Raw genomic sequence first — 144,179 nt, 5'->3', positions numbered from 1 at the left:
CATCTGAACTGTGTTCTGAACTGAATCTAAATCTGACAGAAGGTTTCATCTTGTCCTTCCCCACATTTACTTTTGTGTCTGAAATTTTGTGAAGTCAAAAAGTAGGACTCAGCATTGTTGAACCCTAGACTATGTCCTGAATAGACTTCAGAGCTGCACTCCTTACCCCAGAACAGCAGATCTATAAAAGCAGACTCTATGTGCCAAAAATACCACAGGAGTTGGGAATAAATGGGGTTGCATCTATCAGCCACAGGGGTCGTTTATGGTTGATGATTTAAACTGATTATGACATTGCCAAATTTTCCCAGATTTAGTCTTCAGAAGCTGTAAAGTGAAACAATCACATTGCATGAGTCAGGTAATGATTTAAATAGCTGAGCTTTGGACCTAGACTAAAAGTTTTGTTAAGAAGTTAACAAGTTTCAGTTCAGCAGGGCAAAAGAGGTATGAGTGAAAATACATACATTATACCCTTAAAAACCCTGCCCCAGGGCAGGACCTGTAAGTCTTCACAGGCCAAGTGACCCACCAAGAAAGAAGTCTGAGGATCTCCTACTTATGCCTGAAATTGCTGAAGATGTTGACAGTTGTTAGGCACATCTGCAAGTTGTGAAGCTATGAAGTTGATCCCCTTTGCCAAAACTTTCGGACACATTTTTTGACTAAAAAAAATAGTCATCCTTAGAAGAGAAATCTGAGGTAACCTGATGTGGTTAAAAAATGGTTTGCAAGCACATGCACACACAACTTTGCTGACTTCTCTTTCATTCTTACTGCCAGCAGGAACTTGTCAAATCAATATGATTCAAACGTATCAGGCCATAGACTTGTGGTGTTTGTATTTTTATTAGGAATATATATGTGTGCTCTTCTGTCCTCTCCTTAGCCCATTTTTTGCACAGCAGGAAATCTCTCAGCGTATTTGGTATCGAGGCACATCAGCATAGCACCACCTCTAGTGAGCACCAAGAGGCTTTCTAACTTAAATGTGAGAGAGGAAGCAAGGTTTAGTTTCATCATGTCATTCACTTGGGAGACCACTTCCCAGGCTGCTGTTTCCCAGAGGCTGCTTGCCCCATCTCCCCAGCTGCCAGAGCAGCCATTCCAAGCTGGCTCTGCAGCTCCCACAGCACCAGTCTCCTGTCAGGATATCACAACGGGCTGTGGCAGCAGGCCGGGGCAGTCAGGGGGATTACTCATCAGCAGTAAGGGAAATGTCCATGGAGAGAGCACTTTGCAGCAGTTCCTTGCCTTGGGGATGTCCTGTAGTAGTCACCACAATGGAAGCCTAATTTATTGCAGCCTTTAGGATTAGTATTTCTACTTTTAAATACTATTATTAAAGTATTTCTATTTATCCTAATGGTGTTTGCTCCCCTTGGGTCCCAAGAGAAAATGGAGAAGACAGGCACCGGCTTCATCTTTAGTCAGTTCTTTCATGTGTCGCCACACTCACTGTGTGTTTCTCTGCTGAATCAGTCCTTGGGCACTTTTGAACATTTCAGTCAGTCACTTCCCCATACTTTGCGGGGTGTTTCTGTTTGAACTCAGGTATTGCTGCTTCATTCTTTGTATTGTTTTCTTAAGTGAGTGGAAAAGGCATGTTACCCTGCAAGCTGAAGGCGGTGCAGGCTGTTCTCAATGACATCACTTTAACATAAACCTACACAGGTGGAGATTTTGGTATTTTGTTTTGATCTGCACAGAACTTTCCTTGCTTTTCTGCTGCTGCTACAAAGTGTGCAGCTCTCCGAAATGGCTGTCTGCCTGCTAAAGGCTTGCTTTTGGGAGATGGGAACTAGCATTTATCATTCATCCCAGTACAAGACTTTAAAGGAAAAGGTGTTTTTTATACTCATTTTCACACAGAGCTTTTTATTTGTTCTCCAAGATTGAAGAAAAGGTTACAATTAAACAACTGCAAGGCAAACATGCCACTTCACTCCTACAAATGCTGTATTACCATTTCATCATTTACAACAGACATTTTTCTGTTGCCCACCTTGCATGAAAACCTACTAGAAAATAAATGACTGACTTTTTTGGTGGAAATATTTGTTGTTTTTTTTCTTCTTTGCTTGTGTTTTCCTCTTATTAGGGAAAGGAAGATTGAAAGAGAGAAATAAAATTGAGTCAGAAAATGATGAATGACTTCTAAATGAGTTCCATAGGAAAGTCAGAAAGTTCCAAAAATAAGGGCACTGAATTAGGATCACATGTGTTAAGAAGTGTAATAGAATTAAAGCAAGATGTAGATTAGAAGTTCATATTTCTAGGGTATAACAGAAAGGAAATGATAAGTGAAACAGACAATTGAGGAGGCAGCAAGACATGTTAGTGTTAGTGTTAATATTGTTTGAAGAGAGAGAAAATTAACAGCTAGGCTGAGTTTGTTTAGACTGAGGTAAAGAAAGTAAGTAGTTTCTGATTGTGGTATGCCTTCCACAGATATAGAGACAATTGAGGATCTGAAAAACCTGCTACACTGATGACAAGGCAGGAGGATTAAAAAGAAAATTGCTGTTTTCGACTTGCCCCTCTTCGCCACTCAGTGTGTAAGCTCTGGCTGATTCCTTGACTGCACAGCTTCAATGTGGCGGTGAAAGGGGCAGGAGGAAAACAAGCCAGGGCTCTGAAAACACATGAATTCCTCAGGGGGAACATGCCAAACAATGAATCAGATCTTTTTTAGGTGAGAAAAAGCAACATTGGTCAGGGCAGGGAATGACTTTCATTTATTTCATCTCTGGCTGACAGTTCTGTTTAATCTATGATCATTGTAAAGCCTTTAGACAGTTTTTTCAATTTTAGGTGCTTAAATTAAGGCTTTTAAGTACATTTCAGCACAGAAATTAAGGAAGTCTGGTTTTCAAAGTGATGACTTTGGTGGGTTTATTGGTGCTCTGTCAGTTCCCAGCTAGCTGCCAAAATATGGATTTAGGAGCCCAACCACAGTCAGACAAGACAAAAAATCTGGCCACAAAATATGCTCTGAGTGGATGCCTTAAGAGCTCAGAGAGAAGCTTTGAAGAAAAGCACTATAAAGCAATTTTATTTTTTGTTAAACTATCTAGGCTGGTTACTAATTGGTACACTTTTATCTGTATGTGGGTGTGGATTTTCTCTCACCCCCCCCAACTCACCTTAAAACTTTGGCTCGTTAAAAACCCAGGAGGCATGAACATGAGAAAAATTAGTCAGTACCATGCCCCAGTCCGATCACATCAGCTGGGCTCAAGGCAGGGGGACCAGTGCACGTTCCTGAGCAATGCCACATAGCGAAGGCAAGCTTTGGACCATTGCTCCCCAGTCGAAGGCTCTATCCCAAGCCCAACCTGCTTCTCACACAGTTCTCATTTCCCTCTCCTCATGTAAAGCCTGTTCAGCAGGAAAGGCATAGACTTGCCCATAGAATGCAAAGTGCTTTTTCCCTCAAGAGATGATCGAAACTATTTACTGCCCTTGCTTTGTGTGGTGTCCTGAATAGACAGATTGGGATGGGGGAGACAACAGGCAGGAGAAGGGGTGAAGCAAAGCAATCTGTAAAGTTTTTCCCTGTTTCAAGTTTGTGCTCCTGGGAACACTATGCACGACAAATTCTAGGATTGCATATGTTGCTTTTTTTAATGTTTCCTTAAATATTCCTATGTTTCTCTACACATGGGTGAGGAAAAAAACAGCTCATGAAGTAAATTAAATAGTTATCTTGTTTCCTGAATTTCCTTTTATTTCCATTGCTCTGTGGAGAACTAAAGTTCCTGTAGGCTTCCCTTCTAATCAGAAGGCAAAAGTCTTCTGCAATATGGAATCATTGACAAATTAAGTGAAAATAATTTAAAAAACCACACCAGACAAACAGGATAGAAGAAGTATAATTTAGTTTTCCAGAGACAACAGCCATTAGTTTATCCTACTCCATCACATTTTGGTTTCTTAAAAATCTAGGATGAGTCTATTTGTGAGAAAAATTAGACTGTCTCTCTTTGTTGACTCATGAGTTTTTCATATCACTGGAAGAAGCCCTCAGTTTAAAAAAAAAAGGCATGAACCTTTTTTTATAGGTATTTCTAAGGCTTATCTGAAAGCAGTGTCCAGGTCAACACTTTTTAATATTGATCCATCTGAAAATCATTGAGGAACACTCAGCTAATTAAAGTCAACAATAGGTAAACCGAGAGATTTAAAAAAATGTTTGGTCCTTGGTAGACCAGGAGCATTGAACACACTCTTATTTTTTGGAAAATTATGAAGTGATACACTACTTACAGGCTCCTAGCAACACTATAAAGGACCTCATGGGAGTTATGAAGCCAGCTGCAGAAGTGTCTTATTGAGCATGATGCATTTGATCCATGAAAAGCTGGCAGCATTCATACTACGAATTACACTGGTGTTGCTGCGTCTGGGCACATCTTCTGTGATCCTTTAAAGGTCCAGGTTAAAATATTCCTTTTATGTATCAGCATTTGAATATGTCTTTATGAAAGGGGTTGGAGAAAATGAAGAGCATCAGAAAAAAAAGAACAAAGGAGTTTGAAGTGCAGGTATAACTGTCCTGTAAATAGCTAGTAGAGGTTTTTGGTAGAGACACTGTCCACACAAGTGCACTAAAAGCCACACTGAATATCCTTCAATGTGCAAGACAAATTTAAGCACGAGTTGAATAGACAGTCAGGACATGATATCCATGTTCGAATCCCTGGATTAGTCCTGCAGTTTACATAATGCAATCCCTGAGGTCCACTTTGTAACTGTTTCTCATCATCTAAGGATTTCCTTTGGATTAATGAAAAGATTAATGTCTGGAAATCCTTTGAATTTCCTTTCAGCAGCATAAGGAAGCAGTGAAGTTATTTGCCCAATTAAACATCTCTGTTTGACTTCCCACCCTTATTTTAAAAGTGGTAATTTGGCAACACAGATATATGAATATTAATGACAGTTGTCCACCCTTCCTTGGCTTATCTGTGCTTCATCCTCAGCTGCTGCTAAGATGATTTGCGATTTTATTTGTATTTAAATGTATGTAAATACAGGTGCAAATTGGAATTGCAGTTTCTGACATGCAGTCTACAAAACCCTCATTCCAGAGATGCTTCTTTTTAAATTCACAGATGTGAACAACTTGTATTTCATAAAGTCCTCCCTAGACAGTGAACTGCTGCTCTCCCTCACAGACCACTTCAAAACCCTGCTATTGTCCCTACCTGCTACAAACAGCTTAACCAACTTTGAACCAAAACCAGTCTTTTCACTGGATTATGCATTGCAAAAGGCTTTGGATTATTTTGTATGACTGGACCCCTTATTTATAACAAGAAGATTATGGTATTAAACAATAAAGAATTTTTAGACTCATGAGGGTTCAGATTTTTTAATTAATTTGCTAAACACTTCAGGATAGAAGGCTCTTGGTAATCTTCTAGTGCAATTGATACCATAGCAATTGGTACATTTATGAACACTTTAAAAAATAGTATGTGCAGTCCCTTTGATACCCTAGGTGGCAAAACAAATCCCACTCACTTATGGTGTGTAGATACTGACTGCAGCACAGAGGCTTGTTAACTTGGCTACTAGATTAAAAAAAAAAGACACTTGTGAACTGATAAATTCTGACACTAGTTATTTTTCTGTTGTTATAACATTTGGTTGGCTGTCTCACAATCTTTCCATTTATTCATGGTTATTTACCCATGGGGTGGGTAAATCAGATGAAATTTATAGTGGTAGAAGAAGGTACCCCATCAGAAATCCATCACATGAGAGGTTCCACAAGCACCAGATTGATGAAACTTCATTTTCTGTGAAGTGTTGTCTTATAGTTGACCATCTTTGGCTTTTTCATGCTGAGTTCGAGGTTAATTTCTGCCATGGACAAACATTTATCACACCCTCTAATATATGCATTTTCATGTTCATAATAAGAACTCAAACGGTAGCATTTACCATAAAAAGGTGCAAAAAAGCATTTTGTTCACCTCTGTGACTACTTGTTTTCCTTACATTTGTAGGAATTGAACTATCTGTTAAGCCTGTATCTCTCTATTAAAGATTATTGAAATTAGCCAGCTACTTCGAATCTACGCAATGAAAGGAAAAATGCAGAAGGATTATATTATCCTGTTTCTGTAAGGAACAGAGCTAAAAATTAAGTGGCTTATTTTAAACAGTGGTACAGATGAAGTGCGTTCCAGGACCATGACCCTGTTGAGGTGAGGAATAGAAAGTGCCAGAGTCAGACCCTTTGTGAATGGGGGGAGAGGAGGAAATCTGCAGTGGCCCTTACAGACAGGCTCATATCCGCCCATGAGGCTGAGGGGAAGCCCACAGGTCTCTAAGGCTCAAGAGACCTTTGTGAGTCAAAGTTTCTCCTGTTTTTTACGGAACACAAACTGTCTGAAGAGATATTAGAGGAAGAATCAGTGGAGATCAAACAGGCAAATGAGGAAGTGGTTGGGAGTCCATGAAGTCAAGGGTTGCTTATACTGGTGGTTATATTGGAACCCACAAAGGGATAAGTACTTGAGCAGTGGCAGACAAGGATTCTTTCTTCAGGTAGAGTAAGTGCAGATGCCCTCCAAGAAAGCCAACTACTTTATTTATACCACTATTAAAATCAGCCATGACCCACTGCCCCAAGGGAGTTTTAGTCCAACCTTTGCTTTAATGAATGTAGCCCCACAGGACAGTAACCTGGAGAAATGTCTTGCTGCTGTGTATTGCAATCTGCATTGCCTCACAATCTCTTCTCTTACTGTAATAGCCAGCAACCTCAGAATGATTTGAACTGTAAATAACTTCTGGGGCTTATCAGACAAGGAACAATGTGGAGAATGATAAAACTGTTACTGTACATAATGGGCTGAGAACTCCAGGTCAGCCTCACCTCCAGTGAGGCAACTACCTACCTTCTCATGAAAAACAACAGCAGCTCCCTTCCCTGAGACAAGGATCCATGCTTTGAGAACAGATGGTGCTACTTTCTATGCCAAGCATTCTGCACTTCACTATTTACTAAATTGGCTAGAGAAGACTGTAAGACCAGCTCTCGAACAACACACGTGACAGTGCCTGTGAGCACCCATTTACTCTGAGGACCTTTTACACTGTCAAGACATGAAATATGCACATGACTGTAAATCAGGCCCTCTGTGACTTTTCCTCCAGCTGATTTGTTTTTAACCCTGTTTCTATTTTATTCCTTGATTTTTTTTTTTTCATTTAGATCATATCTGGAAGATCATGGCAAGTGCTTTATTATGCCCTCAGTACAGACAATGTCAATGTTTAAAGCTGGTGGAGAGGAAGCACTACTGCTTTGACTTCATGTCATTCTGCCTCCCCTTTGAATCCCTCCTGTGACTTAGGTATAGAGTTCTTCATGACTACTCTACATCCTAAAATAAGTGCCAAAACTCCTATGTCTTCAACACTTGCATGCCCATAGTTTCCAGCAGAGCAGAAAGCAAACCTCCTAGCTTTCCCTTGGCTCACCTCCCTAATAGTGACCCAGTACACTGAAGTCCAGGATGCCCATGTGGGTTACAGATATTTGCTGTTCTAAAAGCAGTAATTGAGACATTTATATTGCTGGTATTTCTCAGGATTCAGTCTGGTTGTTACCATATTCATCTTCTCAATTTCAGTCGCATTTTCAGCACTGTAACATACCACAGTATTATGATCCAAACAAAAAAAGATGCCAAACCGAGTTAATCTCTGTGAAGCAGCAGTTTCTGGAAAGAACAATTCCTGTTATTGATTTTGGCTATTTGATATTTTTGTGTTTTTAGAGACTGCTCTGAAAGGAAAGTATGACCCTGAAGTAGAAGTTTATAGCACTTCACAACAGCCTCAAGTACTTGACAAATGCAGTTATGCATAACATGTAATCATCATCTACAGGAGGGCCTGCTCTGCCCTCAGCTCTGAAAAATCACACACAGTTTCTTTACGAATGCCTGCAGTCACAGTGGTAAGGCTCCTAAGAGAGGCAATATGAGCTACAGGCTCTGGAGTTTCAGCCTGTGCATGTTGACTGCCGAAAGATGAAAGGTGTTTAACAGAGCCTATGCCCTCTGACCACTTCTACATTCCCTGCCTAGCTTTCCCTTCCTTTTCCTTTTTTGCTTTTTTTTTCTTTCTCTTTCTTTTCCTTTTTTTTAAATAATAAAAAAAAAATCTGCCTTGAGGTGCATTAAATATCATGTCCATGTTTTCAGTTTGAGGACTGAAAATGGATCTCATTATAAATAGACATATGGTTTTGGACAACCTATCTCAAATAAAGGGATCCCAAGTCTACAAAGATCAAAATGGCTGAGAAAATGTTAAGTTGGGAAGGTTGTTTAGTGGTCAAAGTCTTAGATTTACAAGCCAATAATCCTGCACAGTCAAATCAGGTCTCTTACAGTTGGTTCCAAAGTCACATCAGTGGGTGGGTTGGAGGACCTGCAGGACGGGTTTATCGAAACTCCAGAGCCTCTAGAAAGAGGAAGCAGCAGTGGGAGGGGAGGGAGAAGGGAACCAGCTAAGCCAGCAGGGAAGCAGTAAAGAAACTCTGACCTAAGATCTCTCCTTTTCTTCCCATGTGACTGGAAGCCGTGCTTTTTTAAGGTTCATTACTCCTCACTGTCCAGAAGACATCAGGAAATCAACTGTTTTCTTCTTTAGTCAGACCCTGATTAATGCACAAACAGAGCTTTGGTCAGTGTGCTTGTTAAAATGAAAAGTTATGTACTGGGATGGTGCCATAAGGTTGGCCTTGCATGGGGAATCAAATCTTCAAAGCAGGACAAGCTGTCACTGCCCAGTGACTGTTTCAAGGGCCCTTGCAGTGGCATCTTCCACTGGATCAGGAGAGACTCCTAAACCCAAAGTTTTACTCAGTTCTTATAACCCAACAGGCCACAGTCCTACATGATCAGCAGAGTACATGCATGTCATTGCTACTCATATGCCCTACATAGAAAACATCTCTTAAATGTCCTCCCTACAGACATAAAACTACTCCACATGGGCATTTCTGGAGGAATGGTTTCTATTTTCTGTTTGCAAATATTTTATCTGTGTACAATCCAACCACTTCTGCAGCAGGGAGACATTCATGCACTCAATCCAGGATGTCAATAAACATATTTAGGCATAGAAATTAGACTAGGCATTAGCAGGAGTTTCATCAGGGGCAATTTCTACATCAGTCCAAAATTCCCACCAGATGGGCTCCTGTAACAATCAGTCAACTCCTGTATTATGAAGGTCCAGACCAAGTTTCAAGTTGGTCCATTGTCTCAAGCTTGCCCATTATCCCATCCATGATGAGATGGTTGGGATATTCCTGAGCCATTCAAGGAATTCATGATTTGGTGTGCACACAGGCAGAGCCCTGCTACCCAGCTGCACCACAATTATAACTAGAGAGCAAGCTTGATTTTCCCATTTACAACTCACAACTTAAGTCTCATAGCTCTTGTCACACCTAGCTGTGTGAGGGAGATGTGAAATAGTTTTTCTGCCCTTGATGATAAATACTTGTCTGCATTAGAATATCTCATTTTCAAAGAATTTTTTCAGCCAAAGCTGAGGTTGATCACTCAGATATTGTTCTGTCTTCCTTCTAGGTAGTTGTGGGAATTGAACTCTGAGCTGCAAGTTGGAATATGGTTTCTGATTTCCGGATTTTGAAGGGAAGACAGTAGTTTTATCACACCTGTTATTTCCTCTGCTTCGGGGGGAGAAAAATAATTGAGAGCATGATCTGGACTTAGACTAAGCTGCTTTAATTAAAAACATACTAAATCTTTCAATTCTCAGCAATTCTGAAAGAAAACTCAAATTCAGTCTGATGATTTTTTTACTGGAGATATAATTTATTAGTATGAAGTTAACTTCTTAATATTTGAGAATTACAGTATCTTATGAAGTCTATTGCTCTTGATACTCATGTTCTATAAAGGGTACATTTCTAAAAAGAGTCATCCAGAAAATGGTCTGAGGAAATGAAGGGAAGGGAAGGGAAGGGAAGGGAAGGGAAGGGAAGGGAAGGGAAGGGAAGGGAAGGGAAGGGAAGGGAAGATTATGGGAAGAGAGAGAAGGTATTTTCTATATATTTCAATATAGTATCACTTATTCCAGCAAAACCACCCCGTTTTATACTGAATGAGAATCTAAATTCAGGTGACTAAATTAGTACATAAACCCCTGACTCAACTAAAAACAAAAAAGACTGAGCACCTACTGATCCTGGTACTTTCCTTTTTGATATGCATTTATGTAAAACAATCATTAAAGGTTTTTATGGTAGTGCATTTTCTTCTTTCTCTCCAAATAATGACATTCCCATGGTAATCTTTCTTATCTTCAAAGCTTTTATCCTAGCTTTAGAGGATTTTGACTGTACAACAGCAGTGTTCACTGAAAGCTATCAGTAATGATATAACTCATCAGTAAATATTCCAGTAAATGTTCTTTGGGACAACCATCACCTAACTGAGAGGAACAATGTAGTAAGCAGGAAAATAATCTGAACCTCTTCCCTTGGATCCAGATCCTGCAAACACTTAACACCCTCAATATTAACTGATTGACACATGAATGTACAATACTCAGTTCCTCAGTGGAAATGATCTGCAGCTTACAGAAACAAATACCTTGTTTTAATGTTTAAGTGGCTCAAGTAATGCACATCTAGCCAAAAAACATTCTCTACTTCAAAGTTATATGATTGATTTGTATCAAAGCAATAAAGTCTTAACCACAGGTATTCAGACAGCTGCGTCTTCTTACATGAATATAAATGTTCATCAGAATATCCAATATCTTCCCTGAAAGATTAGTGATATTTTACTCTGAGGTTAGCTAATAAAGTATTAAAATAATTTGTTGCATGCTAAGTAAAGCAAGAATAATTGTCATGGGGAACTGGATAAAAAGATTCTTGGGGAATAACTGCATTCCTTCCTCCTCCAGCAATCACCTTCTGAACAGTCCAGTAGTTTGCACAGTGTTACATGTGATTTCACAGAACATGACATCAGCTTCTTGTTTCTACTAATTGTCAGCGCCATATGATGGAACCCATGCATTTACTTAATGTAAACCTGCTGGAAGTGATTTGCATCTCAACCTAACTATCAAAAACATAGTCATACAAGAAGAAGTCAGTTGAAGCTATATATTTTGCTTTCTACATGTCTTGCATTTGTCCAGCCATAAAAAAATTATATTCAGCATTTATTAAATCAATTCAGGTAACCAGATGAAGTTTGCTGGAATGAACAAATATGATATCAGTAAACACAGCAGATTTTAATGTGTATCTAATAACATGCTTTTATTATTTTAATGTTTGCATTCTATGAATAAAAGTATTTTCCCATTATATGTTTTATACTCACAATTGATCAGAGTCCTAGCTAGCTAATTGTCTTAACTAAAATTCTTTCACCAAGTTTTTGCTTTCTGCTTTTCTGTCCTTGTTACAACAAAGATCTTCCGATTTGAAGTAATAAAATGCCATGCATTCCCACGGACAAAACCAGAGCTTAAAAAAAAGTTCAGGAAAGATTTTGCACAGTTCACGTGTCAGACAAACTTGTACAGGCTCAAATTGCAACAGAAGACAAAGATCAGAGATTCCTTTGCAGTCTGTACATACGCATTCAGTGAAGTTGTCTGTAATTCTCGAGTGGTATTGGTACAATGTTGTGCAGCCACAGAGGAAGCCATGAGCAGTTTATAAAAATCTCCTTTACCAGGAGTCTGAGGGGACAAAAGCAAGGAAAGACAATGAGAAGCCTGCATGCAGATTCCAAAGCTATTTCAGTCATGGGAATGCAAACATGGGTCAGTCTTGGTTTTCAGTAAAATGTAATGAAGTGACTCATAATACAGAGACCAAGTACAAATTAACATGGTATTACAATGGTGTGGATACTGAAAATGTGAGAATTACATACAAACATTACTGGGTGAAAGAGAAATCTCAAATTACATCAACATTATCTGCATAAATAAATGTGAGTATGTGCACCATGTGCAGCTTCCCTCCCCCTGACTTTTAGCACAGAAAACCTTAAACAGAGATTTTTTTCTTATACTCTTATACTATTTCTTATGCTGGGTCACTTTTTTCTCCCTTCAACTCAGATTCCCACAAAAGGGTTGAAAAGAAGCTTCCATAAGAAAAATCCAGTCACATTACTCTGAAAGGTGAACAGCAAATAATTTACCTAAGAGGTTTACTCTCTGTAGTCACCGTTCTGCAACAAACATCATTCAAATGATACTGGTAAAGTGTGGGGGCACTGTCTTTTCTATGACTATATTAACTTGTAGGAGTGCTTCAAAAACATGGTCCCTTATAGGGCTGAAGTCCTGGATTTTAATGCTGTGCTTAGATACCAAATTTATGGCTCCTAGGAGAGTTTCAAAGAATGTCTGTGAGCTGGCCCTTGGGTGTAGGGCATCCCCTCCTTCCCACCAGCACCGCTGGGTGATGTGATCTGCCATGAATTCCCATGGTTCCATGCCACAGGAAATGCTGCAAATATTATGGCTGTTGCACACTGCACAAGCTGCTTTGTACATCTCCAGGGTCTCGGTGAATGGCAAGATAATAAAGTGTTTTTCTATAGAATGCTTGAGTCTGCACTTATTTTCTAAACTTATTCTGAAGTCCTGGACACAACCGTGGTATAATTGATAGCGATGACTATGTAAATTACTGTCTGGAACTTATTAAATAAGTCTAATGGAAGTCTAATGACTGCAATAGCTTTTTAGCAGAAGAATTGCAAAGCGAACATAAACTGCATTCTTGAACTGCACTTCTTTCTCTCATACATGTGAACATTAAGTAGGACTAGACACTTAATTTCATTTTCAAACTGATAATTTTGTAATTTTGCCACACATTACTTCATCACAAGGAACATAAATTAAACTCACAGTTTTTACACAGGTATTCACCATAATATTTATGACTAGAGCATTTCTTGTTTTCATTTACCATCCCTGTGTGAAAGATTACAGTTCTGTACCATCAGTACTCTGAAGAGTAAGAAACCATTTTTTTAAAAAATGTTTTTATTTAAAATGAATATCACTTAGACAATAAAGATTTTAGCTGCTATGCGTGAGAAGTAATGACCCAAATGGAAATAATGAATATAGGCATCTGGAGTGATGCACATAACAGAATGATTTTAATGCACCTTGTCAGGATACTGATTTAGCATGAATTCTGTGGGGACTATGGCATCTATTTAAATATCAGTATTCTCTATTTATTTGTTCTTCTAGGTCTATTTTTTAGGCTCCTGAGTAAGCAGTGACCACAAATAGCAACAGAATAAAATATTTTAGAGCATATTTTAGCAATATTAAGATTTTCAATCAAGACATCTTTCTGAGACGATATTTAATTAACTCTTTAACATGGCAAAAAGAGATCTCCTCTGCTTAACTTGCTAGGTTTTCCAGACAAGCTTATCCAAAAAACCCAAGCTTCTGGTCACTAACGATCAGAAAAGGACCTAATGAATCAGTTACAAGCAGAAATGTCAATATTCTGGTCAAACCGTATTTTAGAAAAATATGTTTCCATTAAGTCCTCTCAAATTTTCTACAGGGTTTTTAATTCTCACTCTTTTAAAATATCTCAGCCATGCCACCCCTTCCAAACACCCTTGCCTTAACTCATCTGTGTTGATGTCATAACTTAAAAGAAGACTGCTGAGCACCCAGTCACCTGCGAAATGTCACCATGTTTGATTGCAGTTTGGTAAAGTTTTTTAATTATTATTTTGCTTTCAGTTATTTTCTTTGGCAGGTAGTTTTCCTTCTTCAACAGCAAATGTCTGCACTCCATCAAAATGTCAAGACAATATCATTGGCCATCTCAATATTAATCTTAATTGTGGTAAAATGGTGAAAATATTCCCTTTTTGGCAAATACATAAAAGATGTTAAAACAGTCTGTGGAGTCAGTTGATACTGAATCACTACTGTTTGATATGGGTAAGAAATTTTCATAATAACCTGACAAGTGTTGCATGGCTCAGGTTCAGAAGGTACAACTCTGCGCCATGCCACAAGTTTTAGTGTATTGCACTAAGCTGGAAAAGACATCAGCAGGAGGTCGATAAAAAATTACTGTGATTGTATGTCAGTGTGCATAGGTCTCCAAAATGTTAATCTCTTGCTAACTTCATCCTCCAGTGGAACTAAAGGGTTTGTCATGTGGATTAAAAACATAGGGGTATGTTTTGCAAATTACTTCCCTAGTAGGGTGCCAGAAAACAGAGAAAACACCATCCAGATTTCACATTTGAGATGGATGCCTCTGAAGGGAGAAGTCTTAGAGTGGAAAATGGGTTTGTAGCACCATTTTAATAATTAGTCAAGGGTAAATCTCAGAAAAGAGTGATTTTAGAGATGAACTCGTGCACGAGTATGCTTATGTCCTCATACACATGGAGACAACAGTAACAACACACAATTATACCAATACCCAAACAAGCCTCTGTGTTTTTTAGAGCCTGACACCTGAAGGTGTGTCATTTTAAAAGAGGCATATACAAAAGCTGCATATGCATAGTTATGCTTGGAATTCATGTCAGAGAAAACCTCAGTATAGAAAGAAGACTGATGGTTATTAGAGCAACCAAGGTTTCAACAGCAGGCTATTAGTCACTTCTTGTGTAGTCCATGAAACTGTTGCTCTCAATAGCTTCCCTGTATGCTAACAGTGTTTATGTTCTAGCAGGACAACTAAATAAGAAAAAACCTGATAGGAATCTGACTTCAGATAAATGGAAATAAGTAAGAAAATTCAGGACTTCCAAAAGGTAGAGCTACTGCATTTCTTGTGCACATGAGAAAACAGAAGTTGCTTCTAGCAATTAGTGGAGTTGGTGCTCCACTACAGAGTTGCTCAAAGATTCAGCGTTGGGAAACAGATGGCAAGAAATCCTGCACCTTCCTTTCTGCAGCTGTTCTGAGTCTGGGTTGGTTACATGTGTGGTGGCTACAACTGGCATTATAGCACAGTCAACAACACATATGGCCAGCACTGACCAAAGAGTCAAGAGCATACAGCATCTCTTCCCTTTGTCTTGTAAGCTATAGCCCCAGTTTTCAGTTAAAGTATGCTCATACACTTCTCAGTTTCATTTTCATACCTGTACAGAGGGCACTGAGGTTGTTTCCAGCCACATAAAGTCTGCTCAGTTGCATACTTTGTTCATTAGAAAAAGATATAAATTTCCTATGTAAATGACTTGCACAAATTGTGATGAGCCTCAGCCCAAAATATATTTATGAGGGGATGATTGGACTTCCCTTTCCCTAATTTATACGTCTACAATGTCAATGCCTACACCTGAGCTAGTTAGTTCAGGTTTTCTAATTGTCCAAAGTGAGAAGCAGACACTTTCAAAGGTATTTCTTCTACTCTATTTTTGTTGTCCACTGTAGGATGAGATGCACTGCACCACATAAATGCCTTTTCCTCTCTGCTGTCTGCAAGGGAAACCCAGAATAGCAATAACAAATTTATTTTTTATCAGATTAATCCCTCTATGCTTTTTAAATCAAAGAATACCTTGAAAAAGACACTTTCTCTAGGTGCTCATGGTGTCATCCTGGGCCTCGGAGACAATCTATGTGACAGTTTAATGACCTCAGTTGAGTTTTTCCTGTCTTGTTTTGAAATTTTTATCCTAGAGGGTTATGTTGAGGGAAGGGGGGCACTCCTTGTTAAACTATTAAACTTTTTAAGAAGCTGTCAACTGTTACATGACTTTCATGAAGACATAATATACTTCCAAGGGTGGTTGCCATAACTTTCCAAAAGGCAGCTGGTCATAAGCTGTGGCTGCATTGCCAAGCACCTTTGCAACATTTCCTTGTGGCAGCTGGATATGCCATAAGGCCTTCAACTGACTTTGGAAATGGTCTGGAATCAAAAGAAGGAGAGCAGCACGAACCTGTCTCATTTGCTAAAGTCTGAAGCTAGTAGTAGAAGGTGCTACATTTTACAACACATGAATTTGTCATCTTCACCTACAGCGCAAATTCTGTGAATTATAGTAACTCTAAATGGAGGTGAACAGTGCAGAAATCATTTTTCTTTTTTTTTTCTAATTAGGCCCGTGAATTTTACTTACATAGAATATCAGAAAGTTACACATTTGCACCTACATAGGTATTCTAATATCATTAGTTATCTACTCTGAAAGAATTTGATTAACTACCAGCTGAATTTTACATAGAGAGCAACAAAGAAGTTCTTTTTGTTAGCAGGAGAGCTGCTTTTGAGTGTTCACATTCCTGTTTGGAGTGATCTGTGGGTAGTCTGGAATCCTATAACAGGGAGGATTTTGTAGAAAATAGCTGGCTGCCTGATAGAGTCAAAAAGTAGCTGCTGCAGCAGTAAATCTCTGCCATAGTTTTGCGTAAAGGCATATCTAAATAGGGAAATAGGGCCTTACATTTTAGAAACACATATGAGAAATAAGTGTCACAGGTGACAAAAAATGCCTATTTCACCTGGGAAGGGATACGTATAAAATCAAAACATGCCATGAAATTGGATTCTATGATACATTTCAAAATGAGGCAAAACCCAGCAGATTAACGTTGTTTATATATTTTCAGCAGTCCTGCAGTCACCTTGTTCTTAGCATTAGCCATGAAATGATGGCAGAATCAAACTCAGTAAATATTTATTTAGCTCTAAGGTATTAAGACTAATCCCTTCAGTTTTCCTCTCTGTTTTCCTTTCACACAAATGTGAAAAAGTTGGCGCATGCAAACTTTGATTCACTACTGGTAACCCGAAGGGATAAAGAGCCATTTTAACTTACAGAGGTATTTGCATATGCATTTACAAAATCATTAGAGTGTTGCTGTAATATAGGAGAAAAGGTTTAAACTTTGTGGAGTGGTGGTTCTTAACTGACTGATGGACCAGAGGTCTTCTGTACAAAGGCCTGAACTCCATCATTTCCTGAGGAGAATTTTGTACAGATGATTTCTCTGCTGCAACCAGGAGCTGACAGATGCTTGGTGGGGTTTCACTGGATCAGCTTTACATCAGTTCAGAAAAGAATAAGTGAAAGAACAAGGTCCAAATCCTTTTTTTTCCTTTTGCATCAGCGCAACTTCTTTAACAGTTAACACTTGTACATCTGGGAACTGTGCCACGTATCTTAACTCTTCTCTGCCCATTTTATGAGCCATGCGTGTTCCACTTACCATGCCAAAGCTCTGAAGTGGGGCTCTGACGTGTTCCAAACGTGTCTTCCAAATATCCTCTTCTGAGTGCAACAAGCTTTCTGCCCCTGTAACTGTTCCATTCTGCTTCTTCAGCAGATCTCCAAGACCTCAGGAAATAAAGCAAGCCCATGCCTTCCCTTGTATCTCTCTGTATAGGATGGCCTTAAGCTAGTTTTTCAGTGAACTCTGTGGTGTCTTGATGAGGTTCTTACTGTGAAAGTTTTTTGCTGCAAAGCTGCCTGATCATACCCTGTACACCCTTCAAAGGAAAGTTTGAATTAAGCCAGGCCTCTTTGGAGTCCTGGTCTCATTTCTTTCGCCAACATACTTCAGTTCTAAGGACCTAGTTAGGCTTGTCATGCACCCACACATGATGTAGCCACTTTTATTTCATTGTGTTACCTGTGAACATTGAAAAACCAAATTAATTGCATTGCCACATATTTATGAGGTGGTTTTTATTTCCAAAACGTAATTGGATCTAAATTGATACACATACACTGGGTTATTGACACCTGCAGTCATTAGTAATACAGCAGAGCAAATTATTATTCTTTTTCGTTAAATAATTGCAATAAAAATAAGGAAAAATTCTTCAGCTACATTGAAATAGAAATAGACTTTTTCTGAGTATTTTTCATTGAAATGCTGCGTTTTGTTCTTAAATTATGTCCGTCTAATTATTTTGTCTTTAAAAAATATAGACCAGTTGCCAAGAAAAAAACATTTGAAAGAAAAAACCCAAAATGATTCATTATAAAATGTCAAAATAAGCAGTTGGTGTTTCTGAAATGAAACATTTCAGATCTTTTTATACTGCTTCCATATTTTTTCAGTTGTAATTATTTGCCAAATTACACTCATTGGTGTGAACAATTTCGGTCCCTTTAAAACTGTACTCTCAGTGACTTTTACAGTAATTGAAAAAAAAATTACCTATCCCTGCTGTTATAACAATAAAGGATGTAAAAATATTCACTTTAAAATGGAGCAGGAACAATAGACACAGTCATAACAGCTGAATAAGAAACAATACTTCTGTTTCACGAAAGTAATCCAGTAGGCATTTCCCAAGCTGTCTACACTTAACAGTTGTGAGTAGTCTATAACTATACCTAAAAGCAGCACCTCATGTAAAACATTCCTTCATCTCCCAGGCTGAGGTTCCTCTCTTGCCTGAGTTAGAGTCTACATTTGAGTCTTCAATATATATCCTTGCATCAATACTTTAGTGACTTCTTTCTTTATCAGGGCCCATTCCATCTTCTGTGTTTACTGAAGACATTTAATGTAATAAACATAATTCAGTAAACAAGGTTTAATATGTTTCAGATAGTTTTTAGTCTTGGAGATTCTCACTTGCACCAGAAATTCCAGTCATTTTGAAAATGGTGTATATTCTCTTGTGAGAAAGTCTGATTTAAATTCACCTATATTTTCTGATTATAGAAAGTAGTTTTGGTGTAATTTCCCGACTCACTGTAATCAAGTCGGATCAGGGCTTCTATATTGCTAAGTTTAACACACAGACTGAACTCTGCATGTGCCAGTAACACTGTTTTGGTCATACCAGCCATATAAAATAAAGTGTAATTGTCAGTCTTTGCAGGATCAGGTTACTCAGAAGACAAGTTGCATCTAATATTCCTATCTAGGTAAATACCTCCATATACAGGTAGATAAATGTAACATATGAGAATGATGACTGGACTGCAACCATAATTCTATTTTGCTTGGAACACAGGAAATGTTCCTCTGGTAAACTATAACTAGAAAATTATACATTACTGTCTGCCTTCTACTTCTGTGCCCTGAACTCTTAAAAGACATAGTTATGTATTACTGTTCAGAGGCATATAAATACTCAATGGCATAAAACTCTGCTCATAATACACCAAAATTAAGGACTATAGCTTTTTTTCCTCCTGGAAAGGAGTTTCAGAGTACATATTTTCTCATGGGTTCCTTATGGATACAAGTTACTCCTGGGGACAGTCTGATTAGGCACAAAAGGAAAATTTTTCACAGTCATTGGAATAATCTCCCCAGGGAAGTGGTGGATTCCCCAACACTGGACACTTTTAAGATTCAGCTGGGCCACCTTTTCTAGACTGTTCTCTTGCCAGGAAAGGTTGGGACCAGATGATCCTTTGTGTCCCTTCCAACCTGGGATTATATGATTCTATGAATCTTATTTCTAAGATTATTGATAAGAATATTATATACAATATAATACAACTCATTCTGATTTTGGAGAAGCTTTTTTATTGGTCTTTCTGAGAGCTTATGACCTTGATGGAGGCTTCTCATGAGAAACTGAAGTGATATAACCAATGCAGCTAAAAATGGCAGTCAGGGTTTAGACTGAGTATTTTAGACCAGTGTCAGCCAAGGATTCTTGGAAAATTTGATTACAATTGGCTCTAAATTTTGTATCAAAATGTGAAAAATTTCTGTCCTGGAGAAAATGTGCTTGGTTTCTCATTGAATTTCTACATGTTTTTGGGGCTATTTTTTATTTTGGCATTTATGACTAACACCCCCTCTCCCCAACAAGATCTGTTAGAATCACTATTTTACCAATATAACAACAACTATTTATACAGGTTATTTAAACCCTGTGCTAATAAAAGCATTGCACCATTTTATACAGCTCATAGAAAACCATCTGTTTCTGAAACATTCAAAAGAGTCAGACTTGAGATGGCAGAGGTTAAGGATGACCAGGACTATCTGATACTTCTCTGTATTTCCTGTTTTATTTATTGTGAGTTTCATTCAATTGTTTGCAAGCAGAGGAAGAGGATAACTGATCAAAAATAAAGAACCTCTAGAAATAACATAAAATGACAATTTCAGTTTGAAATGGATAAGTTAAATATCCAGCCCATTAAATGCTAATGGCAGTAGTCTATAGAGGGAACAGGGAGTCTTCTCTGAAAATGCAGTTCATGAACTGGATGCTGCCTTTCCTGAACCATGTTACACATCCAAATTGTAAATATTAACAAGATTTTGTGTTCATATAACCATAAACAGGTAAGAAATAAAGAGACTAACAGAAAAGGAAAAAAAAAACCAACATGATATTCCATGCTTCCACGCCTTGCGAAACCATGAGATAATGGCCTTTCTCAGATTTGTCATTTTAGGTGTCTTTGCCCCTGGCAGGGGTATTGGAACTAGATGATCTATAAGATGTCTTACAACCCAAACTTTTCTGTGATTCTATGATTCCACGATAACAGGGCTGAGAGGTCTCATTGCCCCAAAAGCGGATACAGCCACGATCGTGGTGTTTCATGATGGAGTAACTTTGGGAGAAAAATCTGAAAAACGAGATTTGTCAGGTTGGCATCCTTCTTCATGCTCATCAAACTGTTTAGAGAGCTTAGCTGAAGTAAAAAGTGAAACAGGATAGCAGCTGGTGCAAAAAGATCCTTAAACAACATTTGATAGGCGACGTACGTGAGAGAAAGCATTGCTCTGGCTGAGAGAGGGAGAATTGCAACAAAGACCTCAATTTATTTTTGCCATTCTGCTTATTATACCTAGGATTACAGCAGAAAACAAAGAAATAATGGCGCTGTTCCTTTCAAGTGCAAAGCGTGCCTGACTGCATTTCATTCTGCTCCATTCCTTCTGCAGATTACAGCCCAAGAGTTACAACTATGTTTTCACACCAAAATATAGGTACATGAATAAATCAGTAAACAAAAAATGATCATCTGCTGCAGGACAGATGTTAACAAAACACTTGTGGTACAGAAGTGAAATTGATATCAAAAACATTTGCAAACAACTCGAGGATTGGCAAGCCTCAAAAGCCAAGAGATTCATATTTAATGCTGGTACTTTTCTCTAATTCAGATGTATTAAAAAAAGAGACACCATATGCTCAGGGGTGGGAACAGGGTGGATATACCGAAGTAACATTATATAGAAACTATAATAAAATCACTGTTGAAGAATTGATCCCATATGACATGCTGTTGAATGTGCTTGGAAGTAAATGAACTGACAAAAAGTAGATAATTAAATATATGATTAGGCCTCGAAAGTTGCTGTTGAAGGATAGCATTGAGAATGCAACAAATTTTACAAGGCATTAGCAGGTGTGAGTTTGTGGGCAGGAGAAATACCTTCTACAGCCTGTTCCTCAAGGTATTTACATGTACATGCCTCTTAGAGCAAGTTTTCCTTCTTTTAATTGTGTTTCTCTCATGCTTTAAGTTACACGTGTTTTACCAGTCAAGCCTGTGTTCCTCCTTGACTGTGTCTGCTAAAGGATGACATTAGAAGGATGTTAGATGTTTCAGTACTGTGCACCTCACATAAAATATTCTTTTAAAATTATTTATTTCATGTAAGTTGAAAAGAGGACTTTTGTATTTCTGTTACAGGGTGGCCTGATTTGGATAACTTAATCCTTTCTGAGTGGATTACTATAAATTAAGGGAAAAAAAATTCTCAGGCCTTGTGAACTCTCAAATAAGGTATAGGTGTACCCTTGCTCCACACTCCCCACCCTCACCAACTAAAATACCAGAGATCCAAACCACATTTTTGCAGAATCTGAAAACATTCGTGAATTTGGGATAGTTTCCAGAAAATTGCAGAATATCTCAGTGCGGAAGACTGAAACAAGGAAACAGTAAATATTTCTGAAATGAAACACTGATACTTCACATCTAAATGATGCTTTTATTTAGAAACTGACCTTATTTGAAGGAGTCAGAAATGTGTATAAAAGCCAAAAAATTGAGCAATTTTTTTTTTGGCACAACTGAAATTACATTTTTCCCTGGATGACCAAAGGAAAAAATCCACTATTACATGCCCTTAATCTACACAGATTTTGTCCTTGTTATATAACAATTTTGATCATGAGGTGATTTTTAGGTAAAACAGTTATATAATTGCAATTTAGGTGTAGCTATTATCAATAAAGACACTCTTTTCCTTACAGGAATAAGGTGTTTTGCTTCTTTATAAATGCAGCTTTCTCTTGTATATGGGAATAATAGAAGTGGTGCAAGATATTTACGTAGATGAAAACTTCAGCCTCATTGATGCTTTCCATGTGTACAGTGTTACTTCTCTTGGTGTAAAGACACACCCTGGGACAGACTTCAGGTTAAAGCAGAGCTTTAGAGATTTTCAGTATGCTTCAAACAGCGTCTATTAAAAATCTATATGGAAATGAAGCATTCTTTGTGCACAGAGACGTGTTTTTAAAGTTTAATAAGGTTCTTCAGCTCACAAATTTTTTCTCAAAGGATCAAAAGGCATGTAGGTGCATTCTTGGTGACCTTTTAAGGCTGAAAGTAGAAGGGGAAATTTGGAATTCAATGGCACATGTAAAGGGGTAAAAACAGGTGTCTAAAATTATTATACATTCCTCTTTGTTGCACAAAGTTTTAAAATATTTGATCTGTAAGTGAGCTAAAATGTGCTCAAAAGTCATTCAGACTGAAACCTTCATTTAGTTTCAGGCCAACACTAATTTTTACAGATATTAAAAAACAGCAGAACAGAAATTGCAATGTACACAGGTTTCATACAGCAAAAACCTACATGTATAACAAGGTGACTTTTGCTTAGTGAACCATGGTATGTTTCAATCTCATGCTGATTTTGAATTTGCAGAAGTTACAATGGTTTCAAGTATAAAATATGGATGTAAGCAGCAGAAATATAGCATAGAATCACAGAGTCACAGAATAAATTAGGTTGCAAAAGACCTCTGAGATCATCGAGTCCAACCTATGACCGAACATCACCTTGTCAACTAGACCATGGCACTGTGCCACATCCATCTTTCCTTAAACACCTCCAGAGATGGTGACTCCACTACCTCCCTGGGCAGCCCATTCCAATGCCCAATCACCCATTCTGTGAAGAACTTCTTCCTCATCTTCAACCTAAAACTCCCCTGGTGCAGCTTAAGACCGTGCCCTCTGCTGGTTGCCTGGGAGAAGAGACCTAGGCCCACCTGGCTGCAACTTCCTTTCAGGGAGTTGTAGAGAGTGATGAGGTCTACCCCAAGCCTCCTCTTCTCCAGGCTAAACAACCCCAGCTCCCTCAAATGTTCCAGACCCTTCACCAGCCTTGTTGCCCTTCTCTGGACACACATATGCACATTACTGCAGCGACCTTGTGACTTTACCTTGATGCATCTTTCATATATTACATATCCAAGATGTAACCCTAGGGCACAGGCAGGCATAACCTTTGGGTTCATGTACTCCACTCATCATACTGTGGAAAACCTGATGCATTTAACAGCCAATTCACAGAGGAAAAGATGGGGGGAAAGAATTAAACAGAGTAATAAGTTTACACCATTTTTAGTAGCTAAGATCTTGCCAAGATGTGCTCATTTCTAATGATAAGAATAAGCACTCTCAAGGAAAATGAAAAGACTAAGGGAGGAGCAGTTGAGAAGATGAAGAGAGTAAGTCTGAGAAGAAAAAAGAGCGAGTTCCTCCAGGGAATTCTAACCTGCTTCTTCTCCCATAATTAAGTGAAGCTAGTGTAACAGTGCAGATACTAAAAATGAGTAAAGGTTCACATTAAAATGAATGTTAGAACTCCTTTTTCCTATTCCTTGAATCAGGAACTAACCTCCTGCTGGGGCTGGGATCATGTCAGTGAATTGGCACAATTAAAATATCATTGCAAAATGTAGGTATGAGCTATAAAATTGTGACCTCATTGGGATATAATTTTTTTTTAAATCATTTTTCTCCTTTTTGATGCTGAGAAAAGAAGATTTATTTTGGTTTTCTTTAGCTGTGAGAGAAACATCTACAAGGACACCAAGAATCATTTTACAGAGCTGGACCAAGACCATGTCGGATAATTATCCATCCTCCACTAGGCTGGATGAAGCAGTAGATCAGCATCTCTTGCGCAGAGAAGTCAGCCAGATTGTGGAGGTGTGCCTGGAGGCATCTGTTTGGCCACTGGAGAGACCAGTGCCAAGAATAGGGAAGTGGGACTGCAGTACAGGGATGTCCAACTGACACCCAAAAAGACTGGCAACGCCCTCAGCTTCTGGCTAATAGTTTTGTCTAAGGATCAGCCCCAGGGGGAGTGACACAACTTGACATCCTCCCTCTGCTACCCCAGCTACTCCCAGCTATAGCCCAGGGTACAGTTCTTTGGGTTTCTTCCCGTTTCTAACTGTTCTCTTTTAAAACATCACAGTACCAGCCCTCACTCACTCGTTCTCTCTTTTTCCTCTCTTCTCTACCTGTTCCCTTCACTTTACTCTTTCTGTTCATCTTGAGTATCTAATGCTTGTGCCTAGAAAGAAAAGCTGTACTTTTAGAACAACGTATGCAAATTGTGCATCTGTCCATACAGATACTTACAAATCAAGGGTGTTTTGTATTTATTAGTATAAAATATCACACCTCAATATAAGCACACATAAATTGTTGAAGAGGAAGAGAGAGGCAAGAAAACAGGCATACAGAAGGAGAGCAAGAGACTGTAGTAAAGGGAAGCAGCAGAAAGAAAACAGAGGAAGCATTGTCTTGCAAATTTACTTCTGAGAGGAATCCTTAAGTTTTCTGTTCTCTTTGTCAGTGAGGTAAGTGGCAACCAGAGAGATGTAAATGGAAAGTCTCCCATTTTCTTACCTATTTTTTTCTGTCAGAAATGCATGAGGAATTCACTTAGTTGTCTGTGAGTTTTAAACCTCTCAGGTGAGACAATGGGAATCTCAGGTGCACTGCAGTCTGGATGATATGTACTTCTGACAATGGGTATGAAACATAATGCTGGAGAGTGGTTATTGTCAATAACTGCACTACTCTTTTGTGAAAAAAAGCACGAGCTTTGGGACTTTTCTGAGACACATAACAGTTCTCGCACAAATATGTGAGAGCAGGGCCACTGTGTGAGCAAGAGAACCAGTTTTCTAATCGTACTTTGCGATGAAGAATGAGTCAGACACTCAGATTTCTCCTTAAAGGAATCTCCTTAAAGGGTCTTTGATTGAAACGAGATTTAAGTATGTCATCTTTAATAAGATGGGCAAACAGATTTTAAAAATATCATATGCCATGCGACTGTATGTATGTTATTTTTGGCTAAGCCTGTTTATGATTTATATCAAAATATTATGATAGATTTTTTATGAGATGACAATCCAGATCATTTTGCATTATACTGTATGCAAATTAGTAATTTCTTGATAATAGTCAGGGTTATAGAGCATCCTTTCCCCAAAAATTCCTAAGTGTATCCAACACTATTAAAAACATAGTTCACCTGTGATAGGCCAAACTGTGGATTGTGAGGTGTTGTCTGAGCCCTTTCCAAACACATCCATGGATAATCAGCCAAGTCCACCACTGGGTCAGGAGACCATCATGGCTAGGCTTCGCCAACGAAGATTTGGGGGAGGGCTCTAAGACGCATGCACATAAATATGCAGCCCACGTCCATTGGTCTTGCTCGAACCGCTGTCAGTCATGCCTGCTGCACAGCCTACAGAGATCCTTCTCCATGGCTTTCCAGACAAGGAACTGGACAGGTACCTCTCTCCATACAGTACAGAAAACAGTCACTCTGGCAGCAGTTTTGCTGAGGCACACCCAGAGACAGAATTATTCTGACTGGAGGAACGATGCAGAAGGACAACCACCTGCTAGCAAATGGCAGAAACCCTGTGCAATAACAAGCTAAATATCTCATCCAGCTGGAAGTGCGTGGAAAAAAAAAAAAGTAAAAAGGAAAAAAAAAAAAAGAAAAAGAAAAAGGCAGGTTTTGTTTGGGATTGGTTTGGTGTGGTTTTATTTTAAAGGGTCATAACGGGTGGTGGTGTGCAACTATTGCCAGGGAGGCCCCGTCCCATGCAGTCGAATGGAAGCGAGAGTTTTCAGAAAAGCACATTGTTCTGCGACAAATCTATTTGACGATTCCCACTGAAGTGAATAGCCCTTCATTCCAGCGGGAATTTGTGCCGTCACTTCAAATGATATGCATATAAGTTAATTTCACACTGCTTCAGGACTTTGTTTTCAAACTACCAAAAGGGTTAAGAACAGAGAAGGAAACACTTGCCAAACTCCCAGGTCTAAACTAAGGGTAAGGGACTTTTTTTTCATGGGTGGGGGAAGGGCAGGTGGGTGGACAATGGTGAGAGAGAGAGGGAAATAGGGACTGGAAATAAAGTACAGTCTTTTGTATTTCTACAGTTCAAAGATGCTTTTGAACAGGACTGCTGCCAACTGCAGAAAACCATCTTTTTACGGAAAAAATATGCCAGTAACAACGGATTTACAAGAACTGAGCTAGTGTGTCCTATACGCGTTTATTCCATATTATGCAAGATTAATTGTTTGGAGCATCATGCCTTCAGGAGTGTTCTAAGCATCGGGGAGCCAAATTTAGCCTTGATATCATGAAGTCAAATTTCCTTTTGTATCACAAAGTCCCCAGGATGCCTGGTTACAACAGTGCTGAATCTGGCACTGGAAGATGTTACCTACAGACTGGGCACAGTTTTGTTTAAATATGACAAATTGCATTTGCTTCCTTAGCCTGCATGAATTAATGTACATATTTTGGTGCTAGACCTTCAAACCATTTTATTTTAAACAGGCTTAATGCCTTTTGTTGTTTTGGAATGAGAAAGAATAAAAATATTATAGCAGATGGCAATTTGATTATAGTTGTCAGAAACAGGATTTTAAGGTTGCACTCTCAATTACACTATGGCCCCATTATATTTCCTACCCATCCTAAGAGTGCCTTTAACTTGGTGTAAATGTAATTATGCAATGTAATTTGCTTCGACTGTTAACTATAAAATGGGATTTATCTATATAGGACTCGTCTATATAGGGAAATGGAATAATTACACCCAATTAAAACATCTACCTGCAAAGTTACATCAGCACAGCCATACCAGTATAAATTATTCTGCTACAATTATGCTCATCAGTTTTCCCACGTAAAAAGGCTCTTATCATAAATAAAAATGGGGCTCTAATGATTAATTCAGTATTATATTTATCCAGGTTTATTGGCATGGTGGAATATATTGGTTACCATGGAATCAAAACGGCAGAGTCTAACAACAGAGTAAAGGACCAGGCTTCAAAAGTATCAGCAGAGCGAGAAAAGCTCTTTTAAACAAACTGCTGAACAAACCTGTCTATGAACCTTTGGACAGCATCCTCCGTACCACCCGAGCAATCCTGTGTCCCTGTCACAGAGCAAATTGGCATGAGAACAGCTTTGTGCTAGCTGAGGATTAGACTTACTAAATTACATTGATTTCAAAAAACTTTAGGAGTCCTCTCAGTTATGTTGGTTTTCAGAGCAAAATGTTGATGAATGTCCAACATCCATCACGGCCAGCAGTTTGCCTGTAGTAATTCTTCGCCTGAATTCTGTTTTGTTTCACAGTCACAAATTAATGAGGCCAGTTAATTGGCAAACATTCAGTGTGGCTGAAGACTGGATGAACATACTATTGTGAGCATCTGATAAACTTAGCCATGCGTAGCTTTGAGAGAAACTGCTCTTCATGCCCACTGCTGAAGGAAATCATCAAATATTACACTGTTTGTGGAAAATGTGGGGCTTACGTAGAACCTGTTCCCAGTAGATGTCTCAGTACCAGGTATGATCTATATACAGCTATTCAATATTTTCCTTGAGGTTTTGCAAGGATAGTGCATCTGAAACTAGAATGCACACCTAGATTGTAAAGAAGCAAGACTCTCAAGCCAATTTTTTCAAGTTTCTGTATTTTGCTGTTGAAAATCTAATTTGGGGATACATCCATTGGCACTGTACCCACAAAACTGACGATCAGCGCAAAGATGCAGCAAAGAAACTGCATTTCTTAGAAAAGTCACCTTTAATTTTACGACCTGATTACGGAATGCTCTAATTCTGAGACAGCCCTTAGCCGGACTCCTGGGACCTTGGGCAAAGGCATGAATTCCCTCTTCGCCTCGCGAGTGGCCACTCTGCCCTGACTATACTTACAGCACTGGTCTCCGCCCGTGGCTGGGGCATCATCGCTCCCTGTGGAGCAGCTCTGCCCTCGTCGATGACAGCCTTTCCCGGAGCACAGCTATGCGCTGTGCCACGGCCAAAAATCTCTACAGGCATGAGCGTGACAGAAACCCTGCCTGCTGCCCCCGGACCCCTGCAGGCCCCTCTGCGAGGGCTGCACAGGGCCGTATTTGGTATTCCTCGGTGATTTCTGCACAGGGCTCACTCTGCTCCCAGATGATTTCAGACCGCTTAGCTCTGCCAGAGTCCGCCTTTGGACACCGCCATCTGTTGCAGGCTGGGGATGGCTCCGCATCGCCCCGTACCCGAGCGCTCCATGTTCCCCTCGTGCGGCCGGGATGCTGCCCCAGCCACGCTGGAGGTGCGGAGGGAACGGGGCACCCCTCGCCGGTGCCCGGGCAGCGCACCCTGCGCGCCCCGCCCGGGGATGTGCCGCGGGCAGCGCCAGCCACGAGGGGACAACGCCGGGAAAGTTTATTGTTGGCAAAACCGCGGCGCCGACGCTGCGGCCCCGGCGCGGGAGTCCGGCGCAGCGGGCAGGCGCCCCCGCCGAGGAGGAACCGGCCCGTCCACCCGCGGGACACCGGGAGCGGCCCCGGCCGGATCCCCCCGCGCCTGGGAACGCCCGCGCCCGGAGAAGCGGGATGTGGCCGGTCCCCCACCGCCCCCTGGGGCGCCCCGCCCGGGGTGAGCGCTGCCGGCCCGTCCCCAGCCCAGGGGCAGTGGCCGCCCGGGCCGGGCCGGCGCAGGGGGCGGGGGGGATGCCGAGGGGGCGGGAGCCAAGGGAGGGCGGCGGGTCCGGGCGGGCGCCCCCGGCCGCGCTCGGGGCGGGAGCGACGGGGCGGGGCGGGACGTACCAACAGCCCTCGGGGGAGGACACCGTGGCACCCCCTCCCACCCGCCGTCCGCGATACCTACGGGAACCCCCCCCCGTGCGCGGTGCGCGTCTGCGAGTCCCACACAGCGGGGCGGGGAAGGCGGGGGCGAGGCGACTCGCCCTGGGGCGGGGGGGAGGTGGCGGGGGTCGCGGTGGAGGCGCACGGCACACGCCTCCCACCCTCCCTCGACCCCCCCTCCCTGCGGCGGGTGGTGCGGCCCGCTCTGAGGAGGGCGGGAGCGGCGCGCCCCGCCCCGCTCAGTGACACACGCTCCGTGTGGGGAGGCGCCGCCGGCGCGGGCAGCGGGACCGGGCGGGACCGGCCGGGCGGCGTAGCGACGGCGACTGCGAGCCGAGCCCGGAGCATGGCAGGGGCCGGAGCCGCTGCGGAGGCTGCCGCTGGTTTTCCCCCTTCGTCGGCTCCTGCCGCCCGCCGGGAACTTTTCCTAGCGGCTGGTGGCGGTGCCTCCCCCCGGTGGCGGCAGCGGCGGCGGCGGCTGCGCTCCGCGGTGCCTCCCGGGCCAGGGCTGGGGCTGCTGGGGTTGGTTTTCTCTCGCTTCTGCTGCAGTAAGTGGAACTTTTCCCCTTGGCGGACAGGCGAGAGGGTGGGTGGAGGAAGAGGAGGAGAGAAACCCGAGCCCCGGGAGCGCCGGGGGACGCGGCCGAGTTGAGGGAAAGTTTGTGTGGCGGCCGGCGGGGCGGGGTGGGGGGGCTGCCGGGGGCTGCCGGCCGCCCTGCGCGGGGGGAGCCGGGCGGGACGCGGCCGGGATCGTGCAGGAGGGAGCGATGCGGGGCAGAGTCGGAGCCGGAGCCCGCACCGCGCCGGGCAGACCCGCGGGCGCTTCCCCCCGGGAACCGCCGCCAGTGCCGCCGGGAGGGCGGGTGAGTGTCCCGGGGGACCGAGTTTCCCCGGCGGTCGGGCTCGGGTGGCCGCGGCCCGGGCGAGGCAGCAGGGGAAGTTTATCCGCCGGCGGCGGGGCTGGGGCTTCCCCTGGCTGGCGGCAGGTTATCCGCTGAAATTCCCTTCCTGAACGGGCGGGATTTTGCTTGTTTGCGGGAATTCACGGGTGCTTTCTCCCCCTGCACTTCCCCTTTCCCTGCCTGTGGGAAGGACAGAAGGGTCTTGGCGTTCTGCGGGTGCTCTTGGGGGCTGGGATAGTGCGCGCTTTGCTGCCGGCGCTGTTGGCCCGTGTGGTTGTTCCCCGTCGCCGAGGGTGAAATCCGTGCTGGTTGCGGGGTGAGGTCGCTGCCGGTGCGGTGGCTTTGTGCGCTTCTCATCACCCGCATCCTGAGCAGCTGCTGCCGGGGGCACTGCGGTGCCGGGCCCCACGGGGCTTGGCGTGACCGCTCGGGGGAAAGTGCCATCACCAGCCCCCCCTTCCCGTGCATCTTCCTGTGGGAAACAAACAAGCGACGTAGCAGTTGGAAACTGAGCAGGAATTTATTTATTTATTTATTTATTTACTACTGCGTGCGGTGTGTTGTGCGTGGTGTCATTTTTTTTTTTTACAGCAGTGGAAGATGAGAGGGGATAAAAGTGGAGTTGGGCGAGAGCAAATCGAAAACCGTCATCCTGCCGTTGTATTCCCAATGCAGCAATGAGTAGTTGGCAAGGATATTTTATTATAGGAGACACTGTGTCCCTTCCCTCTTTAATGAAGGAGGAACAAGTTAGAGGAGGTAGTCTCTGGAGATTCATGTGATAAAAATACCCAGGAACTTGCAAGCCGTAAAGCAGTTGTGTAGTATCTGAGAAATGCTTTTTCAGGGAGGGAGTTTGAGGCGCTGCTGCTGTAGGATTGTGCTCGTGTATGTAATAGTCTCCCCCCTCTGGCAATGATGTAGCTTTCAAAAAAGATCATTGTTCCGAACTTTGTAAATATTGAGAAGGCATCACATTTCAAAACTTTAAGGCTTGAAGATTAATTTCCATAGGGTCGGCAAACTTTTTGCAGTTTTCTTCTCTCCCTTTTTTTTGGGGTTATTTCTGCTCTTTTACAATTAAAAAGGTGAAGCTTCAGACTTGACATAACCTTGACAAGCTATTTTTATATCTAAATGTGAAGATAATAGTAACAATGAAGTTAAGAGCATCCGTGCCCCGTGTCACGCAGTGACTTACCGGTTTAGTCTTGATGAGTGTCATTCGGATGTCAGTCTTCCCAGATTCTTTTTGGCATATGTGAACTTGACTGATAACACTTCAGAACATCTGCCAGACGCGGCAATGTTGTGTGGGAATAAGCACAAAGTTTAGAAGCATAATCTCTGGATGAAAAGGGAAACTTAAAAAAACTACTAGTGACTTTTGGACTGTGGGATAAGCAGCAGGGGAAGATTGGGTTTTTTGTCAATATCTCAGATTTTAGTTTGGTTTTTTTCCCACTTGAAATTTCCCACAATTGTTTTCATTATCATTGTAACACATGAGTATGAAGGAAAACTATTGTTATGACTGTGGCTTTTAAGAGTGCTCCTATATACATTTTGAGCATGATTACGTGTTGATGGAATTCAAAACTGCTGATTACATTTGGTCACCTTTCCTACTATTGGTTGGCCAATTCTGATAATGATAACAAAAGGAAGATTTGAAAATGGTACCACAAAAAATACAAACCCTAGTAGAATAATGCCACTACACAATCAGAACAATTTTTATACAATCATTTGGGTGACAATTAGAAATGATATATTTGATCTGTAATTCCTCAGAGAAATATTGCCAAAAACCCCTCAACACTCCCACCAAAAAACTGAAGGGGAGGCACAAAGAGAGAAAATGTATCAGGCATCTGAAATAACAGCAAATTCTGGATTTTTGAATAAAAATAAATCTGCTTTAGTAAATACTGCTCTTCTTAGGAAAGCAAGACTATTGGGTTCAGGTAACATGCACAAGTAATTGTTCCACTTCTCAGTCAAACAGTGCATGATTCGATGAAGTAGGTACTGAACTTGTATGATCAAATCAGTATAGCTTTGAACTAGGGGAGATGTATGGCATCCATAAGAAACATCATCATAACCTTAAATCCATAAAATAACTTACTCTGCATTGTGACAAATATTTTTCAGCTATGTTGTAAACAAGCTACTAAATTAATTCCTCATAATTTCAGTGCCTTGTTAGTTTGTACACAGTAAAAAGATTTTTGCAGGGTTTTTTGGAATATAAGTACGAATTAAAAATTAGCAAAATCATAAAGTGAGGTGAATAGAAAGGAAAGATGCTCAAGATGCATTTTTTTCATTGAGGAAATAATTATTTATTTTCAATTTGAATTATTGGTTAAGTTTCTTAGTAAGGCTAGAAAAAATGTGTGGGGCATATATCTTTTTAAGTTTCACTGTATTTTTTTTTTTCAAAGCAGCTTGGCGTACAGGCTCCAGAATGGTAGTGGAGCTGGAAGGATAGGATTATAAAGATGTAGGTGGTATAAGTATACAGTATACAATATATTAAAAAAAAAATTAAAAAAAGAAGAAATTTCCCAAGTAACTGTTAACCAAAACAGTCTGTTTGAGTATAAGCCTTTTTACTGATTTTTCAGGTTAAGTCATGGCAAAAACAGGAGGTCAGGCAAACCAGGTTACTGCCTTGGAAATGGGGAAGCATGGTAGAGTGTTCAAAAAGACAACAGAATGTATTTTTCTCATCATTGTGTGTCAAAGTCAACGATAATAGTTTAGAAAGTCATGTCTGAATATGCATTTGTTTTTTGGAAATTGTATGGAGAAAAATGCAGTTTTAAAAATACATTAGATGAGTCAATATGACAATAGTGAGAGAAGGAATAGAAAAACTATAGAAAGTATTTGAGAAGTTGGAAAGAATGAATTGGTGGTGAACTGTGTAGTAGGCTGGGCAGTGTGTGAAACTACTGTGTGAAGAAACAGAGCAAATTCAGTGGTAGAAATAAGAGTAACTTCAAATAGGAGAGTTTAAATCTGGATTGTTTGATAATTAGGAAAAAAAAAAAGCTGCCAGAAGTTTGTCCAGCCTATACTTCAGGATAACTAGTTAGATTATGGGGTGTGCTGCTGTGGAATGGTTCTTAGCTCTGTTTCATTGTGGTAGGTCTGTCATGTTCAAGATTACTGTTACACTGTGATGCTTCTGCTGTGCAAGAGCTCCCATATATATGGAAATGAAGTACAATGTTATTTAAGATCTGAACACTTGGAGTATCATAAAAGAATTGCGATGGTTTTTTTATCCACTTGTGCTATGTAAAGGTTGAACAGTTACTTGATTTAAATGATGTGTTTCTCTTGCCTCCTTAAATAACTTAATTTTATGTCATGGAATATGGATACTGTTTAATACTGAACAAAAGGCAGTTCTAGCAGGATTTATTTCTTGTGAGATTAGAGTCAGATATTCTGTTTAGAAATATGGTCAAATCTAGGCTTTTCTTTCCCATCCCTTTTATGTAGTATTGCTACCAGGGTGATATTGAGAAACAAAGGACTGTTCTGTAGCAGAAGAAGCAAAAATATGTTGGCTTTACAGAGCAGCTGTACCAGCTGATTACCTTTCAGGTGCTGGTAGTAGAGCTTTAAAGGTATGCAAAATCACAGATGTAAATTGCATTTGATGTGAAAAGGGAATAGGAGTTGGGGTTGTGTTGCTTCAGTAATCAGTGTGTGGGGCTAATAAGTGGACCATTTGTGGAGCTCAAAGGAAAAAATAAGTAAGAAGCTCTAGAGTCAGGTGTCTAAATCTCAATTTGTAGAAACAAAATTAGTAGTGAATGAAAGCAGGGTAAGAGAAGTAGAAAACCTGTTATACGGACTGTTAAAAGATAATCTTACTAAGTGCCAGCTATGTGCAGTGCTGTTAGTAAATGTTGTCCTTTTTTCAGTGTTGATGTGGTTATCTGTTGAAGAGCAATAAACTTTAAGAGTATGACTTTCCATCCGGTATTACACCAGAGCGCTGCTGTGGGGGTGGCCTGAGCTGCTGTTCTGTGCTTGAACGGGCTTTGTCCAAACAAAGTTCTTTATCGGAAGGTGCAGCTCCAGCCCGGTTAGATAAGTGTGCAGAGTGAGAGTGCTGAGATTGTCTGCTTGCTCTGGAGCCCTACTACCTTTCCACTTAAAGGTGGGCTTTGTGATGACAGATTACTTTGCTCTAGCACAGTTTGTGTTTGGACTTGGACTTTTGTTTCCAGCTTTGAATGAATGTGTTGTATTGAATCAGGATTATTTGAAGGTTTGTTTTTTTTCTTTTCCCCTGATGACTGTTGTGCTGATTGGTATGTGGATAGTAATGCAGAAGTTCCTGTGAGGAATTTTCTAAGGGACCTGATAGTTGGATATGAACTAAGTGGTCAGATTTTCTTAGTGAAGAATAGGTATAGGTGCAATTATTTAATCATTGTTATACCATGTGGTGTTTGATTTTGTTGTTGTTTGAAGAGGAGGAGAAGTGTATGATCTTTAAAGGTACCTTCTTACCTAAGCAGTTCTATGGTTCTGTGTATCTATGGGGGTTTCTTGTTAGGATTAGCCTGTCTAAAACAAGATTTTAGAGAAGTACTTTCTTGAAGGGCAGTTGTATTCAGTGCCTCAGAGATCATTGCTATCTGAAGTGCAGTAATATATTGAGAGGATGGAGAAGATGATGAATTACTTCATTAGGCATGAAATAAGTTGATCTGACTTTCTTGTTAGAGGTAAAGGGGTCATTAGCATTATTCTTTATTCCTGGTTAGAAAGCAGATGGGTTGCTTAGAAAAGAGTATCATGTTAGTGTAGGAAGAAATCACAAGATGAGCTAAGAAAGAAAAGATGGGAATAGCTGAATGTGGATAGAATGCAAGGAAATATATGAGAGGCTATTAAAGAGTGAAATGTGCAGTAAAGACCTTGTTGGGGAAAACAATTATAGTGTTTGAGTCTATAAAGTGGGGGGAGATAAAAAAACTGTTAGATGAAAGCTTGTCTTACTCCCCTGGATGTGAAAAGATGTGAAGATAGTGGGTTAAAATGAAGTGTAGGTACATATGAGTAAGACTTGAGGGGGCTCATAGCCAACATTTACATTGGTTCTAGAAAAGCTGGACCAGTGGCTGCTTATTACACAACTTAGTACACAGTCTCGTGATGAAGAGCTTTAAGGCAAAGCACAACTTCCAAGTCAGGGTAAAATCACAGAACTAACTTTTTTGTATTATCCAATACATGAATGCTTCAGGAGTTATTTTTCTCCTCATTCTTTCAGGTAATTAACTTTTAGAGTTGGAAATGTTTCAAATGTGAACTCAAAAATTGGTCTTTCTGTCCATGACTTAACAATAGAAGAAAATTAGCAACAAGAATAAAAAATAATTAAAAGTACTGAAACTTCTGTCTCTGTCCTTTATCCTTGCTTTTTCCAAGTGTTGGGGAAGGTTAAGGTAGGTCAAGTTTATCATCAGCATGTTATTGAGAAGGTCACTTTTAGTTCAAGTAGTGAAAAATAGTAACAACCTTCCAGACAATCCTATTTTATCACTACTGCCTTCTTCTGTTTAATATTTTTACTGCTTTTCAGTTGTTTATCAAGTAGTGTACAGAAGTAAAAACATTTTTAGTTTTGTAATAACTCAGAATAGCATATTTTCTTATTCTTAGGCTACACTTGACCAGGCTTCATTCTGTCTGGAGTTGACTGTTGTACCAGGATTATTTACAGCAGTAGAGACTCTTGCCAGTTTTTCCTCCTTTCCCCCCCCCAATGTCAGACTTTCATTATCTGACATTTAAGATAACTTTATATGTCTACAGGGATTCATTGTTTTCTCCTTTTCTATTAGTCAAGGCTGGTATAACATGATAGTTTTTAAACTAGTCCTGGGGTTAGTTTGTACAGAACAGAATGTTTTCTTAAGAGATTTTTTTAAATACTTAGCAGGTGCTAGTGCTGTCCCTGGAGTGCAGTGGCATGTACAAAATTTGGAGGCATTGAAATGGCAATCATCTGCTGAAGGTGAGTAAAGACTAGTCAAACACGTCTCCATAGTTGATGTGTGTACAGAGGAGTGGAAAAAACCACCTGAGCTAGCTTGATGAATTTATTAGTTATTTTTGGATTTGTTACTTTCGTTAGCCCTTGAGTTAGAAAATTACAAGTGAGTGTTAGACTTAAATTTTTCTTAATCCTGTTTTGTGTGGGCATTCTTTGCCCACTTCTGTTGCTTTTTTTACTTGAAATAGCACCAGTGGTGCAGGTGGTTAAGCTGAAAACTAATTATTGCTGGGACAAGCACACTTAAAAACAGCCTTAAAAACAGGATGAGTGGATGCTGGAGAAAGAATATGGACAAAGTTGAGATCATGTTCAGGTTGGATAACTGGCTTTACTTAATTTCAGTGTACATAATTTGGTAGAAGAATAATCACTGAGTCAAGCATAAGTTAAATTACATCAAATGCAAGTAACTGAAAGGGCAAGACTTCTGATTTGGGGTAATTTTTTTCCCCAAGTTCCTTTCATTTCTCCAGCATCATCTGTTGGCCCTTGCCACAACAAAACAACTACTTAGCTCTGGTAAAAATCATTACTAGAGGTTGGAGAAGCGATGTCAAGAGCTGTTAAGCTTAATACCATTTTTGAATATATTTGTAAAGATTGATAATTGCATTATAAAAACCCACTTCTCAGCCCTTCACTGGTGATGCTATTTCTGTGTTTTAAACACTTCAGTGCACTTTTGACTTCAAAAGGTAAACTTTCTTGAAACAGAAGTAATGTTGTTATGACTTCATTAAGGTACTTTAACATTTAAAGAGACTATAGTTCTAAAGAAGTCAACCATGAGAATGTGATGGTTGTGACCATACCATTAATCACTTGGGAAATTTAAATGCATCCTGTTGAAGGTTTCAATGTATTATTGGTAGCTGAGGTAGCATAAAATAGTCTACCTCTGATAACTAGCAAGTGCAATATTCCCATTTGTCCAGGATATCCTGTATAGGAAGAAGCATACTAAGTTCTGTGTTAGCTGTATTTCATCAGTTTGTGGTATCACAAGTAGTTCAGGCTTCTGCACACAGCTTATATGGCAGGACACTGGAACAAGACAAATTTTAAGGTCCCTTCCAACCCAAACCATTCTATGATTCTATATGTATAACACAACTGTTAAGTTCAGTGGCTGTAAAATAGTAAGGCTTTTTATTGTAACCAGATTAATTATTACAGGTGATGCATCAGTGTTCTCACATGAACATTTAATAACTTATGTTACCTTTTGACAAATCAGAATGTGATCTCTTATTGAGAAACAGTTTTGTCTAAGCTTCATTTAATATCTTTGAAAGACTCTGCAGAGTGTTCTGCCTTACAGAAAGAGGTGAGGTCTGTGGGACTGTGGAACTGTTAGTGAAAATTCTTTTGGTAATGGATTTTCAGAGCTGCTCTGCAGCTGTGTTATTTGAGACTCAAGAGGCATGGCTTAGGTTTGATAAATTGATGTGGCTACAAACAAGGTGAAAACTGAAGTGAGGAAAAGCAGTTACGGTGGTGTCTCCACAACTTGAGACTGCTGTGAAAAGAGGTCCTGAATTTATTGCTGTAAGTACCTAGGACAAGATTATGGACAAAGGAAGAACAGTGAGTGTTATTAGCCTTAAGAAGCTTATAATAAGATTTCCTGAAGTGTGCTTGTAGCCAAACTGGTGAGATATGGTTTGGGAAGTGGATTATTAAGTGGGTGAAAAGTTGTGTGTAGCGCTGAACTTGAAAGGTTCTGATCAGCTGTATGAAGTCCACCTGAACTTGTTACTGGTGGCATCACTGCAGGGGCAGTTTGTCTACATTCCAGCCGCTCTTGCAGGTCACTGATGTACTTAGAGCAAATTTGTGGCTGCTGCCAGACTGTGAGGGTGAATTGACCTGCTGGAGACTAGGGCTAATTGAGTGGGATGTTTGCAGGTTGGAGAAATACCTGTTGGAAACCTTATGAAGTTCAAAAGCAAATGCCAAGCCAAGTCTCTCTGGGGCAGAATGACCCCATGCAGCAGCATAAATGTGGTGCCAACTGGTGAAAAGTACCTTTACAGGAAAGAACATAAGGGTCCTTGTGGGTCGGCGTGTGCCTTTGTGGTGCAAAAAGTGAAGAGCACACCGGGCATGGTCAGCCAGTTGAAAGAAGCAATTATTCTCCACAATTTGGAGCTTGTGAGACTGCATCAGAAGTACCATGGACAGTTTTGTATTCCCAAATACAAGGAAGATGCTGAGGTGCCTGTGAAAGGCCACTAAGATAAGGAGTCAGCAGCACATGATGTATGAAGAGGGCTTGAGGAGTGAGTTTGTTCAGCTTTGAGAAAGGTCTGAAGTGGGGGATCCTAATTGCTGGCTCTGACTGTTTAATAGGTAGTGAGGAGGAAAATGAAGACAGACTCTCCTTAGCTATGCTAAGGATAAGAGGGAAAGGATAAGAGGCAGCAGACACAAGCTACAGCAAGGCAGATCTTTATAATGTGTTAGCAGTATGTTTTCCCACACAGAGAATGAAGCACTGAAACAGGTTGTGGGATCTCTGTCCCTGAAAATATTCGGAACCTGACTATGGTATGACCCTGAGCAACTTGATCTGACTTCAAAGTTGGCCCTGCTTTCAGCTGGGGGTCGGATTGGATAACCTCCAGAAGTCCCTTTCAGTCTAAATGAGCCTCATATTGTGCATGGGTAGGCAGGAGCTAGTATACTATAGTTAGTCCTGGAAGAAAAGTAGTAGTTGGAAATCTTCTATCCAGATTAAAATGTCCAAGTCAAGTCTGAAACAAGTTTTTTGTATAAAGCAATTTGGTTGCTAAAAATTTACTTTAAAATTGGATCCCATTGTTAACTCCTAATGGAAGTTGTAACTGTTAGAGAATTTGTTAACGATCTGCCTACATTTCTTCTGTTACTTCAATAAGGAGCCAGTAAGGCCAGTCTCTTACAGCACAGAGCTGGCTGACAGTGTGACACATATAGAAAATATAGTTTGGCAGTGATTCCAGCAGCTATTAAGCAGCATTCACTAAGCTTACTGTCATGATGCAGTTCCTGGACAAAAAAGGGTTAACTTTCTGAAGTAGCTTGCAGTGGAGGGCGGCCTTAGGAGCTAAAAAAAAGTCAGCAGTGTCAGCAGTGCAGGGGGCAGCAGGCATCCACATAACTTTGTAATGTAACTGTTAACTCATCAGATCTTCTCATGGACAGCTGAGATTTGCTGGTCCTGACAAAATGCGTTTATTTTATATTTCATTGTGTGGCTGCAGTTGTTCAATATTGGCAGATAACATTCAAACTTTATAGGTAGTTGAAAATGTGAAGTTAATGTTTAGCTGTCTTTCTGAACTTATTCGAGACTTTGCTACTTAGTGCAAAGTACAACCTTCCTTCTCCTCCCCCAGACCTCAGTTCTCTGGAGAGTAGGCGGTATGTGGAATGACAGCATATAAAAAGGGAAGGAATGGTCTGCTTAAGGGAGTCGGGACTTTCCTAGGGATTAAAGGTCTTGTTCCTTCATCTAGAAGGACATCATACACATCAGTGCTCCTGACCAGTTTTTAATGACTTTCTAGTTTCAGTGTAGGAGGTAGAGTGCTGGGGGCGGGGAATGCTGAATGCTTACAACTGTTGCTGTACACTTAGCAGCATTCCAGGTCCTTCCTTATTAATTTCACAGAAAAACCAAAGCAAAAATCAAACTCCCCAGAGCCCCCAAAATCCTGATAACTTGGTGTTTATGTCAAGCAATTGCTTGTACGGAATTTCTTGGTGGCTTGTCCTTGAGCTTTCTGTAAGGACTGTGTGTGGTCACACCACTAAATGCAGTGGGCAGTTTCTCTCATTGTGCCATGTTCCTTTCTCCATTGAAAGTTGGAGCGATGTCCATTTCCACATTACTTGAATTTTTGCTTTATTGTTCCTGTGTAAAAGTAATATCCTACCAAAGACACAGGTGTTAACACAACAGTATTTTTTCATTTATGTTGTTCTCCCCAAAATGGCTAAAGTGCACTACATAGTTAGAGTTTTTTAAGTTATTTGTGCTTAAAACTTCATTCTTGGTAAAGTTAGGAATTTCATAGCCCTGCTGGAGTGTGGGAAATCCTGAACCAATGTAAGGAAGAAATACTTCTCTCTGAGGGAGCAGGTGCCAAAGTGATTGAGGAATAAATATTGTTCTGTGGTGATATTCAAGACTTGACTGGATGAGTCTCCAAGCAGTCTTATATAACTGGACCTATTTTAAGCAGGACTAAGTAGCCTCTAGAGGTCCCTTGCCTTTTACCTATGTGAAATCATTATTCTCTACATCAATATTAGAGCTTGTTTGTCTTTGCCAATGATAAATGTGTTATGAAGAGACCTGTACCTAGGACTTCACTTGTGTTTGTGGTAATTATTAGGTGGAAATGATCACTATAGCTTTTATGTCCGTTGGACATGACCTGTTGAGCACTTCAGAGATGTCACAGGCTTTCTGTGAAAGCTGCCTTTTTTTGGTTTTTTTCCCCTCTACAAAGTGATACTGATGAGTAGTGATTCCTGGGACTTGAGTCTGAATATTTGAGTCTGACAAATGAAATCAGTGTGATTAAGTCAAGAATGTCTTGCTGCTCATAACTTAGACTGTGGGATAGACGTGAGCTTTCCGGGTAATTAGCAAGATGCATGTTGTAGTTACCCTCATGGTTGGGATGGAAGTGATTGCTGTGTATTAGAAAAGTGAGTTGTTACTTTATAACGAAAGAGAACAAACAGCAGTGACAAAAAAATCCTGTACTGACACTCTGTGTTGTATTTTTTGATTCTGGTTGCAGTTGCCTTGTTTTCTTTCTGTTAGTATGTGTCATGGCAAGTTTATTATATGGTAGGGTTGAAACACCAGCCATATAACTTGGAAGGGAAGTTGTTTGTTGGACTGGTATGACATCTGGAATAGCAACCTGCTATTTTTGCAAGTTTGTGGCTAGGTGGAGGAGACTATGCTTCTGTGTCATTGGTAACTTTCAAGTTTTGAAATGAAGCAGAAGTGATGGGCAGTAACTCCTCAGACTTCTGCAATACCTAGTGCCCAGTCCCTCATCCCCAATTTTTCTCTTCCTCCCAAAGAATAAGAAAGTGGATATTGTGGTAGCATTCAGTAGCATTACATTGCTTTTCCAAATTCGAGTGGACAGGTCTGGAGTCTGGAAGGAAGTGGGAGGGTATTTATCTGACCAGATCTTCAGCGAGCAGTCTCCGTGGTCTTCCTAGGACCTTTTTCTGGAGAGAATTCTTATGGTGGAGTCTGTAGTTCTAGGTGATGCTAGAGGATAGTAGGATCTTGTCTGTTGCATTGTCTGGAGTATGAGGTGCCCTAATTATGCATAAATACTAGCTGATGATAAGTTGGAGTAAAGGTGAGTTACACAGGGCTTTGGAGGACCTTATGAAACTGAGTGGTTGAAGAGTTAAAGAAGCTGAAGTGTAGATGGATGTTCAGTGATGCTCATGAAGTGTCCTTTGTGGAGGAGAGTATTAAACTTCATATGTATTATTTATGATATATTTATAATATTTCTATAATTGGAGACATGGCCTTGGATTTGTGATGGTCAGTTGTGTGAACTTTGCCAGAGGTCTTGCTTGCAGGCAGCTGCCTGTACAAGGTATGAACTATGTAATGCACTGTTTTGAAGCATGTTCTCTGTAATGATGTTATGTTGACACCTACTTTCAACTCGAATTGGAATTTCTAGAGTTAGCTCTGAAGAGTGTACTAGATTTGAAACCTGATCAGAATAAATTGGTGTCTAGAAAGCGTTGATTTTTGTGTAATATGTGTAGTCACCTGTATTAATGAAAGGCAGTTGGTAGTAGGTGATGGAGCTGACTTAAAGGCCAGTGAAGTTCTGTGTACTTGATTTATAGAAGTCAGAAAGGCTGAAGCACTAGCTGACTAAAACTGTATATCTTCTGAATGGAATTTGTCATCACCTTGAACTCCCAGCCCTGCAAATAAATGAAGAAATCGAGCTTTTAAAATAAATTTTAAGCAAGCAAGACCTAAGTTATGTCTAAACATCAGGTTATAACACAACTTATGATTGAACGAGTTACTTTTCTCAAAGCTGAAGGCTGTCATTTCTCCCAAGTCTTATCTTTTGCTGAGAATGAGAAGACTGGTCTCTAAGGAATGATTTGAGTATGCCCTGGTGTCTCAGTTGAGGACAGACTGATGCTGATAGAGATTCCATGTGCGTTCATATATACAACTTTGAAGAGCTAAAAGCTTTTTACAAAACACATGACAAAAGATGAGTGTCTGCTTATGGATCAGAATTCAAAAAATAAGTGATAGAGAAGACTGGTCACCTGCTGTGAGCTGGCTGTCCCCCTGATGAAGAGGAGAACCTTTAGTGAAAAGAGTAACTGTAAAGAATGCAAATAGATGCAAATAGAAGGAGATGAGGAATACATTTGGTAAGGAAGTATCTATTTGAACAGGTTGTAATATTCTTGTTAAACCCAAATGCAGTAGACCTGAGGATGAAAAAAGTAACTGAAAGTGCTCTGTCTTAAATAAATATGTGCTAGCTGAAAGCAGTGGTGTTCTTGAGGACAGAACTCCTGGTTTCATAATGTATTTTAAGTGCTACTAACTGAGCATTAAAAATTAAATAAATTTGCCATCTTAGATATCTTCCAAGTCAATTTCTTATTTAAGTTTTCAGTAATTCCTTCATGTGTAACTGACTTAGTTGGTTGATTTGCAAAGCAAGTAGGGATAGTCTTGAAACACAGGTGAAAAACCAACAGGTTGCTAGGAAGATGACCAGGAATGAGACTTTTAAAAGCAGAGTATTCTGAAATCTTCCCACAGTAGTGAGGTCTGGGTGAACTAAATGGTCATGAGAGAACAAATGGTATAAGTGTATTGAATGGAATGTTGCAAATAAGTCCCTGAAAGGAGAGCTTGTATTTGAGTCCATCAGCATGTGTGTTATATTGGCTAATAAGAATTTGAAGGAAGACCAGACTTTACTGAAAATGTCTGTTAATAATCTTAAGGTAATAAGGCCAGCAATATCTTTGATCATGTCTCTACCCCAGTGCAGGATCAACTTAGATTAGTTTGGATGTTTGGTTTTTTAATTACTAAATATCAAACCTTTCTAAAGATTCTGGAAGTTTATAATTTTGGCCGGGGTGTTCATTTGAGAAATTGACTTTGTAGCATCAAAGGTGTTTTTTTTCATTTCGGTGGGCTTTGTTGGTTTTCTTTGTGGTTTTGTGGGTTTGTTTTTTGCAAATTGTTTGTGGATTTTTTTGTTTGTGTTTGGTTGTTTGGTTGGTGTTGTTTTTTGCTTTGGTTTATCTCCTTCCTAACCTTCACAGGCATACTTAGTATTGCAGTCATTCTCTTTTTGCAGTGTAAGTACTTTAGGACCTTTATTGGGTTACCTTCTTGGCGAATAACAATCAGTTATTCCATCCTTTCTTGTAGGTCATGTTTTCTAGGCTTTTGAGCACACGTTGCTTTCAGACTCTGGATGGCTGATATATATGATGTTCAAGCTGAACAACTCCAGATGGAGCCTCAGTGCTGCTGGCTGGAGAAGAAAGTTTACTTCTATATTAGCATATTCTAGAGTGTCACTTCCAAGCATAATCACCATATACTTGCTGTAGCTTTCAGGACAGTCTGTGCTCTCTAACCAGTTACTTATCATCCTGTCTGTGTTACTTACACTTGTTTATGCTGACTGCTCTTCTAATTTGGACCCACTACAACTTGAAAGGCTTTTTCCTGCCTGCCTGGGAAAGGTTTGTGTGTATAACTTCAGCTTGGTTTTCTGTATACAATGCAGTTACTTGGCAGCACCACCAAGACTCAGAAGTACAATGCTTCTTTTGACCTTCCACTATATCTGTTAGATATTTTGGTTATGTGCTTATAGGAGGACTTTAACATTTTGCACCACATCAGTTTGTCAGAACTATTAACTCATCTTTTGTGTTTCAAAAGATTAAGATCATCTGGAACTCTTTAACAAACTTTCCAATCAGAAGTTTCGGTTACATTAAGGACTGCTTGTTTCGATCTCTTCTTTTAGCATATTTATACCTATTACTCTGATACTCAGAGATCTGATTTTATTTAAATGGGGATGTGAAGCATTTTGTGTTGGTTAGGAAGAGTATTGTGTTGGTTAGTGGTGTGTATTTTTATGGATAACTTTGGAACTACTTGTTTACTCTTACTACTAGCTTTTTAAGAGAGTGGGACTAAGAATGAGATGTTCTCCTCCAGTCCTGCTTTTGTGCCTGGCCTGTTTGTTGGAAAAAGAGTACCTCGTTGTCTTGCTTATTTCCTTTTAAAGGAGGTGGGATTGGAAGATTTGGTTAAACAGGGTTGGAAATATTCATTACGGAAGAACATCCAGCTGCCTCATAGCATGCCTCACTTATTAGTTCAGCATGTCTTTGTAAACATCTGAAAGCTTAATATCAGGATAAACATGAATGTCTTAATTCACTATGTGCTAATATATATATAAGATTATAGTGTAAGAACATGTAAAATGGACATTGATGTTAATATGGTTTAAATTGAAATGCCAGATGAAGTTTTAAAGTTCACAGGACTTTGTAAACATTCTTGGTGAGTAGTTAGATTTAAAGCTTTAACCTTATAAAATTGGTTTTCTAAGAGTGTCCCTCACAACTGAATTTGAAAAATGAGCTTAATATTCTTTTTTGACTTCCTCTAGTGTCTTAGATTGTATTTAGTTTCCTGCTGCTTGATACTAAAGGTCTGTGCAGCATGGTAGGAAGCAGAGTATGCAGGGCCACAGTCACTGTCTTCTGTGGAGTTACTGAAACTAGAACAGAAGCATCAGTTAACATGTGAAAATGACATTGTGAAATAAGAATAGTGGGTAACAGCCAGTCTGACTTCAAGGGCAGAGCTGCTTTGAAGCTCCAACTCATGAGTTGGGCCCAAGCTGTGTTAGTGTTAAACCCTGAGTTGTAACTACTTGTTACAACTTTGTGTTGCATTGGAGTAAAATACCTTTTTTTACATCTGTTTTGTTGTTTTACATGGTGAAAATGTGAGTCTTGCTGATAATTGTTTGTTGTGGTGCCGTAGAGGTTTGCATACTTTGTCATCTTGACTCATTTGTGTTAGGATGAGAGTTCTTTGTCCAGTGTTGCATTGTGTGGCCTTCTAACAGGCAGTGTGAATCCTCTCTGTGGGCTCTGGATGATGTCTTATGAATGGCAGCTGTAGCCTTCCTCACAAATATCACTATTGCTTGGTGTCTCTCTGTAGATTAACATGTTGATTCAACAACTGGAAGATAACTGACCATCCCTTCCATCCCTTCCATCAGCTGTGGGGAATGAAGGAGCAGAGTAACACAAGCCTCTTGTTAGAATGGTGTGATAGGTCATCATCTGTACCCTTAGGAGCAGCAGGTGGAGGTTCAGAGTACTTAAAAATTGTGCAGAACATCCTGTGACAGCACTTAACTGAGAATTTGTCATCTTGAGCTTGGTCTTTTGAGTAAAACCCCTGCTTCAGCAACAGTTAACTTTTGATTGAGAGGAAGCCTGAGGATTTCAATAGTCGGCTTCAGGCTATTGAATTGCTACGCCTCATTTCACCAAAACTTTTTGCATTCTGGCAGGCTTTTGCATGCCTGTTATATTACTATGATAAACATTGAATAAGGTTTTAAGAATTGCTCTCTGAGATGGAAATAATATACCTTCAGTTTTCTTCTTTAAAAAAATAATGCAAGTACTGTACAAAAAAAAAGGTAACTTGAGCTGAGTACTGTACATTTAATGCTTATAGGAGCTCACTTTCCCCCCCAAAATTGATTGATGAACTAGAACTCTGATTCAAGTAAGGATTGTGATAAAGCAGATCCTTAGGCAGGGGAACACTAGGTTATAATACTATCTCTTTGATGTAAGTGCAGGTTTTTTCCTAAGTACTTGCTTAACAGTTCTAATTGAAAGCTAGTGTTGAGGCATTTTGTCCTACTTAATCTTGAATCTCTTCCATTCCTTGGTTCTGATCTTTTTTTGACACAGGAATTTGATCATGCCCTGGTACTCAAAAGACACACACTGACTTCTTCCCAGCCATTTAACCATATATTTTTATAAAGCCTCAAGTTGAGGCTTGTTTTCTGCAGTGTCCTTAAGTGCTTTGCTTTTCCAGCTAAATACATCTGAAAATACCACTGGACTGTGTGACTGTGCTCATTGCCTCTGTTGCATTGCTGCTTGTGACTGACAGAGCTCATTCAGAAGGTTAAATGGGGATGAGGACAAGTGAGGTTTTGTAGGTTGGGGTCTCTTGGATACCTGGTGAGTGCTGACACAGGAGGAGGAGGACTGGAAGAATAAGTCTAAGCTTTCTGATGTAATTTGAAATTAAACTGACCTAACAGTAATTCTTAGCCTGACCTTAAGGGTTTTTATGGGAAGTTCTGCTGACGTAGCAACTTGCTGTCACCAAAATGGGATGTTCTTGTTGTTCTGCTCCACTCTTGATTGGAACTCTTCTTAGTTCCCTGCCATTAGTGTGTGCTAAGGCCAGATGTGAACTGAATAACTTGCTGATAGAGGGAAAAACTTCAGTTTTCTGCTCTTCTGCAGTTTGGCTTTATTGTCTTGTGGAAATAGCCTGTGGGAAGTCAGTGGATAGAAACCGTCAGTGTGGTCTCCCTAAAACTTGAAACATTTTGGAGTCTATGTACTGTTATATAAACTATATATAAGTTCAGTTTAAATGATGCACGTAGATAAGTTTGATTTATTTTTTTTTTTTGTGTCTTCAGAGTCTGAACATGTGTCAGAAGATGAGATAAATGCATAAAATTTGGAGTAGTGATCTATTGGCTTTACTTCCTTTGCTGTTGAAGGTGAATGAAAAAGATGTAACTGATCAACATTCTATAGCTGCAAGTGTGTTTATGTATATAAATGTGTATTTATGCTGCTTGTTTCAATCTGTAAATCTTGAAAGTAGGAGCAACAATGAAAAAGTTTGACTTCTGAAAATATTCATGCAATTTGTGTGAGAATACAATGTTCTCATAGCACAAACGAGCTGTTAGAAGAATTGGTGGAAAAATTGTTGAGTATTGACTTTTTAAATGTACTCTGGTCATCTTTGTGTAGCTAAAGCCTCCAATTACTGTGAGTAGAATTGTCCAAAATAAAAAAAAAGGAAACAAAAGAGCTTGTGTGGTCAACTAACTGGGATGTTTTTCCAGTTCACTTTGTTACCGTCCCAGAAGTCTGAGCAGTTTTTGTAAGTCCACTTGTAGGGCTTTTCTATACTAAGTTTTTTGGAGTAACATACAGCTGATCGTTATGCTGAAGTTTAGTACAGATTAAGATTCACTAGATTTAAATATTGCAGAATGCTGATTTCTGAACGCAAGTGTGTTTTTACAGAATAGATATATCCTGTACATTCTGAAATACATTGCTGAAATGTAACTTGTGAGCCTTATAAATAATGTAGAAAACAATAGTCAAATATTCTTTAAGAACCACTTCACCTTATGCTTAAATGTAGCAGTGGCAAGTGGAGACAAAATTTGGGCAGAATTCTGTGCATTTCAGTTAGTGTGCAAATAGTTGCCCTCTCTTCAGTGTCTGACACAACAATGTGTGTTAGTTAAGAGGCATGAGAAGACTAGACAAAAATATACTTGCACTACTTGTGAATTAGTCATGGCAGATACTCTCTATATGAAATGCATTCAGATTTCTTTTGAGTTTTCAGGCTAATTTTTGTCCCATCACCAGCCCTTAGTGACTGGCATATCAACAATCTTGGTCTAAAGTTTTGGCTTAGTTTTTTATTTGTGCAGATTAAGGTGTTCATCTTGTTGATGTTAGTCAGTAGTTTTATACTGAAGGAATCCATAGCTGACTCTTTAAGTCACTTTTTTGGGTGTCTTCGTGGACTCAGTTATGGTTTGAACAATGAAAAATCAGTTGATGGGAAATGGAAATCTTTTAACAATGGACTCGTACATAAAGGCATATAGAGACTTCTGTCCTGAACACATGGCTCGTCTTTTGTGTGAACTTGGTGGGTGAAAAGGCGGTTCATATCTCAGGTTAAATGACCCCTTCATGCCTATGAAAATGGGACTACTAAAATTTAGACTTGAATCATGTTCCATGGGTGAACATCCTCAGTAACAGCCTGAGTACTGATTCAGTAACTGGAGAGAGAATTGGAGCATCTGCAATGGCTCTATTAAAACTTTAGCACAGGAAAAAGAAAGTAGTGTGGACCAAGACTCTGGTTCTTTTTCATCATGTTAGTTTGCTTCAGGAGAACTAGGGTGAAGTTTCTGGAGCATCTGTTTGGCAAAAGAAATTGTGAACCAGTGATTTATTGAACTGTTTTGTCCTCATGGATTTCCCTTTTTGAAAGGAGCGTGGTGTAAAATGCTGAGCTCACAACATAGTTGCTTCTGTGGAAGGTATTTTAGGTATTAAGTGGAAATGCATTGAATCTCACACAAACACTTGACTGTGCCCACTCTTGCGTATTTGCTGTGTGAGGGAAGATCTGGTGTGAAGACACCACACTGCAGGGTAGCAGAAAGATTGCATATGTATGATGGTACATGTCTTTGTTAGGAAGTAGGATACGGAAGTTAAAATTGAGTTCTTAGATTGGTTATCATGTGGAGTAGTTTGTGGGGGTTTGATAGAGGTTCTCTTGTTTGGTTTTTAATTGTATTTACTGGTATGGTAAGTGGTAGAAGTTACGCTCATGCGTTTTTCTTGAATTCATCTTTATTAAGAGTTCTATCTTTTGAAAACAGAAACAAGTGCAGTCATTTAACTTCAGTTTTTACCTGCTCTGGATCAGTAAGCAGACTGCTACAGTACCATTGTCTGATTATTGCTTTTTTCAGTAAATCTGAATACACACAATGCTCATATCTATTTAAATTTCTGCAAGACTGTTACACCAGTTACACAGTTGTCAGGTTGTTTTTATAGGAAGTTGTATATTGGTGATAGTATTCTCTAGTATTCTCTAAAAAATGGTCAGTCTATGCCCAGCTTTGATGTTTTTGCTTGAAGCATGCTTCTGTAGTGTTTCTACACTGCTGTGAATCAGTTATTCAGAAGAAAGTGGGAATTGTCTTTTAAAAAGCCAAGCTAATTACTGAAGGAGGCTTAATGTGAAGACTTGGAGACATAATCTTCTTGTGTCCCAACTAACAATTGCTTTGTTTTTAGGTGCCTTAGCTGGACCAGTTGTTGATCCACATGTGACAGCAGTTTGGGGGAAGAAGGTTGCACTGAAATGCATAATTGATGTAAATGAAACAATAACACAAGTTTCTTGGGAGAAGATATATGGGAAAAGTTCACAGACTATTGCTGTTCATCATCCTGAATATGGAATATCTGTTCAAGGAGAATACCAAGGAAGAGTGGCATTTAAAAACTACTCGCTTACTGATGCAACAATCATTTTAAAAAATGTAAGCTTTTCTGATGCAGGAGAATATATTTGCAAAGCAGTTACGTTCCCACTTGGAAATACACAGTCATCAACAACTGTAACAGTATTGGGTAAGTCAACTTCTTTATGAAAGAAAGTGAAGTTCTGCAGACTTACTAATAAGTTGTATTTTACCTTTTAACAAAAAGAATATGCAAAATATGTATTTGCTGGTCTTCTATTACAGGTATCTTCTTGTTCTTGCTAATATCATTGAGAAGTCTTCTTTTAGGTCTTGCTTGTTTAGAACTTGCTCGTTGATTGTCTAGATATTAAAAATAAAATAACCAGTTCCTATTTAAGTGCTGTGCTAATACAAACATTAATGGCTTTACAACTTTGACTGGGCAATGCTGATACTATGGGCTTGTATGTGTGTGCTGAGAAGCTGCTGAATGCTGCTTTAGCTATCACAGTGGCTAAATTCCCTCATATAGTGCTGTGAGTAGTCACCAGTTTTCAGAAAAAAAAGGTATTGTTTAAAACCTGTTGATCACCAATTGTCTCAGTGAAATAATCCATCGTCTGTGATGAGGTCAGTGTTCTCAGAGGTGGTAGATGCTCCATGCCTGGAAACATTCAAGGTCCAGTTGGATATGACTCTGAGCAACCTGATATAGGTGAAGGGGGATTGGACTAGATGGCCTTTAAAAGGTCCCCTCCAGCTCAAATTATTCTATAAATGTGTTGCTAACATGGTAAGTTAATGTAACTGCTTGGGGCTGATGATATAAACCGTTCTTTGCATAGTATAAATGTAAAGCAAAACTGTCTAGTTGGCTGCTGGGAGTTGTGGGACGAAAGAGGCAACTTAAGCTCTTGACTGGTTGTGGGCATTCATAATGCAAAGCTTTCATAAACTTGGGTTTTCACTTATACTAATTTAGTCCCTCTTGTTGAGGGTTGAGTATTGCTGTCATAAGGAATTACTACTGAAGCACGGGTAGACTTAGGTGGTAGTGCAGTGTGAGGTAAAATGATTACCCTGAAACTTGAAATCCTATTACTGACTTGCCCTCTCCTTATAGTAGTATTCCTTCTTGTAGTAGAGGAAGGTACTTCTGTATCTACTGCAAGTAGTCATGGTACTTTCTACAGCTGAGGTGATCCTCAATGACTGTTTTTGTAAACAGATAGTAGAGTACTCAATGAGATCAATCAGATGGCTGTTGCACAATATGCAAACTGGTTTTCACCACAAGGTGGGGCAAAATAAACACATCAAAGCAACTGGCTTAACCCAATTTGAAACAAGTAACTTGACCAAAATTCTATGTGATGTACAAAGCATGTAGTTTTATGGCTCTCTTTTCCATGTACTGCAAGTGACCGTGGCTGTGGTTATTGTAGCAGTCTTTTGACTTCAGGTTTCAACTATTGTACTTTACCAATATACATGGGAGGTTCTTACTGTTCTGCCTCATCTTTTCTAGTCAGTTCCCAAGATTTTTTTTTTCAGATCACATTACTAGTTGTGTCCATTTTGTCCTTGAAATTTCAGGTTTATGGAGAACCTGAGGATGCACTTGGAAAGCAAATGTATGTCCTATGTATTTATTATTCTGCATTTGAAAATGTGGAAGGACCACAATTTGCTTGATTAGATATGTATTATAAAAAATTGCAGTTGTAATGGAGTAGGAAAAGTATTTGTCAGGCATACAGTGCTTCTAATCATAGGTTGTTTTTCGTAGTTGATGCAGGTGGTTACCATTGCTGTTAAGCCTCTCAGTGACTTGATATCAACCTCTGAATTGAAAAACCCAGCTATTATTTGCAAAGATACTTTTCCATCCTAGTTAGTAGCAGCTTGGTTTGCATGTACAACTTGGTAGCCCACCCTCGGTTGGGCTTACACTGGCCACAGAACTTATGTATTTTCCATCCTTCTGGAAACCTTTTACTACACTGAAATGTAGGCTTAAAGAGTGAGAATACTGGGGAAGTAATGATTTTTAGAATATGCATGTAAATGAATAAGTTGTGAGCTTTGCTGGCCTGAGCTCAGCAATGCCAAGCTCAGCAGAGTCGTAAGGCATGGAATAGCTGTAATCGAAATTCAAAAGTTGATATAACTTTAAAATCCAACTTCAGTTTGACTGCATTTTCCCACTGGTCTAAAAAACTCTCCCTTAAGTGAGGAGAGAAAAGTTCCTGTCCTAGGGCTGAAACTGTTTCCAATCCAAGCAACACTGCCTTTTTTCCTAGTCCCTAATCTGTTCCTATTAAGCAAAGAATGTAGTAGACATACTTTGTCATATAGTAGGTGCTTCTACACTGTGAGACAGAGACACTGAAGACAAATGGAAGAAAAAAATAACTACAGGGTAAAATGCCCTTTGTTTTGCCACAGTGTACTGATCACCATATTTGGAACTTCTCTTATGCTTCTTAAGCGTAACAAACTTTCCACATTTGGTGGCTTTGCTTGCACCCAGTTTTCTTCGTTTAGTGCCTCATGCTGTCTTAAAGAAAATGCATTTTAAAACAAGAGGTTAAGACAGTAAAAATAAGAAAATGCTTTTAGGGTCAAACAGGTAGATTGAACTTGTCTACAATGTTGCTTCTTCAAACTTACTGTGTTAAACTAGAGCAAAAAATCTCAAATAGTTTCGTGGCATGCTGTTTTTTAAAAGATGTTGACCAAATGAGCCAAACTGGTGTCTTGAGGCAGAAGAGACTGATTGTGGCAGGTCAGCTTGCACAGCTGACATAATTTTTATCTTGCCAACTTGAGTGCTGTACATGACTGTTTTAAATACTTGGTTTGGCTTGACTCTGCTGTCTTGCCAAGTTAGATTTCTCAGCATGGATATCGATAAAGGAGGTCTTGTTCTTCTGCAGCCTGGCTCTTACCAATGCTGCAAGTGAACAATGAACTGTGCAGGTGAGTGGCAAAGGTGTAAGTCTGTCACCATGAATAGATTCCAGACACTCATATACAAATTCTTACAATTAAGAATCAGAAGAAGGTGCATGTCAGACAGTATAGAAACTGCATCCTCTCAGACAGTTCTAGTAAAGCAATGGTGTTTAAAAAGTACCACACGATATTCTGGGTCAAGAAAAAGTATCAAGTAGATAACAAAGTTATCTGGTCTGACTGGTCTTAAAATGAACGAACAAAAAAACCCCCAAAACTACAAAAACAAAACAACCTAAAGTCAATAATTAAGGATTAATTATCCAACAGGATAAGGTACACAGAAATATAAAGCTGCTGGTTTTGAGGGGAGAGAAAATAAAGGCTAGAAATAAAGGCGTGTTTTGGAAAGAAGTTATTCAAGTAAATGTCAGTTGCAATGAAGAAGGAACATTCCCAGTGTCATGCTGTTGCCAAGGAATTAGTGAATTTAATGGCAAGAGGAAATAATCTTGTTTGTGTTGTAATCATTCCAATTTTGTCCAGACCTCCTGTGCACAGTGGCAGAAGAAAAGTTTTAAAACTAACAGAAACAGCTGAAAAAGGCTTATGAAATATTTAAAATCAAGAAGAAACTTTGAGGCCTGGAAACTTAGTGCAATAGGATTTAAGGCTCTTTCTTGTTTGAATGCTTATCTTGATTTTCTATGAAGTGTAAGGACTTGATCAGTGAGAGGTCTATGTTGAACGTAAGATGAAGGTAGAGGAAGTGGGGTTAAATTAGGTAGTGGTCATGAGTCAGTATGTGCAATTTAGGTGAGACTTTAAACATCTTTATAACACAAATATAATTCATGCCATAATGTTGCTTTAGAGTTGTGTGACTATTCTTCTAATTTACATGAATGAAATGATCAGTGGGCAGTGACCTCTGTCCATTCAATCAGTGTATCTACTCAGTTGATGATTTAAAGGCAGGGAGGAAACCACCACTGCCCTTGAACTCTTACACTGTGGAAGCAGGACTCTTCTGCTTTTGGATCTCTTAGGGATTGGTAGCTTCCTTTCCGAAACAAAACATTTCACCATCTTTTTCATTTGACCTGAATAGAGCAGAATGTTTCTACCGAATGGGTGAAGCAGCTTCTCTAATGCTCTCCCAGCTGCCTTCATGTGTCCGCCACCACCACTGGGAGCAATGAAAGTCTGTAGGACATGTTTCAGTATGATTCAGGTGGCACACTGAATGCTCCTGGGATAAAAGGGGACTACTGTTAAGAGTTGGTGCATATAGAAGTTACACTTTCCAAAAAAAAGGTAAGAAAAAAAACTACCACAAAAAAACCCTCCAAACCTCTTCTTTTGGATAATCTTTTATCCAAATGGAAAATAGTATAACTGTTTCCCATTGAGAAAGGTGAGGTGCCAATGGCCCCTTGTCATTATGGATTCATTTGCCGGATACTTCTCTAAATCAATGAATGAAACATCTAGAAAGGCTGTAGAATATATATATATATCTCATATTTTATATATATATATATATACATGTAGAATATATGTAACATGTAAAATAACTGGTTTCTGCTGGTTTTGCTTCAGTTACTGGGACAAATGATAATTCTGAATGATAAACTATAGAAATAAGGATCCTAACTGCAGTTGCTTTCTGCTTTTTAGTATGTGGCTATTTAGTTATCTTGTAGTTGGTGTGTAGTCCAAGAATCTTAATTTATGGGAAGATGTGACAGTAGAAGCCTAAACATTTGTGAAATATAAAAAAAACTAAAGCACTGAAACACATTGGATTGGGAATAAGTATTTTACGGAGTTGAGTAGTTTTGAATAGTTCAGCTTTGTGTCTTGTTGACAAGTGTAAAACTATGTATTACACAATTAACTCAAACTGGCTTATGTCACAAATTTCTGGTACCACTTGAGAAAATAGGCTTTTTTCCTAATAATGATAATCTTAGCAGAAAGTGGGATTTTTTAGTCTATCCTGCTTTCTGGCTACTGTCACTTAATACTTGTAGACTTCTTTTTCTAAAAGAAGAGAACTGACTAGTCGGCTTTAGATCTGGAGATCTCTGCTACCTTAGTTAAGAGTTCTTGTTTCCTTACGTGTCCCTTTACAAAGAGGTGGAAGAAAAATTCTGCAGTTAGGTACTTTTTTTTTTTAATCAAAGGAATAGAATATATGAAACTTTATTTCCAGCTGAAATTTTTTGACTCTATATTGCTGGCATGAAACACTGCTGATAGCTGCTTTTTTAATTGGTTTCACTGTACAGAGATCTCGGGCAGGGAGTGATACAGCAAAAATTAAAATCTTTATGCTTATAAAATTCTAAATGTAAATTTGAGTGTTTACGTCTGCCTTTTATTAATACTACAGAAGCTACTGAAGAAGTTACAACTAGTGATTTGGGGGAGAACAAGCAGGGAAACCAAACTGTGGGTGAAATAACAAAGCTGTGTAATGTCAGGTTCTCCATATTAGGTTTTAAAGGCTTTTTTTTTCCGGATGATAGAATGCTCCAGGCTTATTGCAGAAAGCTCTAGTTATTGCTAGTGTTGGAGAGGAGAGCAGGGTATCAGATTTGAAAGAAGCTCCATTAGAGATGCTTCAGATATAGGAGAGTGAGTGTAGAACTTGGCATAAAACCCCTGCTGTTGGTTTATTTACAGTAGGGTCACTAACAAATCACAGAGGGTAAGCATTCAGAGAAACAAAGTAGAAAATAATTTGCTTTCAGTATTGGCCCAAAAAACCTTCAATTTCACGGTGATTTATATTCTTTAAGCTCTTCCAATCATAGAACAGAAAAGACATTTTTATAAGGTTATCCGTTTAGTAGCTGTCTTTCCCTTTAGTGTAATTGAGCAAATAATAAATTACTTTCTTCAGACATGAGCAGTGTTAGATTGAGCAGAAAACAGTCATAGACTGATCCTGGCACTGAATTCACTCCAGCTGAAAATATTTGATACCCGATTATCTTTGGAAGGTATAGGTAGTTGGAGAAGTATCTTGCCAGATGTGGTGATCTCTGCTCTATTTCATTTCAAGTTGTGTGTGTGGGTCGGCTTCAACTTCTGGGAAAGAAATTCCATGAACTAAATTTTTCCTTTTTGTCCTGAAAGGCATGGAAGTTGCAAGACTTATCTTTGCTCTGTGATTAGTGAGTGCTGGTCCACTGAGGTGGATTCTGAAGAATTATGGTGTGTAGGCATAACCTGCCCTAGAGGACTCCCAACAGCCTGATAAGAGCAAGAGACAAGGATTATGTAATAGGCTCCTATTCTACTGCAAAACCTGTATCTTACAATATTGGCGACACAAATGGGCCATTCTAAAAAAGCACAACCTTGGTTTGTGTCTGAAGCACCAGATAGTATTTCTGGCTTAGACTGCAGCTGGTGGATGGCTTGTACAGAGCTGAAAAAAAAACTTAAATGAAAAAGGAAGTTTTTCAAAACTTTTCAGTCTATGGCCCTCAGCAGTAGACTTGTACATAAGGAACTAAACTTCCTTTTATAATGAAGCGTGTTGCCTAAATCTGCAAAATTTTGGGATGGGCAGTGGTTTTACAAGGAGGTCACATCCTCCCATGTGTCTTGGGTGTAGTACTGAGTTCAAATTTTTTACTTTTATAGGGATTCATTCACAAAAATATATTTATAGGCAGAATTTTATTAATAATTAAAAACTATTTCTTTGCATATTAAAACCATATAAATTTTATCTAAAATTACATGTATTTGCGCATACACGTTAGATTCTATATTCAATGTGTGATGTGTGTATATAGAATAATGCTTTTTTTAGAGGTTGAATGTCTTTTGCAGCATGGAAGTCGTTTGTATTGTACTGATGAACAAAAGCTTAAACTCTTAATGTTGGGTGTTAAAACACTGAGGTAGCTTTGAAATGACATGAACTAGCAGTATAGATTAATACTTGAGTGCCTGAAAAAACAGCAGAATCTAAGCTTTTTGAAAAGAAATTGCAGTGTAGTTTCAACTTAATATTTTAAGCTGTCTGTTGTCAATCACTACAACTGGAGCATTGTAGTTGGCGTTTTGGACCTAACCACACTGGAATTCACTGTCAGTGCATTAAATGTAATGAATGAACAGCGCTGAACTTGGATGAGTGGACAAAGGTGAATAGCGTCAGCAGGCAAAAGCTTCATAAAGCTATCACCTCTGAGATACACCATGAGCTTATTTCTGGGATATCTGATTAGCCCTAGGCTTTTGCAAATGGATTAGATTTTGTTTGATTCTTACACAGTGACAGTTTCAAAGATGTGGAGTCTTTCTTGTCTAAATTTACTTTTTCTCCCCTCCCTAGTTGAACCTGTTGTGAGCTTAACGAAGGGACCAAACCTCCTAATAGATGGTGCAAACCAGACAGTAGCAGCCACTTGTACAGCAGCCACTGGAAAACCTGCTGCACAGATTGACTGGGAAGGAGACCTTGGTGAACCGAAGGAACCCACCTCTACTTCGTTTCCAAATGAAACAGTGACAGTTGTAAGAGAGTACGTGATTACCCCCACGCGGTTTGCAAGAGGAAGACACATAACTTGTGTTGTGAGGCACCCTGCCTTGGAAAAGGAGATCCGATACCCTTATGTGTTGGACATACAGTGTAAGTATTCTGTAAGGTATTTGCTGCTTGGTATATCTCTTACAACCACCCTCTTAATCAGTGTATACCTTCCACAGGAAGGAGATGAGCACTTTCTGCTTCAGGAAAACGAAGGAAATGAAAACTCTATAGAAATCTAAGCTGTGATTGAGGCAGGTTGGGCAGGAGTAGAAACCTGGGGTCTCTGTTTTGCCGATAAAGTCATGAAGCTAAAATACTGTTATGTTTGTTTCTGTTGTTTGTTTTGGATATTGAATCATGGGTAAACATTATTATTCATGTTTAAAAATAAAATTCAAAGATTACTGACAAAATAACAAACTCGGTTGACCTGTAAGCTCTTTATGGTGCCTTACAATTTCAGCAATAGTAAAGAGAATTGTAATGAAGATTCATGTTTGAGATGACAAGTTGAAAGTAGGCCTTATGGTCAGTAAGTTATTTTCAGATTAATCACTAAGCTTTGTCCACTCTAATTAGCATAAGGCAACAAGAACATAATACGTACATTCTTAATATTTGATATTCAGCTTCAAGTTGCTCATATAATTCAAATGTGTACCAGGCTTGTTTAACAAATGTGTGGCTTTAAAACACATGAAAATATGTGGTGAGATGGCTTACAATGCTGCTTACCTAAAACCAGTTAAGACAAACTTTAGTCATGTGACCTTTTTTTTATCTTGTTAGACAATGCATATGTGACCAAAACCAGCTATTTTCAAGTTGTTCCTTTATTATCCTGTCTCAGCTGTGTGCCGCTTTGAAGTTCCTAAATCATAGATGTCTGTCAGTTCAATTAGAAGAAATGTAGTGGCTGGAAAAAGTAGACTTGCTATTTTTGTTTGGCTAGAATCTAATTTGGGTTTGTTTTTATTCCGTTTAGTAAAGAATCACTTATTTTGACATAAAATAGTGATTAGTGTTGCTTTATTTCACTAGTCTTGAAGTTTTAGATTGAATGGCCATTGATACAGAAATAGAACTAAAGGTGGTTTTTTTCCCATCATTGTCTCAAACAGTGAATAAGAGAATAAAGTTTCATATTTAAAGTGAAATGAGGATGCAAATTGATCTTAAATATTTTTATCTGAAATTAGTGTTAAGGCATGTTTCAGAATTTGTAACAAAATTGTACAGTAACACAGCAGCAAGTGAGAAGCCAGTGTGTGTCCTTCAGTCTTCCCTGACACAGCTTTTGCAACTGCTCCTCCCTCACTGCTGTAGGAGCTTATACTAAATCATACTGTCTGTTCTGTGGCTTCTGAATATTTCAGCTGGGTGTCTCTGGCTTACCTGACATCGCTTCCTTGCTTTTTAGAGCCTTAAAAACATAATTCTACGTATTGGTGCCAGTGGATAACTTAAACTTTATAGCTGGCATCTGTGAACTTTTTGGTGATTTCCTAATTACCTGGGCTTTCCAAAGGCTGTTTCTGACCCTTTGCTGTATCTTTTTAGTGAGAAGTAGCTCTAAATTACCGTTCCTCACTTCCCAAAAGAATGAAATGGATTCTTTTCTTCTGAAGTCCTCTCACTTCCACGAGGTGTTGTATGATTGGTGAAAACACGGGGAAGGTTGCACTGATTAAAACAACTTGTTCATTGCTACATATTATGCTGTAGCTTGGAACTGCATTGTGTTCTCTGTATTTTGGTGGTGCTGGTGGTCCTTAAATTAAAAACAAACAACAATGAAAGCACACATCCCATTTCCTCCCTCCCCTCCAAAAAAAGAAAAAAAAACCAACAAAAAACAAAAAAGCCCCCTTCTGCTCCATTGATCTGACCATTAGGCACAATTCACTCTTAACAAAAAAATTGTGATTGATAGATGGAATCTTTTTTTGTCAGATGCCCCAGAAGTTTCAGTAACTGGCTATGATGGAAACTGGTTCATTGGAAGAGGGAACGTTCAGCTCAAATGTAATGCTGATGCAAATCCATTACCTATGGAATTTATGTGGACCAGGTAAATATTTATACAAAGGGACTTGCCACATGATTCAAGTGGTATAATTGCGTAGCTCACAATAAATGCATGTTTTGAAAACAAAGAGTATATTACTTATATTGGGTTGTAATGGTTTTATCCGGCCATTTAAAAGGAGAATACAAGATATGTGTATGTATAAATATGGGTGGGTGGATATCTTGTAAATTTACATGCCTGAACAGTTTGTCATTACTCTCAGGGTAAAGTCTCTTTAGTTACTCGAAGTAGACTAAACTGTGTATGCTGCAGCATGTAGAATAAAGACCAGTAAGTCTAGTAGGGATCCAACTATTTTTTTATTAGTTCTGTTTTATTATCACTGAGAGTAAATTGTAAACACTGGAACAGACTCTTCTGTATCTGCATTTTAAAATCTGAAAATTACAGTTGAGATTGCTTACTGAATTACAGAATTTGTCATGTTTTTCAAAATGCTCAAGTAGTTGCTAAGTCAGATGAATCCATCGTGATGGAAACTAGGTCTTGAACATGTGTCTAGTAAAATAAAAAATTGAACATAGCAGCCACACTTCATGAATATGTGAATTAGGTAGGCCCTACTCTGAAGTGTACTGCTTGGCTCTGCAGCCATGGCTGTACTTTGTGCAAGAGACAAGGGAGGACAATAAAAGCGAGCACAGATAAAAGTCTTTCCTATAAAGAAAAAAAAACCATAAACCCAGCCCTTTTAGATTTATTTGTTGCCCATAGAAAAGGAAATAACTTTCCTAAGGATAGCGTGAATTTATGTGTAACTGTTATAGTGGCTTCTCTTGGTAAATATTTGGGAATATTTATTTATTTGAAGCTGTAATCAATTTCCCTACCTTCTCAGTGGTGGATATAACTTAATGTAGAGGAAGAGTAGTCATGATGTGGATTGAAAATGTTATATTGGTAAGCTTGGAGTTGCTTGATGACAGTATTGCAGGAAAACAAAACATTACTGTAACTGACTCAATCCTAAAACCAGCCACTGAAATTTTCAGAGTGGCATGGCTATGCTAAACGAACTTTAGTAAAACGTGTGCTTTACCTACTGCTACAGTAGACTGCCATCCCCATCCCAGGCTTAGCTCAAAATCAGCGTGATGAGAAATTTCAACACATAAAAATTCCTGTGTTCAGAAAAGCTTGCCAGGCTTGCAGCTAAACAGCAGTACCACTTGTTTCTTCAGATGCACTGGGTTCTCAGTTCTCTCATTTGAATTTGAGACATATGTAAAAACTAATCAATACTACCTCTGTCTGAAATTCCAGAAGAAATAAACATATTTAAATACATTTAAAGCACTTCAAGCTTCAGAGGTGACTTTTATACTTCCTAAGGTTAAAACGGAACCAACTTTTATAAAAAAAGCTGATTTTTCTGGAATAAAACTAGGGTACCTTTTTGAGCAGGAACAAAACCTATCAAAGAAGCTGCAATATTGGGGCGTGAGGAACTTCAAGAGTGTGTGTGTGGGGGGGAAATCCATGTAAGGAAAGGGTAGTTTGAGTATTTAAGGAACCAAAAAGTAGCTGTGTTCAATTGTGTGCTGTCTTACTGGTGTCAAATTATAGTAGCTTCTGGAACTACCATACCAAAAAATGATATCTCTTGAAATCAAAGATGACACTGTACTTGCTGGGATAGTGATATTTTCATGGTCAGTAATTTTAAAATGTTGAATGTATGAGAATTTTATTTGCATAGACCTGGCAAACAAATTGACTGTTTTATAATGTTTCTTGAAATAAATACTTCTGGTACTGATGAATTATGGAGTATGTGTTGGATCACTTTTATCAGCTTTAATATGGCTGAGGCAGTTCTGGGCAATAATCACAGCAAAGTAGTAGGAATTTTGTCTTCAACCTACATATGTTGGAGATCATTTTTGCTGTTAACTGTGGGGTGTTTGTTTTTTTTAATTGAGTACCTATTTTAAGGTGTTGGGTGGCTTTTTTTCAATGCTGTTTACAAAAGCACGCTTTCTAAATGCTTTCAAGGTACTGTGATCTGGTGAGCACATGCTTGCATACTGATTTAGGCCTGGTTAGCTGTTAATAGATACTTAGATAAAACGTGGGATGCAATGGCATGAAATTACACAGGTGTTTAATGGGCAGTTGGCAGCTCTGTTCAAATAGTTCCAGTGCCTTTGCCCTTTCCCCTTTCTCATCGTGTTTACACAGTTGTTCCTGCAATCTCAGGCAGAATGGTACAGGGAAATGATAGAGTTGGAAAAGCCAGTTGACCAGAAACAAATTTTTTTTAACCAGTTGTTTCCCCAAACGTATAACCACCACATTCTGTTTCAGTGCTGTAATTTGGATGGAAAAGCGATGGGGGATGAGAAAAAGCAGATCAAGAGAGGGGGAAACTGCTTGAACTCTTGCTCAGAAATTCTAGTCCTATAAATTAAGCATGTATGGACAGAAATATTTATTGTGAGAGCTCAACTGGATGCAAAAGAACAGGCAGATAATCCTGACAGCAGTATAGGTGCTTCTTAGTTAGACTGTTAATTTTTAGAGCTTGAGTTGGCTTGTTCCTTCAAGTTTTTTTGAGATAATGTTTTTTAGCTGTAGTAGTCTTCATTTGTAGACAGCTTGCTAGTGCCAGCAGACTTGACATTTAAAGGATTTGGCACAGAAATTAAATACTAAATAAATGTTCAGGTGTACACTGAGAACGTCCAAGAAAAGCCCACTGACAATGTCAGAGCACAGTGAAAAGTTCACTTTACACAGACTATTACAAATATTATTTTAAACTGTTCTATTTAAACTAGTTGTAAAGATTCACATTTGAAATATAACTGTTTTTCTAGGTTGGATGGACAGTGGCCTGAAGGATTGCTGTCTGTCAACAATACTCTGCAGTTCAGCAGCCCATTGACTTATAACTACACTGGGACTTACATCTGTAAGGTGACTAATGCACTTGGTCAGAGGAGTGATCAGAAGACTGTCTACATATTAGGTAAGTCTTATTTCTCAGCAAAGACAGTGTGTTAACTGTGTTTTGGCCAGTGATTAAATTAACAAACTGAAGAGCCAGTTGATGCATGAAATATTTACACCTTTTGTGTGAAAACCTATTTGAAGTATGGATTTAAGAGCTATAATACAATTTGGGATAATTAATAATTAAAAACGTAGTAGAAATTCTTAAAGTTGAGGTGCTGCTGAGATTATTACTTTCTCTTGGTAGATGAACTGAGATTTGTTTCTTACAGTGTTAACCTGTGTTTGACAAGATATATTGACTGCAGTAAACAGCACCTTGTCTGTAATAAATTGAAAAAACAAATGTTGTTGGGAGGTGATGAACTACATTTAGGAAAGCCAAAGGTGCTCTTCTTTAAGGAAGTTAGGGTTATGTTCTGAATGTGTTTCACACTATTCATTTGTGTGTGTTTCACACACATCTCATTTTCTCAGGATGCAGATATTCAGTAATCATGAAGTATCTCATGCAGAACTTGCTGATCTACTCAGTATAATATGGCAGAGGTGTGTGACTGTTTAGCATCACTGCTGTTGGAGCACACAACCTTGTATCTGTTAACACAATGTAATTAATGTTTTACTATGACACCTTCTTTGTGAAAGAACAGCATGACTTATGGTATATGTGAATGGTGCCCTACAGGAGTGAAAAAGCTCTCCAGGTTTCCATAATGGATTAAGAAAATTAGCTAATACATAGCTTGATCAATAAATATTAATGTCATTTTTATGAAGAAGATAATACAAACATGAAAATTAAAATATTTTCAATAAGTTATTGACATTTGTTGTTTTGATAAGGGAATTAAGGTCAGAGTGCATGCTGGCATGGATACAAACATAAATGACTCCTTAGTAAGAACTTAAAACTCAGTATGAACACTTAAGAGTGGAGATGCAAATTAGAACTTGAAACTAAAACTTAAGGTCCTGGATGTTTGAAGCCACATCTGTCAGAATTCATTTTTGATAGTTATCTGCATCTTTAAAACAAATGATGGGAGTTGCAGTCACACTGACACACTAGCTTTCCACAATGGCCTACATTGTAGTTAAGTTCTAATTAACTGCCTAGTTAATGACCTAGTTAACAGGAAACTTCTAAGTAGTTTGAGACAGTGGAATTATTTGTAAACAACTTAATGGCTAGAATTTTATATAACTTTTATATAAAACTTTTTTATATAAGTTAAAAGATTTCAAGTTATGAAAGTTACTTTGGTGAGAAATTGCTTTTGGATGCATGGTTCTAATTCTGCTTCTGTGAAGAAGAATTCATTGCTGCATAGAAGTCTCAAAACAGTAACAAAGACTGACATGTTTTAAGAAGTATCAAGTAAAAAAATTCAGATATCATAATTAAATAGGGTGAAATATTTGCCTGGATTCTAACATTGAAATACACTTAATCAGAAAATAACAGTACAGTTCATAGCTGTTTTCAGCCCTATGCTAATTCTCAGGAATGGGGGAAGTTTTTTCAAGTGCACCACTTTTCAAGTTGTCAGTTCTGTGAATATCATCTGCTGTAAGTAGAACTTGTGCTTTTTACCATGATTGTCATGCATGAAGATATAAGGCCATCATTCAAATTATGTTTGCAACTAACAGACCAAAATAGGCCAACCAGGAAGTCATGTATGGCGTTCCCTAAAATGAATCAAGTTTTTGAAAAGCAGAATAAGTGTACAGGCCATTTGGGCTGTGGGGACGGCTTGTGTTCTAGCCTATGGCAAATGTAACAGAGCTTAACAAGCTTACTGCAGAGATAGTTACGCTGCAGTAGTTGGTCTTTGATGTGAACTGATGGATACTGTTTACCATGAGCGCTGCTTTTCAGCTTTGTTCAGCAACTTTGTTTTGCTGTAGTGATTTACTTGCAGTTGGCAAACCTTAGCTGGTTTTAGGGAGCACCAAAACTGAACCTCAACTGGCTAGAAATTGTACAGTCGTGGTTCTCCTAGTTAAGTGCACCAGTAACAACAAATGCTTTAGTTGACATTAAATTAATTTCAGTTTTTTAAAACCTCATGTTGATCATGCTACCAAACTGATTAAAACCACTGTGTATTAACTTTGCATATATAGGAGAGTTGATAAAAAGGAGAGAGGCGGGGCAATTGTAAGTGTAACACCTGTGTTGTTTTCAGAATGTAATATAAAGTACATTTTATTGTAACTCTTAAGAATAACTTTTCAGTGTGATTGGCTTTTTAAATAACTGAAATGCCTTTAATGGTGCAGGATGGACAAGTAACTATGAAATAATCTTACCACCTTTAATATTTGACTTAAATGACGAGGTATCTAGTAATGGCAAATGTGGCACTGCTACACTATGAAGCAATCAGCAATAACATAAAATAAGCAATTAGCTTATTTTTCTATCTTTACTCTTATCCAATGTATAAAACTTGGCATAAAACAAAGGGAAAGCTTGAAGCTAGTGGACAAAGCTGTATCATCACACCATCTTTCAAATTTTAATTGTAAAGTTGTCAAAAAGGATTTATGATGTCAATGCTTCTGTACAGTCGCGATGCTGTTTTTTTTTAACTACTAGCAAAAAAATGTCTCAAGTTGAAATGTGTTGTAGGATTATAATGTAAGCTGAGCAAAAAAATTGCCTTTGGTCCTGATACTCATTGTTATTAAAAATACAGCTTTATTTTTTTTAAGTTTTCTTCTGCTCCTAGACTTTGTTAGTACTCTTAAGGTGGAATAGGGAAATAAAAGAGAAGTTGATACGGACTAAATGGTAAAATCACCAGTTTTTATTTACAGGAAATAATAAATCTTTACGGGGATAGAGAAATACTCAAATGTTATTTGAAGACAGTCTTTTTTTATATTGGTTTAAGGCACTGAAATCTTTGCTATTTTTTATTCATTCAGTGATGTAAAGGTAAATTTTTTGTGTAGTTTCCCAGCAAAAGCACGTCATGCTTCTCGTGGGGTTCAAGTGTTGAAGTTCTGGACGTAGCCCTGTAGTGCCAGGTTTTTGAAAACAAGCTGTCAGCTTGATATGTAAAGCACTTCCTCTTGCAATATTGATTTACTCAGTTTTCTTAGGTAAGGAATTGAATTTTGCTTTCTTGGCTCTGTGTTCCTTCACCTTCATACTGTTTACTGAGGCCTTTCCTTTCTCCACTTGCAAGCGAGAAGTGACCTGTGAGACTTGCATTCAGATAGGAACCTGCTTACTTCCTCTGTCATGACTGCCTTTGAGAGACACTACTTTTGTTAAAAGTAAAGCCAGCCTTTGTTAGCCAGCAGTCCTGGGAAGGTGTGGTTTTTAAGTACAGGGTCACCCTCTTGTAGAGTGGCCATTGTCAGGATTAACATAGGAGAGGCTGATCCTTGGTTTTACTTTTGTTTCTTCATATATAAATCTCTGTTCTGAGAGCATTGTGAATTCAGGCACTCGTTTATTTTCTAAAGTACAAACTGTTGGGGTTTTTTTCTGTTGTATAGCAAAGGACTTCCCAGGATATTCTGACTGTTAACTTCCTTGCTCCCTGGTATGGCGTGCTTTGAAACTTTAATGGTCTTCCTGAATGTTCCTTCATGCTTGAGCTTATGTTAATTATAAGTTTCTCCTGTATCCCAAAGAAATACCAAAGTCTTCTATTTGGTGTGTGGAAATCCCAACCAGAAACTACAAAAGTACTCTGAACTTTGAAAGTGGATGCTTGACTCTTATGAAAGAAATTGATGGTACCTGTCTGCATATCATGCTGCCAAAATAGATGTGGGGGCACATACACTGAAAAATAATCTAAAGGGAAATGTTCTATTCCAGTGTGGAGCCTTCATAGACAAGAAACTGTGGGGAGAGGGTTACCCAGTGTCCTCATCTACTTCTTGACTTTTAGAGTCGCAGTGATTGGAGAAAGAATTCTAAGTTTCCACATCAGTTCTTCTTGGACATTTCTGAAAGCCTCCTTTGATGGAAAGGCAGCTTTCCCTGCTGTTATAAAGGAGTTGCTATGTAAGCTTTTCAACAGTTGAGAGAAAGGGTTGTTTTTATAACACCCAGCTACATTGAATTATTATTCAATTTTAAGTACTTGCCATGTAAGTGAAATTTAGCAACAACAGCGGATTAAAAAGCAAAGGTAAATATGTCTCTGTGCGAACACACATGTAATACAGGTACAGACAGATACTTATCACTTAGGAAAATGACAAGTTCAAAGAGATCTTGTAATTTGTGCAAAGCCAACTCAGTTTTGGATTATAAGTAATTGATAGCAGGTCCTTGGCAAAGAAAGGGATGTTTGCACCTTGAATCGTGTGGGTTTTATTTTTTTTCAAATAAGGAGAACTACTTTTAGCCACTTTATTGTGACTTTTGGAACTAGGCAAACTTTGTCTATATTAATTCACAACAATTATCCAAGAAACCTTTCCTTCCAAAACTACTTCTGTAATGTTTAACTGACATTTTAACCAATGGAGATGTGTGCCAGTATTGAATTATCTTACCTATTATAGAGCTGGTCACCTTACCTCTGAATTATTTCATAGTGGCCTAAATCCAAAGTGATTTATAGTTTAAAAATATTGTATTTCCTAGTTGATTTTCTTACAATGATGTGCTTGTTGATATTGATACCAAGACAGGACTTAACCTAAGATTTTGAAGCTAATGATCTGGTTCAAAGGATGCTCCATCCATTTCTTTCCACATTCATCTTTCTGACACTTGGCTTGTTGTTGGCTTTGACTTACCACAGAAGCAAAGGTGGGTCCTCATCGTTCAAATGTCTGGGTACTTCAGGGGGATTGAAGTGGGAAGATGTGGTGTTTGAGACATGACACATGTCATGTTAATTGGATGTCTCTACTAAAATTAATTTTAGAAACTCACCTTCCCAGGGAAAGTTGTTTGTATTGTAAGAGTTGAGAAAACAATCAAGAATAGTCATTTAAGGAAAAAATAAAATTATCAGACTCACACTGTCTAAAGTTGGTACTGTCTTTTATTGGAAACATCTGGGAAAATAATTAGTAGAGGAAAAACTAAGCAGTATACAAGGACCATGATGCTTTGAGGTGGTATTGGAGTTTCATTTGAAGTGAACAGCAAGTCTTGCTTTACTTGGCAGAAAACTGTCATAAGCTTTGAAGCAAAAACTTGGCTTCTTTATGTGCATGGAGTGAGTTGATTGGCTTAGTATATTGATACTAGAAAACTGGTTTTTGCTTTCCTCGATTATGTCTCTTGCTTTAATGGGGATGGTAGCTATGGAAAAGGAGAAGAAATTTTGTGGGGGTCTTGGCTGGTCCTCACTACTGCAGGGCATATGTAATAAGGATGTGAACAGAGCTCAGAACAATAAGAAACAAAAACTGAAATCAAGATACATTTAACCTAAGCCCAAATATTTTTTAGAATTTATGCCACTTTTAGCTCCCTGACCTGCATGGATATTTTAGTATGTTGTTGTAGTTTGTGCAGCAGCACGAGCCTGCATCAGTGAAAGCTGTTAAACATTGGGTCCTAAGTAAAATGTGGGAAATTGTTGCTTTTGGATCAAGTGCCATATGAAACAATTAAAATTTTGTGCTCAATGTTTTGTAAAAAGCATTCAGAATTCAAACATGTATTGGTGATTATGTGAAGTAGTATAATTAAACAGCTTTCTAATATGAAAGAGTATTGTCTTTCATACCAACAGACAAGAGTGGCATTTTCTTGATTTGGAGATATCATTTGAGATGTGATTTGCCAGCAAAATATTATGGAGTAGACATAAAAACTTTGTCATTCCTGATTTTAATATTGTTCTCTATTTGGGAAACCTGCTTGGTACAGGAAGTGAAAAAAAAAACAACTTAAGTTTTACATTTAAAAAGCTCTGGGTGACATAAGAAGTGAAGTTCACTTGTTCTTAGTTGTAATTGGCCTTTTAAACAAGAAGGGACAACTTTATTTTGTCATTCTTGAAACAGTAAGAGGTATGGACACAGGCAGTACAGGTATCATGGTTATATATATTCTAGGAATACATAAAAACAAATGCTTAATTGAGCATACATTTGCAATTTATTTAAGATAATTGTGCTAATTAGTTATTTTAGATAATGCAGCTGGACAACCTGAAAACTGGTGGATGAATCAGAAGTTAAGGAAAAGCTTTTGTAAAACACAGTTTGTTAGTTGCGATTTTTTTTAATATATTGAGTGTAATTACCGCTGTGCTTACTTCACGTATGTGATGATTAAATTTGTCAGGATGCAAGTACTACATATTTGTGCATGTGGAAGATGGGACTTAAAACCTCAGTATCAAAGGGAAATAAATGACCAATGGCAAAGCCAGTTTAAAAAAAAAAAAGTATAAATAGAGCTAAAAAATCTTGTGTCTAAAGCAAATACCTTTTCAAGGAAGTGGAGTTTGAGTTTATCTTCTGGATTTATGGATGTGTGGGACATGGAAGCCTGGTAAACTTGGATTCCTTAATCTCTACTTCTTTGTTAAATTATCAAACTTACTTTAAATCAGTTTTTACTAAAATCATAATCTGAATTCCTCTTGTTCATTTTGATAGTGCATCCTTCTTGTTCGGTTTTCTGTCTTCTGTCAAATTAATTTCATTTACGTATAGCTCCCTAACAAATCACCACTTTTACATAGCAAGTAATATAATTATGCATTTTGAAAACCTGTATAAAACTTTACTTATTGTGTGAAGCTTAAAATACTGCATTAAGCAGTAAGATGCAGTCTGAAGATGTGTAGTGATCATGACAAATGTGACGATTCTGTCTACTAGGAGAGAATTGTATATCTGTCTCTGAGTAGTAAGATGAAAAATCATATTTATGGCTATTTGTGATTTGTCAAATAATTGGAAGCCTGACAGATCTCTAGTTCTATCTGGTTTGCTTCTCGTGGTGTTAAATCTAGGGTGCCTCTAATATGGTGGTAGTAGTAGTTCCATGAATCTTGCTTATGGGCATTTAACTAAATTACATGGTGTAATGAGCTACTTGGCTGTCCACGTAATATTCTCTCTAAAAGGTTCGAGCTGTAATAACATGTTTAGTGTTGCTTTATTGATTTTTAAAATAATTAGCTTGCATTGGGCAAGGCAAAAAGTAGGGTTTTTTCAGTGTGGCACAGAAATAAGAACTGGAGTTGCATAAAACATTGTGACTGACTGGTATAATCTCAGGAGGCTTTCTTGGTGTCATCAGCCCATCACTTGGAACCTTGTCAGCAATACAGATGCATACATCTCCAGTAGACCTAAAGAACAAAGGAAAAAGCCGTGTGCTGGACAAGTGTGGTAGCTGGCAGTCTCTTGTTTACATACATAACCTGACATGAAATCAATTGGTATTTTATATTGAGGAATGAATATGGAAATTTCTTTGTGCATGAGGCATCAAATTGCTTTTAAGAGGAATGCATAGAAATAATTTTTACTTGAAATGTTCTGGTTTTTTATTATTATTTTTAAAACCTCAAGGCTCCTTGCTCAACATAAGTGTTACTTTGAGATTAATACATGCCATTTTTAACTATGCTTCTTTCACTAATCCCAAGGTGAGGCTGAGTAAGTTGTATTAATGAAATAAATGTTTTTGGAGAGATTAGCTTAAAAATCAGTAGTTCATGCGTTGCTGACTGAACACACAACTCATAGTTTTTCATTCTTATACTTAATGCCCTGAACAATTTCTGAAGTGGGAATTTAGTGTGAAATAATTGACTCTGTGGCATAATCAGTTAATTTGATCCAGCATTCCTAACTGCTGGATGGAAAGTTAGAGGACTGCTTGGGTTTTTCCTCCATGAAGGAGGTAAATAACAAATGAACAGTCAACATCTGAGCAGAAAACCTGCATCTCCTTACTTTGAGGAGGGCAGTGTCTACTTGAAGATGATTTTTATTTTGTTTACTCCCTGTACTTTCTATCCTTCTGCAGCATAGCTAAAAACCGCATTTAATGAAGCTAGTTCAAAGCTTGTGGAAAATGTAAGACTTTTTGTAGTGCCATGAACTTGAGAATGAAAAACTATTCTTGTAGAACAGACCCATCAACTTTGCTTTCTTATAAACCCTTAACTGATTTAGCTTGCATTGACATTCTGTGCCTTTTCTGTGTCTTGTCTACTTCTTTGCTCTTTCCATTAGATCCTCCTACTACTACCACTCGGCTGCCCACGGTTCCCTGGCATCCTTCGACTGATGGCATCACAGGTTTAGCAACACAGCCTAGAATAATAGATTTCCCAACATCAACCTTGCCAACAATGCAGGACGACTCTTGGGGTACCATCATCGGTTCTGTGGTGGGTGGGCTTCTTTTACTCTCACTTCTCAGTATTCTGGGTGCAGTTCTCTGCTATAGGAGAAGAAAGACGTTCCGTGGTGACTACTTTGCTAAGAGCTACATTCCACCGTCAGATATGCAAAAAGAGTCTCAAATAGATGTTCTTCAGTCAGATGATGTGGATTCTTACCCTGACAGTTTAAAAAAAGAAATTAACCATCCAATGAACATAATATCTAAAGATTATTTAGAAGACCCTGAAAAACCTGAGTTGAACAATGTAGACAATACTAACAGGTACCAGGAACGTTATGAAAGACGAATGGATTACTATGAAGGTGGAACATATGGATTGAATTTTATGGGTGGTGAATTATACGATGATGAGGACTTTGTTTCTCACTTAGATGGTGCGGTAATATCTCGGAGGGAGTGGTATGTGTAGTAACCACTGAAAACTAAACGTGTATCTGCAGTTCATTTCATTGGCTGGTCACTTTCAGATTGTTTATACTTACACAAGAGAGGAGGAATAAACTTTTTGAAACTGAATTTTTTTTTTGAAGGTTTTTATATTGTAACTTGACACAATGAAATACTGAATCCGGGGAAAATGTATTTGAGCTGCTTTCTTTCCCAATGCTGTACTACTGTTTAAAATTGGAGTTTTAACGCAGAGTGCTTATATTGGTCTATGTCAGAGGTAAAAAAAAGGCTAAATTAAAGTTCCCATTCAATATTGTTTAAGAATAAAAAGTGACTGTCTTGGTTCTCTGATTTAAAAAGAGGTTTACCTAAGTCAATGATCAAATATAATCTTTTGGGGCTTTGAACTATTCCAGTGTAGGTACTATCCATGGTAAACTTAATGCTTCTATATAGCAAATACTTTACCAATTAAAATGAGTTACAGCAGAATTAAAGCTTTATTTTTTAGGTTTTTTTCTGAATAAAAACGAATACCTCTTAGCATTTCAATGAGCCTTCTTGTAACTATATACTTAAAAGTTAAGTCATTGCACTGAAACTAACTTATGAACAAAATTTTGAGGAGTAACTGTAAACAGGTCAAAGGCTTGTATTTGAATAAGATGAAAAGTTATTTTTTTATAGTCATTGATTTCTAAAGCTTATTCTAGTGTCTGTATATACATACAGTAAGGTATTTTGTTAGGCCTGTAATTGGCAGGATGTCAAAACTCATTAACGCATACAAGGTGCTCTTTGCAAGTACACAGGGTGCAATTTTTGAGACCTGTTTCGGAGGCTATGTGGGAATCTTACTGTTGAATTTGAAAGCTGGAGAATTGGACACAACTAAGGAGAATAATATAGATTCCGAAGCTGGAGGCTAATGTGAATTTGCTTATTTTCCCAGGTGCCAAAAAACGTTAAGAGTTTTTATGACCGGAGGTTAAAACAGCGGTTTTACGCTGCTTCCGAATAAGTTTCAATGCTTGCTTTGAAGAGGGTAACTAGTTTCAGATTATTAGTAGGGAAGTGGACACTTGCACTGCTACTTCATTTATTGAAAACACACTCTCCAGTGATGCAACTACAGAATCTATGAAATAGGAATTCTGATGACTTGTGCAGTCTCTGTACTGCAGTGGGTTTGTTTTCCCTGCAAATAATCAATACTGATTTAACAACATGTTCTTGTTCTTTCCAATGACATTGTATCCATTATATGTAGGACATCTTGTTTGACATCTGAAGTAGTTCTACTTTGTCTTGAGCAGATTCACCAGACTAAATCTGCTGATTATTTAGGGAGGAATGAAAAAACTTTAGAGGAATTACAGAACAGTGATAAATTCATACTTAGAATAGTAGACCTTTTGAAGTGCCATTTTTAAGTGTTTAGCTTAAGGAAATTGAAGCTGATAAGGCTATTAGTATTTGGAACCTGAAAAGGGAAAAGTCTCTGCTACCTTTGACGTGAAATAGGCTGCATTATTACAGCTGCTTCATGAGCATTCATGTTGGAAGTTCTTTTCTAGCCTCACGATGTTTGGTAGCTTTACAGCATTTAGAGCTTCATGAACATAGTTGTATTGAGCGTTATAGACAATACACTGTGATTGCATATGACTGCATGTCTTCAAAAAACATTAAGACAACAGCTTCATTTGAAATTCCAATGGAAAAGCATCCCTAAACAACTTAAGTTTGTGTTTGGATTAATGGAGTACTAATACACGATTGACCAAAGTCTCGAGAACAATAGCAAGTGGTTATCTGTAGTTTGAGTGCATACACAAGGAAAGGAGTCACATTTCTAGCAGAAGGTTCTGATCCAAATTATTTCTGGAATAAAGAGATTATACCTCTCTTCAAATAAAAATACTTGATATATCATCTTTAAAAGATGGTGTTACTTTGAAATAAACATAACCATAAACCAGTTTTCCACATGGGATATCTTGCTTTTGTCTCTGTGGATTTTTTTGCTTTGATTTTTAAAATATATATATGTTTAATTCCTATGGGTTAAGAAGTTGAAATGTTCTGGAATTGAAGTTGATAATATGGATAGGGCTTACGCGTGTTGCAATGTTTTGTACATTATGTCTGCTGTAAAAAGAATTGATTGTAAGTACAAATGGCTGTTGTGTGAATAAACTTTTTGTTACATTCTGGAACATAGGTAGTGTTCAAAAATGTTTCAAAGGTATGTTCTTTAAAATTGAAGGCAGAAAAGCACAATAAACCCAGAGGCTGGATAGAATGAACTGAAGTGTTTAAACTGTTTAAGATGGGCTTTTTAGTACTTCCCCTTGTAGACCCTAAGCTTATAAAACAAGTGTCTTCAGGAACTATTTTAAGAAGATAAGAGAATGATAAATGGGGATAGTTGCTGCCAAACAATTTCACTTGAAACACAGCTGATCCACTATCTAGGAACTGCCTGCTTTAAAAAAAAAACTCTCATTTTTTTCATTCTTTTGTTTTTGGTTGCTGTAGCTCTGCTTTAAACTGTATTTCTTGGAGTGAATCAGTTCCCATCTGTTTCTGACCAACTGGTAGTTAAAATGCTGCATAGCTGACACCATGGATCTTAGGTGCTTTCTAGCTTCTTCACCTTGGCATGGTGGTCTGGGTTTCTGATCATTTTCCTGGTAGGGCTGATGAAATTTTTGTGCCTCCATTTTTGCCAAAGCAAAATAAGAAAGTAAATTCAGTGTGCCCTGTGGTAATTGCACTTCAGTTCCTGTGTGTTGTTACTCTTGATGTGGGATATCACTATTTTTATTGGTGTTCAGAAGCAAATCGGTGGTTCTTGTCTCACACAAAATGGGATTCAACAGCTGGACTTTGATTGAAAGTAGAATGCTCTATGGTGTTTCAACATTAGAATAGAATTTACCAGAAAAAAGGCACTGTGAAGTTAGTATGAAACAGTCAAGAAACTCTTCTGGTGTAATCACAAGACCAAAGCCTCTTCCTCAATTCTGGACCTAACAGCATATATTAGTTACTTGCGATTTTTCTCACTTAAAGAAGAGGGTACCCAGTATAAACTAAACCTAAGCCAATTAAAAGGCAGTGCTTAGGTGGGTCTTCCCCTGATTCATATGCCCATTCTTAGAAGAAACTAGGATTTATGTTTCTGTTGTGGTTTAAACCCAGCTGGCAACTGAGCACCACACCAGTGCTCACTCACCTCCCCTCTCTCCCCACCACCCTGGTCAAATGGGGAGAAAAATCAAAAGTAAAACCTGTATGTTGAGATAAGAACAATTTGCTATTTGAAAACAAGGTAAATTATTAAATTTATAATAGGAAATAATAATGATAATCAAAAAGAAACCCAAACAAACAAGTGGTGTGCAATACTATTGCTCCCCACCTGCTGACCAATACCAGATCCCCTCCCTGAACCCAGAGTGGCCTCCCTTCTGGGTAACTTCACTTGTTTACGTACTGGGCATGATATTCTGTGGTTTGGAGTATTCCTTTGGCCAGTTTGGACCACCAGTCCTAGCGATGCTCCCTCACAGTTTTCTTTGTGTACCTCCTCTGAAACACACACACACAAAAAAAAAAAAGTCCAGCACAAACCAAAACATGAGTGTGTTATCAACATTATTGTCACGCTGAATCCAAAACACAGCACTGTACCAGCTACTGAGAAGAAATTGAGTCTCTCCCAGCAAAACCAGGACGGTTTCATGGTATTCAGCCTGACACAAATGGAGCTTATGCCAAGAAAGCCATTATGTAAACTAGAACAATGATCACTGAAGGCAGTATGTTAATTAATTTTGTGGAGTGAATCAGCTTCTGCAAGTTGTTACTCCATGACTTTATTCTGTAACTTTAAGGAAGTCACAAAAAAAAAATCTTATTTCAGTTTTATTCAAGCTTAATAAATACTCAAACATACCTTTATGAGTGTGATCCCAGGGTAGTATTGCTATTGCATCTTTCATATGCAGTGAGAGGACAGGAATCTCTTTATTAGATTCCAAGGTAAATGTTTTGGGTTTTGTTTTTTCTAATGAGAGATTATTCTGTCCAACTTTTCAGAATACAGGCAGAACAACATTAGAATTTTGAGTCATTGATAGAACATATTGAATATTTCAAGGGGTTTTTTTACCTGTGAATAGAACATACAGTTGAAAGGGCTCTCAAAATTTCCTCTGGTAAGAGATTAAATAGAGGATGGTCATGTCTTGTTTGGAAAATAGCTGAAGTAGACTGCTTTAGAAATATGTTGAGGTATAGAACTGTGTTAATTTTCAAATTCTTTACTGTTACCCTTTCTGATTCAGTATTCAATGTAGATCAGAGCATTATTTAATGTATGCTACCTATATTTTACAGGTAAGAGTTTTAGTGCATCTAATATGAGCTACTCCAGTTGTGCAACTTTTTGATGAGCCTGTTGATCCAAGTTTGAAATAACTGGGCTTGATGATTTTAAATCAAAGTTCTAGCAGGTTTTTCAGTTTTGAGGCTTAAAGCATTCAATTCCAAGCATAGTGAAAGGAGTGACCTTTAAAGACTGACAAGTATGTTAATTCAGTATGAGAGTTGTTAAACGTTGGATTTGACAATGCTAAGGTCAAACAAAAAATGCTTTAGAAGGAAAAAGACACTTTTTTTTCCTTCCCCTCTTATTAAAATTTATTTATGAAAATTACTTTCTTGTAGCTTGAAGTGTGAAGTCCTAGAGATGGTAGGTGGCCTTAGTGGTTGGTTTTATAAGTACAAGCCAAGTAATTAGTAAGTTTGCATGTTCATTGCTCCTAGTAGTATATCTTTTTTTCTCCTGATTTTATGTTTTCCTTTTTGCTTTCTGCAGACTTCAATGTCTTTAAAGAAAGATTGCCAATAAAGCCATAGTTGTCTAGGTTTTTGAATTAACACCTTGTTAGCTCATGCAAGTGCAAAGCATGTATTCTGTAACATCGTATTGCCTTGAAATGGAAAATAAAAGCATGCAGCTACTATTTATTAAAAGTAGTCAATGACACTTTTGAAATCAGGTTATGATTTCATTAACTGTCTTAATTCAACCAGTTTTTTAACTTGGTGAGTGGAGCCAGAACTGCAAGAGTGCTAGTGCAGGATAAGGCTTTCTGTTTGGTGGTAGAAGGAAGAAGCATTTCTCAGAACAACTGAACAAGCTGAAGTAGCTTATCTGAGTACTGAAAGTATGTGAACTTCTTAAAGGTGTAATCTGTGCTATCACATTGCAGATGTGCCATTTAAGCAGACATCTTCTGTTGCTGTAGCAGGGGCTGTGATTGGGGCAGTCCTTGCTCTTTTTATCATTACCATCTTTGTGACAGTGCTGCTGACCCCGAGGAAAAAAAGGCCATCCTATCTTGACAAAGTGTGAGTATGTGTTGGAATTTTTTTTTGTTGTTGTTCAATTGAAAGTAATATATAGAGAGCATTTGTAAACGTCTGAGTTTACTTAATAGCTATTCAGCTGTCATGATTTCAAGGCTGTATTTTCAGAGTAGAAAATATGAAATCATATGCATTTTTGTAAAAGAAATGAGATCATAAGAGTGACTTCAGAGGTAATATAATGCTTTATCTCTTCAGAAGGGTTTTTTTTTTGAAATAAAATTTATAGATTTAACTGGAGGGCAGGGGAGAGTTCCCTCTTGACTGATTCCACAGACTAGTAGTTTGTTGTACCTGTGGGTCTAATTTGAAAGCAGATTGACCATGCTTTGCAGAAGTGAAGGCCTGCTAAGATTTACTCTAATATATGTGTAAAATTAAGCAAGCACCCACAGACATGTACTTGGAAATGACTGACTTAATGTGCTTTCTAGTTATTTCTTTAAGTCTCTGGTGCAGACAGGTGATTTACTTTTTTGAGCATCCAAATGGTCAAACAAAAAAGAAGCAAACAAAAAAAAGTCTGAAAAGATTTTATCAGTTAAAGTGGATGATGTTTAGGCCCTGTTTGGAACATGCATAAAAAGTGATGATGGCTTTAAATACAAGTATTTTTGCACATGCAATATACAGTGAACACTTAATGAGAGATGAAAATGTCTGTCATGTCTGTATATATACTTAATGGGGAATAGAATTAAATAACTTAGAACCTTTAGCATAAAATAAGTTTCCTCGTTTGCATTGAGCTAGCAAGATAATTACTTCTGAGTAATTTCTAAGATGGTTAGAAATTCTGTTTTCTTGTTTGTTTGTCTTAGATTCTGTACCTGAAATGTATTTAAATGAACAGTCTTAAACATTTAAATTCTTTTAGAATCATTTGCTTTCACTGAGAAGGTTACAATGGAAAAAGTCTTGCATGCAATAATGGATAGTAAGGCTTTCTCAAAGGCTTTTTAAAGAAAGGGTGTAGTTAAAAATGTTGCTCAAACTGTATCTCATAACCTAGAAAACATGATAGATAACAGTAGTTCCTAACCCTACTTAATTGGAGTGTATGGGGAGAGGTTCAGTCTACTTAACCTCTTATAGGGTAAAGAGTGAATTATAGGGGGTGCTTTTCTATAGAAAGTGTGTGGCTGAATGACTGCCAGTGATAGATGTGTTACATTACAATATTTCACTTGTGTCATTGGTGACTGAAAGGTGTGTGTCCCTGAATACTGAGTGTTGGATGATTTGGCAGTTAAATAAATAATATCTGACCATTCAATTGGACTTCACAAACATGACGTCATATTTGATTCTTTCTTTACTACAGAATTGATCTTCCACCCACTCACAAACCATCTTCATGTGAGGAGCGAGCGTTCTCAGTCCCACAGAAAGAAGCTATGCTTCAGGTGAGTAAGTGGTTATATACATCTTAAATTGAGGTAGGGAAAGTGTTAACTTTGTTTTTTTATGTTTAATTTAGTCTGAATCTGCTTTCTGGGTGATGTATGGATCCTTTTAGTTGTTTTGCAGCCAAGCTGTTTCTCACATATATGATAGCTGAATGTTACTCTTGGTGTCAAAGTCATCCTTAAAGGTCAGGAAGCAGGTAGACAGATCATTTTTGTATCCCTAACAACATTTGACAGACACATCTCCTTTTGAAGTAGAAAAATCTATAGTTGAAATTCCGTGGTGATTAAGAGAATATACATAGAATATAAAACAGTCTTCATGGTGGGGGTATATACTTGGTAAACTTAAAAAGTGACTTCACCTTCCTTGCTTGTAACAACTGACATTCTTTCAAGCTGTTAAGGTCTGAGTGGTAGGGTTATATTGGAATTTGGGCTTTGGCATAGCTAATTTACCAAAGTATGGGTTTGATTCCCAGTGAAGATCACTAAATCACTTTGAAATCCTTGCAATTATGTAAATTCTAATTTTATCCTTTTTTTTTTCTTGCATTTATCAGCAGCAAAAGATCCTGTACTAAATCTGAGACAAGTACTTGAATTTTTAATGTGCTTTCAGGGATAATTTCATGTCATCTAAAGTAACGCTGTCCAAGCAAGACAGCAATAGGCAAAAAAGTTCCTTACCAACATCTGGTGTTTGTGTGGGTGTAGTCTGATCAAACAGGATCACAGAGGTGATACACTGGAAAGCTAATTCTAACATAGGAGACAGTTAAACTAAGTGAGGGACAAGGAGGGATAGGACTGCCCTTTGTTCCAGCATGGCTTTGAACTGGATTGGACTGTGAAGCTCCAGGTAAATTTGGAAGGCATTTCTTGCACTAGGCAGCATAGAAGAGATCTGTTCATGGGAGATGGCTTCAGCTAACATCATTGATTATTATATTTCATAAAATAAATCAGTCTATTCATGAAAACTCGTGAATCCTGACCACAATCTCTAAAGTGTCTTTTTTGTATAGATATATATATATATAAAAATCAGTCAGTCTGATTTTTTAGATTTCTGCTTACACTGAAGAAAACTTCCATCACATATTAGTACTTGTAAGAAATTAATTGGAATTGTTTTTAGTGGGATTTTTGTTCCATCCTCAGTACATTGTATAAATAATGTAATTCCAACCACTGTTGTGCTGAATTATAAGACTGAGGTAGTTCAGACAATCATTTGTTTATAACAAATATCACTTTTCCAATACTCTGGTGTAGCTTCGCAGTTTTAAGGACCCATAGAAGTCTTTCTTGATAGAAGGAAAAAAATCATCCCTTACCTTCAAGAGGGATTTTGATGGCATTCTTAATGTTGAAAATATTCCTGCAGATTTTCTTTGTGTGATTGATGGTTACTTAAGCTCACAAATATCAGTTGCTGATAAAAGATTTCCTCTTTCTCATGAAAGGAATGCATGAAATCAATACTGTGTGTTGCAAATATTACAGTGAGTAATACTTGTGTATATTATTGCTGAGTGAAGCAAGAAACTCTTCTAAGGTCCATTGCTACTTTTAGTAGCAGTCCAATGATTATAACATTATGAAGGTAGAAAACATTTTGTTGCCATAAAGTCTAGTAGGTTTTTGTCAACTTGCTTTGAAGGTGGTACAACACCTACGATGACACAAGAGAACCAGTGCTTTTCTGTGCTCAGGTTGGGCATCTTGTGCTAACTATGTAGTAGCTATTTCTTCTGTCACTACAGTATGCAACAAATGCAATTTTTGATGAATCATGCCTCTGCTAATGCAATCCTGTGCTTTAAGTATTTGTAAAAGATTGTCTTATAGAATGAAAAGATATGGACTGTTGTGTTATTTGTGCATCAGTAGTGCTGCTAGATGGGAAAATGACAACAAAATGCAATTATTTTTCCTTTACAGAGCTACTCATAAGGTGTGTACTTTATTGTTTTCCTCTTCGGAAATCCACAGCCTTTGAATTCTTTCTTGGTTGTGCTTACTGTAGCTTCTGTAAGTGAATACTTAAGAACTAAGAAATAGTAAAATGTTTTATGTAACTGTATTTTGTAAATAGAGAAAAAATCCTAAACAGACTGAATTGAATATTCATTTTCCTCAAGCTGGATAAATACAGTTTTAAGTTGTTTTGGGAGAGGAAGAAGAAGGATCTAGTTCTTCAGGCTATATGTTAACTATGCTTTATTTAAAAATAATGGATGTTGGCATAACATTGTTAGTGTAACTGTCTTTCTCTCTCTGTGGAACTCCAAAACTGAAAAGAACTGGAGCTGAAGGCTGGGTCTTCCCAGCTGATACTACCTATGATCACATGTACTCTATTAGCTTGAAGCAAAAGCTTCTGTTTTATCTAACAGAAATTAGCTTGGCTTTAGCTAAGAAGTGATTGGTTGCCTTGTTTAAGTGTACCAAGCCAACACTTGGATAGCTGTAAAGAGGTACAAGAAACAAATTAGCAGCCCATCTTGTCCTGTGTGATTGAATGTGTGTACTAACCACATAACTCACGTTCCAAATGCTGTTGAAACTGTGTGCCAAGAAGGGCAATGGCATCCTGGCCTGGATCAGGAACAGTGTGGCCAACAGGTCCAGGGAAGAGATTCTTCCCCTGTACTCAGCGCTGGTGAGGTCACTCCTGGAGTGCTGTGTCCAGTTCTGGGCCCCTCAGTTCAGGAAGGATATTGAGGTGCTGGAGCAGGTCCAGAGAAGAGCAACAAGGCTGGTGAAGGGACTTGAGCACAAGTCCTATGAGGAGAGGCTGAGGGAGCTGGGGCTGTTCAGCCTGGAGAAGAGGAGGCTCAGGGGAGACCTCATCACTCTCTACAACTCCCTGAAATGAGGTTGTAGCCAGGTGGGGGTTGGTCTCTTCTCCCAGGCAACTATCAGCAAGACGAGGGCATGGTCTTAAGCTGTACCAGGGGAGGTTTAGGTTAGATATTAGGAATAAATTCTTTACAGAAAGGGTAATCAGGCATTGGAATGGGCTGCCCACGGAAGTGGTGGATTCTCTGTCCCTGGAGGTTTTTAAGATGAGACTGGCTGTGGCACTTAGTGTTGTGGTCTAGTAACCACAGCGGTAGTGGACCAAGGGTTGGACTTGATGATCTCAGAGGTCCCTTCCAACCCAGCTGATTCTATGATTCTATGATCTACCATGAATGAGAAGCATTCTGGTGAGCCTTTCACTGGGGAGTTCAGGTGTAAGCTTCTGGTTACACTGAAAACATCTGTAGGGAGAGTGTCACTGCATTGTCAGCAGCAATAGATGATCAGTTCAGTCTGAGTAGAAATAAAATAGGCTGCACAAAGGTGCAAAATACTGTGAAACTGAGTACTCATAGTTTCTCTGTACTGGTATTTGCAAATACCAATTCATATATTCATGTGAATCACTTCAGAACTGAGAAGAACTGGTTCACTGAGGCTGTAAAAGAGTGAGGCAAAAGTCCAAAACACAGGAATATTAAGTGGAGCAAGGAAAAAATGGCATTATAGTTTAATTTACTGTGAAGACTGTTGATTCATCTTTTATCACCTTTTTTAGCAACAAAGCTACTGCTTTTGTCTAGGTGTTCTTTTAATAATCATTGTCATGGAAATGCCACTCTGTTACTCAGAACCGTTTATTGCATGTAATGTGAAAGAGTAGTGAGCAGCCTGAAGGTTACATCCTTAGTGAGAGAGGAATCTCTGCTTGGCAACTGAATTTTTGAGGCAAATCAAGAAGTTGAGCAATGGAAGAATTCCAGTGGCTTAAAGAGAATTTTTTTCTGTTGCGTAATATTTAAAAAAGCAGTGGGAGAGGGTGTACTAATTCAGGCAGTCCTTGGAGTCATTAGATTCAGTGTTTCAAAGGATATATTGCTAAGAAGCAAAATTTCTTTGCTTGCCTTGAAACGTGACTGAGGTGGGTAGTCTTTGACAATGGGAAAGAACTGAAGCTATTACTAGCTTGACAGGTGCTTCTGAAGGAAAGAGGAAAAAAACATTGTTTTGCATAATGCAATGCAACATTCAGAGTTCTTGAAGGATTCAGAATTTAACAGGGCTCTTCTGTAGCAACAGAAAATAAGAGTGGATGAAGGGAAGTACAGCCCAGTAGGTAGTTCTGGCCATGAGAAGACTGACTTTAGACTTGCAGCTTGGAAGAATGCCTCACTTATTTAACCACGCAAACAGGTCAAGTGCTAAAGGTCTTTAACAGTAGTATTTGTGTTCCTATTCAAAACAGGAAAGAAAATGGTGAAATTGTCTTAGCACAGTTAAAAGCATGTAACACCATTTACCAAATGACAATATTTCTGAATCAAATTGGAAAACATCATCCGCAGTACTTTTAAACCTAGCGTAATATTGATTCATTTATAGATTGTGGTTCCCTTTCACTCTTCTAGTTCTTTTCCTAATGCTCTTCATGCAGATGAAAATACCTCTTCCTTGATGAAAAAGGAAACATTATCATTATAATTTGCCATAAACTGAAGAACTGTTTAGCCAAACAAGATTGAATGAAAGGAAGCACAAATGTGCATAGATAAAATCATCAATATTGATAAAGGGTCTTACAGTAGGGAGAAAGCCCAAAAAGCATTGCCCAGATAGCGGTTAGAATTAGGCACAAGCTTTTTTTTCGTGGATACTTTTGTAATGGGATTTCTAAATTGGAAAGGATGAGAAAAACAAGATGGAATTGTTGGTGAGATAATTGATTTAGGGGTTTGAAGGACTGTTTGAGAAGGAGCATGCTTAGAGTAAAACAGTGTTTTTATGAAACTCTGCAAAATGTGAAGGTAAGGCAATGCAAACTAATGTTAAATATCAGCACAGAACCCCAGATACACTATCTCCCCCTACATAGAAAGAGTGTAGCTCAACACCAGTTTTGTTTGACAGAACCTGATGATTTTGGTTTTATCACTTGCTCCATGGCTGTAAAATGTGTAACTTTATTCTCTAGCAAAGGTGTTGTCTTTTCATGCTGTGTGAGATGATTTCCTTTGTCTGTAGTTTTAATTGAATAAATGAACTAACTGGAATGTGCTCTTCTGCTTTCCAGTGTTTGTCTTAATCATGTCTAAGTCCACTGCTGGTAGAATGTCTCGAGCAGGAAGATTTTTTTTTTTTCTCACAGAACATTAGCCTTTGGTGAAGAGGGGGGGTTCTTGTTCCCCATGTGTGTTTTGCCTTCTTGTGTGGTGAATTCATGCTCCTAGTTCAGATATGAAAGACCAGTAAGAGGATTTACTAATCCTGTTAAGTGGTAAATCACATATTCTCAGAATTGGTCTGCAGATTGCGTTTCAAGACGTAAAAAGCAAAAGCAGTGTGACTTTAAGGGCAGGAGGGGACACTTTGAAATGGAATTACAAGACAAGAAGTTTGACAAACAAAATTTGGAATAATAAACCTGTGAAGATGGTGAAAAATAACTTTTGGAGAAGTGGAGAAGGTAGAAAATATTAGATGATTTTAAAAGTAATTTTACAGTTCATTTGGGGGTCATATTAAAGGTAAATTACTCAAAGCTACTTCAACACTTGAACTAAACAAACGTGGAAAAGTAAAAGGCTAAGGGAAAGGAGGAGAAAAGAAGGAGAAACATTACTGAGATTGGGTTCTTTTCAAAATAATTTTTTCAGGTAAGAACCCCTGCAAATGTTACCTACCTGTATGAATACTTGTTGCATGGGGGTTCTGCGGTGAGACCAGCAACTTAGCTACTTTGTGTTTTTGCTACCACTGTGAGATTGTTGGGAAAAGAAGGAATTACAAAACAAAAATTATAAAATTGTACAAAAGTTGTCACTTGATCCTGTTGTGCCCCTTTACTAAATGTGGCATAAGGGGAAGAACTTAATTAGGAGTGATGATACCATAGTATAAAATGTATCCTAAATCATAATTCTCAGTTAACATTTCTTGGTGTGATTAAGATTGGCCAATTACTCAGACAGTTGGTGATTATCTGGATATTTGGAAATAAGCCATTTCACTCATAAAGTTGCTCCTTCATAATGGTGAAAGAAAAAAAAGGAAAGAAGGGAGATTTTGAGTCATCTGCATTAAGTAACTTCTCATCCACCAACATTCCTCAGAGCTGCTCTCAATCCATTCTCCACCCAGCCCGTATTTGTGCTTGGGACTGCTCTGGCTCAGTTGCAGGACCTTGGCCTTGTTGAACTTTATGAGGTTTGCAAAGTCCCACCTCTCAAGCCTGCCAAGGTCCCTCTGGATGGCATCTCTTTCCGCCAGTATGTCAACCACACCACACAGCTTGATGCCATCTGCAAACTTGGTGAGGCTGCACTCAATCCCAGTGTCCATGTTGCCAACAAAGATGTTAAACTGCGCCAGACCTGATGCCAAGCGCTGAGGAACGACACTTATCACTGGTTCCCACTCGGACATTGAGCCCTTGACCACAACTCTTTGAGTGTGACCATCCAGCCAATTTTTTATCCACCACGTGGTCCATCCATCACATCCATGGCTCTCCAGTTTAGAGACAGGGATGTCATGCAAGACGGCGTCAAATGCTTTGCACGTGTCCAGGTAGATGACTTCAGTTACTCTTCCTTCATCCACCAACACTATAACTCTGTCATAGACAGCCACCAAATTTGTCAGGCACAATGTGCCCTTCGTGAAGCCACGTTGGCTGTTGCCAATCACCTCCTTATTTTCCATATGCCTTAGCGTAGTTTCCAGGAGAATCTGCTCCTTTATCTTGCTGGGCACTGAAGTGTGGCTAACTGGCCCGAAGTTCTCCAGGTCATCTTTGTTTCCCTTTTTAAAAATGGAGGGTTTATTTCCTCTTTCCAAGTCAGTGGAACTTCACTGGACTGCCATGACTTCTCCAATGTCATGGATAATGGTTTAGTCACTTCCTGCACCAGTATCCTCAGAACCTGCAGATGTATCTCATCGGGTCCAATGAACTTGTGGACCTTCAGATTCCTTACGTGGTCTTGAACCTCATCTCCTACAGTGGATGGTTTGGCTGGGGAGGAGTTGATTTTCTTTGCGGTAGCTGGTTTGGGGCTGTGTTTTGGATTTGTGCAAATAACGGTGTCGGTAAGTCGGGGATGTTTGTTGTTGCTGAGCAGTGCTCACAAATCATCAGGGCCTTTTCTGCTTCTTGTGCTGCTCTACCAGTGAGTGGACTGGGGGTGTGCACAGGAGGTTGGGAGGGGGACAAGAAGTTGGGAGAGGGGACACAGGTGGAACAGGCGACCCTGACTGACCCTGATCTTCTTTTCCACCAGCCACTGGTTTATAAAAAGGATTCTAAATGGTTGTCAGTTAAGACACTTCCCAAGGCAGAGTGTATTTTGTGATGACTAGTATTTTTGTATAAACCAAACCTGTTCTGCAGTGTTGAATCTTGACTTGTTTCCACTGTAACTTTTCTTCTTTCAGAAAGAACATCTTGCTTTGCAAAGCCAGTACAGAGAGAAAGATGCTGGAAACTTGCAGCACATGGTAAATAATAAAATGTCTTGAATTTCTAAATGAAGCTTTGATTTCATTTTGTTCCTTAAAATAAGCTTATAAAGATGTTTTTCATTAACAAAAAAACATTTGTCCATCCTGGTCAATAACTGTTGGAGGTGTGGGTTTGCTATCCATGAAGTGAAAAGTGACTATACCATTTTAATATCCTATAGTAGTTTCACTGACTAATTTAAATACTTAAACACTGCAGCTTTGATTTTTTTGTTGAGTAACATAACAAAGCACAGGAGTTCCTGACAGTCATTTTCATAATTGATGATTTGCTCATTAGATTCATTGAGCTTTAAATTCTAACTTCCCTTGAAACAAAAGGCTGAGCTTAACTCCGAGTAGTTACTAATGCTTCTTTCATGTCTGTTAGTGATTAGAATTTTTAAGTTCATGTTTCTTTATTCATAGGACTGTTTTGGAGATCATGCATCTTTTATTTTGCTTAAAGTTTTAACAAGAAAAGGAATTGCAGGTTCTATACATGAAGTATGAAACTCATTGATTCTTGTGTGTGTTTAGAAAGCTGTGAATGGAAGGCAACTTACTTACGAGGCTGAAGAGCCAGAGGAACCAGAAGGTCTTCAGCCTATGTATCCTGTTTATCAGCAAACTTACTACAAAAACTGGAGCAGCAGATACCCACAAAACTCAGGACCTGGAAGAGTCTACATCAATCCAAGGGAGCATTATGTATGATTCTGTACCCAGATGTCTTTAACAGGGGTTTTATTACCTGTTGACTTGATGACCCATATGTCTCGTTGGCTTTCATCTCTAAAATAATTGGTGTTTTTTCCTGTGGGAAGAAATTGCATGGAGAATTTCATATAGATAAACTGCAAGGAATTTGAGACCTAACTTGCTTCTAGTCTTGGGCACGTATTTGGTTTTGTAGTTATATCAACCTGCCAAAAGAGGAGAGCCTTTTAGCTTTAGTTGTAAGATGCGTAAACTAGATTAATTGGTTGACACATGCCAAAATGTAGCTAAGCTTTTTCCCTGGCTATTTTTTGGAGCATTCTCTCCCTGGATGGATATTTTACAATAATTTGACCTATGTAAAAGTGACTAATATGAGCAAGACAGCTGAATCCCTTGTGACATTAATAGTCTCGGGCTGAGAGTCATTTTTTCACATTTTGGAAAACTTGGGAATCATTTTGACTGGCCTTAACTATTGATTTCTCAACTAGATCTACCTCTCCCAGTCAAATGAACAACTAGACTACCTCTCAGATACTGACTGGCTGTTTCATAAAGTATGCTGTGTGTCTTTCCACCGTTAAAAGTGAAGCAATTGCCTTACATCAAAAACTTTTTATTTTCTATTGCTTCTGCCTGTTGGTGTGCATGCTGGTTTTGGTTTTACAGTTAGGTCTATATGAAACTTGGTTGGAGGAAGTAGATGACTAGACAGATAGAACTTTCTGTAAGTGTCTTATGTGAAGCTACATCATACCTATCAGTTGCTATTTAGCCATTTTTCCAAATATGACTCCTATTTTAAAGAGTTTATCTTGCTTGGTAATAAATACATTCCTTGCTTTCTTCTCAAGTTTGCAATAAAACTGCCTGGGATGTGTTCTTATGTCTTAGCAAGAAAACTTCAGTCAACTTCAAGTACTTTTCAGCACTGCCCTCTAACCTTAACCAGTAGTGTGAAGTAACTGGAGAATGTCCTGATGTTACCAATGCTAACATTATCCCACATGAAATCTTGTGAGTGTGGGGTAATGGTTAAAAAAATGTGCTCAGGATCTTTCCAGAAAAATAAGTTTTCCTGCGGACTAAAACATAAATATTTAGGAAGTAAAAAAAATGTATATAATGTATTAGTGCTGAAATGAGCTCACAGGACAATCTTGAAATATTTTAAGACAGCAGAAAATAGGTTGGGGTCTAAAATGTGCTGGAGAAGATTAAATGGCTCGTGTATTGTCTAAGTACATGTACACATAAGTACAGAATAATGATTTTCATTAGATGACCTGAAGACAAAATGTTGAGAAGAATGGGTATGTCACATTGAACATGACTTCTGTGGTGTTAGTGTGTTTCTCTGCAGATGTTTGGATTTCTTAGAGGCAAGAGTCAAAGCTGTAGAAGTATAGTGAAGTGTGCTGCAGGCAGGAGGTCCTTTCTAAACCTGTATTCAACCTGCATTTGTCTCCATGGTAGTAGAAGTTAATGAGATACCTATCCACGATAGGGCGAGGTAAATTAAATGTTTCTAGCTTGTTACAGGTAGCAGCTAGAAGATTATGGCTTAGGTGCCTGTGTTCTGGATGCTGTAGAAGCAGATATTAGCTGTTCTCTTGCTAAACAGCTTTCTGTTATATGATGTGGTTGAAGTTGACAACTGAAGGAATGGCAAGGAAAAAAGTTGGAGAGAACCTGTTTCTTGGGAGCTATCTTTGAACCATTGTCACCTTGCTTTTCTTTCAGGAAGCACATTCATGTAAACTGAGCAGCTATTTTAAACTTTAAAGCTACCTGCTGTATTTGAGGCCTAAAGTAGGGCTTATGTCCCCCAAAAATATGTATTCCCACAATGTCAGTTTAAGCAGCTACCTCTTTCCATGAGCGTTGCCTCACCTTATCCTTATGTTACTGCAGCTCCAAAAAACCTCGGCTCTCAAAACATGAAAAGAACACAGTGTCTTGGCCAAACATTAAAACACGTGGAACGACAAACGATTCCGTGAATGAACTGTACCTCTTGAGATAATTTGATCAATATTACTGAGGAAAACTTCATACCAAAAATATGAGGATATACTTTATAGAGTGGTTCAAAACTATTGTTGTGACAATGCTTTCTCTGCATTCATTAGTACAAGGTGGTATAGAGCAGGTGATCATTTCAGTCCCTATTATTTTGGCAGATGATGTAAGAAACGATTATTTTGGGTTCAGACCTTTTCTATGGTTTCTTATTCTTATTTGCAGATACATTTTTGTGTGAAGAGTTAAAACTTTGGGGGAAGGAGGGAGGAAGAAAGAATGCTATCAACAAAGCTATAATTGTTTTTTTGGATTTGTAAAAATAACTTAAAAATGTAGTCCAACTACATGTATACCCAAGTTATATATCAACAAACTGCAGAAAGCTTGAATTGCAAACCACCCATCAGGATGTAATTTGCCCTAAAGTCATTAGCAAAATATATTATCACCTACAGGTTTATTACCTGTGAGAAATGGTTTCTCTGTAATCTGTTCAGGGACATTAACAGTGTGTTAGCTTTTTTAATTGTTGCTTGTAGTCTTCAGTGTGGCTGGATTTTGGGGGAGGGGATTTGGCATAGAATGCTCAGAAGAGAACAGAAAAAAATCTGCTGATTAGGACTTCCCACAGAAAGAATTGTACATATAGAAGTAGATTTGATCTGCTTTTTCAAGATGTAGAAGATGTCCTTTTTTATTTTTGTACATTTTCAAATGCTTGTATTTGTATTTTGATTGGAATAAAAACATTCAAAATATAAAATTTTTGTATGTTGTTTAGATTTGAGATTGCTTAAGGTATGGAAAAATGGATCCACTTTTTTTGGTGATATGTTTCCTCCTCTGTGGTTGCATATGCACAGCATGTGTTTTTTCCTAACAGTGCCACTTTTGAATGTCTGTGGTGTTGCCTGCTGAAATCCTTTCAATATTTATTTTACATAACAGGAAGCATATAGTACTTTGTGAAAATCTAGCACTTAGGTGAACTGAACACCCAAAATCACTGGTGAGGGAGGTAGGAAAGGAGGGGAAGAGTAGTAATTCACATCTCTAGCTTTGATAAATGTAAGCTGTCTTCTGCTCAAGTATCTTTAAATTCTACAAGGTAGTCCAATTATAGAAAGTATAAGATTTAATGTTTGGAGTATCCAAAATGTTTGTGGATACAATACAAATGAAAACTAAGAAAATGTACTACTAAAAAAAGGGAAACACTAAGCAAGATAAAGGGCTACTGCTGTTCAGTCACAGAATTATCTAATGTATTGGGTGTCCAGCTCAAGGAAAGCCCAATGAAAAGGTATTATAATTCCTGAAGAGTGGAGGCAAGGTTTTTACCTTCAGAGTTCTTAAGTTTAGCTTCTTTCTGGCAGTGTCGCTGCTATTTCCATCTCTGAGTGACACAAATTCAGGTACAGAAAACTGTACTGTTGCATGGAGAAGTGATTAAAATGTATCGTAGTAACTTTTTTGATGCCACAGACCTGAAATTGTTCTCTCTGAACCACTGTGTTGTTTGAAGGCTCTGCGTGTGAGTGCTGTAGTAACAGGTAGCAGCAAAACAGTCAAAATTGTTTTGACAACTTAGGTCACTTCACTGTGGGAGGTAGCCTGGGGTTTTCTGTCTGCCTGTGGTACATGCCCAGAGTATTGGAAGACTAGGTTTGGCTTTTGGAAATGCATTTATTCCCAACAGCAAAGCTTATGCTTCATTGCAGTTTACACACATAACATATCTTACCAGTGGCGTTAAAATATTAGGCTTGAAATTAATCAAGCTGGCCTGAGTTTTCAGTGGTGTTCCAGAGCTGTTTAGATGGGTTTGAGCAATTGGTGGCGTAAATCTCTGTGGAAACTTAGAAGCACTTGCTTGGCCCGTTGTTCTGAAGGTGTTTAAAGATAGTTATGTACTAACGATGTGCTAAAAAGATATGTCAAAGTTACAGTAAACTGTGACAACTAGTAAAAAACAAAGGCAGAGAAGTGGTTGAATATCTCAGCAGAGTAACACATAATAAAATTTTTGGCGTATTTGGTAGATTGCTTAGAAAATTCAGTGGCATTAAAACCTACCAGTGTTCATTCATTTTTTTGTTGTCTGTGTGTGTTGTGATATGTAACTGCTTACAAATATTTTCAAAGTATATAATCTCAATGAAGAACTGCTAGGTAGGAGTCTCTTTGCTAATAAATCAGTGTGTGAAAGGACCTAATTGTGGGGAGTGCTTTCTGAAAGAATTATGACTTTTGAAGTTTAGGCAGCTTCTAGATATTACTGTTCAGCACTCTGCTTCTGGTATCACTGTCTGCTTTGAGAAGTAGAGGCCTATGATTTCATCCTTAGTCAAAAACTGTACTTGTAAAAGAGCCTACTTGGCAAAAGTAATGGTTCAAAGTTCTAACAGCCTCAGAGTTCCTTTCTGACAGAAAGTAAAGATTTGATGTTTCTGCCTTTAGTCAAAGGTGTGGCATTGTTCTTGGTAATTAGCTTAGTACCTTTAGCTGAATTATACTGAATGAAAATGCACAAAAAATAGGTTGCAAGTCTTAGTAATAATTATTCAAACAATGTGAAACCCAAGTAGAGATGCGTTAAGCATTTTAATCAGCACTGACAACCCCTCAGTGAAACTTTTTCTAGACTTGTTTTGTGATCTTACTTGACTTGATTTTATGCTATATCTAAATCCTTCAATTGCCAGTAGAAAATGAATTCTATTTGGGAGCCAACAAGGCAAGCTGTGACTCTTTTACCCTTTGTATGACTAGTAATCAAGACTGTAAATTGGAATTTACCTCACAATTTTGGGACCAAGTTGGAAACCAAGTAGACTCCAGCTTCCTCAACAGCTGAGCAGAATTTCAATTTCTGTGCAGGGCTACACATAGAATGCATAGAGTATGTGAAATGTATTAAAAAGTCATTTCTATTTGACTGAGGCTAGACACAGATTTATTATATTCCAACTTGAAATGTACTCTTCCACTAGGTTAAATTAGAATTATAATCCAACAGAGATTTACAGGAAATAACTTTTTTAATACTGATTGCCAAAGGAAGAAGTTTGAATATTTGCTATTGTACCACACTTGAATTTGTTCCTGTTCTAGTAAAACTTTAGTAGGTTCTGAGTTTTTATGATGCCTGGGACCATATATCAGGTACTGCTCTTAGTGTAACTTGGTAAATTAGATGTCTTGACTAAATCCTTGTCTACCACTTTTGCCTCTAGTTCCGCTCCAGTGCCATGTGACTTCAATCTAAATACTGGAAAGTAACTTCATTTTTGCATCTGTGTGAAAATTGTGATCTGGCTGTATTGGTTAAGGATTGCAAATGAAGTATTTAAAATGTTATAAAAGATTCCACTGCGTGGTTTTTTTTCTTTTCCCAATGTTCAATTTTACTTGTTTATTATTGTCTTGGATCTCTGAACTCTTGCTCCTGGTGGTCTGGCTGCATTAGATCCTGTCCCTAGGAATGTGTGCCTGCAGTTTCAGTCTCCCTAATACTTCATCTTGCCTGTCCCATTAAGAAGTTTGTTATAGTCCTCTGTATGACTTCAGATATTCTGTGCTTGAACAGCAAAATATTTTGGGCCAGTATTTGTTTACACAATTCAGCTTGTAGTAAACTCCAGAAAATTAAGTTTTTTCCTGCTGATTTACGGCTGTATGCAGTATTAGGTCATGTGCAATGCAGCAGTGGACCCACAAAAGATGCTTCAGCCCTTCAGACCTACCTACTGGCTGGTCAGGGGAGAGACAGACACCTGTTTAAGCGTGGTCTCTGCTGCCACCACAGTGTATTGTACTCACAAGAAAAAGAGCCCACAGATCTCTAACTTTTCTGAATTGCTCTAGTAATTCGGGAATAGTTACTTTCAGGCACTATTTGTGGCAAAAGCTGAATTCCTTGTCAAGTATGGTAGATAAAACATAGAGCAGTTATATTTCTGTCTTTTGACTAAACTGGCTCTTTTAAGACCAGACTTCATCTACTGATGTGACTGCTCTTTTTAAGTATAAAAACTGAAGCAGCCTGACTTTAATCCCACAACTAACAAAGTTCTTTCCTTCTTTGACATGAATTGAGAGGAAAGAGAGAAATGGCTATGGGCAAATAAAATGCCTTTGTATTAGCTTTAAAATCCAGAGTGATGGATAGCATCAGTTGGAGATTGGTTTACCCAGGTAGGCTAAGCAAATGAACAAAAGGCTTAAGGTGGCTGGAGGAAGGCACACACTGTTTCAGAGTACACTACTTTCTTACTAATGCTTGTGGTGACTCGATGTGATGCCTACTGTCAGCTGGATCTGTTTCCCATCGCCAGGAATATTGCAAGAAGCCCTGGATTAGTAACAAAACACCAACTATGGGTTAAGACAAAAAGTCTCACCTGTTCAGATGTATTTTGCGTTGGCTCTTCAAGCAGTTTTAAAATTGGCTACTAAAAAATTGGTTTAGCAGTCTCTTCCCTAGGATTTCCATTCTTTTTATGTTCTTGTCTAATTTATTTCTCACTAATAAATCCTCGTTGGGGCTTTATTGATGAGAAAATACCTAATGCACTTGTAAGGTGGAGAATAGATTCTATTTTGTTCCATATTTGTCTCTCTCTGCTCTGGCTTCTCGGGACAGTGTTAATTAATTTTCGACTCAATATGGAAATGTTTGAGATTCAGTGTTGCATGATTTTTTTTCCTCCGCTTTCCTGTTGTGTAAAGGCATGAGGGATGTGGAGTGTGCATGTATGTTTAACTGAGAAATTTTCCAAGTGGAAAATGGGTAACTTATCAACATCAGCTATCCTTCTTATAGCTGGAAAAATTACAATGATGCAGCATTACAAATGGTTAAATCACCTTACTTTCCAAGTGATACATGACACAGAGTAAGCATGAAAAAAAGACAAACGTGAAATGTTGCTTGGAGGAAATGGTCGTGCTTATACCAGAAGGCAATATTTAAACTACTTGCCTATTGCCTTCAGATATGTCCTAATAGCAGGAAGAACCTGGTTAATTTGAATGTCGATGCTACTTAGCTGGTTGTCGTAAGTTGGAGTAGGTTATCCCAAAGCCGGTTTCCAGACGAAGTGAGAGATTTAGACTTGTCACTATCAAATGTGTTACTATGAAATCACATCCAAGTTTCACCATCTGCTTAACATTGGATCTAAATAGCTTTATTAAATTAAATAGCTGCATAGCTGCACCCTAGTCCATCAAAAGATTCATCTAGAAAGCCAAAGATAATTGAATTTCTAGTGTCACTGATCAGGCTCGAGTGCATGATTTGCACAGCAAGTGTAATTGACCCCGTGGATATCTATGTGAAATAAAATGCCCGGTGGATACTTGTGTCTAAAAGCATTGATTATACAGTAAGTACTTTGAGTTACTGTATTGGGAAATAATTCAGTCATTTTGAATTAACTGAGAGAATCTGTTCTTTTTAAGAGGACTGAGGGAGGGGGGTGGAAGAAGCTGCTGTCAAGACACAAATTGGCAGCTTAAAGTAGAAAACAACTTGGACTACAATTGAATAGCCACAGCAAGTAGTGACTTTGTCTTCTCTTGTAATGGAAGCTTCAGCTTTCAGATAAGTCTTTCTCTTGCAAAAATATAAACGAGCTTACCTGAAGACGATTGGAACGTTTCAGGCCTTTGCTTGAAACAGCTATCAGCCTTTTGTGTGGAAGGACAAAGCCGGGGAGATGCACGATGGAGATGACTGAGTGCTGCAGATGCTCACTGCACCTTTGACTTTGTGCCCTTACCGAGCTGTCCCTCTCTGCTGGGCTGCCTGGGAACCTCAGCAGGAGGGCTTCTGCTGCAGTTCGGCTTGTCTCGACATCGGCAATTTGAGCTGGCACCAGATTTAAGTCTGGAATTCTTTCTGCCTGTCCCCTCGGCCCTTTCCCCACCCCATCCCCTCTGCCGAGATTTTAGCAGTATTTTGGGAAATTTTTTTAATTGTTAATGTTCTAGAGTTAAAGGACCCGATGTCAGTGCACTTCTGAAATGTTGATTTAAAGAACCTGTGGCAGATCACAGGATGGTTATCTACTAGCAGGCTAATGGATGCCCTGAAAGTGTTTGGAACTGCTTTGGACTTACTCCAGCACCATTTGACAAGTGCTGTCTGAAGCAGTCCTGACGTGCATTAAAAGGAAGAGCTTCCTTACAAAACCACACAAAGTCATAGAGTTGGTAGTGCTTTCTTTCTGCTGTTGATGTTTTATTACAGCTCACAGCATAATATTAATAGGCAGATAGCATCTTCAGTTGAATACATATAATTCATGTCTTCTGGTTCCTGAGAAGACATTCGGTAAAGAGGGAGAAAAAAACCGGAAAACACTTAGGTGAAATGCAAGTAAATTTGAATCTGAAATGACCACATTAAGGGCTATGCTTAATGCCGTTTATCTGGGAGCTGACTATTCCACTTGGGATATTTTAGACAAAATCTGGGAAGCTGGGCACTTGCCATTATGTGCCCAGGTATAGAGATACCAAAGTTTGCAAAAAAGTGGGAGAACACTTTATTAAATTACATACCTTGAAGTTGCTTTAACTCTAGTTGGCCAAGTTGCTGCTAATTCAAATAAAAATATTTCTTTTAAGCTTCCTACACAGAATGTGCATATGACAAGATGCATGTTGGTTGATGTAGTTCAGGAAACCGTCTGTTCCCTGTCACAAATTCCATCTTGGCATTTCTCATAAGTTTAATTGTATCAATTAAACAACACTCTAACGGCAAATGTTTGCTGGCTTTTATAACTGGAATTTTGGAATCCTCTAGGAAATCTAAATATTTTTCATATTTCTTCTGAAGCCTGTTTACTACTTCCTCTTACAAAGATAGGCTTGCTGCTCCTCTGGATTTAACTAAGCATTGTTTTCTTTCCTTGGAGATGGAAATTTCACTTTGAAAGATCGGATCATTGTTGTCCATGCTTGACTGACGGTAATTAACAAGTTCTAAACAAGAGCCCTTTATTGAGGGCTTTTTAATAACCCCTCCCCTTCCCGTTGTGACTTCGAGTCTGAAATATTTTTACTGAGTTTTGTATTTTCTGTATGTCTGTGCATTTAACAAGTTTATTTGTTTTGAATTACAGTCGATTTAGACTTACTAGCATGCCTGATAGTTTCAAAGATGAAACTGAAAAGAAGGGGGGGAGGAAACCATACCAAAAAAATCACCAAATTGGATGCTGGTATGTGCCTCCACCCAAGTGTCAGAAGTCCATTTTAAGGACTGCCTCTGAAGTCCCACTTGTTTACTGGAGCACTAAACAAATGAGGCTAAAGGGAATAGTGATTGTTGAGGACTACTGTGCAGCTGGATAGCACTCGCCCTATCTCAAGATAGCTTCCCTTGTATTAAAGAACTTGTATCTCACACTGATTAGTACCAGGAAGTAATTAAAATATAATCTAGCTCTCTTCATTAGAAATGTTCTTGAATCCTTTGAAAACTGTCAAATAAGTGTGTTCAGTACTGAATGTTCCTATAAAATAACAAAATAACATGGTCTCTCAGATACTTGTTTTTCATGCATGTTTGACTCTAATGCCAGCATGAGCACACCCTGGTTTTGTAAATGAAGACGACTGAAAAGTCTGAGATCTTTATACAGAGTAATAGGCCAGCAAGGCCTTCTGTAAGGCTCTAATTCCAGAAAGTCACCATTTGAAGTCAGCTGGTGAAAGGATAAACATGAAATTCAACCTAAGTGTAAATTTGTTTAGCTCTGAGCAATTGGTACATTAATACAGATGAGCTGTTTGCTCTGCTGTTTGGACTTCCCCTGCCTCGGGTTAGTCCCCAAACTCAGGTCTTTTATTTAGGCAAAAAGTATCAAAGGTACCTTTTTGTGTGTTTCCCTCAGTGAATTGCTTTGCTGTTATCGAAATGCTTCTTATTCAAAAAATAGGTTGAATGACCACATGGGACTAATTGCTGTGACTACCTGTAATGGGTTTTCTTTTGCTTCAATTAAAACAATAAATATCAGGACAAAGTGATGGTGTCTTTCCCCATAGGCCTGTACAGGGAGTAAAAGAAAGCTGATGGTTACTGCCAGGTATGTGGTCAATGCTGCTACCCTCGTTAGGTCTATGATTGCCTGGCATAACTAATGCTCAGTTTGACATTTGTGCAGTCAGTTATAAGATATAGAGGAATATAAAATGCAACACTCATGATGCAACACTGCTATGCCCCTTCAAGTGAATTTTCTTTCTTGAACCGTAACTTTTCCCTCCTTTTGCCTATTTGAGAGAACACTGTATGTTCAGTGAAGTTGCTTGGACCAAACTGAAACACTCTTGTTTCCCAAATGGCAAACCTTGGAAAAAACACAGATGAAATTCTAATTTGAGATGATGTTAAAATTTTTCAAGAGAACCTAGGCTTCCTTTTAGCTTTTATGAAATCTGAAGTTACATAGTTTTATTGTGACATAAAACCCAGTTGCACTTCGGGGTCCTGCACAAATTCTGCATACCAGCTTGAAAGGAAAAAAATGCCCTGGAAGAGGAATAAGTTGCATTTTATTTCTGTACTGCATCAAGTTTGCATTCTTCATCAGTATCCTCTGTCACTCATGTCTATGCCCTTAGTAGCTGTGTCTTAGAAATTTTTTCAGCTGTGGTATTTCCTAATAATTCAGAATTTTCTTTTTCTGAAATTTCCCGTGGATTTTTTTCTGGTAAATGAAAGTTATAGTCTAGCTAGAGTATAGATCTCCCTTTAGTGATATGTTTGTTGGTAATGTCTTTTCTCTCCATTTGTGTGAGTGCACCTTAGGACAAAAGAGTGAGCTGAGGAAAGAAAATCCTTTAACATGAGGATGGCACACCTTCAGCAGCTGAAAATACTATTGCAAGGGTCTCTGTGCATTAAACATGCTCATGCGTGTGGTGTGGTCTGTCACAGGTACAGTAGCTGTGAGGCAGTGCACTGAGTGTCTCTGTACAGAGCTCATAGCTTAGCAAGTGACTTTGGTTAGTGTGTCACCAGTGTGAGCTGTACTGAATGCAGACTGTGCATCCCACAAGTCCCTGCTGAACACCAAGATGGGCTGTCAGTGCTGTCAGGCTGCTCCTGTGCCTTTGAAGCTAACCATATGGAGTGTGAGTGCAATTAAAGGACTACTTCTTTTGCAGTTGCTTGCAGTTCCAAGTGACTAAAAATGCCCCGAAGTACTTAAGGAATTGCTTAAAATATAATGAAGATCATCTTAGTGAACATGGGAAAAACTGGTGGGATGCTTTTCTCAGATAGAATTATATATGGTGCCAGAATAGCCTCTGGATGGTCTGAATTTACAAATGAGGAGAAAGTTCTCTGAAAAACAGTGTCCTACTTTAGTTTCAGCTGTACACTTGCTTCATTTTGGAATTTTGGAATTATTTGTCACCCTTAGTCACTTGCAAGAGACTTGGCAACTGCTGTCCTGTATTGAAAGGGGCTGAGATAATCAGAGAGGTCCACATGGGGCTTCACAAACACGGAGAGGATCTGACTGATTCCCTTGGCCTCTTGGCCGTGCTTTTACCAGTACAACCCAGTAGGCAGCCGGCCCTCGTGGCTGTGAGGGCATGCTGCTGCAAGCTGGTATCCACCAGGGCACCCAGATACTTTTCTACAGAGCCCAACACTTGCTCTCTGCTTTCTCAGTTCCTGCATTTTTTTAACATATGGCTCAAGTTGAGCTTCTGTGACTGAGGAATTGAATCCTGCTATTACATACTTGGTTTGATGCATATGTGTGCTGTGCATATAGTTATGATGGGTAGTGGTCACTAAACTTTGACCTTGATAAATATGTTGGCTGTGTATTTCTAAAGTGAAAATTTGCTTTGTGTGTTTGGCCACACTGTGGATTTGTGCTTTACTTGTTGTCACACTGCAGAGGCATTTTTCACTCTTTGCTGCCATGGTTATATGTCAAAGGTTATCAGCAAACCAAACAGTTGTGGAAGGTGCAGCTGCACTACGAGCTCAGTCTCTTAATAGTGCCTTTAATACTACTTAATCATCTCCAGAGACCTGCTCCAGGTAAAATATTGTATTTTAAAAAAAATGATAATTATTTGTGGGTAGAAAAAGGAGCAGTGATGCTGCCATTTATTGCCCATTTCTTCATAAATTCTGCTGTATGGACAGAATCACTGTAGCGAGTGATCACATAACTTGGCATATTGTAAGAGGTAGCTTCCTAACAGGATAACTTGTGCTAAATATATCTATTGAAGAATCTAGCTAATTTTTTACCTTTCTCACATTTTGGGTAATTAATTTTTAACTAAGACTTTTTCCAGAACTTTTCCTAGTTTTTGGGAAGCTGTCTGTAACTTGGTAGGTGTATTAAATTGCTTGTTCAACAAAATCCTCTTTCACACTGTTATCCTTGAATCTGCTTGATTATTGTTTTCAGATCTGGAAGATGGAAGTCCTTGAAAGGCAAAGCAGCCTGACACTCTACTGTCCTGCAGGTGTCCATCCCTGTTGGCAGAACTTGAATGTAATCTGGTTTAGGTTAAGTCACAGGTGGATTTTGCTCTCAGAATTACTGGAGCACCCAGATTCAGAGTTTATGGAAAAGGAAGTCATGTTGAGGGTCAAGGATTATGAGTGAAAAAGGACATGGCTTGCTATTTGTCAGAATAAAGACTGATGTACCTCTGTGTGTATGTCAAGTCTAGTTAAAAAAAAAACCAACCAAAAATAGCAGCAATGTGCTGTATACACACCTCAACCCCAGTTCCCAGAAAACAATCCCAGAACAGCATGGTGGGGTTTGGGAACAAATTGTTTATTATTTGGCTTCATAAGTTATTAAGTCAAGGTGTTGGGGGGGAGGGGAATATGATCCATTACAGAACTGTGTAATTTTATACTCTGCTTTTTTATTCTTTTCTTAACTGTTGATCCAGTCTGCACTTTCTGAAAACATGAGATTTGACCAACAAGGAAAGAATAAAAAGTACAATTTGCTACTTGGTTAGTGGCTCAGTCTAAGAAGAGGTTTTCCTCCCATCTGTAATGCTAGCAGTGTAAAGATGACTGTTCCCAGACTTTACTAAGGCTGCTTGACAGTGCAAACAGGCTTGTGAATGATGTGATGAACAGTGTAAGAGGGACAAGGATTAGTTTTGGATTGCAAGTTAAACATCCTAATATCCAAGCAGACTTCTGTTTGAAACTCACTTAGGTAACATTTATGAATCTGGGGACAAATGCTGTCTGAATTGCCAGCAGCAAATGAAATCCTGGCTGCTGAATTACCCAGCTGTAAAAGAAATCAGAGAGAACATGGGCCACTTGTTGCTTCAAGTGTAACAGATCTTGCACTATGTACCTCTCCAATCTTACCAAGTGCTTGCTGTAAGTTTGAATTTTTTTGTGTAGTTCCAGATGTTTTATCTGTAGAAAACCTAAGTAAGTAGTGGCCATGCTTCCCAGAGAGCTGAAATACTTTCATCTCCCTGTTTTAGATGCTGGGTAGATCAAAAGCCTAGAGGGTGAACTGTTCCCCTGTTGTTAAGCGCTTGAGCTCTGAGACAGTGGTGTCTGGGGGAGGTGAGTGTGTGAAAAATGTCCCAGTACATCTGCTGGGACATATGGAGTACTTAAGATCTTAAATGTAAGACTAGAAGGATATCTCAGGCTGTGAAAGTAAGCTTACCCACTGTCACTTGTAGTTGCTCTTCTGTTCACTTCCCCTGACTGTCATTACTTCGTCTATAAAGCTGTTGTTTTGTGGAAGGTTAAACAGGTAATGTCTGTGCTGGCTGGGGACATCCTGATTTCCAGCTTACAGGTGTATTTGGTAAATCCATTCTATTTACTCTTACAATGAATTGTATTCAGTTTGAGTTTTTCCTTTCTGGTGCTGTGGCCTCTTAGTGCCTGCGTACCCAACACCTGTATTTTCCCCTTGACCTTCACCTGGCTGGGTTAAGGAAGTTGAGCTCTCTGTTAATAATGCCAGACTATTGGATGTAACCCCCTCAGAGACAGATAATTCCTGAACCTTCAGATGGCCTGCTTTGTTGTGAGCACTTGTAAATTCGACTTTCAAATCTCATACCCAATACACCATCTAATTTCACACACCTGTATTTTAGTTAATAGTATTATTTATTGAAATGCAGAAGAGTGGGGGGTTTTTTTACTATCCAGACACATGGGAAACAGCATGGGGTTCTTTAGCTGCATGTGGTTCCTTTGCCACATGTGGTGGCATTGTAAGTGTTCCCAGTGGCTGGCAGAGTAATTAACCTGGCTTTAATTATTTGAAATGCTATATTTGGAGGAGGAGGATACATAATACAAACAATGAGGCATTAGGATGAAATTAATTCCATTAGAGTGGCCAGGAAGTCCTGTAGAGCAGACTTTTAGTGCATTTGAAAATCCTACCAATTAGTACCCTGAGCTCTTTGGGCATTGCTCATGTCACTGGCTGGCTAAGCTGCTGGTTCAATAGAGCACCTTAGATAAGTCAGGCATAGCTGGAACTGTAATTGCCTGTTTGCTCCCACCCGGCGTTCTTCTGTGGCCTGCAAGGGACCTGCTGTTGGGGGCTCAGTCAATGATTTGTGCTGCTTTTAAAGCCTGATTTTTGTTGTATTTGAAATAGATCACAGATCTATATAGATACTTTGTTCAGCAACAACAGGGGTGGGAAGGTGGTGGTTCTAACAGCAATGGTGTCCCTGGAGGAGACTTTACTTCAGCAGCGTGCAGCAGAAACTGAAACCTTGTTGGTTTACTGTAGCTCATTCAGGCAGCTCTGCTGTTAACAGTGCACAGGGGGTCTAAATGACCCACCCCAACCCTCCAGCATTTTGCACAGTGGGGCTACATCCAGTAGAGAGCCAGGGGTCAACCTGCACTTTGAGGGACTGTGGGGTTGCTGTGGCTCTCCCTGGGAGGGACAGGAGAGGAACCACAAGGACCACTGAAATGGGAAGGTTTCTTCTGGTGGGAATGTGTTATTTTGTACAAATAATGAGGTGTTTGCTATACAGGCAAGAGAATCTAACCACCCTCATTAAGCTACATGGTGGGCAGAAACTGCTCCAGTTAGTTTTTCAAAACAGAAAATCTTCAGTAGAGGATATTCAGAATCAGACTAGAACCGACTGAGTAGCCATTACTTAATCCTCATGTGTAGCAACACTATACAATAAAGGCTAAAATTGCTTGAAGATGAAAATTTGGGGTTGGCTTTTTTGACTCCATAGTAAGTATTCTCATATTACTTATTCGTTCCTGTGAGGTTTTGTGTCTTCTTAGAAAATAGCAATAGGTCCCCAATTCCTTGAAGAATGAGGAAATACTGGCTACTTAAAGCTTTTTCAACGTCAGTAACTCTTTACAGCCCAGGTAAAATCGTGGTAATTCTGTCTGATTTTGCTGTGTGAGTTTAATGCTTTGTGGCAGCTTTGATGTCGACTAAGCATGTATTGTTCTGCAACTCAGAGGATTTAACTGCTGGACAAGTTATTAGATGTCTTGTGTGTGCTTCACCAAATGTACAGACTGTCTTGGGATAAAAAAAGAGTCTAAAAGAGATAAAAAAAGAGTCTAAAACCTAGTTGCTATTTCTTAATATTACGGCAAAATAGTAGGTGTCAGAGGCATGGTCAGGCCAGGCAAGGGGAAAATTTTAAAACAAGTTGGTCTGTAACATGGCAAAAATAAATGGCACTTCCCCAGTAGCCCAGCTCTGTTTAGATGAGGATGGAACCTGAAGTGTTATAACCCTTGGTTTTGGCTGGTTTTCTAGCATATCTGAAATAATGAGTCAACACATGACTAATCAGCTGCAAGCCCCACAGCAGAGGGCCAGGGGGGCACTGGGCAGTGCTCATCCTGCCAGTTGCTGAAGCACAGCACAAGTTGGATAAACAGCTCCTGTCTCGTAGGATTTGCAGCCTGAGCGATCCCTGCTCGTGGTGTAGCCAGCTATGCTGAAATCTGCCAGTTTGTGGCTTTCTCCTCCTTCTGAAACTAAACTTCACAAATCAATGTTGCCATGGAGAAGCGCCACCTAATCATCAAGGGCAGACGATGAACTAATTAAGTGTAGAAATCTGACTGCAATAGTGATAATACCCCTGGGATATAAAACAGTTACCATTAAATTCAAATAGCCATTTTCAGGGAAGCAGTACTTCCTTCGATATAATGTAGTGCTGGCTAATCAACTATGATATGAAAATTTAGACACCAATGGGTGCATAAGCAAGGATGTGGATGCTCAGCTACTTAGGAGTGAACAGATACAACCGATTTCTGCCTTCTTTTGTATAAACGTGGGTATAGGAAAATGAGGAAAAGGTCCTTTTATGCCCAGAAACATGCAAATGCTTGGATCAAAAACTGAAGATATGTAAAGATTTTTTTTTCTTGGTCATTTTATTATTGATCTAAACACGATACTGTGATGAAAGGAACTTGCTGATTGCCATGGGATTTTTATGTGACTGTTCTCCCTCTTTCTTTTCTTGTTTACCATTTTTGGTTTGGTCTGGGAAAGTCTTTAGTCCTGTCTTCCTGTCCTAAGGTGCTTGCTAAAGAGCATTATTAAGGAGCAGAATGCTAGAAGTATTGAAAAATAGATAGTTGACAAAATACATAACGACATTAGTTTGTGAGACTGGACATAAAGGGTGAATTCTAAGGATTTTGAATCTTGGTAACATGAAAACGTTCATCAGTCTCATCAAAGTCACATCAAAAATGTCAGAAGGCTGAAGAAGGAAGTAAAAGATCAAGTTGCTTGTATCTTGAAAAGGAATTTTCAATTGTTAAGGAAAGCAGTTAGGCATGGGAGACAACCTGCCTTACTCTGCTAGAAGAGGAAAAGGGGAGACACCACAAACAGCATAAGGGCTAGTGTGTCAGAAGGGAGCTGGGATGCCCTTTCAGTGTACTCTTCAGCTCAGACCATATAGTCTCCTCAGTCACTGCAGAAAAAGGCAGAGAGCATTCCTTTACCTAGTGTTCAGAAATGCTTTTGAAGTAAAGACCTGGGCTTTTTAGAAGGATGCAGGGATAGTCCTCTCTGGATAGAAATCTAAAGTGGCACATGTTGTTCTTGTCCAGGTCTGGTCAGACCCCCTGCATGTCTACTCCTGCACCTCAGTAAGCAGTGTCAGTCTGTAGTTACAGTGGAGCCCAAATCAACAACATGGAAGAATCTGGAAAGCAAGCATCTAGACCTGTTACTGAATGATAACGAAAATTTCAACTGATCAGAAGGCCTGCAAGAAATCCTTCACAGTGCCATGGCATGTTAAGCAGTATGCTTGTAAGGCTCTTTCAAGTGCTGGGTAAATTGAGAATTTGCCCAGACTGGCTGAAGATGCATTTCTGCAGCTGCTTTAGTGTTTGAGCTTCACTTTGGGTTCTAAAGGCGGATTTGTCAAAGCCTAATGAGGTCTGTCTGATCTCCAGCTGTGTGTGCTGTTACAAACAGTGCTGACCGGTCTCAGTTCTCTCATGGCTGTAAGGAGGAAAGCAGTGCACTAATGAGGGGGCTTGGCTGTGTTTCCTACCCCCCTCCTTCCATAATTAGTGGACTCCCTGACTAGACAAGGAGGGGTGCTGGGTGCTGTGGGCTGCTGTTTGCTAAAGGTATGTAGAGAAGGCGCTGTGGGTAGACCTTGAATTGCAGAGCGTAGGATGTTCTCTCCTAACTAACATCTCTAGCAGGTGCCTTGATGAGACTATTAATTTTGGGGAAGTATATTCAGCAGAGAGGGCAATTCCACTCTGTGCAGCTGTGAGCCCAAGACTTAGAGCATATGGACTATGGACTGGCTGACATCAGGTGGCAAACTTGTTCTGCTTCTGCACGTATCTTGCAGTGGGAAGACCTGGCTGCCGTTGCAGTGAAGTTACTGGGCCAGGTTAACCTATAGTTTGAACTAGTGAGGCAAATGCTGCTTTCTCAAGACTTATTGTCATACCAGTGCTTAAAAAACTAGTCAATTTGAAGTGAAGTAGGGCTAAGAGGACACGTGAAGAGAACAGGCAGACCTTCCTATTTGTAGGTCATCTGATTTATAATAAATTGCTTTGAGATTGAAAAAAAGAGCAACCAGATGCTTCTTTCTCATAGTTTTCTATGCTCTTTTTACCCAGTTATTGCAGTGGTGCTGAGTGGAACATTGCAGATGGAAGTGCATTTACGTAGGATTCCTGTTTCTTATCTTCTATAGCAATGAGCTCATATTTTAGAATATCCGTTTCTTGGTGCACTCTGAGAAGGGTGGTGCTTGGAAATGAATGGAAAAACTAGTAGAGTCATTGAAACACTTTGAGGGTGTTTTGGTCACAAGGCAGCACTTGAATGCAGATGAGTAAATAGCAGAACAAGAGATTTATGAGAGGCTACTGCTTGTGGTTAAGGAACAGTGAAAAGTCAAATTAGCATAGAAATAGAAACTCATGGATACAGCAAATGAGGAAACTAAAGTTGCACCTGTACTGAACTGAATTGGTAGGATACAGTGTTTCTATGGACTGAAATAAAAAGGAGTTCCAACTGAGGTTGTGTTGGAAAGCACTTACCTAGAGGCTAATACAGCCTTTGTGCTGTCAGAATAGCTCTGTTGGATTAAAAGCCAGGAATTAGCTGCCCAAGGTGAGCTCCTTATAGAGAACAGCAATAGAAATGCTGAATTCAAAAGTCATATCGTGTCACATGGTAATACAGTAACAAGAGGAGGTAATAGTCATTGCTGTTGTCTTGCCCCATAAGACAGAGAGGTTTGCATCACACTGACTTCTGGAGGCTAAAACAAGTCCATCACTGCCTTGCTGCACACCAGAGGGATCTCCTGGAGACCTTCCCTCTCCTTACCTGTGTCAAACCATGTCTAAAGCAGTCAAGACAGGTAGCAGGCTCATAAAAATCTGAAAGATAAAAAAATTGAAAGACCTCCAGCATGCTTTAGATCTGGCCTTGCATCATTTATGTTTTTCAAAGACTGTTCTCTGCACAGAGTAGATTTGTACCAGCAGGCAAGAAAACCTGAAGAGAGTCCTGGGCTACTTTGTGTTAGCAGAAAGAAATTCTTCACAGGAACAGCTGGAATCAAAAAGATGTTAGGGTACAGATGTGGGGGGGTTTCCCCTGTTAACAGATGATTTCTTTCGGTTCTTGGCATATTTTCATAGTCAAGTGTCTTCCTTAGTTCAGTTATAATCAACCTCTCCCCACCCCTTCTCATGAAAAGCAAAAAAAAAAAGCTTTCTCTATAGAGAGGAAAAAGATGTGTGAATAAGCTTGAATCTGAAACATTAGGCTACTTGTCTCTGTGATTAAGTGGAAGTTTCTGAGTTCTGATGCTCACCTATTAATATATCTATCCTGTTTCCAAATTCTGCATATTTATGATAAGATACCCTCATCTCATTTGACTATGCGATACAGAAGTTTCTATTTTTTCATTTTAAAAATGCTGCAGTTTTTGTTTGTTGGTTGTTTTTTTTTTTCTTATTCAGAATTTCTCACATGGGAAGTGCAATTGTGATCAACTCCATGGGAATAGTCAGGACACAGGCGTTTTCTCTGATGTTTTTATTTCATATTTCATAAATTGCTTAGACCAAAGAAACAATGGAGTAAAGGTAGCTGAGCAGGAACGACTTTGCCCATGGAGCTTTCTTGTTACTCAGTTTACTTGCTTTACTGCACCTTCAGCAAAGACCAATCACTGAAACAGGTTTTTTTACAAAGCAAGCCAACAAGTTTATTTCTCCTTGTAGATAACCATGGATTCTTTCACATTCTCACCACGGATTCTTTCACATTCCTGCTCTACCTACTCCCTTCCACTACCTCTCTATTTAGTGACTTACTACCATATGAAATTATAGTTTTAACTCAGTTGTATAGTGACTGATTTTTCAAAGAGGCTGTACCAGTCTCCCAGTTGCTTGCTTCCACCATGCATCAAATCCAACTGTTCATCTTGTCTGGCTGTTTGGGAACTGACAGATGAGTCAACTCCAATCTAATCATGGTTTGTTTAGGAATGTGAGTTTTTTGGCTGGGTCAAAGGTTTGCACTGTAGCCACCTGACTGCTCAATCCAGTCAATGGGAAATTCTGCAAGTATTCAGGTAGCAACAGGATATTGAGGGACCCTAACCCACCCTTTTGGCAGTAGGCTCCTGTTTGGATGGATTAGGCATGTTCAGTCTGGAAGTTCTAACCACTGAAACTTAATGCCTGAAAATGAAAAGATGAGTAAGTAAAACCATTTCAGTAGTGTAAATCCAGAGGCTTCATTGCTGCTTCTTGATAAAGACCAGACATAAACTAATCAACCCCATTGGAAGGACTGGCCCTCAAAATCTATCTTCCAGGGAGACCAGTAATTACTGAAAAAAAGAGATAGAGTATAGGCTTGAGCAATAACTCTATGGAGTTAATCTAGTTAAACTTTCAGGTCCTAATCTATTTCTGCTAGAATCTGAAAATGTTCAGTAATTCTTTAGAGGGCTAAAAGTGGAACTGCTTCTCAAAGTAAATATTCATTGATATAGTAGTTTGTTTGGGTTTTTGTTGCTGTACCCAAGATGAGAATCTGGCCAAGATATGCCTTGTACCGAGTGCAGTCAGAAGAGACTACACAGTGCACAGACAGGTGGAAATAAGACTATGAAATGGGAAGAAAAAGGAATTTTCCATGGGCAGTTCTGAACTCTGTCAGAAATTCTGGTTCATTTGCTCACAGGGATCAGTAGCGGAAAATTAAGCATGTGTTGGTGGCTGAAATTTATTCTCCATGAAGACATTAAAGCTCACTGGAAATTACAGAAAAGCTCTTTAAAGGGCAATAGTGTCATGAGGTGATGTATTCTGCTGCATAGATGTTTGAACATAACCTTGCTACGTGTAAAAGCTGGATTTAAAGTCTCCTTCCCCCCCACTAAGGAAACAAATCTATTAACTTGATTTGTTTAGGCTTGAATCTGTAACTGCTATTATCTCTCCCAAAGCTTAGCAGAATGATCTCTGAGCTCGAGGCAACCTGGTGTGTGATTGATGCTGTACAAGACATGGTGGACTCCATGAGTGGTGCTCATGGCAGCAGTGCAGCATTTTAGAAATGTGAACATGCACATTAAAGAGCCACTTCTTGTCAACAGCTCTAAAATACAAGTCAACCGATGCAGTCCTTGCACAAACCATTGGCTAGTAGAAAACCTGTCCTCCAAAAGGTCTTCCCACAATCTCCAGTGAACGTTTTTCTTTCATAATAAAATTAATCTTACTGAATGGCATACTTACCATCTCTCCTACTGAATTATTTATTCACTTCCAGCACTTAGTTGCTTATTTGAAATCCTGTGCTGTCATGTATACATCAAGGAAACTGTTCAGCCTCAGGAACTGCTCAGGCGGCCCGTATTCAAACAGCTTACTCTCCCCTGGAAAAAGGATATTTTGGAAGAGGTGGTCTTCCTCCTTCCCACCTTCTTTGGAACTTATGAGCAAAGCAAGAGGAAAATATCGTGTGGAAAAATGATGGACTTGGGCTCAGAATGGAAATAACAATTGTACAAGTGTTGGATCCTGCAAAAGGCTGAGGAACTGGTAAATCCATGTGTGTCCGTGTTCTCATAATGCGGTTGCATAGAAATGTTAAGAGAGAAACATCTATGAAAGATAAAGTCTGGTATATGAAAACTCACTCTTATGAAATCATGGCTAGGATTTGGCTGACAGTAGTGGTAAATGTGTAACAGGAAAGCTTTTCAGGGTAAGATTAATGCTGCTGTTGTGAATCCTGCTGTCCAGTGTTGTATTACTGTGAGTTTGTCCCAACAATTTTTGGACTGAAGTCTGAACCTGCTTACTACTTTTCTGCTTTTTTATGCATTGATATAAGTCCATTTACCGCCATTCTGGCTGTATTTTTATTTGTTCTTTTAAAACTATCTTAATAGCCCAAGTGTCTGTTCCAGAATCTGCCATTTGTGAAAACTAATATGATGTATTTTCCCTGCACATCAACCATGTCCATTCTATTTCATTTCCCTAAATGAGCATGTGGGAAGGAGGGACAAATTTTCCATAGTGTATAGCTATGTCCCAGAGGAGAGTGTGTGTCTCAAAATAAGATGTTCAGACTCTCATAGGAGTGACATTGCAATGTGAGGCCTTCAGGAAGATGCCCTGATGGTCTAACAAGTAGTGTATCATAATCTGTACTCCTGTGTTTTGCAGCAAGCTAGGTCCAGGATTGACCTGTACCTTTTTTTTTCATCACCCTGCTGCTGAGTTCTGGACTGCCATCAATGATTAGAGTAAAAGCAGAGCTTAAATGGCATTGTTTGAATGGGTGAAGGGAAAGGAAAAAAAAAAGAAGAAAAAAGCACCACGCTCTGTGTTACGGTTTTTGTGCTGTCATTTGAGCATGACTGATGATTGATGGCATTTAAAACTCACGTGGGCTCAGGACTCTGGCCTGTGGAGGCTGCTCTGCAGCCAGAGGACCCACACTGATGTGAAACCTGTACATAGCCCTGGCTTGTCATGGTATCACAGGGTGCAAGGGATGCTTGTAGATGAAGTTAATATCATGTTGAGCTGACAAACAGCAAATTCCACACATGAGTTAAAATCATTAATAATCAATGCTGTCGAGTGTGAGCTCTTGAAAAATTATATTTCAGAATTCCTACAGCTTTTTTTTGGAGGTTTTCTGCCTTGTTGGGGAAGGCAGTGCCATCAATTAAACTTCACTGGCACTCCGAAGGTACTGCTTGGTATGCTGGGCTTGCAAACAAAGATGTATTGGTTAAGATGCTGGTTTAATTGCCATTTGAGTTCTTCTGGAAAGATAGTAGGGTGATATATTTTTCTTTGCATTGGGCTTTAAAATTATGCCCTGGTAGAAATGGAAATGAGGAAAAATTATACTGACATAAAAGCATTTTAAAATAGCTTCTACCTGGAGTCAACAACCTTTTTGGTGTGCCAGATAACAATTTGCCTTGCCAAATTATAGGTGAAACATGCCTGTAAACAGCACTGGAAGCTGGAAGATTGCCTCTTGGTGGCAAAATGCCACTCAGCAGCTGACAAGCAGTGTGTTCTCCCTGAAAGAAGGCAGGGCTCCTGGCTAACCCAGCTTCAGAGCGTGCCCAAAGCTGGAGGCTTCTGCCTCTCCCCAGATGCCACAGCTTCCACCAGTGTAGTATGTCACTCCAATCTTCTCACAGGCTGTGCTGGGCAGACATGCCAGAGGCAGTGAAGTCCAAAGATTGCACTGACTGATCTCTGTTGTGAAGTTATATCAAGAACAAATTGCAGCATAGGAGAACTTGCCAAAAATGCTGATCGTGGAGCTCATACATGTAGTAGCAAAGTACCCATATGGTTGCAAAGTCAAATGGATCTGGACACTTAAAGAAACTACTCGGAGAACTGTTGCTCAGGCAGAATTTTCCTGTGAAACCTTAAAATTAATATTTTGGGAGAAAGGCAAGCTTTTCAGTTAGTGTAAATAATGATATGGAAATCATAACAGGTAATTCCGAAGTCCAGGAATGTGTTAAAAGGGATGAATCATTGTGTCTGGCTTCTTAAAAATTATTGTGTTAATATTCAGTGTGTATTGACATAATCTCCAGGAAGTTTTCCAGTGGTGTTTTATCTCTAGCGTTTTGGGATCAATAATACAAAATTACAAATGATAAAGCTTTTTCTCTGATGGCTACTGCTGACTGGCTCAAAAAGTATTCCAGTCAACTAATTTTATTCAGAAGCCATTGTCTCTAATTGTAAGATGCTGATTGGTTATAATAATATGCTGCCAACAATTGATGAGTCATGCCAATATTCAGATCAAGAGGTTTGAACAACAAACCTAAATATAGCAGATACAAACAAACTGGAGAGTCTGAAGTCTATTACCAAGGGCATTGCTAACACAGCTGTTGGAGTACATGAGGGAATATAATAAAAATTGTTTGCAATACGAAAATGTCAGTAAAAACCTGTTGTTGCCTCTTACAGGGATTGACCTGAAAAATATAACTCAGAAACTTCTAATTCAAGCATGCTTTTACCTGTGCAATGCACACTGGTGCCAGGGTACTTATTGCACATGAAGTTTAATTTTTTCTGCTGATGATCAGGTTGGATTCATCAAAATTTGTCGTCGTGTTCCCCTTTCGATTTCATTTCTATTTCCCCTTTCCCCCTTTCCATTTAATTTTTTCCATTAGTAGAATAGGGCCTGAAGACTTCGTCGTGAGACTTTTCAGTCTCAGAGCATGTAACATGAAATCTGGTGGAGAGCCATGAGCAGTTTGTATGAGGATTCATTGGCTTTGTTTTTGTTTAGATGTTCAAAAGAGGGACTGCAACTGGACAACAGCTCTCTAGAGGAGCAGAGGACATGGCCCAGGCGTACAGATGTCTTAGCTCTTGTAGGTCACAGTGAGATCACGGAGGGTGCTGATGGATCAGTCACACACCACCTGATAGCCTCTAGTGACAGATGAAGAAAGAAGTGCCAGCTGCAAAAATTCAAGCAAGAAGCATGGAAGAAACAAAATCCAAATGTAACTTGGTTAAGAGAGGAGGAGCAGGTGAGCAGCTGGGCCATCTGGTAAATACAGAGGGGAGGGAGAGTCTACAAGGACTGTAACTAGTGATAAAGGCTTATTTGTGAGTGCAAGAGGCTGGAACATGGACATGCACAGCTTCCTCTAACAAAACCACCTGGCCAAACATTAGGGGGCTCTATATATGTAAAAATGCTGCATCTGTTCACTTTGCTTTATCTACTGATATTTTAAGTGAAGGGGGTTTGTGGATCTAGGTGATGCCTTTGATGCCAGTGCAGGAGAGAAAAATATTAAAAAACTTTGCAAAATACAATAATGTTCCTGTTTAGAGTTTGTATCTGAAACCGTTCTGGCAAGTAAAAACATGGCCAAACAGTGGCCTCACACTTCTGCTTATATGGCTGCAGGAGAAATACGTGGCTGTGGTAAAAACTTTGCTGTGAGCATGTGTTAACTCAGGTTATCTAGCATGTGCCCAGGGTTTGTGCAACTTGTCTCAGAGGGCTCAAAGAAGCCTTTCTGCCTTAAGAAAATAAGATAAAATAAGTGTTTGACAAAGCAGCTATTGTTTTAGAAGAAAGGGTTGCATCCCTCTCAGCTTCATTGCCTGAATTGGAGCCTCCATTTTTACTTCTGGAGAGGGGTGTTTCCATGCCTTTCTTCCCTCAGCTATAGCAGCTGAAGAATTTGGGCAGGATCTGAGAGGAATCAGAGGGCTGACATGAGCCTATGTCCAGAAAAAGTGTGTCTCTGTGCTTTGATCACTGCACAGGAGCCTGACTCAGTTCCGTGAATGCGAGAGGATATGGAGTACCACGAGCTGGCTGGTGCTCAGAGGTTGCTGCTCCTGAAAGGCAGAGCTGATTCTCTGAAGAACTTGTGGCCCCAGTATAGACTATGACTGATGTATTGAAAAAAATGCTGTATTATACTGTAAGCAGCAGATGAAGCACGTCCCTTGGCACTAAAGCAATGGGAGGTTTCCTTGCTCAGCCCACTGGTTATATGCCAAGTGGGTCGATGGTTTATTGTAGCTGTTTCATGGCATGTTGATCAAACAACTGGGTTATATGAGGGGGATGAGAAATGATGACAGCTTTTACAAACTTGGTTTAGATCATGCAGGAATTACTTTGGATGTCGTATGAAGTTAAAGGTTCGAAGGACTTGTGGGTGGAAAGTGTGATCATTTCAGCACTAGAGCTAAACTGAAGGGAGAGGAAACATTCTCATTGCATATCCACATGCCTCAGTAGGTCAGAAATACATTTGTTTGATGTAGACGATATTTAGCTTTGTGGATGGAAGAAAAATGAGTAATGAAATATTTTCTTTGAATGTTACTTTGAACACACATATTGCCTTGTATAAAAGAAAAAAGGAAGATGTTAAGGCAATAAGACAAACATTAATCATAGTTTTCTTTCTTGGATAACTCTTAAGCAGCTGTCTTATTCATTGCTTCATTTCCACTAGAGGCCAATGAATTGGAATTACAGTACTTTTATAGCTGCATCTGCCTGAGCCCACTTTGGAAATCTTAGCTCATTAGCAGGAAGCCACTCCAAAGTGCTCCACCTTGTTTGTCCCTGGCTCAGCACAACTAGTATGCAGAGAAACCACAGATTTTTCTCTCAGATAAACTGAAAAAGAGGACTGCTGTTGAGTTTTGTGCACATGGGTCATGCAGAGCAGGTCCTCATGGCATGTGGTGGATTGCAACTTGTTTGCAAACAGTCCTGGAGGGTGAGTTTTGTGAGTGTGTGGGAGGATCTACAAAATTTGACTAAACTCGACTGGAAACATAAGATCAAACAGTTTCATTGTGTTTCTGTTGTTTGCTTTTTCCAGATGGGCTCTTTACACTAATATCTCTTTTTTTAGTGTTGCAAAATGTACGCTTCCCGCGTTATTTTCCTCTTCTACCTCTGTGAATCAGCAATGACTTGTACAGAGATGAAAGGGGAAACAACGTGGCAAGTACTCAAAGGCTCTTAAAGTTGAAGAAGGTATGGAAGCAGATGCTCAAATGTGACTAATCTTGCTTTTTGTCCTTTGTCAGCAATGGATGTTTTCAGCCTGGTGCTGAATCTGAGTCTGAAGCACAGGAAATAAACACAGCGTAGGCATGATGCCATACCAGCCAGGGAAGTTTTTGGCTTAAATGCACCCTTTAAGGATTCTTGGGTTTAGATTATAGGTGGTTTCGATTGCTGTTGGAAATTTCAAGACATATTCTCAGCTTCTGGATCAAGAGCTCATGTTACTGCATTTAAGCCAAGCATGTGGACAGCCAGGTGTTCTCAAACCCACTGGAAACAGTAGTTTATTCAGAAGACTATGGGAATAGTAGGTGAGCTTTCAGGGAGGATCAGCCAGTTAGTTGTGTTGAAAAGCTTTCCACCTGCTCCCTGCCATTCTTTGGAGGAAAGTAAAATATACCAAATATCTCAAGGATGATGAATGAATGAATGCTGGTACAGCACGCTGGCTACTCCAGACACCTGGTGCCATTACCCCAATGTGACACTTGCGCATCTTCTGGATACAAGTGTTCACTGCAAGAAACAAGGACTCTCTCCTGCACTTGTGTGGGTTTGTAGGCTCAAATCACAGATCATGTGATTTTGCAGACAAGGACCTGGGAATCCAGGTGGGCAGCAAGGTGACGGCCAGCCAGCAGTGCACCCTCATGTCGAAGGCAGCCATCAGCATCCTGGACTGCATTAGGAGGAGAGCTGCTAGCAGGCTGAGGGAAGTTATCCTTCCCTGCTGCTCAGCTGGCAAGGCTGCATCTGGAGAGATGTGTCCAGGGCTGGGCTTTCCGGTAGAAGAGAGAGAGGGACATACTGGAGACAGTCCAGCAAAGGGTCACAGGGATGACTAAGAGGACAGAGTATTTTTCACATGAGAAAAGGCTGTGAGAGAGCTTTGACTCATCAGCCAGGAGAAGAGAAAGCTTGTGGAGATATTATCAATGTGTATAAATATCTGATGGGAGGGTCAAGAAAACAGAACCAAACTATTCTCAGTAGTACCTAGTGGCAGGACAAGAGGCAGTGGGCCCTATGAAGCACAGAAAATGCCATCCAATTCCATAAGAAAACACTTTTTTACTAAATGAGTCATTGAGCACTAGCACAGATGATTCAGAGAGGTTTTGGAGTCACCATTCTTGGAGGTATTCAAAGCCTGACTGGACACAGTCCTTGGCAACCCACTCCCACTGACCCTGCTTGAGCAGGGGTTGAACTGGAGGATGTCAGGAGTCTCCCTCCCCCCTCAACAGTTCTACAAAAGCAGAGTTGGATTGGTCTGACATGGAAGCTTGAATAAGGACAGCTTCATTCAAGTATAGATTGGATTAAAGTGAATAGGCTTAGCTCAAAATGGAACGACTGTTCTGGTTTTGTAAATATATGTAACAGTAGAGGATCTCCTTACAGCCTTAAGTCTTCTACAAGCTGCACTGTGTGGTGCCTGGCATAATGAGGATGTAGCTCTGCAGACCCTGCTGAGCATAGAAGGGTACGTTCTTCAATGGTTTTCTTCTCTCCTTCAAAGTCTCAAAAGATAGCTGTAGGCAATTACTTGCTTTCACAAATTGGACTTTTCTGGATTGCACCAAGTATTCCACTGTGCAGGCTCTTCAATATGTATTAAGGGGCTGTTTTGCCTGAAAATGTGGCCTTTTTTTCTCTGCCATAAGGTGGTAACATCTGCTTCTCTAAACTACGTTATACTTGGGAGGGAAAAAAAGCCTATTTTATTTGGTTTATGCTGTCAGGACTTGACTGACTTTTTCACAGCCTTGTAGATTAAGATCCACTATATTTAGTCTCTGTGGAAGCCAGTTAGCAAATGGGAAGAAGATCTGCAAATACTTTACAGACTTCAGTTATTGTCCATGAAACACTGTGTTCAGGAGATGAAAGTGGACCAGCAGCTTCCCCTCCCACTCCTAGTTGGAGATGGATATTGAGGGGATGCTTGAAAAGTCACATGCCGATGCCTGAAAATCTGTCTAATGCAGTTTTGCACTTTTTTGGATGACTTTTAGTTGTTAAGAAAGACAATCTGACTGCATTATAAGTTTGAGGCTTTATTCTTCATCCTTGTCGTCCCTGGATAAATGGTGGAAAAAGACATACAATGTTTACATTAACATACTTTTATCATAGCACATTGATTTCTAAGGTACAGAAAAGAAGGCACACAGGATCTACTTTTTATACTGTTACACTTTTTTAAAATTTACACACTTCTTTCAAAACTTTTAATAACCCACTACTATTGTTAAATATATACAGGTATATATTCTATAAGTGGTGTTAGCCTAAAACAGTTTTCTCTATCTTATTTTTATCTTTAATTGCCGGTACTCATCACAGGTATTCCTCCGCAGGAGTTAGCAGTTTCTTTTCTCTCCTTCCCGGGCTGCCCAAGGTCTTTTAGTGGATTCCTGCGTTATCTCAGAGGCCTCTGGCTGAGCTGCTGTTTCAGGGCCTCTAACTGGAACACCTGTTTGGTTCCCTACAGTCACATAGGCCTGTTCTGTGCTCTGCTAAAGCTGCAGTTTGTTTTCGCCTGGCGTATTTCAGGAGAACTGATGACAATTTTGACTGAAATTTGGTGGCAAACTTTTGTAAAGTGAGGCCACAACCACAACAAAGTGACAACTTACGTAGATGAAACCTTTATCATGAGGAGCACAAATGATACATACACCAATAAACTTTCAAGATCTTGAATGCAGCAGAAAAGAAAAAGCATAATTGGCTGACTAACAAGTGTGATAGGTGCCCAGCCAGTAATAGCATAGAATTGACTGACTGGTACTTGGTGTGTGTAATACACCTTCTGTTGAGGAGATGCACAGTTTCACCCTTTCCAGCTGCTAAAGACATGCTCTCCACCCCTCTCAATTTGATCTACACTTATAGAAGCAAAAGCAAACCAGAGACTGTCTGGAGCAAATTAAAGAACCTGGTGCGTTCGCATCTATTTATAGCTGGATCTGGGGTGGTGGGGTTCTGAGGTGTTTTCCTAAATAATTTTTTAATTACCTCCTAAGCATTTTCTTTGCCTATGAAGGGATGTAATTGGCCATATGGAACTGGAAGTAACACAGACAAGTGCCCACTACGTTTCAATGGCTTCAAGAGCCCACAAAGCTCTAGGACACTGAGACTTGAGTTATGATACTTTGGGAAGAGTGGGATATCTTGGTCATTATAGCCCTATAACCTGCCTACTTTGTAAGGCCTCAGGACTGAATCTTGTTAGGCTTTGTCTGATTTTGCCTTAGCCATCCTAGGGCTTTAGTTTTGTTTGTTTATGAATGACAGGTTTTTTTATTAGTTTTTTTTTTCCTCATGATGAGGAAGCTGTTGCCTAATTTGTTTTGCTCTTGCTTGATTCTGTATAAGCATTAGGAATTACCTTAATTTTATATAGGCAATTATAAGAAGTAGTTATTCAAATGAAACATTTATTGCTGTAGCATAAAGTCACATGGGATAATGTAGGTGTGGTATGACACTAGAGGCCACAAAAAAAGTCAGAGGATGTGGTGTAGAGGAGTAGAGACATGAGATGATAATGAAAGGGGCAAAGAATAATACTGGAAACTTAAGGTTATTGACAGCTCAGTTAAAGAACTGTAGAGCTGGACAAAAGCAGTTTTAGTGGTAACAAAGAGAAAGGGGAGAGCTGTTCCATTTATGGAGAGAATTTCTTACCTCTAGCAAATTTGGATGCAATAGCAACTTGCACATCAGTGAACAAACATTTAAGTGTACAATTATCCTAGAAAATGTATTAAATTACTCAAATGTGGGCCCTGGAGGAAGAAGGAAAAAACCATTGATGGCATATTCTTCAGCAAAGGAGAGGAAGAAACCCCATCATGGATATGATGCTCCTTCTAGCAAAGGACTGGGGATGATAACAAATTATTTCAAACTTGGACCCCTGTCCTTCTCCCCAAGCTGATCTTTGAGGCTAACTTACTGTCACACTTGATAGCCAGAGGGGCAGGATAAGGGAGAGCATAATATCAGAGGACCCTTTTGTATAGCAATCTTTGTATTGCTGAGCTGTGCATGGTGTTGTTTAGATAATTGGGACTCCGAAGGTTGATATCATTGTAACTGCACTGTAATAACACTTTAGTGTATTTTAGTTAGGCTGTTAGGATTTTAATTAGTCTAACATAGAATTCTTGGCTTCCCAAATGAGGTGTTTCCCCTTTTGCCCATAATAAGGCTTTGAGTGTAATAACTTGTCACATGGGTACTACGAGGATTGAAGAATGATGAGTGTGTTCACAGAGAACAAAGGACTGTACTGATGCAGTGAAAGAAATCACGGAGAGAAGTAGACAAAGCCAGAATGATCTTCATCCCGATGACTAATGATAGAATACTTGTGCTGTATTACTTATGTTATTTTAGCAATCTCCTGAGCAACCCAGTGGGAGGTGTTCCTGGTGATGTATGAAAGAAGCCAAAAAAAATAACAGCTGTCTGAAAGAATTTTTCTGCCTTAGGTAAAGCAGGGATATGGTGAGGGGAAAAAAATGTTCAGTTGAGCTAGTTTGCATAATTCATGCCAATTTCTGCTCTTAGTTTAGTTCACAGTTGATTGGCTTCATCCCATTTGCAGGGAGGGGAAGCACTAGATGTTCCTAGTATATTCTTTCTAAGTTTTTTTTTTCCAGATGGGTAATTTCAGCCATGTGATAGAACTGGGAGATTGACATGAAGTTGGCATCAACTACAACCAGCCACAAATTTCCTCAAAGCCAACTGGCTGATTAGGTACAACAATGCAATAAGGCAGTAAGTAAGGAAATGTGAAGGACACAGTACTGTCCGTGCTGATTCTGACCTCCTTGAGAAGTACTCCAACTCCAGAGCATGCATCTTTCACGTGAAAGCACTATTGTAAATAGCTTCCAGTAGCTGTGATATTTTAGGATGATTTAGGTCATGCACATCTGTCTTTACCTGGTGCTGGAACTTGAAATTACTGAGTAAACAATTATGTTAAATAATTTAGAGCTACATATTGTGACTCTTCCTAAGCAGCAATCAAAACATGATGTGTTCATATGGATTTAATACGATGTCTTAGGCTTCTCAGAGAAGCTACTTCTATGCTTTAATGCTTTACCAGTTTACACTGAGACACTTAATGAAAACTGAGGGTTGTTACTTAAGGCCATGAGGAGTGAAATGTTCCTTGTTTACCTTGCAAATATTTGGAAACTAACTATTCCTTATTTTCTCAATATCTCATTTTGAATTTGGGGAGTATTCTATCTATAAGGTAGAAACCTAAAAAAAACAAACCCCAAAACCCCATAACACACCTTCCCCCCCCCAAACCCCCCAAAAAACCCCCAAAACCAAAACAAAACAAAAAAACCCCCCACAAACAAAAAAAAAAAGCCAACAAACCCCAAACAGGGCAAATATAAACAGCTGAAGACTGTGCACACCATATTTGGGGTAAGTGGAAAGGGGAAATTTGGTGCTGACCTGGGAGCCTCATGCTCGGGGTGTCAGTGGTCACTTCTTGAGCAGAACACTGGTCAGGGCCTGAAGTGCCCGAGCACTGCCCTTGGACACGCACCATGTGCAGCTGGGACTGACCCGGGGGGCACCCTCAGTGCCTCGTCTTCAGGATGTGTGGCAGGCTAACCCCAGGGCAGGAGGTGCTCCAGGCAGTGTCCCTGGGCCTGTCCCACGGTGACATGGCAGGGCAAGGATGGGACGGAGGAGGAGTGACTGATGCAGCAGCTCCAAGTCCTCAGCTGGGCGTGGCTCTTTGGGGAGCTGGTGGGTGCAGGGCTGAGAGACCCTCCTGGCTGCAGTGCAGCCCCTAAGCCTGGGAGAAGGGCAGGGAGACCCCAGGAGCATAGCTTCCCTCAGGATGAGGGGTGGGGGCATCCTGGTGTGCTGAATCTCCAAAAGGGAGCAACTCTGGATCAAATATACCATTTGTGTTGCTGACACTTACAGAATTCACAGTGGTTAGTATAAAAACCTGGCAAAGACCCTTGTGCTGTGACAGAGCTCTGCATCATGTAGCACCAGGCACCCTGTTTGCTGGAGAGACCTGAGCTCCACTGTGCAATGGAGACAACACTTCAGGCTCCATTCTTGGAGCAGGAGGGCTGCTAGGATATAAATTTTTTCTCTTTGCCTACAAAGCAGGCAGGAGGAAATTGGTCTGATCTAGCAGCAGGAGCTGGTACTTTCTTGAGCTGAACAGCTCAGTGTGTGTGGAAGGGGGTTAGACAGACCTGCTTCACTGACTGGTAACAAAAAAAGAAAATGCTGATTTCCTTTTACACTCCATGACATGGGGGTTGTATTTTTCATCTGTTTGTGTTTTTTCCCCTAATGCAAAGGTGGACTCCCAGGCTGAAGCTGTGAGATAAGTGCATGCTGCTCTTCTCTGGTGAAATGATTTGCTGACCTCAAAGTCTGGGGTGAGGAGATCCACAGTGTGCCCTTCTCATGAATTTTCTTTAACCTAGAAAAGAACATTTGCCTTCCAGTGATGCATCTGTTTTGCTTTCCAAAGTTGACAGCAACGCTGATCGAATGTATTATTTGGTGCTACAGTAGTGCAGTTTAAGAGAAAGTGGAGCTTATTAATGATCATTAATCCCTTGACATCCTCAGGTGCAGGTGGGTGGTAATTTGGTCCCCTCCAGTGCATGAATTATTCACAGATTTTTTAGAATTTGTAGGTAGACATTAAATGATTCTTCTGTACCCAGATGAGATGAATGATGGAAACAAACATAAAAAACAAGAAACAAAAAACCATGCCTCTGCTCCAAAGTGAAAAGTCAATACATATTCTCATAATGATTCTGGGGGTTATATGATAGAGCTTTGGGTCATGGTAATCTGTCTAGTGAATTTGAACAAAGTCAAGGAGTGGAGAAACACTTATGAAAAATATAAAGGAAAATTTAACAAGAATTAATGAACTCAGTGCTACTTGGAAGCTAATCTGACATAGATATATATTCCTCCCGCAGACAGTTTCTTGGAGAGAGAGTCTATTTTAGAGGGAGGTGGTTAGGCATGAAGTATAGCATTAAGTCTTCAGCCTTGGAGGTATGATTGATTTATTTGGAAATGATGAGTGATTATGTCCTAATGATGTTTTGAAAGACATGAAGTGCATTCCACTATGTGAGTGACCCTTAGCTTTAAATTCCAAGAGATGACAGTTACTGGGCACGTCAGTGAAGGGACAGAGGGAAACTGGCACACTGTGCCACTGTAATCAGTGTGAAACTGTGTCATCTGTTTGATTTCAGTAGCCAATTCTCCAAGAAACCTGAGAAAGCTGTAACTAGGGGGTTGGTGGTTGGGAATAGATTAACAGAAATACTTTCATTGTTCTTTACAGAAGTAGGTTTGATATTTTTTATACCTCCTGGTCTTTTGCTGAGAAGCTGGATCTGTTTGTGTCCATTTTTTGTGATTCATTCTTTCTGGTCTGTGATACCTGGGTAGTTTGGTTATCCACAGTTCAATTGCTGTGCCTCCTGCTAATACTGTGTGGTGTTGTTGTAAGAGAATCCACTTAGCTTAACAGCTCTGTGGCTGCTTCTCTCTCCCACCTCATTTTCTGAAGGTGAAGATGCCAAATAAGCAATAGTCATGATTCTTGGAGACCTCTGGGGATGTGTTTGATCAGAAGCATCCTTGAAGACATGGATTTTCCTTTCATAATAGTTGCTGAACACAGTATAAAAAAAATCAGATGTACATCTTATGATTTCATCCCTGTAGTGTGACAAAAAGTTTGGGAAGTCTTTAGTGTTGGAAGTTATCTCTCTCCAACACAAAAAGATAGCATTAATCAATCATCTTGCTGTAATACTGAGAGTCCTTTTAAAGTGTGAGGCTAAGAGCTTTTAAATTTTATTTATACCACAGGATCTGATTTCCAGCTACACAGATCTGTTGTGTCTTCACTTGCACTAATTGCAACAAAGATGTAATAGTCAATAATGTAACTGGAAGTATTATCTATAAAGATGTTTGCTGTTAGCTCATATCCCAACTTACTCTGCAACATAAGTGCTATATACAGATCTGAACATCACACTTTCGGAAAGAGAAAGATCAATCAGAGAGATTAATGTAATAGTAGCCTTCAAATACCTAAAAGGATATTGCCATATAAAGGAATTTTACTTTCTTCCTTCATGTCCTTGGTGCACAGCATATACTGCAACACAGGAGGTTCAGGACTTCGGTAAAGCTTGCTAATGATAAAGGCAGCAAAGCCTCAGTGACAGTGGCATACAGTGGCATAACTGTGGAGTCCACATTAATGAAAGTTAAAAACAAGCCAAGAAAGAGTCTGTCTGGAATAGATATAATTAATAGGTGTTGTTATCTCCGCCTTGCTGACTTCAGTCCCTTCTTATAACACAAAATGATATTTCTCTCTTATATGTAATGTATTTTTCTCTTAAAACATTGTTAGTGGATTGTCTGTATTCAATTATAGTAATCTGTCAGTAAATTTCCCTTCAATTTTCTGTTATTAATAGTATTGTGCAGCTCTAATGTGTGAAGGCCATAATGCATATGGGGATTTTTAGCAGGCTATAAAAGCCTGTAGGAAGTCCTCATGCTAACAAGCCTACAGCCTGAATAATGACCAGGTGAAAAGTGCAAGATGGAGTATACTAATTTTTGCAGAAGGCCATGTTTTCCTTAAAAAGCTATGACCTGAAAGAAGTCTTTTGAGTCCAAGTATCAATTTGCTCTTTGAGGAACTTCAGTAAGGCTGGAGATGGCAATTTTTGCAGGATTTCTTTCTGTTTAGTGATCTTAGCAAATTTAAGCTCGGAAATTATCTGTTGAGAGAGATGAGAGAAAGAAGAACAATGCAACACAGCCATATGGGCTTTGTTCTTACACATGGTTTGACTCTGTGGGGGACATCATTCTCCAGCCTGTCAAAGCTCAGCATACAGGGAAAAGTTCTGATGTAATGGATTTTCTTTTTATGAGCAGTCAATTTGTCTGGAGCCCAGGCCTTTAAACTTGGCTGACAGGAAAATTCTCTATTGAGAATTGACTGGCAGACAAACAACACTGGAATTCTGAGTATTTCTTATATCTCTGAAGAATTTGGGTTTCCTTTATAATACCTTAATTATAAAAGCTATGCTTTTAGGATTGCTCTTAATTGAATACACTTATTTATTTTCTTCCTGCCATGTGAATTTCCCAACTCCAGCCAACTCTGTCTAGCCAGAGGTGTTCCCTGCAGACTGAAAATCATTTAGATGGTTTATTTTATTGTATGCCTAACTCTTTGTATACCAATCACCTGATTGACCTGAATCTGTCCAATGGATATATCAAATGGAGTTGGATTCAGTGGTCTTTATGGGTCCTTCCCAACCTCAGATATTCTATGATTCCACTGTTTATATAGAAAGGTCAATAACAAGGATGACACTGAAAAACTGAGCTCCCAGCTACTACCCTTAAAAGTTCTTTCACTGCTTGAGATTCCAGCTCAGAAAGATGTAGGTGAAAATTAAGACAACTTTTAGCAGGAACTATTTGTCTAATTTGCAAGTCCTTACAGTGCTGCTGAAACAGCACCTACAGGAGGGTAAAGAAATGCTGCCTGCACTAGAGACAAGCTATGCAGCTAGAATCAAATGCTCATGATGTCTTCTCCTGGCACAGCTTCCTCTGTGCTGGCACAAATGTCTGATGAACAAATGTCTCTGATCCCAGGGGGGAAATTTCTATCCCATCTGGTGCAGCTCCACATCCTTAACTGTCAAGCAGGGGAGTAAAGGTTGCTTAGCATGAATGACTTCGCTCATGGAGCTTTCTTGTTACTCAGATTATTTGTCATGCTGCATCTTCAGCAGCCTCTGAAACGTTTTTACAAAGTCCTCTGTGGAGGAAGGAAAAAATGTGGCTTTGAACAAATGTCTTAAGATGGAGAGTCATGTCTGTTTCTTCTTTTGATCCCACTGCCTGGCCATTTTAGAGGTTGTATGCAGTTCTGATGGATACACTGCTTTAACTCCATCTTAGCAGGGGAAATAAAATAGTAGCTTTGTCAACTCATCAATACATTGCTGATAAAAGAAGTATTTGTCTTTCATGAGTGGATATGCATACTGAAGCCCTGACTGAAAGCCTTTTGTTCCTGCTTTAAACGTGGTGAAGGGAACAGACAATGGAAAAAATAAAGTAAGTTTGATTGCAGCAGAGTTGTTTGTTTTTATTGCTTTGATTTTTTACACAAATTGACCAAAATAGAAATGAAGACTGTTGTTTTTTAGTGGGGTTGGTAAACATTCAATAAGTTTTTTGAAGTTTCAGATTTTATGTAGTGAATGCACATAGGAGCCTTGGAACTGGTCGTTCTTGTGTGATATATATTCTCTCAAATTCCGCAACGAAAAATTGTAATAAAAGAACACAAAGATCTGTAATTCAGTGCTGCTTCAGAGGCTTTTCCTTTTGCTCTGAACAGAGTACTAATTGCAGAGATTTGACAGCTCTTGGGTATTTGTCACATGTACTTGCCCTTACTTTAGATGTTTAATTTAGTTGCAAAATAATTCTTCCTGAATTTGTAATTGTAATAATTGCCATTAATAACCTGGCAAGGTAGTTGGCCTTTGGCATTACATCAGGGGAAAAATGATAGTAAGATAGCTTTTGTCTGAAGATTTAGAGAGCTAGAGAACATCAGGGGGTCGGGGGTGGATGGAGGGGTGTTGAGGGAAGAGAATACCAGAAACAAGGCATCATGACAGGCATCTTGGGGTTTGCAATTGGGATTTATGCAACAGGCTTAAGCAATTTGGCTGTACTTCTTTGTAGAAGAAGAAGACAAGGTGTCAAATGCAAAAGAAATAACAGGGAGGATGAGGAAGGCGAAGGCAGGAGAGTGTGAAATGACAGGCAGTTGGGAATATTTTGGAAGTAGAACAAAACCCTGTGCTGAGAGCTGTATCAGTGGTGGCTCATGCAACAGCAAAGCAAAAAGTATTTTTCCACGGGTAGACTGCCCGTTTCAGTAGATGAATAACTCATCCACACTGAGGTGGGATGATCCTACAGTGGAAGGGGTGGGCTTCTCAAAGCAGCACGTCTAACAGCAGCTGTCTCCCTTTCACTGATGGTCCGCTCCTGGTGCAGTGACCTGGTGGAAGGCAGGGAAAGCAGTGGTGACCTTGCTCCGAGGATGCAGGAGGAGCAGGGCTGCCCGAGTGTGAGGGGAGTCCTGAGCTGGGGACAGCAGTGGGCTCTATCAGGAACCCCAAGGTGATGCCCAGGGAGCCAGGCTGGGACAGCAGGGCACCAGGGGCTTGGCCAAGCCAAAAGGGTGTCCTTGGGCCTGAAGATAGAGGCGGGCTGGAGGGAGTAGGGAGCCAGGGAAGGGAGAAAAGACCAGTGGTCACAGAAATTAATGCTTGTCATTGCCACTCAGACGTGGCAGAATTGCCCCTCCCTTGTTGCAGGAAGAATTAAAAGGTGGTCAGTCTTTTAGTGGTAAATGTGACCAACAGCTACCTAGTATGTTGTCTTCCATTTTTCTGAGGATAGCTCTTCCTCTGCTTTTCCCCTGATGGTGACTAACACCCAGGTGATTTCAAGAAGCCAACTCCCGGGCATAGTTATGAATAAAAAAGTACAAGGAGAGGTGTGTGCCAAAGACTGATGCTGCTGTGCCAGACAGCTGCTGCTGCAGTCATGGCTGGGCGTGAGGGCGGCTGAGCCAGAGGGACTGAAGCTGTAGGTCAGGGGGTCACTGGAGCTCTCAGGAGCTACATGCTCATCCTTATGTCACTACCAGTCTACAGACTCCTTGGGCATGGGATGACTGTCACAACCTTTGAATCAGTAGGTACTGTTTTGGGACTGGCTTGGGACATGTGTGTTGTGGTTTTGTTTTAAACAAGGATGACGACTGGTCCCCATTCCTGCCCTTCTTGCTTGCCTTGTGTGATGGTTATCACAGTAGACAGAATATAGAGAGGAGAGACATAAGGGTCTATAATTTAAGCCTTATCTACACTTAAGCCCTTCGATGCCCTCACCAGTGCTGTGAGTACTGTGGCCACCGGAGGCTGGAGAGGCTGCCTGGCACCTTGTCAGCACCTGGCAGCAGGACACCCTCACACCCCTGGCTCTGGCCTCTAAAATGATGTCCAGACTGATGCAGCCAGTGGTTAATCAGGACACAGAGAGCCCTGGTCTAGCCAGTGGCCTGCCCAAAGCAATTTCCTTCGCTTTGTTAGACAGGAGAAACATCTTTCCTCACTTCTCAGTGGAAATGGAAAAGTACAGTATGTAATTTTCCTACTGCCTGCACGCAGAATTTGAATTCTACACTATTCTTTAAAATAAGAGTTTGCATCTCATTCATAGAAGTTAAAACATTCCTTATTCATTCAATCAGGAAAAAAATTCAATTCTGCCTATCCCAAGCTGTCAAAGCATGCAAGAGCAGCAAACAGATTGTGGGTACCATTAGAATGCATTAGTGTCTAATTGCTTCAAAATGGACCACAAGGGAAGATGAAAGTTATCTATTCTTGGTGCTGCTGTTGTTTCATTTGTCGATAAGCACATCAGTCTTTGGCACTCATTTTGGCTGTGAAGGAGTATGATTGATTAATAAATGTGTGTTCCTTTGTAGTCAGTTGCAGAATGTTGGAATATTTTTGTAGCAAAATCTTACTGGAGAATCTCAGAAACCTTTTTTCCCTTAGTGACACAAGTGGAATAAAATTATATTTCTATACTCCTCATTTTCAATACCTAGGCTGTTAAAGCATCTGTGTATCTTTTTTTCACTTGCAGCACAGTCATTTGAATATGTGACCTCCAATTTCTGTACAGAAGTTGTAGCTTAAAGGGCAAGACCAGAATACGCACAGAGCGAGCAGAAATGATTCACTGGCTTTTAAATCCAAACTGATGGCCTTCATGTGGCTGTTGAGTTTGTGAACAATGGAAAGGCAATGGGTTTGGTTTGAAAAAGGATGCAATACCTTGATAAAACACAGCAATGTGTCACTCTGTGATGTTCTGGAACACAATAAGTGTTTAATATGATTTTCTTCCACCTGAACAAACACTGTCAATTTGCTCTTGGACACTTATAATTTGCTCCCACATAATTTCTTTTTCCCACCCTCTATATGTCAGTCATTGCTTGATGAAAAGAGGTGCTTATTGAAAAAAAAAGTCTGATCAGGAATGTAAACCCTTAAAAAATAAGACTCAATGCTGTGGAAGAAAGTTTGCTGCAGCTCAGGGCAATGGCCTGTGTAATTGCCAGGTCAATCAAGCCATGAAGCAGAGGGCAAAGGTTTCGATTTCTACTCCTCCCATTCGCAAGTACACGCTGGGCTGTCATTGCCTTCAGCTCCTACCCTTAAAATCTCTCAAGCTGCCTTTCTGCTGGTGATTCATACTTAGAAATAAACTTGCAATAAGAGCATTAGTATATATTTTGAAATCACACTCATTAAGCTATTTTTCAGAAAAAGAAACAAAATTTTCTCTGCTGGACATCTGACAAGAGACAACTTGTGTGACTTTGTAGGCTTTGATATTTAATTATTAGAAGAGGTACATTTTGTTTTCTTTTCATTGTTTTTTTCCCCATTGAGACAGTCAATGTTATCAGTTGATTTCTCTAGGTTATCAGACACATGTTTAGATAGAGGGCAGGTTTTGAAGCAAATTGTCCTGGTTAGAACGGCTGGGACCAATTCATCCCTGGATGGGTGTAACCCAAAACTGTGTATTCTATAGCCTCCATGCCATTTCCCAAAAACTGCTGTCAGTAGAGGCCTGCAAGGTGGGAAGATGTTCCTGTACCCTTTTATGGAATTCCCCGCTCTGATATCCTTATATGGAATTCCCCGCTCTGATAAGAGGGACTGAGCATCCACATGCCCTTTTATGGAATTCCCTACTCTGAGGGAGGGACTGAGCACTCCCGCCTGAACTGGAGAGTATATAACTGGGAGTTTCAGAGCCTTGGGGCTCTCTCTCGTGGGACCCAGAGGAAGACAGCAGACCACCGCTGCTCCCAACCAGGCTGAGACCACCACCCTCGACTGGACTGCAATCACCACTTCTGACCAGACTGCAGCAGCTCTCCCACCAGCAGGTTTATTCCCTCTCCCTTTGCTTTGGACTCGGGGGGTGGGCCAAGGTACACCACTTTTGTTCATACCCCAGGGTGCTGGGTTTGTACATTTGGGTTTTGTGGATTAAAACCAATTGTCTGTCTGTATAATTGTACTTATTGCATTATTTTAATAAATTGTTATTCTGACTTATAAATCTCTCTTTTGAATTGAGTTCATTTTGCCTTGCTGGTTAACTTTTAAACCAGCACACAAATCTACATATAAAATGTGCTGCTAGTGTCTGATCTTTGACAGTCAAATAAACTTAGCTTACGGGATCTATCTTCACCTGTAGACTGATTCATTTCATTTGTTTCTTTTTTTTTGTTGAGAAAGGAAAACATGATAAGTTGGTCAGTGATCCAAAACTAGCTCAACTCAGCGGAAAAAGACAGTAATTACTGCTTGACTCCTGTGATCTGTTTTAGCCCCATCTGAGTTTTTAAAGAGTGATGTGAAAAGCCTTTAACATAGTCGTGTTTTGTTATACTAAATCACCTTCTGAGCAATCTCACAGAGTGGACAAAGACTTAGTGACCAGTGACGTAAACCTACTCGTCACATTGATGACAGCTTGTTGCCCCAGACTTGGGAAGGGTTAGAGTTACAAATCTATTTGATTCACTTTCTGAAAAGAAATTAAAGATTTTGGCAGTCAGCCTAGGACCTTACTAAACAATCTGAGAGAAAAAAGTTACTTTCTTTTGCTGCTTTCTCAAGGGATGAGGTGGAGTCAGTCCGGTTCAAATGAGCTTTGGAAGCAGTAGGTGTCTATTGTTTGGACCAGAGTCACTGGACTAAGGCAGGCAGCCTGCAACAGGGCTGCCTCATGGATATGATTTTACCCATTAAACAAATTCACACACAGAAAGGTTAAAGTTGGAAAGTTCCTCTGGAGACCGTCCCCTGCTCAGGCAGGGTCAGCTAGAGAAGGTTGTCCAGGACTGGGACTCCAAGGAGGGAGACTCCACAACTCCTCTGGGCAACATGTTCCAGTGTTTGACTCACTGTAAAGCAATTTTATTTTTTCTCTTCCAGTGTAATCTCCTGTATTCCAGTTTGCACTCACTGCCTCCTGTTGACAAATACTGACAAAGTTCTTCCATATTCTGACACATCTGCTGATGCTAATTTTCCTTTTTAGGTCCTAACTTTTAATTTTCTTTTTCTACTTACACTGCTAGCCATTTATTTGATTGCTGGGTTTGCTGATTCCACTTGTTTTTTGAGGCTGCAGTCTTGTAACTTCAGAATTCCTTTGTTTTGCTGGGAATTTGTTGTCCTGTGAGGTGAAGGCCATAGGGTAAGAGAAACAGTAAAACATACTTTTTCCATGTACAAGCAGCAGAACATGAAGGTCTGGAGGCTGCAAATAAGTAGCATGTAAAAAATAGCTGTCTTGGTTATACTTATCAAAACTGCTTCTTTGCCAACGTGTTGCTCCTTGCCCCATTTTTTTCCTTTAGAATGTGTCTCTCAGTCCCTCCTATGGTTTACTCTTTGGGTATGACCATCCAGTGTTTTTCTTCAGACTAGAGAAGATTTTTATTCTCACTAACACTGTGGAGTGCACCTTTAAAATTTTCTATGTAACTGTATATATTTTCAGAAGACTTCTAACAGTGCATAGATCATCTTGAAGACCGAAAATTTGAGAAAACTTACCCTCATGTGAAAAAAAAAAAAGGGTCAGTTTAAAAAAAGTACCCAGAAAAATCCTATTTTTGCTCTTGAATGTTTTTGGAAAATAGTTGTCATTTCTTGGAAGGGGTTAAAAAAAATCTATATTTTTTTGATTTTTAAATTTCATCAGAGCATTTCCTACATCTGGTAAATTTTTCTAGGGAAGCGGGAACAGATTCAACTCCTATTCTAGGATTTACCTCAGATTTCATTAATATAAAAATATATATTGATTTTTCTAAAAGCAATTATCATAGCAGAAGCCAGAAGGATTGCTGTCTTGACTTTGCATCCTTTAAAATCCTAATTACAAATTTGATCTGCCACTCCATTTGAATTTTAAAAATATTAACCATTTAGCTTGGAACTACATTTGTGTTTTCTAAAAATGTTGTTTTCTTTTGCAGAAAAATAGCAATATCTTTTTTTTTTTTTTGGTGGTTTAACTAATATTTCCCCATCTGTGCTTTGCTTCTGCGCTCTCTTTGTGGGAAAACTGAAGTCGCAACCAGAATGCCTGGCAACAGAAGCAATGGACTTGATATTTATATTAGAACTGTAACACATGGACATCTGTTCTCTCTACCCTTTAAAAGATATTGCTTCCAAGGACTAATATTTGGCTTTTTCAACTGTGGGCTGCTGCTGATAGGTAAGGTTGGTGGGAGCCTTTAAAGAGACTCCACTGTAGCCCATGGGGTGGCCCCTGCCCGGCAGATGCCCCAGGGCAGATGGATGGATGGACAGACAGAAGTGTCTTTTTCCAGCTGAGGCAGTGCTGGGTTGGCCTCCTTGAAGTGCTGAGGCAGAGCTGAGTGACCCTGAGCCCTCTTTCAAGCTTGCTGTTGATTTGCTGAGAGATCACTTCTTTCTGCCTCTGTTTTCTTACACATAAAATAAGAATATTGAAACCAGTCTCATTTGATCAAATATTTTGAGCTCTACCGAAGGAAATGTGCTGGTCTTAGAGGTCTTCATCAGTAAGATATGCACCTACAAAAGAGAGAGGACCAAAGAAATTTCAGTACTGCAGAACAACAGTGACAGGGAGGTTGAATTCAGCATGAGATTAGTATTCACCCTCAATATCTGTGTCTAATAATTATTTTTCTCCTGATTTAGAGTGAGATTTTTGTGGCAGTCAGCTTTCTGTTCAAAAGCAGTTTTGAATGAACAGGTGGGCTGGCATGTCTGCACTTTGCCTTTTCCTTTGGGAGCTTAATACCTGTTATCCCAAAATGTCTGTACACTGTGTTAACAGTCTCATAGGAACTCAGTCTTCCTGACGGTGGGTTCAATCCCTAAACACACATATTCATGCAGCGGTTGAATTACAGAGTGTTGAAGATGCGGATGTTGCACTGTTTATTATCTTTCTTCTGGAAGGTATGTTTAAGGCTTGAACCCTGAACTGTGATAATAAAAATGCCTCACTGGGGATGCCAGGATGAGATGGAAATACCTATTCCTGGCTACAACCTAAATTGTGTTGCCTGCCCTTAGAGCAAATGCAGCAGAGATAAGCCTGTTCTCTTGCTAAAGAGGTGTTGGATAGTCTGCATACCTACTCCAGCATTATTACTAGGAGGTAACAGGCTTAATTACCCAGATGCAAAGTAAAAGCATCCTGTGCATAGACCTTTTCAGGAGGCACGGGAGCCAGGCTCCACCCAAACAGGGTACTCCCTTTCTGCCCTGCCTCAGGCTGCAGGTTGGTTTTGGCTTTGGGAAGTTTCTTTGTGGCATTTCTGCTTAGGTAAGAACACTCTTAAGCGGTAGGCTGAGGGGTAAACTGTAGCACAGAGAAGATGGGAAGAATGTGTCACCCTGTTTTCTTCCCACAATTATTTTATTTAATTTTCAAACGCCATCTAAGACAACATTAGGGGTTGTGATGCCCAAATATTTGTCTAGCAGGGGTTAGCTTGTACTGCCTGTATTTCTTTCTCTCCTAGCTACAGCACTGTACAGTTCCACCATCTCTGCAGTACTTCCTGCTTAGAAATGAGAAGCTGTCAGTCTTGAATGAGCTCTATGTTAATGCACCGAGTATGGGGATGAAGGAAGGCAAAATTATTTCTATGCAGTGAGAGGTGGGAAAGTTACACTGTTCTTGTATTGAGAGGCTTGCTTGCAGCGCTCAGGCAGCAATACAAACAACAGTAGGAAAGAAAAATGCTGCATGAAAAGTGAGGCAGGGCATTTCACAAAGGCTATGATTCAATCATAACCTCGACCTGAAATGTTTGGGAACTGACTCATAGATCTATAACTCTTAAATCACTGAACAAACCAACACCAAATAAAAGAGTTAGAGGTGAAGACTTCTCTGTGAGAAGTTTGTAAAATCCTTGATGTGCTGCTTTTCACCTTGGAAAATCTTTCTCTCCTCCCCTGTACACACCTATGCCAGCTGGTAATTGCCTGAGCTGGAGATGTGCCATAGCCCAGCACCTTACAGTCCTTCATCTGGTTCAGAGGTTGTTGATCCCGGAGTGTCCTAGAAATTAGAGCAGACAATGCAACAAAGCACTGGGGTAACAAAACTGTACTTTCTTTGGTGAATGATGCTTGTGGCACTTCAATTGCATTGTATGGGTTAAAATCATCAACATGGAAACAGCAGTTTATTTCAGCACCAGCAAAACTAACTTACTTGTCTTAATTTGTTAGGGTTTTTAAAGACAAAGATACAATCCTTCTAATTAGGGGAAAAATATTTTTTGTTAAGTTAACAACCAATCTGAGAAATCAATTATTTGTGTAGCCCTATTTCATATCATCGTTGCAGTTGGTCCCAAGCTGTTTCAGTTCAATGTCATTAGCACAAATTGTAATCTTAGCCATATTAGTTTGGAGTTTGCTGATCTTTAAGCCTCTTTTGTAATTGGCAAAATTCTGAGGAAAAAGCCTATGACAGAAGCTTGCAATAAATATAATTGCTTGCAGACAGCTAAACAAATCTCTGCTTGAAACAGGTAAAGCTTGTGGTAGTAAATAAATGTTAAATGGTGAGTGGGAACTGTGGATTGGCTAGTTCAGCAGCTGAATAGTTTAATGAAACAGTTGATTTAGGACTCTGTCCACAAGGCTTGGACTAAAACTCTTGTGGTAAATCTGAATCATGCATTGATGGGCTTGGTGAAATTAGGTTTTTTGCTTTGTAGGATTGCATATCTGATGAACAAAAAAAAAATTGAATTGATATGGTTTGCTTGGGTTTCCCTGAGACATTTGGCTATAAATGCCATGTGACATCTGATTTTTGGCTTTGGACAAAAACTCCAAAACAAAAATACCCTACTTAGATAATGCAAGGTGTTATGAGAAAATGGATGAATTCAGAACTGGTCTGCTTGCTGGCATGCCTCAACATAGTTGTTGATGGGAGGTTGTTTGTGAGTTTGTAGCAATGGATGTTTCCTGATTCAGCATTGCTGAATGTTTCTGCCGTTTTGCCAGTGATTTGAAACCTGAGGCAATATATACCTTGCAAATCACTGAATAACAAACATTAAATATGAGGCTTCTGAGGCACTAATCAAGACTGTCTACTTGTATGACTGTTTTGGTGATGTGCCTCTTGATTTAGCCAACAGTAAGGTAATACGTGTATGTGGGAACTGAGAGCAAGGATCTGCTTAACAGCTGATACTCTGCCTTGGAAAGCAGTAGGCTAGAATAAGATAAGAGATAGCTTGGGAAGTCCTGTCTTTAGCTGGAGCTCTCAGGGAATGCCTGGGGCAACTAGAGGCCAGCAGGATTTTGAAAAAGAGAAACACCATGGAAGATGGTTCTGCCTTCTAAAACACGTGAAGGCTGTTTGCCCAGCTAGCTATCCTGCCTGTGGTTCAGTGTTCCAGTTGTACTGGACAGCACAACAGTGCTCTAGGTAATTTAGAGTGACATGGAAAGCTTTACAGTGAGACTTGACAAGTCATTCAGTGCTGTCATTGGAAGAAGGTGAGAGGACTGGTATCAGAATGCAGCAAAATCCAGTGGCTGAAGGTCCATTTGCTTCATGGCTCCAGGTGAAACAGGCTTTGATGTATTGCCCTTTGGCATGCTTCTACCTGCTGAATCACTTTGTTAATGTAAGGGTCAGGTCACTCAGGCTCAGGGTTTCAAGTGCTTGCCTTCAGGAGCTAATTCCTTTATGTAGACCTTCTCCTGAAACAGTATTCATTGGCTGTGGCTGGAGACAGGATGCTGTAGGGAAAAATAGTGGCTGCAAATGGCAGGGCATCCCTTCCTTTCAGTTCTGCAGTTGTGTGTCTGCTCAGAGGCTGCACAGGGCTATGGAGGGATTTCCTGCTTGGGTGCCCTGGCAGTGAGTTCTGGGGTTACCGATTTCTTCTGCAGCATGATATGCATGCTGTGTTGGGACTAGGTGGGTGTTTTTGGTCTACTCAACTTTTTGTCATTGTTGACCCTCTTCCATGTCCTGCCTTTGCCTCTGACCTCCAGCAATTCAGTCTTAGGGACTGAGAAGATTTTGGTTCCCTTTTCCCCTCTTCACATGGAAAAACGTTCTGGAAAGGTTTGCTCACCAAACTGTCACTATTGTATGGGTGTTTGTTGGGGAATGAGAGAGCAGATAATGGTTACATATTCCAATTCTAGGCAACATTTTGAAATATCTTGCCATTGGTCTTCCAGTACTCACTTGGTTTACAAATAATGTGCCTGCTTTGCGGGAAGAATTCCTTATGTATCTTGCTTGTGAAATTCAAGAACTCTGCTCTCTTCATCTCCAATGCTGCTGCAAATGCCTAAGCTGAAGGAAAATCTGTACATTTCTGCAAGTACCAGACTTTGTAGGCAGTAAAGTAAAGATGATGCATCTTCACTCAAAAAGGTGTGATAAGTTTGGGGATTTTTCATTGCTGTCTTCCTTTCCTTCCAGTGGTTAGACAAACATTTCATGCAATAGGCTGATGACTGGTGGTTGGAAGGAGATCAAGCAAATCTAAGACTCTTCCTTTTGAGAAGCAGATTTCTAGCCACTAGAACACCTCCTTGAAGTTGCAGCTGCACACCTTTCTATCTCTTTATTTCAGCAGCTGGTGTAGTTAGGTTATTTTAGTGAACCACTTGCTAATTTTTTACAGTATAATTGCTTGATAGAAAATATTTTTAGAGAGATATGACCTCTTGGAAGCTTGTGAGTGCAGCTTAGGACCGGTCTGTTCCTGTGACACATGAAATACATCCTAATCCATTAAGGTCAGATGAATTGGACACTTGCTCACAGGGGCAGGGTCTGCAGCCAAAAGAATTTATACCGATTAAGTGCTTTTTTAGAACTTTTTGCATGAATTTCTAACCTTCAAATAAGTCACCCCTTGGGAGATCACTGATGACACAGCCACTTGTCTCAAAATTCAGCCGCTTGATCTTTATTGAACTTGATGAGCAAACATTTAAATGATAATTGAGACACTAATTAAATGCCGTGCCTGTTCTCGTGGTTGAGAATTGAGAGGAAAGACTAAATTATTTAATGACAATTTGGGGTATTACAGGTCCAGATCTTTAGCACACTTGGAAGAAAGAAGGGTTTATTCAGATGTTTGAACTGTCTGCTGCTGCTGCCTAGTGCTCAGAACATCACAGTTGATCCTCTGGCACTAGAAAAGCATCAGCTAGGAGCCCAGTCACCACAGTTTACTACTGAGTGCCAGGACATTATATTTGCTCTGGTGAGCAAAATCAAAGTGTGGGACCTTGGTTTTGTTTTGCCCTTTCTTGTTATTTTTACTGTGCAATCTTGACGCTATTATCTATGTCTGCATTTGTAAGTTCACATACCTTTTTAAAACACGATCTGGCTCCTGACTAAAATTAAATTGTTTAATTTTGTATTTCAAATTATGCTGTATTTCCTTAATATCAATTACTAACAAATTAGTTGCTTCTTCCTACATTTCCCTGCCCTTTATCGCTGTTCATGTGCATCCCTACATTTCTACTCTTTTTCCCTATAGAAATACTTATGGCATCTCTTAAGGTGTGAGGTTATTAGACCTAATCAAAATGTCTCAAGCTCTTTAGTAAGTCACATATTACTGTATTCACAAATTACTTTAGGTGACTATTCCTCCCAGTGCAGTCACATGTCACTGCTACCCTGTCTGTCCAGGAAGCAGAAAAGTGAAACTCGTGCTTGGCACTTCCATAGGGGTCTCTGAGGTAGGTAAAAATTTCATCATTGCCAGTGATTTGTGCCCTGTGCAGAACAGATTTGTTCAACAGGCCTGACAATACTTATGAGCTTGGTACAGTGCCAGCTTTGCTTCCTCCTTTCCTATCCTTTCCATACCAACAGTGTGCAGCAGACCAATTTCCTTCACTGGGGGGAGTCAGGAACTGCTACGGGAACAGATGCTAGGGAAGCAGATGGGGCAAGAGTTGATTTGGAGCAATGACAACTTGGTAACCTTTCAACGTCAGCCCGAGATTGCAACTTTCCCTGTATTCCCTAGCAGAAGGCAAGTCCAGGCACAGGAGAAAGCACAGGCTTAGCCCTGCACTCAAGTAGTGGTAGGTGGCAGCTGGGCTTATTGAGCACAGCGTGCTGGCCCTGAAAAGGCAAATCCTGCTGGAGCAGGGCTTTTCCTGTGTTAGAAAGGAAGTACCTCAGGCTTTTTGAAGAGTTTGGCCTCGCAGGGCCTAGCAGCCCAGCAGCAATATGAACTCTTGTTTTACATGTGCTGAAACAGAGGCTCTTTGTGAACTGATCAAAAGTTGCTTCTCCGGTAAGGGACATTGACTCCCACGCTGTTCTGTAAAACTGAGTGACAAGTGTGTGTCCCTGGCCATCCAGAAGGCCCAGGGAGGGCAGAGCAAGGTGTGACATAAGGATGCACAGCCTCCCAGCCACACAGCTGACACGCAGCTCCCCATGTGGAGCACAGCTGGGCTCTCCTCCATTTCCACAGGGGCAAAGTCAGGGGTTTTATTCTTCTTTGTCTTTTGTTAAGGGGCAAGGGGACGTTTGGTGTTTGTGTTTGCACATTTTGGAGGAAAAAAACCCCAAACAACAAAATATGGTTCTCCACTGTGATTTATTTGGATGTTTCATAGTATAGTGGAGAACTTCAAAATTCTAAGGACATAAGTCTTCAGTAGCCGAATTAAATTTGCTCTTTCAGCTGGGTAAAATCCCATTTAAATGTTCTCAATTGAAAATCAGGATTTAAAACATTTAATGAGGCTGCAGGGAGTTCCTTCTTTCAAAGTATGTATCCCAGATATCCCAGGTGGTTTCTTCAGGATGCGTTACAGAATATTAACTATGGTAAACTATGGGGTTAAGGCCAAATAAGTGCTATTTGGGTCACACATTTATTCTTTCTGGTGATTGATAAACAAGAAGATTGTTAAGATTAAGAGGTACCCTGCATTTTATTTAAAAATGTACTTCAGGCCTGGCCAACTGACCATCAAAATAATTTATATTTTTTCAACCTGAGCTTTACCTTGAAATATGTTTTACTTAATGGAATTTCCTCTTCTGAAGCTGAATGACTGTTAACACAGAATCTGACTCAACAGCTACCTTCCTATGCATAATTTATTTATCAGGGAGCCAATGATAACATATTAGCACGTACCTGAAGATGCTTGGTCCCATTGTGATGAGAGGCCTTAAGGGCAATGGCATGGATGTGATGGGACTGGAAATAAAATGAATGTAATTGTACATTTAGTGCATTTGTTCACAGAGCTTCCAAAAATTTTCTTTATTAAGTGACTGTCACTTGAGAAGCAATAGAAGAGCAAAAATAAATGACTTTGTACAGCACATCTTGGTTTGCTGTATTACTCTTCAACGTAAGATTTTACCTTGTGTCTCAGGACCACATGAATCATAGTGAAGGGAAGCTGACAGCTTCCTAATATTCTTTTTGCATGAGCCTGTCTATCCCTTTTCCGTCCATTCATCCAAAACCCAAAATTAAACTAAACAAAAACCCAATGAGGTACTTGGCTGAAATGCTTTCCTGTATATGCATATAGACCTAAATCAGAGACTTTTCATAAAGTACTGTGTGTTGGGTAACTTGGAATAAAAATACCGTTCAGCTGATGGCTCGTGCTGGTGGTACCTGTCATCTGTGTCAAACGTCAGGTTTTTCATGGTGCTGAGTGGAAGGTGAATGCCAAGTGGGCCTGTGTGTGTTACCAGCTGTCAGGCTGAACTTGAGAAGCACGATTAAGGTATCTCCCTGCAGGAAGCTGTTCTGTCAACTGGATCACAGTGTGGAGATGCTGTGATTTTCTGTGGTGGACAAAGGCCAGGCTCCTCTGAGGAGATGTGGTCAGAGCAGAGCTTTGTAGTCTGCTGCAGTGGTCAAGGTTCCTAATGTGACACTTGTCACCAGCCAACTGCACGTTCTCCAAGATGGGAGAGTAGTTCTGAGAGTTAGTGAAATATTAGCACAATATTAAAATATATGTCACTATCACACGTTGGGCACTGTAGATTTACAGCTTAAGAAAAAGTCAGTATCTATTGCTTGAGAAGGCTGATATCAGCTGATAAAGCTGATCTGTGTCATTATGAGAAGTCCAATCTCATCCAAAAAAATTGTGGAGGAGCAGGGATGGGTTAACAGTTGGCAGTTTGGAGATGATATGAATATGAACATGTTTTCTTACATCATGAGCGCTAGGAGACAAAGATGAAAACCAGCTGATAGGACACAGGCAACCATTACAGAGGAAATATTGGATGTCAGAAGAGGGGCGGGAAGCAATGCCAAGGTCCAGAACACCTTTGGATGCTGCAACCACCTGAAACCTCCTGAAATCGCTCACCACCGCTCAAACCACTTTTAATAAACAGGTAACTAAAATTCAAGCACTTCCTTTATAAAGCCTTTTGGTTTCAGGAAAGTGAGTCACTGTCTGACAGTTTGGTGGGAGGTTATTCATCCGGGATTGCTTCACTCCTTCGTGGAGATGCTTGGTGAGCCGCTCTGCACGCTGGCGGGCTGCTTCAGCCAGGGATGTACTCCTACAAGTGCCACCTGCTCTGTTATAATCCTTGCCTCGCTGAAGTCGCCAGCATCTTTCTGCTTGATCTGCAGGGTAGCTCCTTCGTGTTGAATTTGGCTGCTCTTTTAGGAGAGTAACAGTTTGAGGAGCTGTTTGGCTCAGTAGCACTTGGCAACCTTGGGAAGCGAATGCATTCAGCTGGGCAGTGGGCACACGTACGTTTGAGGGGGGCTGCTGTGTGCCCCATCCTGCAGCGTTAGTTCACAGCGTGCCTGTGCCTCGGAGGCACTCGCTGTGCAGCTGACACAGCCCTCAGGCGTCAGGCAGCTGGGGAAATTGCCACAGAAGCTTTAGCAAGAAAACACATAATAGCCAAAGTCGAAGGGTGAATTGAGATATAATGGGGGAGGCAGCTATTATGTTCTAGCTCTCTTTAAAAACCATTCTGAGACGTGTAAGGTATTGTGTTGTGTTTGTTGCTGGATTTAAGACTGCTGACTGCCAGGCGGTGAAGGTCACTTTGTGCTTCCTTCTTTAAGGCAAGTTGCTGCTGTTTATATTAACAAGGGAGCAGCAGTGCTGGCTAACTCCTGGCATGTTAACCTGCCTCTCTCCCGGGGAGCAGGTCTCCACTGCGCTCCCTCAGGACCTGTATAGTTGGAGAGCTGTATATCATGTAGGTGTCAAGCCCAATCAGAGCTTCCTTGTCAGGATGTGTTAAGGCAGCTGCCTGCAATTTGTGTTACGGTGTGCATCTCTGCCAATAAACTACTTTTGGTCTCCCTTGTGCTGCGTCTGCCGTCTGCAGGGCTGCTGGGAGAGCTGCCAGAGAGAGAGAGAGCAACTGCAGGCACAAAGGTGGCTGGGTGGCACCTCTTGTAATCTGTGTTCTGCATGATGTATTGATTGACTTTGTGGATGGATCCCAGGGGCTGAACATAAACAGCATGTACCAGAGCATGACATTTTAATCAGAGACAGGTTTAACTACTGGGAGCAGCTCGGGTAATGTCTACTTTAAAAAAAAATTAAAGAAAGAAAATTGCACCAAAAAAACCCCAAAAACGGTGTATGCTGGTTATTGCTTAGGAACTCTGTGTAGTTGTGCAGTTACACATGAGATACAAATGAGTAGGTTGTGACAGGACCAAGAGCACTTTGAAGTACAGCTGCAGTAAGTGTAAATTGGGGATACAAGTTAAGACACTGAAATAAGCTTTTTGCATGTGCATGTGCAGACACCAGGGCTAAGCAGCAGATCCTGGTCAGTGCAGCACCATTCCTGCCAGCCAGCTGTAAAATCACTTGGCTCAGGGGATAAAAAGGTGTTCATGCTGCAGGAGGTTGGGTTGGCAGGGAACTAGAGAGATTTAAAAGAAGGTGACTGGAGTTTTCTCCGTATTTGCAATGATAGGGAGTTGTGAGAAAGATGGAGCTCTTTTGGGGTTGGGTCAGCTTACCCCACCAGTATTGAGTAAGGGTTGAAAAATGACCGCCTCAGAAACACCAGGGAATGTTATCCTCCTCCTTAGCCTGTAACACGCTGTGTAGCAGAGTTTAACCTTCTGTAGTAAAATCTCAGGGTCCCTGAAGAGCTCTGTTAACCTTGAAAATCTGTGTAGTATGTTACTTTCTACCTGCAAAGTAGAAAGCACCACTTATTTGAAGGCATGAATGACACTGAGTCTAGTCCAGAGGCAGACTTGAAAGGACATCCATCTGCTGTTCATGGGAATTTAACTGAGCAGAAACTTCTGAAATACCAAAACCAGACAGAATAGCAGAATTATTCCCAAAGCGCTGCCTGCCTTCTAATTGCTGGCCATCTCCTTTTGTGAAAAGAAGCAAGAGAAAGAGTTCACACAAGCACGAGTGCTTGCAGACTTCTCTTTGGGGGAAAGCAGTTGTCTTTCTTCTCTTGTTTTTGGATGTTTAAAATGAGGAAAGCAACATATCAGACTGGAGAGAGAGGAAAACCAGTCAATGTTACCTTGGTATCTGATGATCAAAGGTATGACCCCCCTCTGCTGTGCCCTGAGAACGGCAGTAACTGTTTCCTGAGGGAACAGCACTTAGTTCAAAGCAGGAAGTGTCCCTTCCCTCCCTGTGTGGCCACACAGACCAGGAGCTGCCTGCCTGCCTGCCTTGGGAGAGCAGGGTATTTAGCTTTTCCCAAAAGAAAAAGGGCAGCTTAACCAGTTATCCTCTGCCAATAGAAAGAAGCAGGGAGATGAGACTCAGAGAATGATTATTGCCTGGATAGTGGCATGACTGGCACCTATTTCCTTGCAAAGAACCAGTGGGCTACAGTTATTAAGTAACAGGAATTTTTAAAATTTGTGGTCAGCTTTACCACTGGGCTTCCTTTCATCATTTGAAAAGTCTGTGATTTTGTTCTGACTGCTATAGTTTAAATGCAGAAAATAATAGAAGCTAAGAGAAAAACTTTGTTCTTTGCATTCAACTACCATTTTACTGTGTGCATTTTAACACTCAAAATGTACTGGCTGCTGGCTGGCATTTCTATCGTGTTGTAGTGCCTGGATTCCTCTCATGTTTCTAATGAGGCACAAAGTATAGAGAACATAAATGACAGGAAAAAGCTACAGTTTTTTTAATGACCAAAATCATATATATTTTAAAGCTCTAGCTTAAGGTTACAGCACAACAAAGCAGGCAATGTCTCTTTCATCTGCAGTTTACTTGAAAACTAGGACTGAATTTCAGTCTCCCCAGGTGACAGAAAACAGCAGAGAGTCCCCAGTACAAAGACCCAGTCATGCACCATCCAGCACTGTAGAGTTTATGTGAGCTATCTTCCAAGAATATGGTGATACCTTTCTTTGTAGGAGTAAAGCAGACAAGGGAAGGACTGTCAGAGAGCCAAATGACACAAAAGGAAATGAAGGAACAATTAAAATGAGTCAATACTGTGAAGCTATTAGGTGAGGGCATTACAATATCTGATGTGAGAGATCTTAGTTGGGACACACGTAACATTTGCCCCCACCTGACCAGGCAAAGGGTTGCACTGACTTTGCTGTTAGAAATGATGAACAGCATTGGCTCATCTAAGTTCTTAATATACATCACACCTTTTGTATGAATTTTTGCACGGAACTCTGGGGCAACTTTCTGAGATGACAATTATTTTTTGTCACCTGCAAATTGCACTTTTGTGAGGAGCTATACCGAGGAAAAAATAGGTGAGATGTTGTTGGGGCGAGCTGGAGCACCAAGGCTGCACAGCTGAAAAATGAGATTTCTGACAAGGAGAAGTGCAGAGAAAAAAAAAAGAGCCAAGTTCAATTCCTGGTGATTCTAACAGATTGGTGAAATTGCAGGCTGTCATTGGGAAAATCCTGTTTCTCAGACAAAAATGGGCAGAGGACACTAACATGAAAATGCCAGTGTGAGTCGGCCTCTGAATTATGTTGTTAGGTTTAAGTAGTCTTTACTTGGATGTCAGCAAAGGGTTAAGACAGTGTTTTTAGCAATCTCATGGTTACTGCTTGCATTACAGTAACATAACAGGCATGTTCAGGACCCATTACACCAACTGCAGTTTGCACAAGCAGTATACATTGTGTATATAATGTGTAAGTATGCAGATATATTTGGCGAACCCCCCCCCCCGAGAACCATAAAATCAGTTTGGAGAGAGGAATGACAAGAAAGGGAATCAAAAGAACTGGCTCATATTCCATCTGTAGAGTTGCACTTCAGGGGCAAAAAAAAATCCAAAACTGAAAAAGAAACACTATATAAAGCTCTGGGTTTCTCATCCCTTAACCTTGTGTCCTGCCTGTTTTGTGAGAAAGTATTATTGGAAATATTCAGTGGCAAAGAGTCCATGCAGTATCGGGATTTTTTTCCTCTTTCTGGTGCGTGGCAGAGTTGCTGTGTGATGATGGCGCAGAAGCAGCCCAAAGGCTTTTTATATTTTCTGGACACATGGTGTTGGCACATGAATTTGTTCCTTGGGCTTGAACTTCCACTAAGTCAATGCATGCTGGACTACTAAAAATGTAACAAAATTGAATTTGGGGAAGGCAAAACTGATAAGAGATTTGCTGCCACTGGGAGTGCGAATCAGACCTTTTCTGCAGCAAAGTTGGAAACATTACCTGAATGTTGAGCGCCCCAAGAGCTGATCACAGAGATGGTGAACTTCTCCGCTTGGTTGCAGCTCTGATCTGATAGTGGGGAGTACCTGTTTGTTTCTGTACTTAAACAATTGTCTGCAAAGTAGCAACAAAATGAAGTGTCCACGATTCTTTTGACAACTTTGAGGTAGGAGAGCACAATGAGCATGGCAGCTGTAGACGTATGTGCTGATATTAAGCAGTGCTTTTTGAGATAGTGGGGTGGATTTAGTTCGTATTTAAGTAAAGCCTTGGACTATCATTTCTGAGATATTTTCATGTCTACCTTTGATCTAAAATGTGTTAATCTAATGAGTGGGTAGAGAAAATGAGTTACTATGGGAACGACGTCTTTCTCTAACTTACTGCCCCAGCTGGCTGCTCTGGCAATCGAAGCACGCCGCAAAACAGAGCAAGGCCACAAGAGACAAACGTGCATTTCAGTCTGAGAGGGAGCTTTCGAGGTTGGGTTTGGGGTACAGAGGATACCAGCAGACCTCTGGGAGTTACATCGTGTGCTTAAAACAAAATGAGAGGAAGAGGAGTGAGCTGGCATCTGACTGTGAAAAAGAAAAACCCCAAAAAAGTGAGAGTCACCCAGTGGGAAGGAGACAAAGGCTCTACTGCTGCATTTCTTGGGGTGTAAGTGATAAGTGATTAGGGACAGCTGTTAAAGCTTGAAGCTTCTAAATCTGTTCTGGTGGTCATTAATACGGTAATTTATCATTAAATAGCTCCATGATCTGCAGTTGCTTCCTGTTTTCTGCTGCAGAGTCACAGAAGAAGCCATAAATATGAAAAGCACAGGTGTCTTTTCCTCTGACCTGGAGAGCAGTGGTGGCTCTCTGCCCATGTGCTGTTGGCTGGGAAGCAGCATCCTGTATTGGTATTAAGTTTCCTCTGTTTGCACCTCCCTAAAATCTACTGCACAGTGTAATGCATGTGGAGAGGAAAAAGCTGAGTTTCTTATTATTGCTCATGTAATTAAGGGGAGAACTTTTCTCTGAGTGGAAATGTTTTAATCTTCTCTTATTTGATTCCTGTCTATGGTCTAGTGCCTGAACAAGGCAAAGGAAAAAAGGGGTGAGCATCCTGCCTCAGCTCACTGCATCATGAGAGCATTGGGTGGGTGCTCACCCCAACTTCAACACTTACAGGTGAGCAGAAAATATTTTCTCCGGGCAATTTGTTTCTTTGAGACCTTCATTCCTTACTATCCAATGTGTGTCATTTATTTTGCCTCCTTTCTCAGGAAAAGACCTGTACAGCTTATGTGGTTAAATCGAATCAGGATCCAAGTATTTTGATTTACTTTTTTTTTTAATAAAAAGTAATTCAAAAACAATCAGTGAAATACATGTTCAGGATGAATATCAACAATGTAAATCACAACAGTAGACATTCAAACATTATCAAAGGCCTGCAACTTTTTGAATTTCTATCTGGGTTTTGACTACTACTCTCCTATTCCAATGTCTGCCTCCAGAGTCACAAATTTTTGTACCTTTTTATTTTTTTCAAGCTGACTCCTGCCCTCAAGGTCTCTTAATATTCTCTTTCTTGCTTTCTAATCTGGCTGATGATCAGCCAAAGAAAGCTTCATCATTGTTAATTTCCTCCCTGCACTATGAGCTTTTGGGTGAGGCCTTCTCAGACAGCTGAAGGTCTTACACTGACCCAAGTTATGTCAAGGTTGCTCTCCTGGCTGCTGTCCAGTAGCATCCCTGTGGGGATCACCTGCCCTCAAACTGGTACCTGCCCCATTTTTGTCACTGAGGCCTTGCTGCTCCACCTGTGGCAGTGGTGCTCAGGTTTATCTGATTTGTGTCCCTACAACTAGAACTTTGTCTCTCTGGTACTGTTTCTGAAGTTTAATGTTCTGATTATTATATGACTTGTTTATTTGCTGATTTTGTATGTATGCATCCCTATTGGAAACCTCAGGGACTTGTCTAACTTTCAGTTCACCTGTACATGAGCGCCTAGCTGGGGTGGCCTGGGCTTTCTCACATCTCTATGCAGCAAGGGAAGTCTCTCACTGTCTTTTGTACCACAGGCACATCCCAAAGCTCAATAGGGTCACACTATGCCTTTGAAGCAAGGATTTAAAACAACTGAGGCTGCTTTTCTTCCATTTTGAGCCTCACTGATGAAAACAATAGCAATAACTAAAGCACCCAGAGTGTTACAATACTTGCCCTCCCAGTCTGCACAAGTGCAACTGCAGCATCTCCCTACCTGCCTTCAGCAACTATGCCTCTCCACCTCTGGCATGTTCCCAAGCTCTTCTCCAGAGAGCTTTCTGTGATGCAAAGAGGTCAATAATACAAATAATTAATGTCAAGTGGCTGTCAATAGATACT

The 144,179-nt window shown here is 39.7% G+C and overlaps 1 protein-coding gene and 1 long non-coding RNA gene across 13 annotated transcripts; both read left to right on the top strand.

Annotated features, from left to right (window-relative positions):
- The first annotated feature begins 29,529 nt into the window (after nucleotides 1-29,529).
- NECTIN3 (nectin cell adhesion molecule 3) lies at nucleotides 29,530-117,750 on the top strand. 11 transcript variants are annotated; one of them, XM_027680963.1, is made up of 11 exons: nucleotides 29,530-29,776; nucleotides 36,108-36,185; nucleotides 49,485-49,823; nucleotides 56,976-57,275; nucleotides 59,130-59,247; nucleotides 62,088-62,239; nucleotides 76,270-76,408; nucleotides 77,751-77,832; nucleotides 85,300-85,362; nucleotides 85,906-86,076; nucleotides 86,943-88,876. In XM_027680963.1, exons 1-11 carry the CDS (start codon nucleotides 29,575-29,577, stop codon nucleotides 87,051-87,053), a joined length of 1,755 nt encoding a protein of 584 aa, XP_027536764.1. In that variant the 5' UTR covers nucleotides 29,530-29,574; the 3' UTR covers nucleotides 87,054-88,876. The 11 variants fall into 11 exon arrangements, with proteins under 11 accessions (XP_027536764.1, XP_027536766.1, XP_027536767.1 ...); XM_027680965.1 differs by lacking the exon at nucleotides 86,943-88,876 and adding an exon at nucleotides 117,470-117,750 and having other exon boundaries at nucleotides 29,531-29,776; XM_027680966.1 differs by having other exon boundaries at nucleotides 29,531-29,776; nucleotides 85,906-87,054.
- Nucleotides 117,751-118,772: 1,022 nt separating this feature from the next.
- LOC113966384 lies at nucleotides 118,773-141,400 on the top strand. 2 transcript variants are annotated; one of them, XR_003533805.1, is made up of 6 exons: nucleotides 118,773-119,074; nucleotides 119,168-119,248; nucleotides 128,595-128,673; nucleotides 134,194-134,370; nucleotides 134,759-134,860; nucleotides 137,347-141,400. It is a non-coding gene; the product is annotated as an uncharacterized LOC113966384 (long non-coding RNA). The 2 variants fall into 2 exon arrangements; XR_003533804.1 differs by having other exon boundaries at nucleotides 137,341-141,400.
- Nucleotides 141,401-144,179: the final 2,779 nt, after the last annotated feature.

The sequence above is a fragment of the Neopelma chrysocephalum genome, unplaced genomic scaffold, assembly GCF_003984885.1.
Source record: "Neopelma chrysocephalum unplaced genomic scaffold, ASM398488v2 Primary Assembly neopelma1_60, whole genome shotgun sequence".
NCBI lineage: Eukaryota > Metazoa > Chordata > Aves > Passeriformes > Pipridae > Neopelma > Neopelma chrysocephalum.
Note: the sequence above shows the minus strand (reverse complement) of the source record. Positions and strands in the feature narration are given on the sequence as shown.

Bases quoted from the DNA above. Each gene is read 5' to 3' on its own strand.
- NECTIN3 (XM_027680961.1), top strand. From the start codon at position 29,575: ATGGCAGGGGCCGGAGCCGCTGCGGAGGCTGCCGCTGGTTTTCCCCCT. The intron at 36,186-49,484 runs GTGAGTAAAGAC...CTTTGTTTTTAG, and splicing joins ATGGCAATCATCTGCTGAAG to GTGCCTTAGCTGGACCAGTT. The intron at 59,248-62,087 runs GTAAATATTTAT...CTGTTTTTCTAG, and splicing joins ATGGAATTTATGTGGACCAG to GTTGGATGGACAGTGGCCTG.